Below are 134764 nucleotides of genomic sequence, written 5' to 3'. Positions count from 1 at the left end.
CGTTTCATCCTTCTAAATTCCAGTGTATACTAGCCCAGTCGCTCTATTCTATCAACATATGACAGTTCCGCCATCCCAGGAATTAACCTCGCGAACCAATGCTGCACTCCCTCAATGGCAAGAATGTCCTTCCTCAAATTTGGAGATAAAGTGCACACAATACTCCAGGACCTCTTTGCTCCTATACTTAACTCTTGTTATGAAGGCCAACATGCCATTCACACATGTTATTTCCACCCCCCCCCCCCCCCCCCCCCAAAATATGTGGCTGTCTTTTTTGGAGCTCTGAAATAAAAGCTTGGGTTAGGAGAGAAACTAAATAGATGTTTCTGGTCGATAGCCCTTCATCAGAACTATAAAAAGTTTTTTTTAAAGTGTATTTCAAATCGAAATAGGAATAAAGGAAAAGTCTGTGATAGAATGGAGATCGAGGTTGTCTGAAAGGGGAGTGAGGACAATGGGGAGGGGAAGGCAGGGGGAAGAGAGAGTGAACATACTGTATGGATTGAAAAATGCTTCAGGATTAAGGTTGACATGGAAAGGATTGCAGCAATTGCTGCAAATCTATAACAAAAGAGAATGATGGGAATATTCAACATGTAGACACAAAATGCTGGAATAACTCAGCGGGACAGGCAGCATCTCTGGAGAGAAGGAATGGGTGACGTTTCAGGTTGAGTTACTCCAACATTTTGTGTCTACCTTCGATTTAAACCAGCATCTGCAGTTCTTTCCTACTGGAATATCCAGCAGATCAGGTGAAGTGGAAAAAAACAATGTAACATTAAGGGGGTTGACCTTGTATCAGATTTAACCCGGATGGAAAAAAAAGTGCTTCTCTTGCAACTTGCATTCACTTCATTGGAACAGTGTAGAAATTCAAAGACTGGCCACCGAAGCACTGAGCATGTGTTCAAGATGAGAATGAGAGATGTGTTCTCTCCATTCATGGCCAGGGGATCAACTGTGGTGGGCTTTTTGGAGTGTGAGAACAGGGACCAAAGTTCCAGGTGCCAAATATTTTATTTTATTGCCCTTTAGCAATATTAATCAACTACCATGTCTATCTTTGATATCTAGCTACCACCTCTTTTATTCTCTACAAAGCTGAGGCCACGCGCCAACTCTCGGACACCTCCTCCTACTTACCCTTGGACCATGACCCCACTGACCAGCACCAGGCCACCATTTCTAGCACCATCACCGACTTCATCAATTCCCACGCCCTACCTGACCAAGCCTCCAACCTCATCGTTCCCCAGCCCCGCACGGCCCGTTTTTACCTTCTCCCCAAAATCCACAAACCCGGCTCTCCCGGCAGACCCATTGTCTCTGCGTGTTCGTGCCCCACCGAACTCATCTCCACATACCTTGACTTCATCCTATCCCCCTTGGTCAAATCCCTCCCCACCTATGTTCTAGACACCTCAGACACTCTCCGCCGCCTCCACGCATTCCACTCTCTGGGCTCTCACCCCCTCATCTGCACCATGGATGTCCGGTCACTCTACACCTCCATCCCCCACCAGGATGGCCTCGGAGCCCTCCGGTTCTTCCTCGACCAGAGGAGCAACCTATACCCAGCCACTGACACTCTCCTCCGCTTAGCGGAGTTGGTCCTCACCCTCAACAACTTTACATTTGACTCCTCCCATTTCCTCCAAACACAAGGCGTAGCTATGGGCACACGCATGGGCCCCAGCTACGCCTGCCTCTTTGTCGGGTACGTTGAACAATCCTTGTTCGAGACGTACCAGGGCCCCATCCCCGACCTCTACCTCCGTTACATTGACGACTGCTTTGGTGCCACCTCCTGCACCACACACAACTGACTGACTTCATCCACTTCACCACCAACTTCCATCCGGCACTCCAATACACCTGGACGATTTCCGACACTTCCCTACCATTCCTTGACCTCACCATCTCCATCGCAGGGGACAGACTCCTGACCGACATACATTACAAACCCACTGACTCATATGGCTATCTCGACTACACGTCTTCCCACCCTGCCCCCTGTAAAGACTCCATCCCCTACTCCCAATTCCTCCGCCTACGCCGCATCTGTTCCCAGGATGAGACATTTCATACCAGGGCATCGGAAATGTCCTCGTTCTTCAGGGAACGGGGATTCCCCTCTGCCACCATAGATGAGGCTCACACCAGGGTCTCATCCATACCCCGTAACACTGCTCTCTCTCCCCATCCCCGCACACGCAACAAGGGCAGAGTCCCTCTGGTCCTCACCTTTCACCCCACCAGCCGGCAAATACAACACATAATCCTCCGCCATTTCCGCCACCTCCAACGTGACCCCACCACTCGCCACATCTTCCCATCTCCCCCCATGTCTGCCTTCCGCAAAGACCGCTCCCTCCGCAACTCCCTCGTCAATTCTTCCCTTCCCTCCTGCACCACACCCTCCCCGGGCACTTTCCGTTGCAACCGCAAGAAATGCAACACCTGTCCCTTCACCTCCCCCCTCGACTCCATTCAAGGTCCCAAGCAGTCGTTCCAGGTGCGACAAAGGTTCACCTGTATCTCCTCCAACCTCATCTACTGCATCCGCTGCTCTAGATGTCAGCTGATTTACATCGGTGAGACCAAGCGTAGGTTGGGCGATCGTTTCGCCGAACACCTCCGCTCAGTCCGCAATAACCTACCTGACCTCCCGGTGGCTCAGCACTTCAACTCCCCCTCCCATTCCCAATCCGACCTCTCTGTCCTGGGTCTCCTCCATTGCCAGAGTGAGCAACAGCGGAAATTGGAGGAACAGCACCTCATATTCCGTCTGGGGACCTTGCGTCCTTATGGCATTAACATTGAATTCTCCCAATTTGGCTAGCCCTTGCTGTCTCCTCCCCTTCCTTAACCCTCTAGCTGTCTCCTCCCACCCTCCCATCCGCCCGCCCTCGGGCTCCTCCTCCTCCTCCCCTTTTCCTTCTTTATTTCCCCCCCCCCCACCCCCCATCAGTCTGAAGAAGGGTTTCGGCCCGAAACGTCGCCTATTTCCTTCGCTCCATAGATGCTGCTGCACCCGATGAGTTTCCCCAGCAATTTTGTGTACCTCTTTTATTCTCTTCTCCAGTCTAGTTGTCAGGCATTGAGACAGACTAGATCAAATTTAATTTTAAATTTAAATTTAATTGTGACTAAATATAAGGGCCAAAACTATTGCCACTTTGTCCTCATTACAAAATCAATTATCTAATCACATTTTCCATGTTGCTCCCTGCCATTTAACTCAACAGTGCAAAGACACTGCATAACTTCATTGCCATATCAGATTCCGACCAGTTCATTGGGGTGCCAACATCGCCAAGTTCACATGTAATACTGCTTAACTCTGGTACTGCTCAAATGAGAAAACCCTTTTACCTCCAGATTCCATGCCTGCCTTCTTCATTGCCTGTGGAGTAACTTGCTCAAAGTCCTATTTCTACTTTGCGATGGTTTGCTGACCAGGATTGGTTTCTGGTTAAATAATATCGCCGTCCATGTATTCAAATATATTCCAATCATGTCTTCTAATGTCCCCCAACCCCATGCCCAAGATAAGAGTTCCACCTATTTGGCCTCCTGCAGGTTGCTGATTTTAATGTCCATTACTCTTGACCTTGAATGATAAGGTCCTAAGCTATAGAATTCCCTAAACCTGTCCACCGTTTTCTTTAAGACTGTCCGTAAAACCCGCAACTTAGATAAACTGTTTGTTATCTGTAATATTAGGAATGTTACAAAATGTTGAGATTTTAAAAATCAAGCCCGTAATTTATCCCATCATATAAAGCATAAAGGGAACTTTCATTTGATACCTAATTCACATTCATATCTTCAGTATTAAAAAAGTTATGGTCATTTTCATACCTGGAAATTAGCATCTTGTTCCCTATTGCTTTTCCATTAACTTACCACAAAAGCTGAGGACTGTCAATTGACATAAAAGCCCATAACCTTCTTAAAAATTAAGAGAACTGAATGACATCTTCAGTTATTGTAGATTGAACCATTCTGAAACAAATATGATACATCTTACTTGGATGACCTGAAATTAAAGTATATAATTAGTTAATCACCTAATTAAGTAGCTAATTACAAAATTAACCATTGTGACAGAAATAGTATTTAAACACCCAGACTGCTTTGAAAATTCAAAAATGTGATATTCTCAAGATCAGAACTTTAATATTATTGTAACGTTAAAACAAATAGTCAATACCCACAAAAAATCATAATCAGTGTCATCAAATCAATTAAATTAATCTAAATTCAATTACTAGATCTAAACATCTGTCCCATTCTTAAGAAAAAGCTAAAAATAATGTTTTAAATTGCCAAAGCATCCAAATAACAAACTGATCCCATTCACACTAATTCACAATATCACATGATTTTTAAATCTCACTTTGTCATGGATTTCTATGCCAAATGGAAGGAATTGAATGTTTAATTCCCATAGATTTTACTTGGTTTATAAACTGCAGCAGGCAAATGTCGTTTTACACAGACATGTTTGTAAAATCTAAAATCCAGAAACATCCACTCTCGAGATAATCAAAATCATTATTTTTTGCACAATCATGTCAAGAATATCTACATTTTATGTTATTGTCTATCAATATTTTCATACTAAAATGACTGTGGCAGTTTTTAGTCAGATATTTAGTATGAAAATATTGATCATGGATAGACAATAACACAAAATATAGATGATTTAGATGTGCTTACGACATGATTGTGCAAAAAAAAAATTTGATTATCTTGAGAGTGGATGTTTCTGGATTGTGATAGATCGGAATGTGATAGATCAGAATGTGGCCGCCGCCATGATTTAAGCCCCGATTGGCAGGCAAGACACGGTCGATATCGGGGCCTAAATAACATATTTCGGATCATCAGATTAAAATGAAACCACACCAAAAAGCAAGATAAGATGTTAAATAAATCACATACCTTTTGTTTTGTCTTGCACTTGTGATCCGTGATGTTGAAGGAGTTAGAAGTCGCGTTTAACTTCAATCCAGCGATGCAATTGACCAGCAACTTTATTAAAAAAAAAAAACGGGAACGGAAGCGCAGATTTTATTTCGTCTGCATGTAGTCCGAGCAAATCCCTCTACGACAACCAATACAAACCTGCATTTTAATCCCGTAAAACATAAATAAACACGGTAGGCATTAATGGGAGTAACACAGAAAAATAGGTGCAGAAGTCGGCCCTTCGAGCCAGTACCGCCATTCAATATGATCATGGCTGATCATCTAAAATCAGTTCCCTGTTCCTGCTTTTTCCCATATTCCTTGATTCCTTTAGCCCTAAGAGCTAAATCTAGCTCCCTCTTGAAAACATCCAGTGAATTGCCCTCCACTGCCTTCTGTGGCAGAGAATTCTACAGATTCACAACTCTCTGGGTGAAAAACGTTTTCCTCATCTCAGTCCTAAACGGCCTACCCCTTATTCTTAATAGTCAAATAGTCCAGGAAATCTGCTGGTGCAGCATTACCAAAATCCCAAGTGCGCTGGTGTATCAGTTTCATTCTGCATTTGAAAGCAATTTATAAATTTGGGCAGCTTTTGCTTTGATGGATTGTGGGTTCAGCAGTACGGCACTAGCTCAGTACTTTGCTGAAACATCAGCATTAATTCTGCCTTAAAACTGATTTTTGACATGTAGTCTACTTGAGATGAGCAAATCGTGAGCTAAGTTTTGAAGAACTGGTGTTAGATTTTGTGTGCAATTCTGGTCACTATAGAAGCACTGTTATAGGTGTCAAAGATTATAAAAACAAGACTTGGACTAACATTGTTATAAGGAACACTTAAAACCAGGTTCTTTATAGTCCCGTGTCGGAAAGAACTGCAGATGCTGTTTTAAATCAAAGATAGACACAAAATGCTGGAGTAACTCAGCGGGACAGGCAGCATCTCTGGAGAAAAGGAACGTGACCCATTTATTTTCTCCAGAGATGTTGCTTGCCCCGCTGAGTTACTCCAGCATTTTGTGTCTATCTTCTCTTTATAGTCCCTCTGCCTTCTGTTTACTGCAGAGGTGGTTTGACAGATGGAGGATAAAACTTGGAAACATTCTGGAAATTCTATGCTCAGAGGGAAATTCAAATGTGTAATTTGTTGCAAGGATTGGTAGTTGAAGCAATTGTACAGATATGTTTAAACAAAGGGATGTTAACATATTAGAGAAAAAGAAATAGAAGTGAATGCTAAAAGCGTGAGATGAAGAGGAGTGAGATGGGGTTTGGGTGAAGCAAAAGCACAATAATGAACGTCAAATCATGTAGCCTGCTAGTTTTTTGCACTACATTATGTTAGCAAGACGGTATGATTCTAAATATGTTAAATTGGAAATAAATCTTTAATAACTTGAGCAGTGATATAACAGCAAGTTTCTTTTTCACAAGGACTCAGCCTGTCTGCTTCAGAGAAGTTATTTCGCTACCACGAGACCTCAGCTTTATTAAATATGGTGTTTGTATTGGCTGGAGGAGGATTTCTAGCATTTGGACTCTGCTTCTCTGAATTCCTTTTGGTTGCCAAAACATCCAGCCTGACCCTATCCATTGCGGGTATTTTTAAGGTGAGCCACTTGAGTTCTGTACCTTTTTACGCAACACTTTTGTAATTTCATTGCAGTATTTGTTCAGACATAAGGAACATGCGGTATCTAAAATATGAAAGCAAGACCACTCTCTCACCCATGCTAACCCCATAGCTGCTTTGACCGCTCACTGATATGATATTTTCTGTGTTTTTGAATGTTCTGGATATTACAAGATTACATTTTCCAAAATTAACAAAAAAAAATCCTTTGATACCTTATTTCACTTTTAATTACAAAAAAAGCTTCTGAATGTTTTAATGATGGTTGGTGACTACCTTCATGTGGTGGCCACTCCACTCCATGGTCTGTAGCTGCCATTGGATTGTATGGTGAGCTCGTGCAGCAAAGCAAGAGATCAGATGCGCCAGACTTGGCATTCCAGTGTGTTTCTGACTTGCATATTGTAGTGCAATATTGCAACGTTAAATACACTGAGCAGCAATTCTGCAGCTATTTCTGCTGGCCCTTCCTTTTAAGAATGCATTGTGGATTACTCAGCATTTGAAAGAGAAAGTAAGATGCCACCAAATCACTAACCTTCAATAGATTTCTGCATTTACTGAATAATTGAAATGCCAAATACCTGATACTGAGCCCAGCATAACCCCACTTCAAATAATTTTCTATTTTCCTGTATATCCATTGCCCATTGCCCTTTGCTTCCTATTGTTGATCTCTAACGATTTTGCCTTGGATCGCATGCATGAGTTTTTATATATGTTAATCTGCCAAATAGCAACTTGTTAAAAGCCTTGCTGAAGTCGAGATATTCCATGTTAAATAAACTACCTGTCAGTCCTCTTTGTTATCTGCTCCCCACCCAAAAATATGAAACCATTACTAGGATATAGCCTTGCCTGTATGGTCGTGAGTAGTCGCCCAAAGAGTTGTACCCTTTTCTGGTTGCCGCTGGATTTTCAACATGTTGAAAATAGTCGGAGACTTGCTGCGACTATGATGGGTGCTGAAAATATTGCGTAAATGGTGACTATTTTCTTAGTTGGTCAAAATTATTTATTTTAGCCCTCAGGAAATTTTGAATACTTTTCCCACATCTGGGTTATCTTTCTTTCACCTTTTTTCAATCAACAGTCTGTTAGCTATCTTCCAAAACAATACCAATAGCCAAACAATATATAATTCTTAGTCTAGATCTTGTGGAAAATTATGTCCAAAAATATTAATTGTGAGCTCTGTCATGACATGAGATTTCATGGAGGATGGAGGAAAATATTCACTTAAGGTAGACACAAAAAGTTGGAGTAACTCAGCGGGATAGGCAGCATCTCTGGAGAGAAGGAATGGGTGACGTTTTCGGGTCGAGACCCTTCATCAGTCTGAAGAAGGGTCTCAACACGAAACCAGCATCTGTAGTTTTTTCCTACACAAAATATTCACGGACATTGTCAAGGCTTCCCTACCACATTATGGAATCTGAGATTTGGGCACAATGGAGAAGAACCATGTAGATGGCTTTGAGAACCTGGAATTATTACTGGGGTATAGAGAGGTTCGGTGTAAGTGACGGAAGAGATTATGTAATTTAACTTGCATTAAACATTATTCCCTTATGTATTTATCTGTACACTGTGAATGACTAAATTGTAATCATGCATTATTTTTGCGTTGACTGGTTAGCAAACAACAAAAGGTTTTCGCTGTACCTCTGTACACGTGACAATACATTAAACTAAAATCTCGCCACTTGCCCACCCCACTCCATCAATGACTCCTGGCCAATGAATGGAAGGGTCTGCAATCTCCACAATCACTCTTTTGCCACCTGGGAACCCAGTGAACTGGAGCCATCCTCCATTTCAAGGGACTGCCTAAGGTGGTCTTTTATATAAATGATTTGGAGAAACTCAGCGGGTGAGGCAGCATCTATGGAGCGAAGGAAATAGACGTTAGGCGACGTTAACTATGTTCTGGGTTTAGATCAAATCAGATTAAATAAAAATCGGTCCTTGGCCTCTGGACTTTCCAGTTTGAGAGGAAGACGAAATACATTTAACTACATAGGAATATGTGCTTATTGGGTAAGATGTTAAGACTATGATCAAGGAAGAAAATCAATCGAGGAAGATAAATAATGTTTGACATATTTGCTATTATGTTCGATGAAGCAATGAGCAGGATTCATAAAGGCGGACATGCAGATGGAGTGTATTTGGATTTTCAAAAGGCATTCGATAAAATGCCACATAAAAGTCTGATGTTTAAGAGGAAAGCTCCTTTTATTAGGGTAGAGATGTTGGCATGGATTGAAGATTAGTTATCACAGACAAAATTGGAATACATTTTTATTTTTCAAGTTGGGAAAATGTAACCAGTGGATTACCCCAGTTCTTGCACCTCAAATATTTACGCCTTGTTTTTATGAACTGAAGGAGAGACCAGAGTGTAAGGCAGTCAAGACTGTGTCCCCTCAGTGGGAATTAATCGTAAAGTTGTACAGCACGGAAACGGGGCCTTTGGCTACAACTCATCCATACTGACTGTGATGCCTTCCTACCTGATCATGTTTCTGCTTTAGACTCCATTCCTCTCTTTTTCTAAACAATATCTGTGCAAATGTCTTTTAAACATTGTAATTGGATCTGCCTCCCCACCTCCTCTTGTTCAATATAACACCACTGTGTGCATGTGTGTGTGTAAAACCTGCCCCTCAGATCGCCCTTAAATTTCTCTCCTCTCACTTTAAACCCTGTATCCTTTAGTTTTAGGCTCTCCAACTCCATTGTCTCGCCTGAGAAAGGATGTTCTTGCTATCGAAGGAGTTCAGCAGAGGTTCATAAAGCTAATTCTTGGAATCCTACAAAGAGATATTTGGTCAGAGATGTGTTTGCTAGAGTTTAAAAGAATGAGAGGAGATCACTTCAAACTTCTAATCAGACAGGACAGTGCAGAAAGGACAGTCCTAATGACTGATGGACCAAGGTTCCTGGTGAAAGAATATGGGGGCAAGTTATTGAGGGAAACATTTCTACTGTTAGAGTGAGCCGGTACAGGAGCCTGAAGACTGCAACAACCAGGTTCAGGAATAGCTACTTCCCCTCAGCCATCAGGTTATTAAACCTGGCTCGGACAAAACTCTGATTATTAGCAACCACTTTCTGTTATTTGCACTACCAGTTTATTTATTCATGTGTGTATATATTTATATCATGGTATATGGACACATTTATCTGTTTTGTAGTAAATGCCTACTATTTTCTGTGTGCTTAAGCAAAGCAAGAATTTCATTGTCCTATACAGGGACACATGACAATAAACTCACTTGAACTTGAACTTGAGCCTGTGGAATTCTCAATCACTGAAAGTTAAATACTTGGGGCTTGAGGGACATGGGGAGAATGTGGCATTGGTGTTCAGTGATGATGAAGATGGATGGTGGAGCAGGCTCGAAGAGCAGAGTACCCCTTTTTGTATTTGCTATGTTCAATGATAGAGTGGGGGTGGCATGTGCTTTGTGGGGGTTTATAAAGAACAATTTGTGATACTAGATCCAAAGAATTCTATGCTTCTCTTACAGGAAGTCTGTGTCCTGATCCTTGCGAGCCATCTGATGGGTGACCAGCTGACTCTTTTAAACTGGTTGGGATTTGTAATGTGCCTGTCTGGAATATCATTACATGTTGCACTTAAAGTAACTTATTCAGAAGGTACAGCCACATCTTCTTGAATTAAAAACAGGTTTTGCTATAGTAGTGTGAATGTAAGTGGTTACCTTTTAGCAAAGTTAGGTTTCACACTTCCTCGTGTCCTGTATTTCTCCCATGACTCAGGAGCCAGGTTTTTATGTTCCACAAACATTATTTTAAAACTTGTCTTGACCTTGAGGCCAAGATGTAAATTTTACCTGAATTAGAAGGTGTGTGTATTAATTGGCTTTGGTAACAGCCAAGATCCACCACCGGTCTCATCCTCCTATCCCCACCCATTCTGCTCTCTGCAGTGACCACTCCCTCCACAACTCATTGGTTCACACACCTCTTCCCACCCAAACAGCCCTCCCCTCGGGTACTTTCCCTTGCTACCGCAGGTGATGTAATACCAGTCCCTACACCTGTCTCATCCATCCAGTAACTCCAGCAGCTCTTCCAGGTGTGACAGGTTCACATGCACCTCCAAACTCGTCTACTGCATTCAGTGCTCCTGATGTGACCTCCTTTACATTGGCGAGACCAAGCATAGACTAGGTGACTGTTTCACTGAACCTTTACACACTGTCCGCCGAGGCCTGCTGGATCCTAGTTGCTAATCATTTTAACTCATGCTGACTATTCTGTCCTGGGCTTCCTCCATTGCCAGAGTGAGGTCATATGCAAACTGGATGAACAGCACCCCCCCCATCCTCCTATATCACTCTCTCTGGCTTCACATATCATGCTTCTCTCCTTATTTTACAATCATTTGTCTCCTTTTCATCTTGAACCTTTGTCCATCCAGCTACCCATAATTCTTGACACCCTTACTAATTAAGAATCTGCCAATCGCTGCCTTAAAAATACCCAGTAAAGACCTCCACAGCCTTCTGTGGCAATAAATTCCACAGATTCACAACCTTCAAGTTAATGATGTTGAAGGTGGCTATTTGACCTACTAAGCTGCATGTCCATGAGATGTGGGAGGATACCAGAACACCAGGAAGAACCCATGCAGTTATAGGGAGAAAATCCAATCTGCACATACAGAGCACCAGAGGTCAGGATTGAACCTGGATAGCTGGAGCTGTAAGGCAGCTGTGACAGAGTAGTGCCAAGGTACAATACTTTTTTTTTCTTTTAAAATGAAGCTTGTTTGCACCAATACATTTTTTTTAATTCAACTGTTTAAAATTTGCATTTAACATAATTCCAGTTGTACTGCATGATTGATAGAACAGTTCTGTGATTTACATATAACGTCAAAGTAGTGTTAAGGCAAAGGCCAATCAGTAGAATAGTCATAACTTCATGCATAGCTTGACCTGTATATATCCTTCTATCTTTCTCAGATTCATCCAAAGACACAAGGATGGAGAAATTCCATGATGTGGCTTTGACTGAAGTTGCAACAGAATTACTTCTAAGAAATGGACAGGCAAATGAGAGTGATGAAGATGAAGTCGTCCATTAATTTTTGATATCTTGCATCTATGTTGTCAACCATTCCAAGTTTTTGCCTCTCATGTTGTACATGTGCTGTGCTAAGATATGTCTGTATTAGCTTTAAACACTGTCGATGTTTTCCTTGCAATGATTGGAACTAATTAGAGGGGTGTCTATTGCACTGAGAATGGACATCCCTCTGACCAAGAGCAGAGATTGAGGTAACAGTGAAAATATCAAATCCATTTTAATGCTGTTACTTTGCACATTTTTGCATCCATTTGAATGGTGGGGAAATGTCTATTCTTCAGTTAAGATTTGGATCTTCAAATTTGGGTCCTTGGAGAGAATATTTTCAGCTATACAACTCTGGGTGAAATTACTGTTGATTAAGAACTGTGGATGGTGGTCATAGCAACTTGTGGTGGAAGATGTATTGTACAGTGCTGAAACAGCAATTTATCTTTTTCTTATAATCAGATTCTACTAATTTATTGAATAAGCTTGGTGACGAGGTTGCCTTAAATTGAAGTATTTATGAATTACCTGTTGTCAAGAAAAAGGACTGATTTATGCAGACAGAAAATTGAGGTATGAACCTTGATATCATGTGGGGAGGTAATAGTTGTCTTAGTGGCACTCAAATTTGATTTGATATATCACTTGAATGAGCTTCATCTGGATTAACTCTTAATTTGAGTTTATCGCTGTAATTTCTCAGGAGTAATTTGCACCATTTTTCATGGGGAAAATGATACAAACTCGTCAGTTCACCATTTGAGTTAACCTTGTCTCTTTTCAGTTAAGAAATTTGCCTTAAATGCTGGAATTTTAAACTCTCTAACCCTTCCTCTACACATTTCTCACTTTTTTCTTCTCGCTATACCTTGGCACTTCAGTCTTTCTATGACCTCCTCCTGTGTCTTTTTCTTGTAGCTGTAAGTTCTCTGACTTTATATTGAAATAGCTGTGAATTATTTTACATTCAAATGCGGGTGATTTTAATTAACAACTAGATGAAGTGGGACCAGTTGGGACCCTGTCACATGGGAGGCCTGGTCCCCCAATGCAACCCGTTCCCCAACGCAATATTCCACCACATACCCCTTCCCCCAACGCAACCCGTTCCCTCAACACAATATTCCACCACTCACCCATAGCCCGCAACTGGGCAGGCGCGGCTTATTCCCCTCATTCCCCAGCACTCCCTCCCACTCCTCTTCATCCTCCCTCTTCTTTCCCCTCTCCTCCTCCCCCCCCAATCCCTCCCTCCCTCACCTCTCCCTCCCTCTCCTTTCCCCAACTCTGTCACTCCCTCCATATCTCTCCTCTCCCCCACTCCTCACCTCCCCCATTGCCCTCCTTCTCCCTCAATTCCCACTCTCCCTCCTCACCTCTCCCACTTTCCCCACTCCCTACTCCCTCCTCTCCCTCAATCCTCACTCCCTTTCACACAGAGAGTGGTGAATCTCTGGAACTCTCTGCCACAGAAGGTAGTTGAGGCCAGTTCATTGGCTATATTTAATAGGGAGTGAGATGTGGCCCTTGTGGCTAAAGGGATCAGGGGGTATGGCGAGAAGGCAGGTACGGGATACTGCGTTGGATGATCAGCCATGATCATATTGAATGGCGGTGCAGGCTCGAAGGGCCGAATGGCCTACTCCTGCACCTATGTTCTATGTCTATGTCCTCACCTCCCCAGGATCTTGAGGTTGCAGTCGTCGGCCTCAGAGCCAGGCTCAGCGACCAGGCCTTGGGTCCTCGGCGCAGCATCAGCCCGCTGTGCGGGCCCGGATCAGCAGCAGCCGTCGGCCTCAGAGCCAGCCTCAGTGTCTAGGCCCCGGATCGTCGGCGCCCACAGACGCAGACCGAGCCCCAGTGCCAAGGCGGTGGAGCCAGCCTCGGTGCCCAAGCCCCGAATCGTCGGTGTGGCCTCTCATCTTCCCCCCCCCCCGGAGCCGGCTGCCGCATCCACCCGTAGACACAGCGCCAAGGCGTCGGATCCCAGCGGGTCCGGGCGGCAGAATTTAAAATGGAAGTCATCTTTCGCCATGGTGAAAAAATGATGCCGCTCTGAATTCTGGAAAGGCCCCAACTGCGCAGGCGCGGCTGTGGACCCGTCGGGTGCCCTTTTCGACGCCCGTAAAGATGCGCACAGGAACTCTGCCCCAACTGCATATGCGCAGGTGGGGGCGCTGTTTTATTTTTTTAAACCTTAATAACTTTTAAAATATACCATTAATCTGAACAAAACATTTTTTCGTTTACAGCACAGGACAATGGTGAGTAAGGTGGGCCAAAAATCGTAGAGCTATCCTATACCGTTTATGCGCAAATAGAGAAACATTGCAAACCTGCAGATAACAAGATGAGAGTTTTAGTTAAATACTAGACTAAGTGCAGACCCGTTGGGTCTGCTCCCCCAACGCAACCGTTCCCTACCCGTAGCCCCCAATTGCACTTTCCCTGCGTGTTGCAATAGCAATTCGCCCTCCCCCTCCTGTGAGGTCACTGCTAGCCGAGCCATTGTGACATCATCAGTTGAAGCTGGTCGTTTTAAATTCAAAGTCTTTTGATTTTTTTAAACTTTAATCAGTAATAAGTCGAGAAATATAGCTTAAAATGTTGTGAAGGTAATCTCTGCCTAGAGGGGAAAAATGTGAATCGGAATTAAAACTCTTGTGAAAGTTGGCATTTTTAAAGCTTTAATTGCGAATAACATGTCAAATATAGGATGAAATCTTCAGTGAGGCTGATCACTGCTAGCAGAGCCATTGTGACATCATCAGTTGAAGCTGGTCGTTTTAATTTCAAAGTCTTTTGACTTTTTAGACTTTTAATCAGTAATGAGTCGAGAATAAGTCGAGAAATAAAGGTAAAATGTTCAGATAAGTTGATCCCGACCTCGAGGGGAAACATCAGTCGGAATATGTAAAAATATTATCATTACCGCGTAGTGTTTTTGCGAAGATGTAAAGACAACCACATATATATATACACATGTACAAGATCAGACTTTTAATAAGTATATAATATATATAATATCATATATAACTATTAAAAGTCTTATCTTGGATGTGTGTGTATTTGTTTGTTTGTGTGTGATCACATCTTCTCGAAAAAACGATGCGGTAACGGTAAGATTTTTACATATTCCAGTCGAGATTTTTCCCATGGAGTCCAAAATCACCTAATCTGAAATTTTCATGCTTTATTTCTCGAGTTATTAATGAAAATGTTCAAAAATCTGAGAAAACTTTGAATTTTAAAATGTTTTTTCCTGTTAAAATCATCCCTCATAGCTTCCAACACACTTCGATACAAAGTTGCAAGACAGGAACACTGGCAGGAACACTCTGAGGGAGTGACAGGAGAGGGGGGGTCAATTGGTATTGCAATTGGGAAGATGCTATTTTTTCCAACTCCAGTGCCGGGGAAGGTTCACAAGCTATGATCGTTGCTGAGGAGTGCTCGAATCTTTCGGCAACGGGTTGAGTTAGAGGACCACACCTCCCATGGGGGCTACAGGTAGGGGACGGGTGCATTGGGGGAGCTGACCCAATGGGTCTGCACTTGGGACACAATGGGTCTGCACTTGGAATAGTAACTATTAAAACTCTGATCTTGTTTCTTTATTTGTGAGTGTGTGTGTTAGTGTGTAATCACAACTTCTCGAAAAATTGACACGCTAACGGCAAAATGTTTACATATTTCGGTAGAGAGTTTTTCCGTGTAGTCCAAAATCGCCTTATCTGAAAAAAATCATGCTTTATTTCTCGAGTTATTAATAAAAATGTTCAAATTTAAAATGGTTTTTACTTTCAAATCATTCCTCAGAGCTTCCAACACACTTTGATACAAAGTTTGCAAGACAGGAACACTGCCAGCAACTCTCTGAACTTTTCAGCTATATATATATATATATCTATATTACTAAAAGTAAGATCTTGACCGCTTTTGACACACTGCGATGTGATTTCTGAGAGTACGCCGCCACTTACGGCCATCATTTTTGGCCACCTTGCTCAGAGATCCCCTGCGCCGGACTGGACCAGAACATTTTTCCCATCGATGAAACATCAGAGAGATGGCACAATGGGCTAAGTGTTCGGCTGGCAACCTGAAGGTGGCCGGTTCGAATCCTGCTTGGAGTGTGTACTGTCGTTGTGTCCTTGGGCAAGACACTTCATCTACCTTTGCCTGGGACTAGAGACGGAAATTAGCTACTGATTGGCTACAATCTCGCATATTTACATGCAAATGTTCATTAATATGCACTGTCCCTATAAACAAATTATTATTATTATTATTATTTTAATGTTTAAAAAAAAAAATGCCATTCTCTCTGCTGCCCCTGCTGGTGGGAGGGGGGAGGGACTATAAAACCCAGAAGTGGTGTGCCTCACACAGTCTCTGCAAGATGGAGGAAGCGAGAGGGTCACGTCTCTCTGAGCTCTGAATAACACTGAACACATGTCTGCTCAACTGTGAGTGCCCTTAATGTGGTTTCAAAATGAAAATATGGTTGCTTTCAAATGCTGCACTGCAAAAAAAAAGGCTGTTGTTGGTGGTGGTAACTGCTTTGAAAGGCTGCACTGTAAAAAAAATAAATGGCTGTTGTTGGTGGTGGTAACTGTTTTAAAAGGCTGCACTGCAAAAAAATGGCGGTTGGTTGTGGTAACTGCTTTAAAAGGCTGCACTGCAAAAAAAAATGGCTGTTGGTGGTGGTAACTGCTTTGAAAGGTGGCATTGCAAAAAAATGGCTGTTGGTGGTGGTGGTAACTGCTTTGAAAGGTTGCACTGCAAAAAAATGGCTGTTGGTGGAAGTAACTGCTTTAAAAGGCTGCACTGCAAAAAAATGGCTTGGTGGTGGTAATTGCTTTGAAAGGCTGCACTGTAAAAAAATGGCTGTTGGTGGAAGTAACTGCTTTGAAAGGCTGCACTGCAAAAAAATAAAGCGGTTGTTGGAGGTGGTAACTGCTTTGAAAGGCTGCACTGCAAAAAAAAAATGGCTGCTTGTGATAATTGCTTTGAAAGGCTGTACGGCAAAAAAAATGGCTGTTGTTGGTGGAAACTTGATAACTTCCTGTTTGCACTGAATATTAATTTTAGATAAAGCTACCACTTACGGCTGTGATTTTTGGCCATCTTACTCAGTTCCTCGCCACTCATCAGGTGTAGAGGAGTGTGGTGTTAATGAGTGGTTTCGTGTGGTTTTATAGTGGTTTTATGGCAGTTTTCACCCTGCTTGAAATGGTATGAAACTGCATTTGAATTTGGTGGCCTTGCACCCTGCTTGAAATGGTATAAAACTGCACTTCAATTTGGTTGTCTTGCACCCTGCTTGAAGTGGGATGAAACTGCACTTGAATTTGGTGGCCTTGCACACTGCTTGAAATGGCATGAAAGTGCACTTGAATTTGGTGGCCTTGCACCCTGCTTGAAATGGCAGGAAACTGTCCTTGATCACCTCTCTCCCATCACACACACCCCCACAAGAAAAATTCTGGATTTTTTTTATTGTAAATTAAACTACCCCTATTCCACCACCCCACAATGAAAACCCATACACGGGGGGGGGGATGAAATGGGGACCTCCACCGCCCCCCCATCCCATTCCCCCAACAAGGAAAGTGTAAATGAAACCTCTGCCCTATTCCACCCCCCACCCCCCACACAAAGAAACGGGGACCTCCCATCCCACCCCACCCCCCACAAGGGAAATCGAAATTTGAGATTCCATTGCAATGTACCCATTCCCCTAATGCAACCCTTTCCACCAATGCAATATTCCACCACTCACCCATAGCCCCCAACTGCGCAGGCGCGGCTCATACACTCCCTCCCCCTCGTCTTCACCATCCCTCTTCCCAATCCCATTTTATGCTCCCCAGATTCCTATCTGATCTCCACAGATTCTGCAAATTTGCCTGCAGACTATAGCAGTGTACAGTGCAACCTACACATCTTTGGGATGCAGCAGAAATTAGAGCACATGGTGAACCCCACATAGTCAAAGTGTGAATATGCAGATTCCACACAGACGGCACCGGAGGTCAGGACTGAACCTGAAATGCTGGAGCACCACATCTGCTTTCCATGGGTTTCTAGACCTTACCCCTTTGCTCAGGCAAACTATTTGGATGAGAGGTATAGGACATTCATATCATAATACAATACAAGTCTAAATGTGCAAGTATAGAACTTTAAAATATTGCACTAAAGGGGTGTCATTCTGCACATCAATATTCCATTATTGGTGTGTCTGGGTTCATTGAAGAGGTGATGTTTATCAATGCTATAATCAGAAGTAACATCAGCACACTTGGTCAAAAGATTTCAGATGAATGCTGATTCCATCTGAAAGTTGTATTTAATCGATATCCAGCCATTTCAGTTCATACTGTGAAAGGGGATTTTTCTTTTGATTCTAGCCTGAGTTGATATAAACAGAACATGTAAGGGAAAAGCAAATATTATAAACAGTTAAAAACATTTGTTTTAAAGCTGCAGATATGAAAATCTGAAAAAAACAATGTGAAAACAATCATCATCAGGCAGCATGACCAAAGGTTTTTGACCTGAAACAAACTATTTCTCATTCCTCATGTACTGCTTGACATGCATATTTCCAGCATTAAAAAAAAAATTAAAGCAGTCTCCTTTGTGGAGTTTCACAATGAGTTAACTTCTATCAATGAACTTTGACCTTTTTTTAGAGCTATCTTTTAGAAACATAGAAAAATAGGTGCAGGAGTAGGCCATCCGGCCCTATGAACCAGCATTGCCATTCAATATGATCATGGCTGATCATCTAAAATCAGTACCCCGTTCCTTTAGTCCTAAGAGCTAAATTTAACTCTCTCTTTAAAACATCCAGTGAAATGACCTCCACTGCCTTCTGTGGCAAAGAATTCCACAGATTCACAACTCTCTGGGTGAAGAGGTTTTTCCTCATCTCAGTCCTAAATGGCCTATCCCTTATTCTTAAACAGTGACCCCTGTTTCTGCACCCACCCAACATCGGAAACATTTCTCCTGCATCTAGCCTGTCCAATCCTTTAAGAATTTTACATGTTTCTATAAAAACCCCTCTCATCCTTCCAAATTCCAGTGAATACAAGCCCAGTTGACCCATTCTTTCATCATATGTCAGTTCCGCCATCCCGGGAATTAACCCGGTGAACCTATGCTGCACTCCCTCAATAGCAATAATGTCCTTCCTCAAATGAGGAGACCAAAATTGCAAACTATATTCCAGGTGTGGTCTCACCAGGGCCCTGTACAACTGCAGTAGGACCTCCTTGCTCCTAAACTTAAATCCTCTCGCAATGAAGGCCAACATGCCAATGGCTTTCTTCGTTGCCTGCTGTACCTGCATGCTTACTTTCAGTGACTGATGTACAAGCACACCCCGGTCTCGTTGCACCTTCCCTTTTCCTAATCTGACACCATTCAGATAATAATATGCCTTCCTGTACTTGCCACCAATGTGGATAACCTCACATTTATCCACATTATACTGCATCTGCCATGCATCTGCCCACTCGCCCAACCTATCCAAGTCATCCTGCAGCCTCATAGCATCCTCCTCGCAGTTCACACTGCCACCCACTGTGTCATCCACAAACTTGGAGATGTCACATTTAATTCCCTCATCTAAATCGTTAATATATTTTGTAAATACTGTAACTGGGATCCCAGCATCCACACATTAAATAAGAACACTCAATTATCATGTCAGTAATCTTGAAATTCATGTGGCATTGCCTTTGCTCTCATCGTATGGTTGTTGTGCAGTGGGCTATTTCCTGTGGATTCAAGCGACCGCAAATGCTGGAATCTTGCAGGAAACGGCGGAAGTAACTCAGCGATCGGGTAACATCTCTGGAGGCCACAGGTGACATTTGGGGATAGAGGTTTTGTAGCAGGGGGGAGGAAGCTGAACAAGAGGTGAAGCAGGACAAGGCCTGGTAAGTAAGTGAAAAGGTGATACAGGTGAGAGGGGTCTGATTAGCTGATGAATGAACTAAGGCTAGAGATCAAAATGAAACGTCGGATAAGAGGAGTGAAATGTAAAGCCGGAGGGAGGGATATAGGTGGAGGGGGTGGGATAGTGGGAGAAATGTGCGCTTACTGAAGTAAGGCACAGGAAAGAGAAATGTTACCTAAAATTGGAAAATTTAGTTCATACCATTGCTTTATAACCTACCCAAGCGGAATATGAGGTGATGTTCTTCCAGTTTGCATGTGTCCTCAGTCTAGCAATGGAGGAGAGAAGCTGCCCAGTAATGTCAACATGTACACGCACCAACTAAATAACTTTCGTTCTTGAAACACCGAGACGTGGATTCAGGTGACCGGAACTGTTCATTATTGGCACGACTGGTTTAACCGTGCTTTCCTGTAGACACAATATGAACCGAGTGTTCAACCTCATTGCTGGTCGTCGTTTGAGAAACATCATACCACGTTTTAGTACCGGGACAGTCTCAGGGTGACCATTCTTGTTCAGCAAATGGCAAGGCTGCTTTGTATGTAATTCTACTCCAGTATGATCGCCAGCAAGACCCAGTCAAGCTGTTCTGTGCACTTAAAATATTTAGGAAGGAACTGCAGATGCTGGTTTATACTGAAGATAAACACAAGGTGCTGGAGTAACTCAGTGGTTCAGGCAGCATCTCTGGAGAAAACGGACATGTGACGTTTCAGGTCAGAACCCTTCTCCAGATGCAGACTGCATTGCACTGAGTCCTGTTTCTCCAGAGATCCCACCTGACCCACTGAGTTACTCCTGCACTTCGTGCCTATCTGCGCACTTAGCCAGTTTCTATAAATGTAAGTAATTCAGTGCCTTTTGTCAAAAAAATAAATCTACAGCTCAACAAGATTGGCCCACTGACGGCCTCCACAACACAGGCAAGTGGCATGACTTTTCAGGGCTGGCCAGCCTGGATTTGCTTTTGAGCTGTAGAAACACAGTGCTTAGGCCAAGTCTTTATCTGTATTTGTTCTTGTGATTGTTACTAATGGTCCATTAGCTTGGGGCTGAGTCTGGCCCTGAATCACATCAAAGTTAGATGCAATAAGAATAGAGAATTTCCTTAAAAGGCATCTGTGAGTTAGATAGGTTTTCATGATAATGTAAATCCATAGCCCTGGTTACTCATACAAACTTTACATCCCAGATTATAACGTCAACTGGATTCAACTCTCTTTCAGTGCTGGGAATAGAAGTCATGACTGGATCTCTCAATTACTACCCTAAAAACATAAGTACATTTATAATTTCCAACTGATATCTTTGTTAATCAAAATACTTTTCACGTCACCATTGGCAATGTTATCAATGTTATCAAACCGGATCTCAAATTGATGAATTAAAAAAAATAAACTGCAGATAGTGGAAATCTGAAATAAAAACAGAAAATGCTGGAAAGGCTCACCAGCTCAGGCAGCCTCTCTGGAGATAGAAACAATTAATGTTTCAGGTCCTGGACCCATAATCAGAAAGGTCTGTTCTAACAAAGGGTTCCAGACCTGAAGCATTAACTGTTTCTCGTTTATTGATGCCGCCCGACCTGCTGTGTGTTTCCAGCATTTTCCATTTTTAGCTCAAATTTAAGATATGAAATAACATAGTGTTTCATATAGTGTGAACTTGCTGCGCATGTTCATTTTTATTTTGTACAAATGTGGGTCCTGCTGTAAATGCTGGAACTTGTTCACCAAATCCTGTTTCTTCATAGGGTTATGATGATGGGCCCTCATGATCAGTGTGTTGACAGTACCTCCACAACGTTAGTGTACAAAGCAATGGATGAATGATCCTACATGTTCAGTAAGCACCATTACCAGAGTACACTGGCAACCACGGGAGAAATGGTGGCAAATCTACAGATTTAAAACTATTGCTAATCTGTAGAGAATTAAATTGTGACTGAAAGAAATCAACTGAAAAATATGTAGGTTTTTCTCATTTCTGACCTATTTTTTAAAAAAAAGGCTTTTTCTTTCATATCTTTATTTTTGTATAGCTCAGCAAGAAAAGTGAAGGCTCCTCCACGGAGAGTTTGCAGAAGTTGTTTCATGACTATTAGGTATAACAAATATCCATGCGCAGATATGCTGAGGAATGTGCACTGTTTGAGGCTCAGCGCAAATTGTTGAGCTCAAATGAAAATTGTTCCAAAACACCAACAGTTTCTCGCAACCCCTTTCTCAATGAAAAGTAGCGATCAAAAATGATGAAGCTTCACATTTACTTTTTACTTGTTAGAGGAAAAGCTTGGTTTCTCTTAATTTCCTGATCTTTGCTTTATATTTTCCCCAAAAGCGTTTGCAGGAAGATTTCAGAAGCGATCTCTTTCTGCTTCATATTCTTGGACATGAAAGTTCGAAACAAAAGTTCAGATTTGGAAATTTATAAAAGCTCTGCATATAAAGTTTAACAATAGCTTTTTGTTTTTTTGCAATATATTGGATTAAAAGCCAACAAGCTAGAAATTAATATTTGGCAACATGCAAAAAATTGAAACAGTGGCCTTATTTAAAATGGCCAGATCATTTTAGGTAATCAAAGCAGTCAGTGACTCGTTATCTTTCCCATCAAACACTCGGCTGGTATTGAAGATCAGTTGCAATCACCAGAATATTCTGAAAAGAAGCAAGATATCAACATTAAAATAATGCTCTCCCATCTTCCTTCACATGGCACCAGTGCTTGCTTCAAAGTACAGTTTAAATCTATAGTCTCAGATGTATAATATGTCACAGCTTACTGTTTATATCTCATGAAACAAAACCAAACACCACAGGAGGCCATTCAGCCCACAGTGACTGGAACATCCTTTGAAAGCGTTTTTAATTATATCATCTCTGTGGTCATTCTTGACAAGGACATGTCCAAATCCCCCTATGGAAGTAACTATTAGATCTCCTTTGACAACTTTAACGCGTGCCTTTCTGATCACAACACGTTACCACATCACCTCCCTAGGCCCTTGCTAACCACCCTTTGTTCTGCCTCTTGCCCATCCTGCCAATGGGACCAGTTTCTCACATCTATTCTGACTTCTTCACTCAATTCTCTGAACACTCTATATCTTCCATTTGCCTTATCTGCTCCATGGAGAACATAAAAAAAATACGACACAGGAACCGGCCATTCAGCCCACAATGTCTATGCTGAACATGATGCCAAGATAAACTAATCCCATCTGCCTACACAAGATCCATAACCCACCTTGCCCAAGATATTGATGTGCTTATCTAAATGTAATTTAAGTGCCACTATTGTTACTGCCTCCTTTAAGCTTTGTCCCCCTCACCTTAAAGCTATGCCCTCTAGTCTTTGCCATTTCTACTCTGGGGAAAAAAGGTTCTGACTATCCATGCTTCTCATAATTTTATATACTTCTATCAGGCCTCCCCTCAACCTTTGGCGTTCTAGAGAAAATAATCCAAGTTTATCCAACCTCTCCTTATTAGCTAAAACCACTAATCTGGGCAGGATTCTGGTAAACCTCTTTAGCTCCTCCCGCCCCAAAGCCTATACATCTTTCCTGTAATGAGATGCTCAGAACAGCATGCAGTATTCCAAATGTGGTCTAACCAGAGCCATATCGAGCTGCATCATGACTTCCTAACTATTATACTCAATGCCCCATCTATGCAAGCATATTATATGCCTTATTTACCACTCTTTCTAATTATGTTGCCAATTTCAGGCAGATATAAAACTGGACCCCAAGATCCCATCTTCCACAGCCTTATCAAGTACCTAGATCATCTCTACCCTGGAACCATTGTCACAAATCTCTGGTAGACACAAAATGCTGGAGAAACTCTGGTTAGGCAGCATCTCTGAAGAAAAGGAATGGGTGATGTTTCGGGGCGAGACCCTTCAGACTCTTTCGGGTCGAGACGCTTCTTCAGAAATCTTCACCAGAAGGTCTAAGGACCAGAACTGATTACAGTATTCAAAAATTAATTTTGTAAACATATTAATTTGTAATGTTGTTGTCTCTGTACTGTACACTGTACAGTACAGAGTTGTTTTTGTTGTCTCTGTACTGTACACTGCACAATGACAATAAAGTTTGAATCTGAATCTAAAGGTACATTCTTATGTGCTGCATTTCAGTATTTAAAATGTTAGATGCTCTTTTTGATATCTTTGTAAATATTCAACCATTTTTGAGGATTTGAAAAGATTATACCTTTTTAATCTGCCTCAGTGTTTACTTCTTACACTGGGTTCAACTTGAAACCCATATCATGAAAATGAAAGTTAATTTCACCTAATAGTGATGCACTCCAAACTCAAGCTAGAGAATAAAATAAAGTTGGCAAAAAAAATAATTTAAAAGTTATTTTTAAGAAATTGGAAATGGCTCAGGATCACACCAATAAATTATGTTCTATAATAATAAATGATGGCCAAAAATGATGTTGAAACTCTGCACTGTAATGCGGGTTTGCAAAGAAATAAAATAGCCAAGACGGGACAAGGTGAACATAGTCTCCCCTCATGGGTATCCTCAAGGGAAACTGTCCCCTTCATGTCTATCGTTTTGACCCAACTTCATGCACACGTATTTCACATCATTAACACCATCGTATGTAATGCAATTACTCACCTTGTTCACCTCAAGATTGGGATTTATAAAATTTAATTTTTTCACGTTTGGAAGTGGAATTCCATTGGCCAGTTTCTCTGTAAGGAGAGGTATGAGAATTTTCTGTAACATTTCAAAGACGCTCCAGTCTGATCCTGGCATAATTTACAAAAATTCTTTCCGCACCCATCTATCCAACTGTATTAAGTGATCATTTGTATTATTTGCAAATATTCTTCCCTCGATCATCTATCCGACAGGATTACCTCTACCCTACCTTTTATTTCCTGGAAAAAGTGACACAAAGTGCTGGAGTAACTCAGCGGGTGATGTTTCAGGTTGGGGTCTTCTTCAGACTGATTGTATTGGGGGTGGGGGGGGGGGGGGGGCGCTGTAAATGAGGTGTGGGTAGGAGAAAGCCAGGCAAGTGATCGGTGGCCACAGGTGTGGGAGGGGGATTGTTGATTGGTGCACAGGTGAACAAAGGCCAGAGATGAAGATAAAAGCTGTGAAATATGGAGATATGAATTGTGAACTGTGAGCCAGAAGAAGGAACATAGATAGAGAGATGTGGGGGAGAGAGGAGAAAGGGGAGACCTAGTGGGAGAAATGGTGTGGCAAGGAAGTGAGTGATATTTAGGTGAGGCACAATGATGTGAGATGGCAGATAAATGGGAGTGGGGGGGGGGGCAGAGTGAATGCACGTCACTGATTTGAGATATTTTGTGATAAACTGAGGGTGTTATAACGTTGATAAATTAATGTTGATTCTTTCCTTTGACAACATTTCAGGTACTAATAAAATATTAACTCTCCTGTTTACATAGATGCTGCCTGACTTGCTGAGTGTTTCTGCAGTTCTGCTTTTAATTTTGATCTAAAGCATCTATATTTTTAAATTATTTCTTGCATCAATCTGTTGAATGGAGATATGTTGGAGGCCACTTTAACCTCATCGATCTGTTGAGAATCTGACAGAATCATGTTCGAAGCTGGTTTTCCTGTCACTCATTTTTTCTCTCCCTTGATATCTACAACTAGGCAAGAATAGAACTATCACATCTGTTCCCTGCATTTCCCAATTGGCAACTGACATTAAAATCGTCCTACTAATTAAGTCAGTAAAATCTTTAATTTGCAAACTAAAGTCTCAGAACAACATGATTATCCTATAGGGCAAATGAGCAAAGCTAATTTTTCTAGATTAAAGATTATGAAGTTCGGCACACACTAGAAAAATCCCCATCATCTAAATACTTTGCACCATTATCCATTTTTACCTTGGAAATCCCAAACAGTCTCCATCACGTACTTACCATTGACTTCTGGTAACACCGCGAACTTTACTGCAAGGTTCATCAGCAGTTCCAGACTGGCCACCTTCAACAAGACATGATGAGAAAGAAAATGTCAAAAAAGATCCTCTCAGTTTAATATCCTAGGATAATGTAATGTTTACGGTGGGGAGTGGGGAGTGATGGTGTACAACATCGTTGTGGGGAGGCTGGAATTGACAACCCAAAGACCACTCATATGAACAAGGAAGTCTCAAGCTTCCCAGGTTGTCCTCACTGTGGTCCTTTTGACCGCACTCTTGAGCAGAACTTCTCGTGGGGTTGAAGGTTGGAATGTTAGCTTCCTGTTAGCTCAATGAGGAATCTGGAGAGGGAGCTGACCCAGGTTATAATAATAATAATAATGGATGGGATTTATATAGCGCCTTTCTAATACTCAAGGCGCTTTACATCGCATTATTCATACATTCCTCAGTCACACTCCGTGGTGGTAAGCTACTTCTGTAGCCACAGCTGCCCTGGGGCAGACTGACGGAAGCGTGGCTGCCAATCTGCGCCTACGGCCCCTCCGACCACCACCAATCACTCACACACATTCACACACATTCACACACAGGCAAATGTGGGTGAAGTGTCTTGCCCAAGGACACAACGACAGTATGCACTCCAAGCGGGATTCGAACCGGCTACCTTCCGGTCGCCAGCCGAACACTTAGCCCATTGTGCCATCTGTCGTCCCGGTGAGGTTAGAACTGAAAACGACTCAGTGACTACATTTATTTCATTGGAGAGGAATGGCTATTTACAGACAGTTGCTTTAGTCAATTTATGATTGTGGAGAGACCCAGCATGGAAATGGGCTCTTTGGTCCACTGTCCATGTTGCCCATCAAAAATCTATTTTTACACAACTTATTCTTGACACATTCACATTACCCACACCAAGGGAAAGTTACAGTCGTCAATTAACCTATGAACCTGCATATTGGTGGAAGGAAGAAATGGAGGCCCCTAAGGCCTTCCAGATAGGGAATGGAAGTGTAAAGGGACTGGATGTCCATGGTAATGATTAGGAGGTGTGGGCCAAGAAATTAAAGTTTATTTCTGGTAGAGGGGCCTGCTAGGTGTTGGTGGGAAGGGACAGCATAGTGGGGGAGGGGGTCAAGGCAGAGTTGATGTGTGGAGATGACCTCTGTAGGGCAAGAGCAGTGGAAACAATGGTCCTACCAGCGCTGTCCTGTCGGTGGATTTTGGGTTGCGATAGAAACGGGCACAACAATGTTGGAGGTTGTGGGGGGGGACATTCTCAGAAGGGATACTCAAGATTCCACCATTTTCAGTCCTGTTTGTCTCCATATTCAGAACTACTGTTGCTTATTATCTGGGGCTACATAATGATCATGGCCACACAAGGTGTTGATCATCAACCCGTGAACTCTGCTTCGACCACCCACTGAAGATTTGCGGCATTTTCTGTTTGTATATAAAATCTTCAACATCCACAGTATTTTTGCTTTTGTAAATTTAATTACATTTTTATTGCATGGAACTTGGATTTTCTACATGAGAGGGGGGGGGGGGAGAGGCAAGTCAAGATGATTAAAGTCTGTGATTAAGGTGCCATTACACTGTGCTGCCATAATTATTACTTTTAATTGAACAATTGGTTTTAAAGTGGTTTTGTATTTTTCCCTCTTTCTTAATTTTTCATAGTAGAACTTACTCGCGATATGGTGACTGTCTAAGAATGTTTCTTTGACCAAAGAATCATTTGTCACCTCAAACAAACATGGCTTGAAAAAAAGACAACAAAAACTCAGTAGGGGGGCAGCATCTCTGGAGAACATGGACAGGTGGGGTTTTGTGTTGGGACCCTTCTGCAGAATGATTATTGAGGAGGTGGAAAACTGGAAAAGAGGAGGAGCAGGACACCGCCTGGCAGGTAATAGGTTGATACAGGTTCGAAGAATTGTGAAGCTAGAGGAAGGAATATAGGTAGAAGTGGAGGGGGGGGGGGGGGGTGGGGGGGGGGGAGGTTGGGGAAGAAAGGAGGAGGTAGGTTGGTAGTTACCTAAAATTGGTAAATTCAATTACCATTTGGTTGTGAGCGACTCAAGCAGAATATGTGATACTTAAAATGTGCAGGAGTTTTTTCTTACCGAAAAAGGGCCAACATTAGAATGTTCAAGGGACACTTTCAAACTACAAAAAACAAAGTAAAAGAGCAGAACACCATTATATCACAAAGGAAAGTGTCTGATTTTTAACAATGTTTGTGCAATCTGACTTTAAACTCCTTCAGTAGATAATGGTACAGTGAAATGAGGCAACATGCAACAAATATAAATGGCGGACACTAAATGTTGGAGTAACTCAGCGGGACTGGCAGCATCTCTGGAGAGAAAGAATGGGTGACGTTTTGGGTCTAGACTCTTCTTCAGATGAAGGATCTAGACCCGAAACGTCACCCATTCCTTTTCTCCAGAGATGCTGCCTGTCCCGCTGAGTTACTTCAGCTTTTTGTGTCTACCTTTGATTTTAACCATTATCTGCAGTTCTTTCTCACACATAAATATAATGGCAGCTTTGGTTTGCACTGAATGCTTGGATGGACAGCATTGGATCACAGGCATGTTTAAACTACCCAACATTTCTCAATGTGCTGTTCTCTTTGCATCCTGAGATCCAGACGTATCGCCACGCCTCAGTGCATGCAAGCCCTTGACCTCTCCCTGCAACAGCACCGACCCTTTCTATCTCAGTGCTGTCCTAGCACACAGTTCCAATTTACCCTTTGCCACATTCAATGCTGCAGGAAACAGTTTTATTTCATTTCAGATGCCAAGGATTGCAAACTTCAACAGCCATTGGTCTTCAATAGTGCCACTGACCTCCTAATGCTAGTTTACCCTGGCATACAGCTGAGTGGTCCCAGGTCTTATTTAGCCGGGTTTTGAGCTAGTTGGTGCAAATTAGTTGCTTGAACCTCATCTTACTCATTGTGCACACTTGCACAAAGTCCACTCAATGTCACTAGACAGGAGTCACAGAAAAGTCTGGTTGATTCATCCTAATATAGGAACACATAAGTTGCACCCTTTCTGAGGTAACTAATAACATAGATCAAGGGTCAAATCTAGGCTCATCTTAGTCTACAGGCCTTAGTACTGCATTAATGAAATAAGTAGACATATTTAATTAATGTTGACTGTGAGTGTTATCATTGTGAGTGCTATCAGTATTATCAATGAGTGTTAATTGTTAGTTGTGCATTCAGTATAACAGAATGAACATGCCTCAGAAGGTTATGGAGTGAAGACCCAATCTAAATGTAGAGCATAGCATCTACACTATATTTAACTATGACTTTTTTTTTGTAGGTAAATTCAGATAGTTATTAAAGATGTTTTGACATTTTGCCAATACAGAGCAGGTAGTTCTTACAGTCATAGTACAGTGTGGAAAACAGGCCCTTCAGCCCAACTTGCCCATGTGGGCCAACATACCCTACCTACACTAGTACCACCTGCCTGCATTTGTCCATATCTGTCTAAACATATCCTAATCATGTACCTGTCCAAATGTTTCTTAAACCTTGTGAGTACATGTTTCAACTACCTCCTCCAGTAGCTTGTTCCATATACCTACCACACTTGTTGCTCCATAGGTTCTTATTAAATGTTTCCCCCCCTCACCGAAACCTATGTCCTCTGGTTCTTGATTCTCCTACTCAGGGCCAGAGACTCTTGTGTGTTTACCTGATCTATTCTTCTCCTGATTTTGTTCACCTCTATAAGATCACCCCTCATCCTTCTGCGCTCCAAAGAATGAAGGCATAGCCTGCTCAACCTCTCCCTATAGCTGAGGTTCTTGAGTCCTGATAACATCCTCGTAATTTTTTTCAGCAACCTTTCCTATACCAGGATGACCAAAACTGAACACAATACTCTAAATATGGCCTCACCAATTTCTTGTACAACTGTAACATGATCTCCCAACTCTGGAGATCTGGAGATTCACTGTGTTGGTCCTGCCCTTCTTAGACTGCCCAAAAGGTAACTCCTCACATCTTTTAGCATTAAATTCAATCAACCAATCCTCAGCCCACATGCCCAACCGATCAAGGTCCTGCTGCAATTTTTGACAACCATCTACACTGTCTCCAATAAGTCACCCATGATAACTGATGTACCTTTGCTACATGCATCCCTAATTTCCTGTTTGATGCTATCCCCAACCTCACTACTGCTGTTTGGTGGTCTATAAACAACTCCAATAAGTGTTTTTTTGCCCTGGTTATTTTGCAGATCTACCCATACAGATTCTACAGCATCCAAGCTAATATCTCTCCTTACTATTGCATTAAGCCCCTGTCCCACATGGCCGACTTATGCCGACCTTTTTTTACTCGTGGACATTTTTTAGCAGGTTGAAGAAACACCGCCACCTACTTGAGGCAACGAGTACGCCCAGATCACTCACGAGCATGAGGAAGAGTTTTTTTTAAAAAAAATTATTTTTATTAGAAGTACGGTAAATTACAATAACACACAACACATATATCTTAATACATTTTTTGTACCGCTTCATTTTTTTTTTTTTTTAAAGCTTTAAGAAAAAGATAGAAGTAAGGAAAGTAAAGTAGGTGCGCAAGAGTTGTGAAGTGCAAGAGAGTGTTGGGAAAAGAAAGCCCCTTAGAAAAGAAGTTAGAGAAGGAAGTAAAGTAAGAAAGTAGACCCTAGAAAAGAAAGAAAAAGAAAGTAAGGACAATCGCTCTATTATAACATTAAACTCCGCAGAAAGACTACCAACCAAGTCTGTTTTTGTTGTTTTATCTCCCAATGCCAGGTCCTGATACCATTTATTTATTTATTTATTTTTAAAATTACTATTGCACCTCATGCTTGTAATAGGTCCATAAACGTAGACCACGTCTTTTGGAATTGGTTTGCTTTACCTGCTAAGAGGAATCTCATCTCTTCCAGATGTAATGTTTCAAACATATTTGATGTCCACATTTTTATTGTTGGTGTGGGCGCATTTTTCCAGAATTTAAGTATGAGCTTTTTTCCCATTATTAGCCCGTAATTGAGTAAATTCTTCTGATACACGTTTAATTCAGGGATACCTTCCGATATCCCAAAAATGATCCATTCTGGTTTTGGTACCAGTTTTATTTTAATTAATTTTGAAAAAATATCAAATATTCCATGCCAGAATTTTTGGATTTTTGTACAAAAAACAAAAGAGTGCGCTATGGTAGCTTCTTGACACAGACATTTATCACAGATTGGTGAAACATTAGGAAAGATTTTATTTAATTTAGTTTTTGAATAATATAGTCTATGTAATGTTTTGAATTGGATAAGCGTATGTCGTACATTGATCGAGCATTTATGCACCTGTAGTAAATGATTAGCACAAGCTAATATCTCTCCTTACTATTACATTAAGCCCCTGTCCCACATGGCCGACTTATGCCGACCTTTTTTTACTCGTGGACATTTTTTAGCAGGTTGAAGAAACACCGCCACCTACTTGAGGCAACGAGTACGCGCAGATCATTCACGAGCATGAGGAAGAGTTAACGAAGATCTCCCAGAAACTCCTACGACCTCGTGGCGACCATGCTGCGAGTATGAGTCAAGGGCAAACTCGGCAGAGGTCGGCAATTAGTTCGTAGAAGTGGGACAGGCCCTTTAATCTCCTCTATAACCAGCAATGCCACCCCACCTCCACTTCATTTCTATCTATCCTTCCTAAATATTGAATACCCCTGCATGTTTAACTCTCAACCTTGGTCACTCTGGAGTCATGTCTCCGTAATCCCAATGATATCATATCCGTTGACTGCGCATTCAATTCATCCACCTTATTACGAATGCTCCTCGCATTAAGGCACAAATCTTTCAGGTTTGCTTTTCTTTTCTCCCTTCTACCTTTTGCTTCAGCCCTCATTTTACCGCCCTTTGTCTCCCTGCATTGGTTCCCATCCCCCTGCCATTTTAGTTTAAACGTGACCTGTCCTGTCCTCTATTCTTTGATGATTGTTGTAATAAATTGTGTGGTGATTATCTTAACATGCACATATGGGGCCATATGAGGGCATGAACAGCCTTTCAAACGTAGTCTTTCCCTTACCTATTCAGTTGCAGAGATCCATTCAGTTTCATCTGAACGATGTGTATCTGGGCAGAGACACTCGCTTCCTACAACAAGAGAAAATAATAAAGGAGATTTCTCATGGCAATAATTTAGTCAACTAAAAAATTTAAGACGTACTACAGAAGAAGTAGATTTTAGTACTTACAATGTTCAGGACAAAAAGTGATGCAAGGGTTGAATTTGGCAGGACCGCGTACACGTCAAATGCACCAAATGCTTGAACGGTGATGTTGCTTGTTGCAGCCTTCAGAACTGGTGATTGAGTGGCTCGAAGATGCATTTCCATTGGCATGTTAGGATAGAGCTTCTCCAGCTAATGAGACGTATATTCTATTAATATTTATGTAATTAACTTCATTTCCTTCTTCACAAATTGTATCCGATCTCAGTATTTTAGTATCAGTATGTTATGTTATGTTTCACAGAATATTAAGTATTTTGCTCTGGTAATGCTCATCTTTCCCATCATAGAGTAACGTGCAAAGAATCATAATGTGATAACAATGCCCATGGTGATATGGGATAAGGACTATCAGACAAACAGAATATCAGACAAGAGTTTGCAAACCCATGAAATACTTACTTGAGGTATGATTATACTGAAGGACTTTGTGTTTAATCTGATAGGTGATTGACTTGGAATCTGGGGGAAACAGAAAGGAATTAGCCAATTTTATTTTTAGTATTTTGTGTGGTTGTGTCATTGTACAATCTTGAAAGGCAAATATTGTGTAACAGTACGTGTGGATTTCGAGCACAACTGCAATTCTGAGGTTGGATTTGTAAATGACTGCAGATTTCATTGACAAAAACCTGGAACATTATTGAAGTTATTGCAAAGAGTATAGCATTTCTAAAGAATTAATTTTCTATTCATAAATCTAGATTTACTGAATGTAATTAATCAATACACTAGTTCTGCCTCCTGCCCTATGTTTCATCCTCGTTTCATATTTTTCACATATTGGAGTCCATTGGGTCCCTTTAATTTATGCCAGCCCTCCCATTCCCCCACATGCTGTCCTATCACACGTGGAAAGTAACGTTCCCGATTCTCCCACCAACCACTTAAACTAGAGGTATAGTACAGCAGCTAATTAGCGGAACAGGGTGTCTTTGGTATGTCGAAGGATATATGAGCTACTGGGCAAAACGTATGTGGCTACATAGGGAGCAAGCAAACTTAGGCAAGACAGCACCAAAGGTCAGAACTGATGCCAGGTCACTGGAATAGTGATATGGCAGCGTGACCTGCAGAACCAGGGGTCAGAGGTTATGGGGAGAAGGCAGGAGAATGGGGTTAAGAAGGGAAGATAGATCAGCCATGATTGAATGGCGGAGTAGATTTGATTATCAGAATGGCCTAATTCTGCTCCTATCACTTATGAACGTATGAATCAGTGTGCCTCTCTGCCAATTGATGAACCACGGAAACAGGCCCCATAAATCACCTGACATTGCTACCCCTTGTTGCTCTGTGACCAAACAAAGCTCAGCAAAATCAATAACCCCACTCTCACCATCGACGGCACCACTGTCTCCCCATCTCACCAGGCCCGCAACCTTGGCGTGATCTTTGATTCCACCCTCTCCCTTGAGCCTCACATCCGCCATGTCATTAAAACCTCCTTCTTTCATCTCCGCAACATCGCCAAACTCAGACCCTCTCTCACACCTCCCGCTGCTGAAAGACTCATCCATGCCTTCATCTCCTCCCGACTGGACTATTGCAACTCACTTCTCCTTGGCATCAGCTCCACCTACATCAACCGACTCCAACTGGTCCAGAACGCAGCCGCCCGACTCATCACCCACCCCAAATCCTGGCATCACATCGTTCCAATCCTCAAACAACTTCACTGGCTTCCCATCTCCCACCGGATCACCTACAAAATCCTGATCCTCACCTACAAAGCCCTCCACCATCTGGCCCCCCCCATATCTCACTGACCTCCTCTCCCCCTACCAACCCTCACGGTCCCTCAGATCCACATCAGCCGGTCTCCTCTCCATCCACAAGTCCAACCTCTGCAGTTTTGGGGACAGAGCCTTCTCCAGGGCAGCTCCCAGGCTCTGGAACTCCCTCCCCCAACTGATCCGCAATTCCGTGTCCCTCACCATCTTCCAGTCCCGCCTCAAGACCCATCTCTTCACTTCTGCCTATCCTTAGCCCCACATCCCCCTCCCTTTTCATCTGTGCATTAATTGCCTCATATTGTGTTTTGAATTGAATTCTGTCTTTACTTTGTGTACTAGTCATGTCTCTACTATTTATTTAATTCCCCTTACATGTTTTTCCTCTACCTGCTAAATTTTTGTAAGGTGTCCTTGAGACTCTTGAAAGGCGCCTATAAATAAAATTTATTATTATTATTATTATTATTATTATTATATTCCTATTTTGATCTATTATTTTGAAACAAAGCAGTGAGGTTCATAAGAGACAACTGAAAAAGGAGCAAGCTTCTGTCTGAAGGTGCTTTACTTTTTACGCCCTCCTGGCACAGTGGAATGAACTCAGCGGCCTGGAATTTGGAGTAAAAACAACAGTGACACTATGACTCCTCGCATAGGCCGTGAGGTAAATCAGTCATTCTGTCGAAAATTCAATATTTTAACTCAGACAGCAATGACAGCAAAGACGGAATCAGACTGTCCAAATCAGACTGTCCACTTGCATCACTGCACAGGTGATAACGAGTGCTTGGAATTAGATTAGATTAGATTAGATTTCCTTTATTGTCATTCAGACCTTTCGGTCTGAACGAAATGTTGTTGCCTGCAGCCATACATGTAATAATAACAACACACAATAAACACAAATTAACATCCACCACAGTGAGTTCACCAAACACCTCCTCACTGTGATGGAGGCAAAAGTCTTAGAGTTACTGTCTCTTCCCTCCTCTTCTCTCTCTGCGCCGAGGCGATACCCCACCGGGCGATGGTAAGTCAGTCCCGCGGACTGGAATGAGGTGTCCAGTGCATCTTCAGAGTAATTGTGATCAGCAGGTGAATGTTGCCTCAGTTTTGCACCTCCGCATAGTTTCACAGCAACCTACTGCAGAAACCCACCTCCAGTGAAAATAGTAACCTCGTTCATATACACTGGGGCAGTGAAAGGATGGCTTTTACCCACCATTTTATCGGTGATATTCATTTGTAAAGCTCCAGCTTTATAATACACAAATCCTGCTGAGTTAGCAAGGAAATCAGATATTCCCAAGTACAACATGCGTGTGGATTGACTGGGAAGGCTGATTGGAGGTGGCTTGAAGGGAGGATCTTGCCTTTGTCCCACTCTGTAGAATTGACCCTATAAAAAGAATTAGACATCAAATCACATATAAGGCATGAAGACTCCGAATGCACTGTTAATAGGCAGAAAACTGGTCAACAAAATTATTTTTAACAACTGCCTGGCCATTTTCAAACTTCTCAATATAAATTATCTTTCAAACATATGTTGCTAGTGGAACCTTCGTTTATTCTTAACCACAAGGTCACAGACCTTGGTCCTAACATGAATCAAAGAAGGGGATTCTAGAAGCAAGTAGGTTATTGTTCCCTACTGTTGAGCCAGAAAACTGAGGTTGCCAATAAGCCTTTTGAACCTGGATAGTGAATATCCATCACAAGATCTCTGGTAACGTATAAATGGAGCTCAAAAACAGTCTTGAATAAGTCTAAAGGCAACAGAACTATGAAACAGCCCAAAAGTCCACCCATCCAACTGCCCATGTACACTCGCATCACTCTCCCCTCCCCAGGAGACAAGGACATACCTTAAAATCCAGGTCCATGGCATCATTGGTGATTTCAATTTGATTAACCAGTGAATAGTCAACCTCAGCAAATCGGTTAATTTTGAATAAGACTAAGAACACGGAAGGGAAAGAACATTAAATATGAGATATCAATACAAAAAATTCCAAATTCTTAGTCCAGATTGCTATTCATCTGTCACCTGTGTAACAGGTGGGGACTGCATTTGGCTTCAGTTCCAGGTCTATTGTAATCATGGCTCGATTGTAATCATGTATTGTCTTTGCGCAGATTGAATACCATGCAACAAAAGCTTTTCACTAAACTAAACTGTGAACCGTAGGTCTATGTGTGGACTTTTAGTGGCACAGCTAGATTGAGTCTTGACCCTCCCCAACTCTTAGAGAGTTGAGATGAAACAACCAACATCCTCAGTGGTTCCACGATGAGCTGTTGTTTACTCCATATCAGGAATATATCCTTTGGCTTCTAGAACACATCACTTACTTCAGCAACTGTCTGCTGCTGCTGAAGTCCTGATCATTAACAATGGGCATTGATTCTTCAGGCGTCACCACCAGCAGGCTTTGGTTTGGTTATAAGCTTTGGTTCCAGTCACCATCTCCAGATAGAGCTCTGAATTTCCAGTCATTACATCTTTTGAGTGAAATGTTAAATTCAGACCCACAATTAAAATGAGATGGCATTATTTCAAATGCCATCTCCCTTGGATTTTCCCAAAAAGTTTCCTTCAGGTTCCTATTAAATATTTCCTCCTTCACCTTAAACCTATGTCTTCTGGTTTTCGACTTCTCTACTCTGGGTAAGAGACTTTGTGCGTTTACCCAATCTAGTCCTCTCAAGATTTTATACTCCTCTATAATCCCTTATCCTCCTACGCTCCAAGGAATAGATTCCCAGCCAGCTCAATCTCCCCCTATAGCTCAGACCCTCGTCCTGGCAACATCCTCGTAAATCTGAACCCTTTCCAACTTGACAATATCTTTCCTGTAACATGGTGCCCAGAACTGAACACAACACTCTAAATGCGGTGTTCAAAAGGGAACTGCAGATGCTGGAATATCGAAGGTACACAAAATTGCTGGGGAAACTCAGCGGGTGCAGCAGCATCTATGGAGCGAATAGGCGACGTTTCGGGCCGAAACCCTCTTCAGACTGATGGGGGGTGGGAGAAAGAAGGAAAAGGGGAGGAGGGGGAGGAGCCCAAGGGCGGGCGGATGGGAGGGTGGGAGGAGACAGCTAGAGGGTTAAGGAAGGGGAGGAGACAGCAAGGGCTAGCAAAATTGGGAGAATTCAATGTTAATGCCATACGGACGCAAGGTCCCCAGACGGAATATGAGGTGCTGTTCCTCCAATTTCCGCTGTTGCTCACTCTGGCAATGGAGGAGACCCAGGACAGAGAGGTCGGATTGGGAATGGGAGGGGGAGTTGAAGTGCTGAGCCACCGGGAGTTCAGGTAGGTTATTGCGGACTGAGCAGAGGTGTTCGGCGAAACGATCGCCCAACCTACGCTTGGTCTCCCCGATGTAAATCAGCTGACATCTAGAGCAGCCCTCACCCTCAACAACTTTACATTTGACTCCTCCCATTTCCTCCAAACACAAGGCGTAGCTATGGGCACACGCATGGGCCCCAGCTACGCCTGCCTCTTTGTCGGGTACGTTGAACAATCCTTGTTCGAGACGTACCAGGGCCCCATCCCCGACCTCTACCTCCGCTACATTGACGACTGCTTTGGGGCCACCTACTGCACCTACACACAACTGACTGACTTCATCCACTTCACCACCAACTTCCATCCGGCACTCCAATACACCTGGACGATTTCCGACACTTCCCTACCATTCCTTGACCTCACCATCTCCATCGCAGGGGACAGACTCCTGACCGACATACATTACAAACCCACTGACTCACATGGCTATCTGGACTACACGTCTTCCCACCCTGCCCCCTGTAAAGACTCCATCCCCTACTCCCAATTCCTCCGCCTACGCCGCATCTGTTCCCAGGATGAGACATTCCACACCAGGGCATCGGAAATGTCCTCGTTCTTCAGGGAACGGGGATTCCCCTCTGCCACCATAGATGAGGCTCACACCAGGGTCTCATCCATACCCCGTAACACTGCTCTCTCTCCCCATCCCCGCACTCGCAACAAGGGCAGAGTCCCTCTGGTCCTCACCTTTCACCCCACTAGCCGCCAAATACAACACATAATCCTCTGCCATTTCCGCCACCTCCAACGTGACCCCACCACTCGCCACATCTTCCCATCTCCCCCTATGTCTGCCTTCCGCAAAGACCGCTCCCTCCGCAACTCCCTCGTCAATTCTTCCCTTCCCTCCCGCACCACCCCCTCCCCGGGCACTTTCCGTTGCAACCGCAAGAAATGTAACACCTGTCCCTTCACCTCCCCCCTCGACTCCATTCAAGGACCCAAGCAGTCGTTCCAGGTGCGACAAAGGTTCACCTGTATCTCCTCCAACCTCATCTACTGCATCCGCTGCTCTAGATGTCAGCTGATTTACATCGGGGAGACCAAGCGTAGGTTGGGCGATCGTTTCGCCGAACACCTCCGCTCAGTCCGCAATAACCTACCTGAACTCCCGGTGGCTCAGCACATCAACTCCCCCTCCCATTCACAATCCGACCTCTCTGTCCTGGGTCTCCTCCATTGCCAGAGTGAGCAACAGCGGAAATTGGAGGAACAGCACCTCATATTCCGTCTGGGGATCTTGCGTCCGTATGGCATTAACATTGAATTCTCCCAATTTTGCTAGCCCTTGCTGTCTCCTCCCGTTCCTTAACCCTCTAGCTGTCTCCTCCCACCCTCCCATCCGCCCGCCCTCGGGCTCCTCCCCCTCCTCCCCTTTTCCTTCTTTCTCCCACCCCCCATCAGTCTGAAGAAGGGTTTCGGCCCGAAACGTCGCCTATTTCCTTCGCTTCATAGATGCTGCTGCACCCACTGAGTTTCCCCAGCAATTTTGTGTACCTTCGATATTCCAGCATCTGCAGTTCCCTTTTGAACACTCTAAATGCGGTCTCACCAATACCTTACATGCAACATGGCCTCCCAACTTCTATTTATTTTTATTTATTTATTTAACCTTTATTTAACCAGGAGAAGTCTCATTGAGATTAAAAATCTCTTTTACAAGAGAGTCCTGGCCAAGACAGGCAGCAGCACAGTTCCACAGTTACAGACAATAATTTAAAAACAACAGAGAACATATAAATAGAGTCACAGTCAGAACATCATCAAACAAAGCATGTACAGACAGAAGAGCCCGCTTCAACATCATTAAGAAGGGATTTAAATCTGTTTATAGAAACCAGCTCCTTAAGTTTCAGTTCATTCTGCAGCTGGTTCTATGCGAAGGGAGCAGCATAATTAAATGCCCTTTTCCCCAGTTCAGTACGGACTTTAGGTACAGTTAGTAAGAACAAGTCCTCAGAGCGGAGCTGATAAGTTCCTGTGCTTTTTCGAATTACATACTTCTGCAGGTATGAAGGAAGAATACCGAGGATAGTCTTATAAATAAGGATATGCCAATGATGGTGTCTGCGGGTGGACAGGGCAAACCATCCAACTTGAGCATACAAAGTGCAGTGGTGCGTGAGGGTTTTAAAATTAGTAACAAATCTTAGTGCTCCGTGGTAGACCGTGTCTATACTCAATACCCTGACTGATGAAGACCAATGTGCCCAAAGCCTTTTTGACCAACCTATTTACCTGTGACACCACCTACAAGGAATCATTATACCTGCACTCCTAGATCCCTCTGCTCTACAACACTCCCAAGAGCCCTCCCATTCACTGTGGAGGTCCTGCCCATATTAGACTTTCCAAAATGCAACGCCTTACATTTCTCTGTATTAAATTCCATCAACCATTCCTCAGTCAACCTAGCCAACCGAACAAGATCCTGCTGTAATTTTTGATATCCATGTTCACTATCTGCAATACCACCTACTTTTATATAATCTTCAAACTTGCTAATTTTGTCATGTACGTTCTCATCCATTGATATAGATGCCAAAGAGTAATGGACCCTGAGCCACACCACTAGACGCATCCACCAGCCCTAGAAGTGACCTTCCACCATCACCCTCTGCTTCCTTCCATGAAGCCAATTTTCTATCCATTCAGTTATTGTTCTTTGGATCCCATGCAATCTATCCTTCAGAGTTTTTAGAAGATGATGGAAAATTGAGGAGGAGGGAGGAGGTAAAATGACATACTTTCCATGGTCTTTAGATTGTTTTCCAATTTGTTGATTTCACTGGAGACTTTAGGACAAATCTGTATCAAAGAAATAGTAAATACCAATGAGGAGATGACCATGTTTGACACAGGCTCCACCATGAGTTATACAGCTCGAATGCTGTGCAATTAACAGCACAATTATTCAACATGAATGATGAGGGAAGCTGACCTACCTGACTGGTCAGAGCTTTACGAATGGGTTTCTCGAGGAGTTTGCGGAACAGATTGTACAACCATCTGCAAAGCACAATTTTACTTGGTTAAAACAAAATAAATCTTAACATTGTGCAGACACACTCTCAAATACAGAAAGTGCGGAGGTAATATTTTACCTGCAACCCCTTTTACCTATTATCCCTCTTACTGGTTCTACATTTCACTCCCCACCTTCCATCATTTGCACCCTACTGTCTTCTCCACTTCTCATCTGCGAATTTGGTTACTATCTTCACTCTTCTCTCCCCTATCTGGCTCATCTCCCAATCAACACTTCATTTGCCAGTTCCTGCCCCACCACTTCTACCAGCTATCTCCGCTCTTCTCCATGCTGACCAAGTTTGTGTTCTGGGCGAATCCCATTTGCCTGCAGACACTGCAGAGAGGCAAGAGAGTGAGAGCAAGAACATAGTAGAGTACAACCAAGGAACAAGCCCTACAACCCACAATATCTGTGCCCAACATGATGCCAAGGCCAACCTTTATCTGCCTGCACATAATCCATATCCCTCAATTCCCTGCATATCCATGTGACTATCCAGAAGCCTCTTATGCCACATTCGTCTGTGCCTCCATCACTACCCCTGACAGTGCAGTCCAGGAACCCACCGCCCACTTCATAAAATACTTGCCCTGCACATCTTCTTTAAACTTTGCCCCGCTCACTTTAAAGCAGTGCCCTCAACTATTTGATATTCCTGTGCTGTGAAAAAGGTTCTGACTATCAAGGCCTCTCCTAATTTTATATACTTTTATCAGGTCTTCCACAACCTTCGGCATTCCAGAGAAAGCAATCCAAGTCTGTCCAACATCTCCTTGTAGCTAATACCCTCTAATCCAGGCATCATTCCGGTAAACCTCCTCTGCACCCTTTCCAAAACCTCCATACCTTCCTCACTGGAATGACTAGAACTCTACTCAGTATTCCAAATACAGTCTAACCAAAGCCCTGTAAATCTGCATCATAACATGAAAGAGGGTGGAGGAGAGAGGATGAGCGAAACCTGAAATATGCAGACTTCTTTTAGAAATGAATTTGTACATTACTTTTTTTGTTTGGTGAACTTGACGTCTACTTTCCCAATACTGGTTGAGCAGGCAACGCTTTGGAGAGCTGGGCGGCCAGTGCTGTCACGGGTCATTCCTATCGTCTGCGATATTGACAGACCGCTCACAGACACCTCAAATGATCCACTCGTCCGACTGTGAGGAGAAATGAGGAGATGCCATAAGTCATCAGATAAATAACCATTGGAAGACAAACCTACTAATGAACACAGCACTGGTGGCCCAGTGGTAGAGTTGCCGCCTCACAGCACTTGAGACCCGAGTTCGATCCTGACTAAGGGTGCTGTCTGTACGGAACTTGTACGTGATGAGTGGAAGCCGAAAAGGAGCAGCAGATAGCAAGGAAACCTTGCTGCTTCCACCTGCTCTCCAAGATGTGTTGGAAACTTTTCCCTCCAAGATATCTTTAGCTTATTTCCTGCCATAAATGTCCTACCTCTCCAGGGTCTGGTGTGTTCCCCAGTTAAACCAGAAGCTGCCGGCCTCATTAAATAATTTAAACTGATTCCCACTTTCTAGGAATCAGTTAGTGACCCAGTTCTAGTTCCAAAGATAGACACAAAATGTTGGAGTAACAGCATCTCTGGTGGAAACGAAGCATCTCAGGTGACGTTTCAGGTCAAGACCCTTCTTCAGACTGAGAGTCGGGGAAAAAGGAAACACGATATAGATGGTAATGTAGAGAGATTTAGAACAAATGAATTAATGATATGCAAAACAGTAACAACCATAAAGGATACAGGTCATTGTTGGCTATAGGCTAGATGAAAACGAGTTACAGACAATGAAAGTCATCTGGATGACGTACAATGACAGGTTGGGGGAGGGACGGAGAGAGAGGGGATGTGAGGGTTATTTGAAGTTAGAGAAATCAATATTCATACTGCTGGGTTGGTTGTAAAACAGCCCAAGCGAAATTTGAGATTCTGTTCCTCCAATTTGTATTTGGCCTCAATCTGACAATGGAGGAGGTCCAGAACAGAAATGTCAGCGTGGGAATGGGAAGGGTAGTTAAAGTTTATGGCAAACGGGAGATTGTGTCTATCTTCGGTTTGCATATAAGAAGTGTATTAGGCACCGAATTGAATGTTATGCAACAGCTCATGCAGTAAAATGGTGTAACTTCTTCAATTATCAATGCTAGAATTATCAACACCATCATATCCTTCAAATTCGCTTTATGAAGTGCAGTGAAAAATAGAGAGGCAATGGGTAGAATGATGAGAGTTGAGCAACAGCCTCTGTACCATTGGGCGAGGGAAGAGGTAAAAGGAGAAAGGTTACAGCAGCTTTTCACAATTCCCAAGCCCAACATTAGAACAGAGTGGACAGCAACCTGGAATGGATCCAGTTCTTCCAAAAGGATCATAATAATAATAATAATAAAATATAAACAAAGACTGAATACTTACATAAAGAGCTTCTTAATTCTAAAGTTCCCCGTCACACCAATGTAACCATTGGTGATGGAGAGCTGAATGCCACGGCCAGCAGAGAATTTCACAGCAGACTGAGGTAAACCCAACTTGTCAATGTGTAACCTGCAGGCAAGATGGTGCAATGAGTTAACATTATATTCTCATTGTAGCTAGAGACAGACAGCATAAAGGGAGAAGTAGTTTTATTGAGACTGCAGTTATGATTACTTTTATTTCCAGGAATTTACCTTAAAATCAAACTCACAATAAAATTAAAATGCACTTTGCCTTGTTCAGTTTGCTGAACAAACTCCCCAAAATTGCTGTTAACTTCCCAATAAATTCTCCAGAGAAGGGCCCAGAATATCTGATATTCCCCAAAATGAACATATAATGATCAGTCTGAAGAAGGATCTCGACCGGAAACATTGTCTGTCCATTTCTCTTCACAGATGTTGTATGACACACTGGGTTCCCCCAGCAGATTGCAGCATCTTCAGTCTCTCGTGTCTACTGACCTCTTTATTCAATAATACTGAGGGTGGGGGCAGGAAAGAAAGCTGGGAAAGAGGAAGGGCCGGACAGAGCATGGCTGATAATAGGTGACCATAGGCAAGGGTTTAGTTTGGTGGGCAGATTGTTGGCAAATACCCAGAATTGCAAATTTAGTGCTGGGTCCCCAGTTATTCATGATTATATATTAGTGATGTAAATAAGTGGATTGAATGCAACACTCCAAGTTTGCGGCAGGTGGTTTTCAAGGCAGACGGTATCTCGGCCATGACAGGGAGAAGCAGCAGGGATGTCTTACTGTAATTGTACGGTGCCTTAGAGCAACCACGCCTTGAGTTTTGTGTGCAGTCTTGGACTCTTACCTAGGGAAGGGTGTCCTTGATACGGAGGGAGTGCAGCGAAGGTTCACCAGATTGACGCCTGGCATGGCGGAGAGATTTCACATTGATGTAATTACGCTCAGGTGAGTTGAGTAAAAAGAGAGGGGAACTCATTGAAACTTGACGACACACAAATTGGTGGCGTTGCGGACAGTGAAGAAGGCTGTCAAAGGCTACAGCAGGATAGTTACAGATATGGCCAGTGAAATGGCAGAGAGAGTTTAACCTGAACAAGTCTGAGGTGTTGTACTTGGGAGGTCGAATGTTAGAGGAAGATATACAGTTAATGGCAGGACCTTTGGGAGAATTGCTGTGCAAAAGGATCCTGGATTCCAAGTGCATAACTCCTTGAAAGTGGCAAGACAGATATTTAGAGTAGTAAAGAAGGCATAAGGAATGCTTGTTTCCATCGGTCAGGGCACAAGAGTTAAGAAAATATGTTGCAACTTTTTTTAAATTTGGTTTTGTTGCATTTGGGTATTGTGTGTAGTTCTGGTTGCTCCATTATAGGACGAATGTTGAGGCTTTGGAGAGGGTGCAGAAGAGGTTCACCAGGAAGCTGCCTGGATGAAAGGGTATCAACTACGAGGAAAGGTTTGACAAAATTGGATTATTTTCTCCAGAGGAGGGGAAAAAAGGGGAGACTTGATAGAAGTTTATAAAATTACGAGAGGCAGGGTGTAGGCAGAACTTCTTTCCCCAGGTGGGACTTTGAAATACTAGAGGGAATGGCCTTAAACTCCAATGAGGAAAGTTTAAAGTAGATGTGTGGGGCAAGTTTTATTTCACACAGAGAGTGGCGGATACCTGGAACGTACTGTTCATTGTTGCTGCCAAACCTCAGCTGAACACATGATGTGGTATTTACAAAGCTGCATAATAAATGCCAGTTAACACAGTTTAATGTGGTAATGAGTCCATCAACCCTAAAATAACAGTTGCATTTAACAGCTGATATACATGAACTAAAATCAAGCACAAATTCCACTCACGATGTGACAGAGTAATGTATGGTCCCAATCACAGCTAAATGCACTTTACCATCTAGATCTGGAAAGTGCATCTCTTGCAACTTCTGTTGCAACACGGCGACCCCAACCTGTCGACCTGAATGGCAAAAAACATGCAAGAAGTCAGTGCAGAGCGGGGTTTGGATCAATACAGCCATGCTCTTAGTTACACTCAACCCTCTCCCACACGGTACCACTGCACATGGTTGACTGGATACTCACATCAGTCTAGTTACTGATGCCAAGGGCTACATAGCCCAGTGGCAGGAGTGTCTGAAGTTACACAGAGGGAACTTTCCCATACTAGGCACACTTTTGGTTAGTAACTAATGACCAATAGTGTTGCTATCAAGACAGAAACTGCTGGAAATGTCAGCAACAGCGGAGAGAAAAATAAAATGAGGCATGTGATAAAAATATTTGTGCAAGGCATGAAGCGAGAACTTTAAACATTCAATGTGTTCTTGGTAAAACTGTTAAATGGAAAGGAAGCATTATATGTGTAGTTTACATCCTTTTGGTTGGATGGTGCTAAATGCTTTTGTGGGTAAGTTTACAAGTGTAATGTGTAGTCATGCATTAATACTGGACAATATAGATGAGCCCACATGGATTTGTTCCATTGGCTTAATATGGAGCCATTCTGTGAATATCCATTAGGGGGTCATTGGACGGTTCTAAGTGTCCTTTGATAATGTCCCACATAGGAGATTCGTGGGCAAAATTAGAGCACATGGTATTGGGGGTAGAGTACTGACATGGATGGAAAATTGGTTGGCAGACAGGAAACAAAGAGTAGGGATTAAAGGGTCCCTTTCAGAATGGCAGGCAGTGACTAGTGGGGTACTGCAAGGCCCGGTGCTGGGACCGCAGCTATTTACAATATACATCAATGATTTAGATGAAGGGATTAAAAATAACATTAGAAAATTTGCAGATGACACACAGCTGGGTGGCAGTGTGAACTGTGAGGAGAATCCAATGAGGATGCAGGGTGACTTGGACAGGTTGGGTGAGTGGGCAGATGTATGGCAGATGCATGGCAGATGCAGTTTAATGTGGATAAATGCATCTTTGATTATCTACTTTGGTGGAAAGAATGGGAAGGCAGATTATTATCGAATGGTGTAATCTGTACAATGAGATCTGAGTGTCCTTGTTCATCAGTCACTGAAAGTAAGCATGCAGGTACAGTAGGCAGTGAATAAAGCTAATGGCATGTTGGCCTTCATAACAAGAGGAGTTGATATAGGAACAGTTGTACAGGGCCCTAAAGAGACTACACCTGGAGTATGGTGTGCAGATTTGGTCTCCAAATTTGAGGAAGGACAATCTTGCTATTGAGGGAGCGCAGCGTAGGTTCACCAGGTTAATTCCTGGGATGGCAGGACTGTCATATGTTGAAAGAATGGAGCAACTGGGCTTGTATACTCTGGAATTTAGAAGGATGAGAGGATATCTTATTGAAACATATAAGATTATTAAGGGATTGGACACGCTAGGGGTAGGAAACATGTTCCCGATGTTGGGGGAGTCCAGAACCAGGGGCCACAGTTTAAGAATAAGGGAATACTCTAATCCTCCTACCACACTTCATTGGTACTCTGAAACGATATCATGTTTAAATTTAGAAACAATGAGGAGTGACATTATTGAACCCTTGGTTAAATTTGATAGAACTTGGGGAAGCTTTATTCAACATTTTCATACAATATAAATTGTCCCCTCTCCAACCGTTATAATAATTATTTTACCTTTATATGGTGGAACGGACTTGACGACAAACTGGGACTTAAATTGTTGAAATTCTTTGTAGCCCAGATTTTGTTCTGTTTTTTTTTTGTTTAGTGGGTTTTGTTTTTCTCTTTTTTCTCATTTTTCTTTTTTTATTCATTCTATCTTCTTGTTTTTATCTATACGAGTTCTCTTTTAAACACTTAACGATATTTACATAGAGATCGGGAGGTCCATGCCCAATGTGTATTTTGACACTGGACTCATACTTAGGTCATACTTCTTATTAATGTAATCCTGATCCCTATGAATCAATATCACTGTTATGTTTATCATTATTGTTTTTTTGTTGTTGTTTTGTTTTTGCTTTTGAAAAAAATTAATAAAAAGATTTTAAAAGAAAAGAAAGAAAGTTTAAGAATAACGGGTAGGCCATTTAGAACGGAGACGAGGAAAAACTTTTCACCCAGAGAGTTGTGAATCTGTGGAATTCTCTGCTTCAGAAGGCAGTGGAGGCCACTTCTCTGAATACTTTCAAGAGAGAGTTAGATAGAGCTCTTAAAAATAGCGGAGTCAGGGGATATGGGGAGAAGGCAGGAACGGGATACTGATTGTGGATGATCAACCATGATCACAGTGAATGGCGGTGCTGGCTCGAAGGGCCGAATGGCCTATTCCTGCACCTATTGTCTATTGACAAGTGTGGGAATAGGGAAAGAATGTGAGGCCACAATAACAGAACGGGGCATTCCAGCATTCTCAAGGGATGGAGAAAGGCAGAAGTTGGCGATATTTTGAAGATTGCATAAAGGTAAGAAAGCAACATTCAGGATAATGCCCTGGATATCGAGCACAAATAGACAGGAGCAGGTGTATGCCAGTCACCCCATCAAGCCTCCATTGAAGATGATCATGCCTGATTTACCCAGCCCTCAACGCCCCTCTCTATCTGCAGCACATTCCTCTCAAGTTTTCAATCTTACAGAAATGTTTCCACTTTCACTATGGCAGATTGAGTCGTGACATGTGGCAGTTGTTTAAAGTGCTTCAAATTTTACAGAATAAAAGCCGAGAGATGTCCACACTCACCATAGTCCAAAGCTTTCTGCGTTACTCTCGCTTTCAAGCCTGGGTTTGTACACAAGATGCACGAGGCAAGAAACAGGAGAGCGGTCGTCACAATCCAAAGTCTGGGCAACATCTCCACGTCGTCTCCGCCGAGATAGAGCGAGACAGCAGGTCACTGACGGACCGAGTCTATTTAAACAACATAAAAAGCAGAAGCTGCTGAAATACTTTGATTTCGGCTTGCGTCATCTGATGGTTACTCAATTTCCTGAGCTTGAACTGAATTTCCTGCCTTCAACTTTCTATCACATCTTAACATCGCTCATTGTGTATAATTACCACTTGGAACCCCTCTCTGTGCCTCTGATATCTCCTGACTTGATCACTCACACAGTCTCCCTGTCTGTATTCTCTATGGAAGTTTTAGCCTGACTCTTTCTCATATTATTTCCTCAATTGACTTCCATTAGCTCTCATTAACCCAAAGTTCCTAATTTTGTACTTATATTTCTCTATTGCTCTGAACGTTCTAGCGACCGGAAGATCTGTAATCCACCCTGTCAGCCCAAACTGATCCTCACTTCTGACATCTTCTCTGACCTCTTATCCCACTTTTTCAAACCAAATCGTAAGCCGACTGTCCCACTGCCTGCAATTTCCTCCTTTACATTTTTCGACCTCCCATTCATATTTCAAGACTTCTTCAATCCTACCTTTTTACAAGCCGTCCAAATCCTTCCTTGGCTCCAGTAACTTCAACAGGCAGCTCAAGACGACCTTTGGGTTTGAAATCCTGACAAAGATTGCAAGTTTGGTGATGTTTAGTTGAATTAATCAAACAGTTATTGTCTGGCATTCAGCTCGGAGTTTTTGTCAATTCAGCCAAGTCTACGCCTTGTTATTTTAGATCGAGAAATACAAGGTAAAGTTAAAATGCACCCCAGCATTTCAAAATTGCTATGCTGCTGGTGTGTATAACACAGTCAGACTATGTGCAGTGTGTGTTTTTTACAAAGGGGGGGGAAGAAGCAGAAGAAATTAGACAAACAATCTTAAGAATCGGAGTAGCTGGCATAGTGAACTCTTAATATTGTCAGATCAGTCTGAAATTCACCTCACGTGATAGCTTGGAGTAAATCATGATAATAGCAATGTAAAGGAAAACTGTAAAGAGGCAAGAATGGATTTACTGGATGAGATGAATTGAAACAATACTAGTTGTCATACCTTCTGAAGAAATCAGACACCAAGACTGAAGCACAAAACACAAGAAATTAATCCTTTCCAAGATTTTGAACATAGGCTCTGGTAATGTTGTTGTTTGTGACTTGGATAGGCTGGGTGAGTGGGCAAATGCATGGCAGATGCAGTATAATGTGGATAAATGTCAGGTTATCCACTTTGGTGGCAAAAACAGGAAAGTAGACTATTATCTGAATGGTGGCCGATTAGGAAAAGGGGAGATGCAACAAGACCTGGGTGTCATGGTACACCAGTCATTGAAAGTAGGCCGGTACACAAAAATGCTGGAGAAATTCAGCGGGTGCAGCAGCATCTGTGGAGCGAAGGAAATAGGTAACGTTTCGGGCCGAAACCCTTCTTCAGATTGAAAATAGGCATGCAGGTGCAGCAGGCAGTGAAGAAAGCGAATGGTATGTTAGCATTCATAGCAAAAGGATTTGAGTATAGGAGCAGGGAGGTTCAACTGCAGTTGTACAGGGTCTTGGTGAGACCACACCTTGAGTATTGCGTACAGTTTTGGTCTCCTAATCTGAGAAAATACATTCTAGCCGTAGAGGGAGTACAGAGAAGGTTCACCAGACTGATTCCTGGGATGTCAGGACTTTCATATGAAGAAAGACTGGATAGATTTGGCTTGTACTCACTAGAATTTAGAAGATTGAGGGGGGATCTTATAGAAACTTACAACATTCTTAAGGGGTTGGACAGGCTAGATGCAGGAAGATTGTTCCCGATGTTGGGGAAGTCCAGAACAAGGGGTCACAGTTTAAGGATAAGGGGGAAATCTTTTAGGACCGAGATGAGAAAAACATTTTTCACACAGAGAGTGGTGAATCCCTGGAATTCTCTGCTACAGAAGGTAGTTGAGGCCAGTTCATTGGCTATATTTAAGAGGGAGTTAGATGTGGCCCTTGTGGCTAAAGGGATCAGGGGGTATGGAGAGAAGGCAGGTACAGGATATTGAGTTGGATGATCAGCCATGATCATATTGAATGGCAGTGCAGGCTCGAAGGGCCGAATGGCCTACTCCTGCACCTAATTTCTATGTTCCTATGTTTCTATGCCCGAGGGAGGAGCGGCGCCCATGTCGGGGCGGCCCAGCCCGAGGCTGAAGACGGCACGATACTCACGTGAGGGTGATCCGGCTCGGGGCTGGAACGGTGCTCCGGTGGCTGGGACGGTGTTCTGGCGGTGGTGGCCTGCGGGCCAGCGGCTGCGTCAGCAGGACTGGTGGGCGGCAGCTTCGACCACCCCCGGGGCGCGGTGATTGAGCCGCGGGACAGTTTTTAACATCGCCCGGTGGGGGATCGCCTCAGCGCAGAGGGAGAAGAGGAGGGAAGAGACTGCAGACCTAAAGACTTTTGCCTCCATCACAGTGAGGAGATGCTGGGTGGACTCACTGTGGTGGATGTTAATATGTGTTTATTGTTGTTTTTTATTGTATTGTATTGTATGTATGACTGCTGCAATTGACTTCGGTCTGAATGACAATAAAGGCTATCTAATCTAATCTAATCTAATCTAATCATGTGTGTTTCTGTAATGCCCAGCTTTTCAATTGGCTCATAAACCTAAACAGGAAGTCTATTAAAGTATAATATAAAATTGCTCATGCTGTTAAAAATAATTCCAGAGAAGCTGACACCAATGGTTAACAATTACATCAGCATGCATGGATAACTAACTATACCAGTTATCCAAACAATGGGGCAAAACTGGATACGTGCCACTGTCTGAATCTGAATGGCAAACAAGCAGGCAAGAGAGGGGGTGTCATAGACAGAGTCATATTGCACTAAAACAGGCTCTTCAGTCCAACTAACCCATGCTGATCAAATGCAAGTCCACTCTGCTTGCGCTTGGCACACATTCCTCGAAAGCGTTCCAATCTGTTTACCTGTCCAAATGTCTTTTAAATGTCATTATTGTACCTGCCTCAACAACAGAGTTTAGAAGAATGAGGGGGGACCTCATTGAAACATACAGAATAATGAAAGGCTTGGATAGAGTGGATGTGGAGAGGATGTTTCCACTAGTTGGAGAGTCTCGGACAAGAGGTCATAGCCTCAGAATTAAAGGCCGCTCTTGTAGGAAGAAGAGGAAGATACATTTCTTTAGTCAGAGGGTGGTGAATCTGGAATTCTTTGCCGCAGAAGGCTATAGAGGCCAAGTCAGTGGATATTTTTAAGGCAGGGAAAGATAGATTCTTGATTAATACAGGTGTCAGAGGTTACGGGGAGAAGGCAGGAAAATGGGGATAGGAGGTAGATCAGCGATGATTGAGTGGTGGAATAGACGATGGGCCGAATGGCCTAATTCTATCCTATCCTTCTGAACCTTCTCAATTTGTAGTTGGCAGGGCAGTACTCTGCATATTGCCTTGAAAAAGTTGCCTGTGAGGGGTTCCTGTTAAATCTTTCCCCTCTCACCTTAAACCTATGATGTCTAGTTCTTGATTCCTGTACCCTGGGAGAAAGACTATGTGCTCCTCCAGCAACTTGTACCTTCTCTCAACACCTATATTCAATTCCCTGTCAGATGCAGGTCTGCATGTTAATAGCCTTCTTTGTCACCTTGTCTACTGCAATGCCACTTTCAGATGACTATGCATTTGTACTCCTGGATATCTTTGCTCTACAACACTACCCAGGATGTTTACCAGAGAGGACTATAAATCCAGCCGTGGTTTGATTTTGCAAAATGCAATACTTCATACTTATCTGAATCAAACTCCATTAACCATTCCCCGCTTATCACAATCCTGCTGTTATTCTTGATAACCATCTTGGCTGTCTATGATGCCACTTATTTAGTGTCATCTGCAAACTCAAACCCGTAGTAAGCACGTAGCATGTACGTAGCGGGTACGTCAGAGCTCAGGACGTCTCTTAGCGGCTCGTAACGCTAACGGCAGGTACTCAGGAAACGCAGTAAGCTCGTGAAGATTTTTCAACATGTTGAAAAATGTCCACGAGAGCCCCGAGTACCTATGAGCAGCTATTACCGTAATTCTCCGATATTCGAGTCAGGGGAAACTTGGGAGAACTCTTGAATTAGCTCATACAGTGGGACAGTCCCATTAGTGAGACACGTTGGGTCCCTGACACATGGGAGGCCTGGTCCTCCAATGCAACCCATTCCCCAACGCAATATTCCACCACTCACACGTTGCCCCATATTCCAGCACTCACCCATAGCCCCCAACTGTGCAGGGGCGTATACCCAGCACTGCCTTCACCCCCCCACCCCCCCCCCCCACTCTTGCTTCGAGGACATTAAAATAGAATGCAATTGCCCACTCCCTCTCCTGTTGCAACGCAAGGATTTAGCTGTTAATTCTTCTTAAATTTGAAAGCTTAATCTTAAAAATTATGAATAACTTGTGAAATAAAAGATCAAAGGGATCGAAACTTAATAGGAACGACCACGGGACCAAGGTGAGTAAGGTTAGTAAGTGCTACCGTGTACCGTTTTGGCGTAGATACCATCTCAATCACACACACACACACAAACAAGTAATAGTATTCTAGACTAAGTGGGACCCACTGGGTCCCAGTCACACAGGAGGCCTGGTCCTCCCCATCGCTACCCATTCCGTCAAAGCAATGTTCCACCACTCTGGGGAGGGGGTGTGGGGGGTGGGGGAGGGGGGGGTGTGGGGGTGGGGGTGGGGGAGGGGGGCAATGTTTGGGAGGGGGGACCTTTTTATTTTATTTTTTTATATTTAAATTTTTTTTTTAATATTTCTATTAGAAGCAGTGTACAAAATTATAAACCGTGGCACATGACATAATACATTTATTGTACAGCTTCAATTTTAATTTTAGCAAAGATGAAATAGAAAAAGAGAGAAAGAGGAAGAAAGAAAGAAAATGAAAGAGATAGTGAATGTGTAAGAATAGAACCCCGAAGCTACCAAATGAGTGTAGTCGAAGAGTGCGTAAGTAAAAGAAATAGGAAAAACGTAAAGAATTAAAAAGACAAAAACAGAAAATAAAAGTGTTGATATACCTGCTTCATTTCTCTCCCCACCCATCACCCAGTCCGTAAATTAGTTTAATTCCGAAGTTGTGTTGCACCATACTATCCTTGTAATGAATCAATGAAAGGAATCCATGTCTTTGAAAATTGCTCTGATTTTCCTGCTAAGACAAGTCTCATGTTTTCAAGATGTAGTGCCTCAGGGAGGGGGCGCCTTGAAAACCTTCATAACTTTTGTACTATTTCACTGATCGGAACAAAACTTATTTGACTTGCAGCAGAGGAGAATGGTGAGTAAGCTGGCGATAAATCGTAGCGCTATGGTGGATCGTTTTTCGGCAAATTTAATTACAATGCAGACCGGAAGTGGTCAAAATGAGAGTTTAGTAATATATATATATAGATTATAAAATAATGAGGATAGGGTTAACTGATGTGCTCTGAGCAAATAGATTAGCAGGTAAAAGGCAAAACAACTGGCAGGCTGTGAGTGAGATGTAAGGAGTCAATTTATGACTCCCAACAAGATTTGTAAGAAGGTATGAACAAATCATTTCTCATCAAGGAAGTTAAAATATATAAAATATATGAAGGACTGGCCAAATTGTGTGCCTTCCACCACAGTGATGAATGCTGTGGTGGATGTTTGTGTTTGTGTTACATTTTTATTGTGTATTGTGTGTTCTTTATCATTGTACCGCAGCTGGCAAATTCATTTCACTTGCACCTTATGTGCAATGTGACGAATAAAACTGTATTGTATTGTATTGTATTGTATTGTATTGTATTGTATTGTATTGTATTGTATTGTATTGTATTGTATTGTATTGTATTGTATTGAAGTGCTCAATGGTTTAGGCAGCATTCCTGGGCAACATGGATATTCAACGTCACTATCTACAGTATGTTCTCCAGACATGCTGCCTTACCTGTTGAGTTGCTCCAGCACTTTGTGCCCTTTTTGGTAAACCAGCATCTGCAGTTCCTTGTGTCTACAAGTTAAAGAGACATTAGGTTCAAAGAGCAAGTGAATAAAGGGACAAAAGCTTGTGGTAAGTGCTAAGTCTGGGACAAATTTAGAAAGCAATTAGTCCAGAAGAAAATGAAAATAAACCAAGGGCCAACCTACTAGTAAGAAATATGTAAAGGAAGAATGAGAGTTTCTTTAAGCTTATAAATAAGGAACAGAAAGTTCCAAGCAAACATTGAACCCTGTGAGTGATTGAGGCTGGGGAAATATTTATGGGGAACTGGGCAATGGCACAAGAGTTAGACAGTCATTACAGTAGAAGATTGCACAAATAATGAAACATCTGTCACTGTGGATGAGATGGCGGATGTAGTTGTTGTTATCTACTCAACCCCCTTTGATTCTGGAGAGGTGCCAGAGAATTGAAATCCTGCCAATGTCATATCCTTATCCGAAAAGAGAAGGGAAGGGAAAAATGGATAACCATTTGCTGATGAGCTGAACATCTTTTGTTGGAAAATTTCTAGAACAATTACCAAGGAAGTAATGGAAAAAATCATAACCTGATCAAAGAGCATCACGGATCCTTGAAGGGGAAGTCATATCTAAGGATGTATTACATAGAGTGTTGCAAAGTGAAATGAGTAACGGGGATATATTTTAATTTTCAGAAGGCATTCAGCAAGGTTACTGGTGCTGGAGGTAATTTATTAATTCAGGCAGAGGATTCATTAAGCAGAGCTAGTAGCTCAAAAGGGATAATTTTGAAGATGTAAACTGGGACCTTTGGGTGCTGGAAATGTGCTATAGACAAATGTACAAATGACACAGAACCATGGGGAAAGGAAATGTGTGATGATAGACACAAAAAGCTGGAGTAACAGCGGGACAGGCAGCATCTCTGGAGAGACCCGAAACATCACCCATTCCTTCTCTCCAGATATGCTGCATGTCCCGCTGAGTTACTCCAGCTTTTTGTGTCCGTCTTCGGTTTAAACCAGCATCTGCAGTTCCTTCCTACACAAATGTGGCATGATGTTACAGTATAGAGATGCTGGTAGGTTCATAAGTGGACAAAATGTTGACAAATGGGGTATAATATGGGTAATGCAAGCCTTTTTCACACAGAAGGCAATGGGCAGATGGAACAAGCAGCCAGAGGAAGTAATTGAGGCCGGTATAGTAACAACATTTAAAAATGCGTTGACAGGTACATAGATAGGTAGATAGACAAGCAAATAGATAGGTTTGTGAATAGGCTTATATAACTTGACATACAGTATCACTGCTTTGAACGCATATATTATGCTTGCCTTCATTGGCCAGGGCATTGAGTATAAGAGTCAAGAAGTGATGATGCAGCTTTTTAGGACTTTGAGGTTTGCATGCAATTCCGGTTTGCCCATTACAGGAAGGATGTGGAGACTTTGGAAAGCGTGCAGAGGAGATTTACAAGAATTATGAAACAAGGAACTGCAGCTGCTGGTTTAGAAAAAAAGACATAGATTACTTCTGCAGTTTGTGTCCCTTACCAGAATGATGCCTGGATGAGGGGGGCATTAGCCACACAGAGAGATTGAAGGGACTTGATTTTTTTTTCTCTGAAATGCCAGAGGTAGCAGTAAGATCTGATTGAAGAATATAAAAATATGAGAGGCATAGAGAAGGTAGGCAGTCAGCAACTTTTCCCCAGGATGGAAATTTTAGTTCAGGTTAGTTCAGCGATGAAGCATGGAAACAGGCCCTTCAGCCCGCCGAGTCTGCACCAACCAGCGATTCCCATACACCAGCACTATCCTCCACACGGGACCATTTACAATTTTTATGGCAGCCGATTAACCTACAAATTTGAAAATAGACACAAAAAGCTGGAGTAACTCAGTGGGACAGACAGCATCTCTGGAGAAAAGGAATAGGTGACGTTTCGGGTCAAGACCCTTCTTCAGACTTGGAGTCAGAGGAAAGGGAAATGAGAGATAATGACGGTGCTCTAGAGAGATAGAGAAAAATGAATGCGAGATATGTCAAAAAGCAACAATGATAAAGGAAACACCGAGGAGACACGTGTGAAGACCTCATCTTTGATGGAAGAGGGTGACCTAAGGAATGAGGATGTCTCAGAAGTCCTGGTCAATTTATCTTGGCTCTGTTTTAAGTTGAAACACGATATTACTCAGATGATGCATCAAGGTGTACAGCAGTTTAACAGCAAATACAGTATTTCAACACCCTGCGTATCATATGATGTGAAACTAAATGCTGGCATTTCAAATTAATGGTAAAGGAATATAGAAATGGGGCATTCCACCACTAGAACCAGTTTGACCACTGAATGAGAATATAACTGACATACAAAAACATACAAATTAAATGCGGGTGTAGGCAATTCAGCCCTTCAAGCAGTTCTGGTTGATCTGTTTGTAGACTCCACTACTTTGAGTCAATTGTACCTGTACCTGACTGTTCTTGTGCATATGACAATAAACTTGACGAACTTTTTTATGAAGAAATGCTTCCCAATGTTACCACTGAATGGCTTATCACTTACCATAGATTATACCATAGAAACAAGAAAACTGCAGATGCCGGTTTACATAAAAAGGCACAAAGTGCTGGAGTAACTCAGCGGGTCAGGCATACCCCCTCCCTCACATCCATCCAGGGACCCCAGTAATCCTCCCAGGTGAGACAGAGGTTCACGCGCACCTCCTCTAAACTCATCTGCTGCATCGGGTATTCCTGATGTGGCCTCCTGTACATCGACGAGACCAAGTGTAGACTTGATAATCGTTTTGCTGAACACTTGCACTCAGTCCGCAAAGGCCTACTGGTTCTCCCAGTTGCTAACCATTTTATCTCCTCTTCCCATTCCCATACTTACGTTCCTGTCCTGGGCCTCGTACATTGTCAGAGTGATGCCACATGCAAAGTGGAGGAACAAATCCTCATGTGCCACTTGGGTAGTATACAACCCAACAGTAGGAACATTGAATTCTCCGGTTTGAGGTAGATAACTAAAATCACCCCCCAACTTTTCCATCCCTCTCCCCTCTCTTCCCTGCACCCCGCCTGGACTCGGACCTGTTTATGCCTTCCCTCTACATTCCTTCCTCTGGCTTCACTATTCGTCAATCCTTATCTCACATTTTTATTTTTTTCATCTCTGGTCTTTGTGCAACCATCTGTCTATCCAAAAAAAACCCTCACCTATATCCACCTATCGCCTGGCCAGCTTTGTCCTGTCTCTCCTCCCTTCCAGCTGTCTTCCCCTCAACACAATTAGTCTGAAGAAGAGTCCTGGCCCAAAATGTAACCAATGCATGTTCTCCACAGATGCTGCCTGGCCCGCTGTGTTACTCCAGCACTTATATTGTTCCCCAAATATGCATCTGATTTCCCTATCAACCCCTTCAATCATATTCAAAATTGCATTAAATCACCTCTTTATTTCTGTACTCAAGGGAATAGAACTTTAATGTGTGCAACCTGACCTTGTGGTACAATGCTTGGACCCAGTATCTGCACTCCACATTTCCTTACCTTTTCCAGAGATGGTTTCCAGACCTCAAACAGCCACTCCAAATGGATTATAGCCAGAGAGTATTAAGATTGTTACATAATCCATTCCTTTCTCACATGAGATAAATTAAAACTTTATTTTCTGCATTTACCCTTTATAAAACTCTAATTCAAATGGAATGACCATTGTGGCATTATTTGATTAATACTAATTTATTACCTTATTTGTGAGTATGATTCCAAAATGGGGAAGTAATACTTGTGAGTGGGACGGTATCCAATCTGTGATGTACAAGTCCAATCTAAGTGTACGAGTCAAACGATCCCGAGTGGTACAAGAAATCTTGCTGTGATCTTTGCTCAGGTCAACCGGGATGCTAAAAGACAAACTAGAGTCCCAGCGTAACCACTCGAACACCCGTCAACTATAGCAAGGCCTGATAGACACAAATGCTGGGGTAACTCAGCGGGACAGGCAGTATCTCTGGAGAGAAGGAATGGGTGACGTTTTGGGTCGAGACCCTTCTTCAGACTTCAGACTTCAGACTTACTCCAGCATTTTGTGTCTATCTTTGATTTAAACCAGCATCTGCAGTTCTTTCCAACACATAGCAAGCCTGATATCTATAATGGGCTATCAAGCAAAGTCAGGCAGCATCTCTGGCGATAGCGCATCCCACTCTGATGAACAATGCATTCTATGCTCACTTTAAGCAGAAGGTCAACAGGGCAATAACATCTGTCCTGACAGTCTCGACTGTGCCTGTTCTGTCACCGTTGCAGAGGTGAGATCGGCTTTCCTGAGGGTGAACCCATGAAAAGCAACTGGCCCGGATGGATTCTCTGGCTGCATCATTATGACAAGCACGGACCAACTGGCAGGAGTGTTCATGGACATCTTTAACCTCTCCTACTCCATTCTGAGGTACCCATCTGCTTCAGGAAGACCACTATCATCCTGGTGTCAAAGACAATCAAAATCTCATGCCTTAATGACTACCGTTTACTGACCTTGACACCTACTGTCATTAAGTGCTTTGAGAGGCTGGTTAAGTCGCATATTAACTCCAGTCTATCAAGTAGCCTTCATACACTGCAGTTCGCCAACCGCCACAACAGGTCCACGGATGATGCCATCGCCCTAGCCCTGCACTCATCCCAGAAAGACACCTACGTCAGACACCTACTCTTCGACTACAACTCTGCTTTCAATGCCATTATCCCATCCAAGCACATCTCCACACCTGTGGAACGTGGAGTCAGCACTCCTTTGTGCAAATGGATCATCAACTTCCGGACCCACTGACCACAATCAGTGAGGATAGGGCACAGATCAGTCTACGATAATTCTCAACAGTGCTATTGCGGGAGTGCAGCGTAGGTTTACAAGGTTAATTCCCGGTATGGCGGGACTGTCATATGCTGAAAGAATGGAGCAGCTGGGCTTGTTTACTCTCATTGAAACATGTAAGATTGTTAAGGGTTTGGACAAGCTAGAGGCATGAAACATGTTTCCCATGTTGGGGGAGTCCAGAACCAGGGGCCGCAGTTTAAGAAAAAGGAGTAAGTCATTTAGAACGGAGACAAGGAAACACTTTTTCTCACAGAGTGGTGAGTCTGTGGAATTTTCTGCCTCAGAGGGCAGTGGAGGCAGGTTTTCTGGATGCTTTCAAGAGAGAGCTAGATAGGGCTCTTAAAAATAGCGGAGTCAGTGGATATGGGGAGAAGGCAGGAACGGGGTACTGATTGGGGATGATCAGCCATGATCACATTGAATGGCAGTGCTGGCTCGAAGAGCCGAATGGCCTACTCCTGCACCCATTGCCTATTGGTGCCCTGCAAGAATAAGTTCTCAATCCCCTATAACACATCTTATATACTATCGACCGTGCAGTGGAATACCAATCCAACTCAATTGACAGGTTTGCAGACGGCACCACTGGAGTGGGCCAGTTATAGAATAATGACAAGACAGAGTACAGAAAGGAGATTGGGAACCTTGTAACTTGGTGCTTAGACAACACCCTCTTCCTCAATGTTAGCGAGACAAAGGAAATAGTGATTAACTTCAGGAAGTGAAGCAGTACACACACCCCAGTCTACATTGATGGTGCCGAATTAGACATGGACAAAAGCTTCAAGTTCCTAGGAATAAATATCACCACATATTTTTCCTGGACCAGCCACATTGAAGCTATGGCCAAGAAAGCACACCAACACCTCTACTTCCTTAGAAGGTTTAGAAAGTTTGACATGTCCCCAACTTCTACAGGTGTGCTGTAGAAACCACCTTATCAGGATGCATCACAGCCTGGTTTGGGAACAGTTCCATTCAAGGCCGCAAGAAATTGTAGAGAATGTCCACATTGCCCAGACCATCGCACAAACCAGCCTCCCTTCCATGGATTCCAACTATACTCACGCTGCCTCGACAAGGCCACCAGCATAATCAAGGACCATTCTTACCCTGGTCATTTCCTCTTCTGCTCTCTCCCATTAGGCAGGAGGTACAGTAGTTTGAAACTGCACACCTCCAGATTCAGGAACTGTTTCTTCCCAGCTCCTATCAGGTAACAGAATGGCCCTTTCCTCAGCTAGAGAGTGGTCCTGACCTCTCATGCATCTCATTGGAGACTGTTGAACTATCTTTAAGCAGACTTTGGCAAACTTGAAATCTCTGCACTAATAGGTTGTACCCTTTATCCTTTATCCTCGCACTCTGGCCAACGATTGTATTTATATGTAGTCTTTTCTTTGACTGGACAGCACTCAAACAAAAGGTTTTATTGTGCCAATAATAAACTAAACTAAAAAAGTGATTGAATATTATTGTGTACAGAATATTATTGGTTATCCAATCTGTGAATATTTTGTGTAAAGAGCGCACATTGTTGATCTAGAACAACGAGTACTCATCACCAGCTCCAAGAATTGAATTTCTGCTGACAGGAATGAATGCCATCTGAAATGAAAGCTGACAAGAATGACATCAGTTAGTGTACTTGTCAAATCTGGCACTGTCAAGTTTCAGGTGAATGAGAACTTGAAAGCTGGATTTTAATTGGAATTTATTATTTTTGATCTTCTTTGGCATATTGTTGATGGCACTTTAATTCCGAAGCAAACACAGTTGTTCACTTTAAAAATGTACAGAAAGCCACCTTTGTTCTATTAAAAAAAAGCAGTGTCTGTATGATGCTTCATAACTTTACACCAGGGTTCAATCTCAAGTGTCTGAATGTGTGATCTGGTTACAGAAATTGCCACGTATTTCCTGCCTTCATCAGCATGGCATGGAGCTGGTTGGTACAGTTTGTATCATTGGTGTGTAGAGAGGGTGTGGACATTTTGGGGTTTTTCCTTTATCAGATTCCAAATCTCCTGTTTGTGCTGCTTGTATTCCTTTGTTTATTTATTTTCATGTTTATTCTGGTTATTTGAAATATAATATTTGCTGTAGTATAAAACTGAAGTTGTTACTGTAGTTCATAGTACATTACGCAGTTTGTAACCAACTTGAAACTGTTTCGATTTACAGAATCCTATTGACAGCATGTGCTAAGTTCATTGGAATTTGTTCAAAAGTAAATGTGTTATGCGTTAATATCCAATAGTCCAGAAAACCTGCTGGTGCAGCATTCCAAAATCCCAAGGGAGCCGGGTTATCAGAGTTCTATTCTGCTGATTTGTACACAGCATTTTATAAATTCAGGCAGCTTTTGCTTTGATGGAGTGCAGGTCCAGCAGCACAGCACTAACTCAGCACTTTATTGAAACATCAGCATTAATCCTTCCTGAAAACTGATTTTTGACGTGTACTTTACTGAGATGAGTAACCCAGGAACTAGATTTTGAAGAAGTGGTAGATTTGTGAGCAATTCTGGTCACCACAGAGGCACTGTAACTAATAGGTGTCAAAGATGATAAAAGCAGGACCAGGACTAACATTGTTATTAAGAAACACTGTTAAAACCGGGCTCTTAAAAGTCCCCTGCCTTGTGTTTACTGCAGATGTGGTTTGACAGACGGGGAATATCAACTGGTGGGGAGCAGAGCAATTTTGGAAATTCTTTGCCCCGAGGGAAAAATCAAATGGGGAACTTGTTGCAAGGAGTGGTAGTTGAAGCAATCATACAGATACAATTAAACAAAGGGTTGTTGACATATTAAGGAGCAAGAAATAGAAGTGAATACTAAAAGGGTGTGATAAAGAGAAGTGAGACAGGGCTTGGGTCAAACAGGAGCACAATAAAACATGTCAGATCAAGTAGCCCGTTTTGTTTGTCTCTACATTGTGTGTTGCAAGGCTGTACGATTCTAAATATGTTCATAGAGTCATAGAGTGATACAGCATGGAAACAGGCCCTTCGGCCCAACTTGCCCACAATGACCAACATGTGCCATCTACACTAGTCCCACCTGTCTGCCTTTGGCCTATATTCCTCTAAACTTGTCATATTCATGTACCTGTCTGTATGTTTCTTAAAAGTTGCATAGTCCCTGCCTCAAATACCTCCTCCGGCAGCTTGTTCCATATCCCCACCACCCTTTGTGTGAAAAAGTTATCCCTCAGGTTCCTGTTAAATCTTCTTTCCCTTCCTTCCTTCCCTTCCTTCCCCTCCTTCCCCTCCTTCCCCTCCTTCCCCTCCTTCCCCCCCCCCCCCTCCCCCCCCTCCCCCCCCCCCCTCCCTCACCCTCACCTTAAACCTATGTCCTCTGGTTCTCGATTCCCCTACTCTGGGCAAAACACTTTGTGCATCTACCCGATCTATTCCTCTCATGATTTTGTACACTTCAATTGGAAATAAATCTTTAATAACTTGTGATGTCCTGTGTGATATAACAGAATGCCAAGGACTCAGCCTGTCTGCTTCAGAGAATTATTTTGCTACCACGAGACCTCAGCTTTACTAAATATGCTGCTTGTATTGTCTGGAGGAGGATTTCGAACATTTGGTCTCTGCTTCTCTGAACTCCTTTTGGTTGCCCAAATGGTCACCTATCCATAGCAGGTATTTTTAAGGCGAGCCACGAGTTCTGTACCTCTTTACACAGCACTTTTGTAATTTAATTGCAGTATTTGTTCAGACGTAAGGAACAGTGGGAATTGGAATCTAAAATAAGAAAGCAAGGCTATTCTCTCACCCCATGGCTGCTTTTACCTGCCACAGCAGACTAGGGAAGGGGCATACCATGGCGACATAGAGTGATACAATGTGGAAATAGGCCCTTCGGCACAACTTGCCCATACCGGCCAACATGTCCCAGCAACACTGGTCCCACTTGCCCATGTTTGGTCCATATCCCTCCAAACCTGTCCTATCCATGTAACTTGCTGGAGGCCCGTGCCTTATGAAAGGGATGCAAAGCACCACAAGAGGTGACCAGGCCCCAAGCAGTGCCCTCAACACAACCTGACGGGCTTTGACCACTCATTGATGTTCATGGTATTTGTTGTGTTTTTAAATGTTTCGGATATTAGACACTTAAAGATTATATTTAAAAAAATTAATAACAAAAAAAATTAACTTAAAAATACTTTATTTCACTTTCAATTACAAACAAAACCTTCTGAAGTTGTTAACAATGGTTGGTGACTGCCTTCATTTAATGGCCACTCCTCTCCTGGACTGGAACTGCCACTGGATCAATGTAAAGTCTGATGTACTAGATGGTAGCTCCCTTTATTAGGGTAGATGTGTTTGCATGGATTGAAGATTAGTTATCACACATTGTGTATTGTGGGATAAATTTGAATCAAATTGAACTTGAATTATTTAAATGGTTGGTGGAGTTCTCCTACTTATTAAAGGGTAGTAAAACATCAGCAAGTTAATTCTTTACAGCTCAGCACCAAGCAGCACTATAAAACTAACTGCCAACTTCAAACTAACAAAAAGCCACAGTCTATTTCACGCTCTGTCACATAATTTATGTTTTCTGCCAATCAGAATTGTAACAATAATGATAATGGATTTAAATGTTGTAGAAACTGTTAGGGAGAAAATAGAAACACTACATTAGTTATGTGAACAATCAGAACTGCCAGACCATTTGTTCATGATCATAATACAGGAAGGAGTGTCCAAACACAACACAGTGATGTACTAAAGTCTCAATGTGCTGGAGTAACTCTGCAGGTCAGGCAGCATCTCTGGAGAACTTGGACAGGCAATGTTTCGTGTCACCACCCTCCTTCAGATAGAGCTGATAAAGCAGCACATATGCAATGCCAGAAACTGACCTTGGGTGTTATCTGTGTGGAGTTTGCACGCTCTTCCTGTGAGCCCATGGGTTTCCACCGGGTAGCTTAGTTTAGAGTTTAGTTTAAAGATACAGAATGGAAACAGGCCCTATCCTTCATCCCTCCCACTGGATCGACATTTCAATCCTCACCTTCCTTTCTTATCAGGTAACACCATCTGCTTCTTTGTGTCTTCCCCGCTTATCATCTCCAGCCTTGGTTACTATTTCTACCCTTCTCTTCCCAGCGAACTCATTTGGCAATTACATAACATCATATCATGTGTGATATAACCCGTCCTGAATATCCTATGGCTCAACAAGACTGGCCCACCGCCAGCATCCAAACACAACACAGCCACATGGCATGATTTTTGATGAAGATTTTGCAGGTTTTGTCTGGGCTGGATTTGCTTTTGACCTGCAGAACCACAGTCCTTGGGCCAAATCTTCATCTATTTTTGTTATTGTGGAGTTTTGGAATGGCCAATTAGCTTGGGGCTGTGTCCGGCCCAGAATCACATCAAAGTTAGATGCAATAAGGATAGAACATTGCCTTAAAGTCATCTGTGAATTAGATCTGTACATCCAAGATATCGTCAACTGGATTCAACCCTGTTTCGGTGCTGGGAATGGGATCTGGATCTCTAGATGCATCATCTACAGTAGATAACATTTTCTAATTTCCAACTGATATCTTTGTTAATCAAAATATTTTTTTCATCACCATTAGTAATGTCGAGTAAAGCTATTTATAGAATGTGCAATTCAATCTAACATCTCATATCTTGACTAAAGTGATTATACAAGAATGTATATTTTGAAGTTATGATACTATTGCGTTGCAGGGCCGTAATGGTTACCGAGGAAGATAAATGCTTTAGAAGTGTGATCAGCATTGGGTTTAAGAAGGAACTGCAGATGCTGGAAAATCGAAGGTACACAAAAATGCTGGAGAAACTCAGCGGGTGCAGCAGCATCTATGGAGCGAAGGAGATAGGCAACGTTTCGGGCCGAAACCCTTCTTCATTTTGAAGACCTTTAATTCTCACAATCTGATACAAGCAAAACTAGGGAAGTAATATTTTCTCACAAGGTGTTGTGCGAGTTTGTCGCATGAAAACTTGATCTCAAATTGAAGAAAAAAATAAAAGTAAAGATAAACCGCAGATAATGGAAATCTGAAATAAAATCAGCAAATGCAGGCAATGCTCAGCAGCTCAGGCAGCCTCTCTGGAGAGAGAAACAATTAATGTCTCGGGTCCTAGACCCATAACCATAATCAGTTCTTACAAAGGGTTCCAGACCTGAAACATCAACTCTTTCTTCTTCAAAGATGCCACCTGACCTGCTCAATGTTTCCAGCATTTTCAGATTTTACCTCAAATTTAAGATATGAAAGAACACAGTGTTTCCATGCAGTGTGAACTTGCTGTTGTTTGGTGTTTGCAATGATGTTTTATCATTAATGTTTTATTCTTATTAATGTTTAGTGTTTTCGGAATCATTCGTAACTGTCACTGAATGTCATGTTGTTACTTGTGGGCAGAGCACCAAGGCAAATTCCTTGTATGTGAATACTTGGCCAATAAACTTACTTACTAATAGCCCTGTCCCACGGTGCAAGTTCATTCCAAGAGCTCTCCCGAGTTTGCCCTGATTCAAACTCGGAGATTTACGGTAATGGCCACTCGTCGGTACTCGGGGCTCTCGTGGACATTTTTCAATGTGTTGAAAAATCTTCACGAGTCTTCCCGTGCTTACCTGCCGTTAGCGAGTCTTCCCGAGTGCCTGCCGTTAGCGTTACGAGCACCAAGAGACGTCCCCGAACTCCGACGTACCTGCTACGTTCATTCTCCGTGCTTACCACGAGTTTGATTTTTTTTTAAACTCGGGAGAGCTCTTGAATAAACTCGCACCGTGGGTCAGGGCTTTTACTTACTTACTTTCCTATGTTAACCACAATTTTGAATCGTTTTCATGACGCGGGCCATGTTGAAATGCTGGGACTTGTTTGGGAGATGCGTTCTCGTGATCAGTGTGTTGACAGTAGGCTCACAACATTATTACACAAAGCAATGCATGAATGATCCTACATGTTCAGTAAACACCATTACCAGAGCCTACTGGATGGCACAATGGTGAACAGAAATTTCTTGTGACAAAAGAAATAACAGCCAGTGTGTGGGAAAGATCAGAAGATTCAGTCCTCGAGGAATATTCATTTATATTCATTTCTGAAGAATACCCAGAATTGGTTTATTTCAGATGCATCTTGGAAAGATGGATCATATAAGCCCCAATATGTAATTGTCAGTACTTGTATATCAATGAAAGGAGACATTACATGGAACCCCAGAAGAAAGTGTAGGAAATCTACTGATTTAAAACTGATGCTAATCAGGGGTCTCTGAGGAGGAGTGAATCATGACTGGCAGAACACACAACTGAAAACATGTAGGTTTTTCTTCTCATTTCTGACCTCTAAAAATAAATAAATCTGCTTTTTCTTTCATATCTTTATTTTTGTATAGCTCAGCAAGAAAAGTGAAGGCGCCTCTACAGAGAGTTTGCAGGTTGTTTCACGACTATTAGGTATAACAAATATCCATGCGCAGATATGCTGAGGAATTTGCACTGTTTGGGGCTCAGAGCAAATTGTTGAGCTCAAATGAAAATTGTTCCAAAACACCAACAGTTTCTCGCAACCCCTTTCTCAACGAAAAGTAGCGATAAAAAATGATGAAACTTCACAATTACTTTTACTTGTTAGAGGAAAAGCTTGGTTCCTCTTAATTTCCTGATCTTTGCTTTATATTTTCCCCAAAAGCGTTTGCAGGAAGATTTCAGAAGCGATCACTTTCTGCACAATTTTCTTGGACATGAAAGTCCTAAACAAAAGTTCAGATTTGGAAATATATAAAAACTCTGCATATAGAGTTTAACAATAGCTTTTTTTTGGCAATATATTGGATTAAAAGCCAACAAGCTAGAAATTAATATTTGACAACATGCAGAAAATTGAGCCTTAGATAAAATCCCAGTTTAGTAAATGGCCAGATCGTTTAAGGTAACCAAAGCAGTCAGTGACTGGTTGTCTTTCCCATCAAAGTATCGGCTGGTTGTGGATGATATTCAAGATCAGTTGCAATCACCAGAATATTCTGAAAAGAAGCAAGATATTAACATTAAAATAATGCTCTCCCATCTTCCTTCACATGGCACTAGTACATGCTTCAAAGTACAGTTTAAATCTATAGTCCCAGATGCATGATATGCCACAGGTTACTGTTTATATCTCATGAAACAAAACCAAACACCACAGGAGGCCATTCAGCCCACAGTGACTGGAACATCCTTTGAAAGAGTTTTTAATGATATCATCTCTCTGGTCATTAATGACAATGACATGTCCAGTTCCTTCTGTGGAAGTAACTATTAGATCTGTTTTGGCAACTTTATCAGGAGAGCATTTCTGATCACAACAGGTCACCACGTCACCTCCCGAGATCCTTGCCCCTTGTTCTGCCTCCTGCCCATTTCTCACGTCTATTCTCATAACTTGCTCACGGCTTTGAACACTCCCTACATCTCCCATTTGCCTTATTTGCTCCTACAAGAACATAGAACTTAGAAAAGCACAGGACGGGAACATGCCCTTCAGCCCACAATGTCTGGGTTGAACATGATGCCAAGATTAACCAATCCCACAGCTCTTCATTCCATGTGTTTATTTAAATGTTTTTTTAAATACCACTATTGCAGTTGCCTCCTTTAAACCTTGTCCCTCTCACCTTAAAGTCGTGCTCTCTAGTCTTTGACATTTCCGCTCTGAGGAAAAGGTATTTTCCTCTCCAGGATAGGAAAAGACTACAAAAAGTAGTAAACACTGCCTAGTCCATCATCGGCTCTGACCTCCCTTCCATCGAGGGGATCTATCGCAGTCGCTGCCTCAAAAAGGCTGGAAGTATCATCAAAGACCCACACCATCCTGGCCACACACTCATCTCCCTGCTACCTTCAGGTAGAAGGTACAGGAGCCTGAAGACTGCAACAACCAGGTTCAGGAATAGCTACTTCCCCACAGCCATCAGGCTATTAAACCTGGCTCGGACAAAACTTTGATTATTAATAACCAATCATCTGTTATTTGCACTTTATCATTTTATTTATTCATGTGTGTATATATTTATATTATAGTATATGGATACATTGAACTGTTTTGTAGTAAATGCCTACTATGTTCTGTGTGCTGAAGCAAAGCAAGCATTTCATTGTCCTATCAGGGACACATGACAATAAACTCACTTGAACTTGAAGGTTCAGTGTCTATAATTCATATACTTCTATCAGGTCTCTTTGGCATTCTAGAGAAAATAATCCAAGTTTGTCCAACTTCTCCTTGAGGCAAATAAAAGCTAATCTAGGCAGCCTTCTGGAAAACCTCTAGCACCCTCTCCAAACACTTTACATCCTCCCTGTACTGATATTCTTATAACTGCATGCACTATTCCAATAATGGCTGAACAAAAGCCATATAGAGTTGCATCATGACTTCCTAACTCTTATACTCAATGCCAAAACCAATGAAGGCAGGCACACTATACACCTTCCTTACCACTCTTTCTGCTTGTGTTGCCAATTTCAGGGAGTTATGAAGCTGGACTGCAAGATCCCGTCTTCCCCAGCCTCGTCGTGTACCTGGAGCATCTCAACCATGGAACCATTGTCACTAACCTGTGCACCCACTCCCACCCCAAGATGGCCACCAGAAAGTCTAAGAACCAGAACTGATTACAGTACTCAAACAAAAATTGTGTGACCATTTTAAGTTGTAATAAAGGCTCGAGCTGCGCTTTAGTATTTAAAAAGCTTGATGCTCATTTTCATATCTCTCTAAATATTCAACAATTTGAGGAATTGAAAAGATTATACCTTTTTAAGGTGCCTCAGTGTTTACTTCTTACACTGGGATTAAATTGAAACCCATATCATGAAAATGAAAGGTAATTTCATCCATAGCAATGCACTCCCTCAAACTCCAACATTAAAAAAAGTTGGGCACCAAAACATTTAATGCTAAAGTTATTTTAAAGTCAATGGGAATGGCTCAGGATCACACAAATAAATGGTGTCGTAGCATCATAACTGATGGCCAAAAAAGATGTAGAAACTCTGCATTGTAATGCGAGTTCACTGTAAAGAACCATATTCCCAAGATGGGACAAGGTGAACATAGGTCACATATAAGTCTCTCATAGGTCTCCAGTCATTTGTATCCTCAAGTGAAACTGAGGCCTCATGACATTTGTTTTGACCCAACTTCATTCACACGTATTTCACATCATGTAGATCATCTTATGTAGCTCACCTTGTTCGCCTCAATTTTGGGATTTAAAAATTTTAGGTTTTTCACATTTGGAAGTGGAACACCTTTGGCCAGTTTCTCTGTAAGGAAAAATATGAGAATTTTTTGTAACATTTAAAAGACCCAACACAGGAAATAGAAGTGGGAGGAGGCCATTCTGCCCCTCACAGCTGCACAGTATATTGTCGCTATGAGGCCTGGTATTTTATGTTGGTACAAATTTCCTGCTCAAATCCCAAACATCCAAAGGTTTATTGTTCTCCATTTTGATTATCTGTGATGATCGAGCCTCCACTACACTCTTGGGTAGAGGATTCTTGTGTTAGGTAGAGGATGCTTGACTTTGTGGTAAAAATTGAGACTGCAAGCACTGATCTGAGGAAAACATTACCCTTGAGTCCACTCTATCAAGCCTTGTAAGTATTTAACACATTACATTGAAATCACCTCACATTCATTTCAATTCTAGATCCAGCCCACTTACTTATTCCTTTAAATATAATCCTCACTTCCCAGGAATCACGGGATGAACCTTTGTTGCTCTCCCCCTTTGCCAGTTGATCCTTTCTTCTGCAAAACGATCAGGCTTCCTCATAATATTCCAGATGTGGCCTCTCACCAGCACCATATTGCATTACAATAAGATATATTTCCCCTTCTACATCTTTAGGGGTGGCATAGTGGTGCAGAGGTAGAGTTGCTGCTTTTCAGTGCCAGAGACCTGGGTTCGATCCTGACTACGGGTAATATCTGGATGGAGTTTGTATGTTCGTCCCATGACCGCGTGGGTTATTCCCAGGTGCTCGGGTTTCCTTTCAGACTCCAAAGATGTACTGGCTTGTAGGTTAAATGGCTTGGCAAAATTGTAAATTGTCCCTAGAGTGTAGAATGGGCTAGCGTACGCGGATGACTGATTGGCACAGACTTGGTGGACCGAGGGGCCCTTTTCCATGCTGCATCTCTAAACAAAATTACTCATTTCCACTTGTAATGACAGCCAACATATCACTTGCTTCCTAATTGATGTTGCATCTGCTTGTTAACTTGCAGTGATTTGTGTAGAAGTACATCCAGGTCCAACTGAACACCAACACTGCTCAATCTCTCAGCATTTAAAAAGTACTCTGCATTTTTACTTTTTGGGACCAGTGACGACTGGTCTGTTAGGTTTAAGATAGTTATGGAATAGAGACATGGCTTGCCCAAAAATTAAAATTCTAAATTGGGGCAAGGCCAACTTTCAGATTATAAGACAATAACTCACTCAAGTTGATTGGAGCAGGTTGTTTGTAGGAAAAGGAATGTCAGGAAAGTGTGATGTTTTTGTCAACGACATGCATGTTCCTGTTAGAGTGAAGGGCAATGCAGGTGGCGTGAGATAACTTAGATGATAAGAGATATTGAGGCTCTGGGCAAGAAGGAATCATGGGGCAGGTGCGATCAAGTGCATCCCTGGAGGAGCAAGCCACAAAAGGAAATCAGGGGGGACAAAAGGATACAGGAGGTAGCTCTGGCAGATAATATTAAGGAAAATCCCAAGAGATTTTAAATATATATAATTGGAAAAAGGATAACCAGAGAGAGAATGGGACCCCTTGGAAATCAAGACAGCCAACGTTGTGTGGAGCCAAAAGAGATGGGCAAGGTCCTCAATGAGCATTTCATCTCTGTTTTTACTGTAGAGGAAGACATGGGGACCGGTGAACTTGGGACAGTCAATGGCAGTGTCTTGCGGGCAATCAGTATTACGGTCGAGGAGGCACTGAACGTCCTGACGCATATGAAGGTAAATAAATCTCCTATGCCTGGCCAGATATATCCAAGGACACAGTGGACAACTGGCTGAGATTTACAAGTCATCATTAGATGCAGGTGAGGTGCTGAAAGACTGTGGCAAATATTGTGCCTCTATTTAAGAAGGGCTGCAGAGAAAAGCTTGGACATTACAAGCCAGCGAGCTTAACATCTGTGGTCAGAAAGTTACAAGAGAGTATTAAGATAGGGTTATTAAGAGATATTAAGTTAATAGAGAGTATTAAGAGAGGGTTAAGATATACATGTATTTAGATGAACAAGGGCTGGTTAGGGATAGTCAGGATGGTTTTGTACATGGGAGGTCATGTCTCATGAATCCGATTGAGTTTTTTGAACATGTGATCAAAAATTTTGATCAGGGCAGAGCTGCTCCTCGACCTACGATGGGGTTACGTTCCGATAAACCCATCGTAAATCGAAAATATCGCAAGTCGAAAACACGTTTAATACATTGTGATCACGTGACCGGAAGTGACGTGCGGCTCGCTGCCATTGCCGAGCATTTGCCGATCGGAAAATAAAAATATCGTATGTCGAAGCATCGTAAATCGGGGAGCTTCTGTATGAATTTCAGCAAAACATTTGACAAGGTTCCGCATGCTAAGCTGCTCTGGATGGTTAGATCGCATGAGATCCAAGGAGAGATAGCTGAATGGATAGAAAATTGGCTGGCATCACATCCTCACATCACATCACTCCAGTCCTCAAACAACTTCACTGGCTTCTCATCTCCCACCAGATCACCTACAAAATCCTGGTCCTCACCTACAAAGCCCTCCACCATCTGGCCCCCCCATATCTCACTGACCTCCTCTCCCCCTACCAACCCTCACGGTCCCTCAGATCCACATCAGCCGGTCTCCTCTCCATCCACAAGTCCAACCTCCACAGTTTTGGGGACAGAGCCTTCTCCAGGGCAGCTCCCAGGCTCTGGAACTCCCTCCCCCAACTGATCCGCAATTCCGTGTCCCTCACCATCTTCCAGTCCCGCCTCAAGACCCATCTCTTCACCTCTGCCTATCCTTAGCCCCACGTCCCCCTCCCTTTTCATCTGTGCTTGAATTGCCTCATATTGTGTTTTGAATTGAATTGTGTCTTTAATTTGTGTACTAGTCATGTCTCTACTATTTATTTCATTCCGCTTACATGTTTTTCCTCTACTTGCTAAATTTTTGTAAGGTGTCCTTGAGACTCTTGAAAGGCGCCCATAAATAAAATTTATTATTATTATTATTATTCATGGAAGGGTGATGGTGGAAGGTTGCTTTTCGGACTGGAGGCTTGTGACTAGTGGTGTGTCTCAGGGTTTGGGTCTGGGTCTGGGCCCATGGTTTGTCATCTATATCAATAATTTGGATAAGAACGTACAAGGCATGATCAGCAAATTTGCAGATGACACAAATGTGGGTGATATTGTAGATTGTGTAGATGGTTGTAAAAAATTGCAGCAGGATCTTGATCGGTTGGGCACATGAGCTGAGGAATGGTTGATGGGATTTAATGCAAAAAGGTGTGAGGGTTGCATTTTGGGCAGTCTAACTAGGGCAGGACTTACACAGTGAACGGTAGGGCTCTGGGGAGTGTTGAAGAGCAGAGCGATCTAGGAGTACAGGTACATAGTCCCTTGAAAATGGCATCACTGGTAGACAGGGTGGTCAAAAAGGCTTTAGGCACATTGGCCTTCATCAGTCAGAGTATTGAGTATAGAAGTTAGGAAGTCATGTATAAGACATTGATGAGACCACATTTAGAGTATTGCGTTCAGTTTTGGTCAGAAAAAAATGTTATCAAGCTGTAAAGGGTGCAGACAAGATTTACAAGGATTTTGCCAGGCCTTGAGAACCTGAGCTATAGCGAGAGGTTGAGCAGGCTTGGACTTTATTCTTTGGAATGCAAGAGGATGAGAGGTGATCCTATAAAGGTGTACAAAATCATGAGAAGAATAGATTGGGTAAGCGCACAGTCTTTTGCCCAGAGTAGGGGAATCAGGAACCAGAGGACATAGGTTTAAGATGACAGGGGGGGGATCCTATGGGATAACTTCTTCACACAAAGAGTGGTGGGTATATTGAAAGAGCTGCCAAATAAGGTAGTTGAGGCAGATACTATCCTAACTTTTAAGAGGCATTTTGGTGGGTACACGGATAAGATAGCTTTAGATGGTTATAGGTGAAGTGCGGGAAGGTGGGACAAGTGTAGATGAGCATGTTGATCGACGTGGGCAAATTGGACTGAATGGCCTGTTTGCATGCTGTATCTATGACTATGACAAAACATTTTGGGTTGGGACCCTTCTTCAGACTGATCTGGTCTGATCCTGGGGTAATTTGCAAATATTCTTCTTGCACCCATCTATCCAACTGTATTAAGTGATCATTCATCTTATTTGTAAATATTTTTTCCTAGGCCATCTATCCAAAGGTTCCAAAGGTGTCAAAGGTCTTTAATTGTCACATGTACCAATTAAGGTACAGTGATATTCGTATTACCATACAGCCATACTAAAAAGCAACAATACACACAACTACATAAAAGTGAACATAAGCATCCACCACAGCAGATTCCCACATTCCTCATTGTGATGGAAGGCAATGAAGTCTAATCCTCTTCCTCATTTCCAATAGCATTACCTCTACCCTACCTTCTATTTCCCGGAAAACAAGACACAAAGTGCTGGAGTAACTCAGCAGGTTAGGCAGCATCTCTGGGGAGAAATGGATAGGTGATGTTTCAGATCGGGACCCTTCTTCAAACTGATTGTATTGGGAAGAGAAAGCTGGAAATGAGGTGCAGGCGGGAGAAAGCCAGGTAAGTGGTCGGTGGACACAGGTGTGTTGGGGGGGGGGGGGGGAGGCTTGATTGTGAAGCCAGAGGAAGGATTGTAAGTAGAAAGGGATGGGGGGGGAGAGAGAGGAAAGGAGGGATGGGCAGTGGGAGAAATGGGCACACATCCAGGTTGAGCACAGGGAAAAGAGCTGGGGGGGGGGAAAATTGGGGGGGGGGGGGGGGGGAGAGGGAGGGGAAAGGCATTAAAGTTTGTGATGAACTGAGGTTGATAATTTAATGTTCATTCTATCTTTTGTCAAAGAATGGAGATACGTTTGAGGCCCCCTTCAACCTCAACGGACTTAGTGAGGAATATAATTCCTATTATGATCCATGCATTTACTCTTTGGCAATTCATATTACAATTACAATACAACACAATACAATAATCAAGTCAGTAAAATTTTTCATTTGCAAACCAAAGTCTCAGAACAGCATATTTACACTGCAGGGCAAATGAGCAAAGGTATTTTTTTCTAGACTAAAGCTTATGAAGTTCAGCATGCACTGGAGAAAACCTCATTATTTAAATGAGATTTCTCTAAATGAAAAATCCCCATCATCACCATCTTTTTTACCATGAAAATCCCAAACAGCCTCCAGCATGTACTTACCATTGACGCCTGGTAACACCACTAACTTTACTGCAATGTTCATTAGCAGTTCCAGACCAGCCACCTTCAACAAGACATGATGAGAAAGAAAATGTCAAAAAAGGTTCCTCTCAGTTTAATGTCCTAGGATAATGTAATGTTTACGGTGGGGAGTAGGGAGTGCTGGTGTACAACATCGTTGTGGGGGGGGCTGGAATTGACAACCCGAAGTCCACTCATATGAACAAGGAAGTCTCAAGCTTCCCAGGATGTCCTCACTGTGGTCCTTTTGACCGCACTCTTGAGCAGAACTTCTCATGGGGTTGACGGTTGGAATGTTGGCTTCCTGTTAGCTCATTGAGGAATCTGGAGAGGGAGCTGACCCAGGTTAGAACTGAAACAGATTCAGTGACTACATTTATTTCATTGGAGAGGCATGGCTCTATCAGAGACAGTTGTTTAAGCTAATTTATGTATGATCGTGGGGAGACCCAGCACAGAAAGAGGCCCTTCGGTCCACGTTAGTCATTAAAATGGGATGATGAACCAACAAATCGCAGAGACAGTAGTTCTGTGGAAAGTGGAAAAAAGTGAGATGGGGAAGATGTGACTAATGATGCTGATAATAATGTTGCAGAATGATGTGTTGGATGCAGAGGTTGGTGTGGTAAAAGGGAAGGACCAGGGAGTTCTATCCTGGCTCTGTCTGGAGGGAGGAGCAGAACCACGGGATGTAAGGAGACATGGGTGAGAGCTTCATTCACAACTGCTAGGGTGCAGGAAGAGGGAGGGGCGGTAAACCACCTTTAATGAAGAAAGAGAACAGCTCAGACATCCTGAAACGGAGACAGAGAAATCAACAACTGAGACATTTGACCTAAAACATCCTTAACCTTCAGAGAGTTAGAGCAATCAGAAGTTGTTGCTATAGGTGAGAATATGTTCCGATAGGTGGTGAGTGTAAGTTGAGGGAAACTGGTTGGTTCCATGTTCTAGGCAGAAATGGAGGGCCCCAAAGCCTTCCAGACAGGGAATGGTAAAGGGACTGGACGTCCATGGTAGTGATTAGGAGGTTTGGGCTGAGGAATTGGAAATTCTGTGTGCTAGAGGGTAGCCTGGATGTAGGTGGGAAACATAGAAACATAGAAAATAGGTGCAGGAGTAGGCCATTCGGCCCTTCGAGCCTGCACTGCCATTCAATATGATCATGGCTGATCATCCAACTCAGTATCCTGTACCTGTCTTCTCTCCATACCCCCTGACCCCTTTAGCCACAAGGGCCACATCTAACTCCCTCTAAAATATAGCCAATGAACTGGCCTCAACTACCTTCTGTGGCAGAAAATTCTAGAGATTCACCACTCTGTGTGAAAAATGTTTTTCTCATCTCGGCCCTAAAAGATTTCCCCCTTTTCCTTAAACTGTGACCCCCTTGTTCTGGACTTCCCCAACATCGGGAACAATCTTCCTGCATCTAGCCTGTCCAACCCCTTAAGAATTTTATAAGTTTCTATAAGATCCCCCCTCAATCTTCTAAATTCTAGCGAGTACAGGCCGAGTCTATCCAGTCTTTCTTCATAAAGGATTGGATAATGTCTCCTCATGCAGAACTACTGTTGTTTGCTATCTGTGACCACATGATTATCATCACAGCACAAGGTGATTGATCATTGCCCTGAGAACTCTGCATCCACCACCCCCTGAAGATTTTGCATCATTTTCTGATTGTGTTTAAAATCTTCAACATCCACAGTATTTACGGTGGCGTAGCAGTGGAGCTACGGCCTTACAGCACCAGAGAACCAAGTTCAATCCTGACTATTGGTGCTGTCTGTGCGGAGTTTGTGCGTTCTCCCCGTGACTTGTATGGGTTTTCTCCGGGATCTTTGGTTTCCTCCCACACTCCAAGGACGTACAGGTTTGCAGGTTAATTGGCTTGGTGTAAATGTAAAGTTGTCCCTAGTGTGCATAGTGTATAGCTAATGTGCCGGGATCGCTGGTCGGTGCGGACTCAGTGGGCCGAACGGCCTGTTTCTGCGCTGTATCTCTAAACTAAAATCCACAGTATTTTCCTTTTGTGAATTTAAATTTTGTTTTGATTGCATGGAACTTGGATTTTTAACAACTGTTTAGAGGCTGAATTTTCCTATTTCATTCATGTTATCTGAGAAGTATCTTTCTAAATGTTGTGATGAGACACTTTTGAGTTATGCTCAGAGAAGATCTTGCCCATAAATACTTCATATGGTTTGTGTGTGTGTGTGTGTGTGTGTGTGTGTGTGTGTGTGTGTGTGTGTGTGTGTGTGTGTGTGTGTGTGTGTGTGTGTGTGAGAGATAGCCAAGATGAATAGAGTCTGTACTTTAAGGTGCCGTTACACTGTGCTGCCATAATGTTGCTATTGAATTGAATAATTGTATTTAATTGTTTTTAAAGTGGTTTTGTGTTTTTTCTCTCACTCTCTAAATTTTTTAATAGTAAAATGTATTTGTGATATGATGACTGTCTAATGGTGTTGCTTTGATTAGACTTAAATTTGCACCCAAGAATCAAGTGTCATCTCAAACAAGCAAGACAATAAAAAGGACAAAGTGCTGGAGTAATTCAGAAGTCAGGCAGCATCTCTGGAGAACATGGATAGGTGGCGTTTCAGGTTGGGACCCTTCTTCAGACTGCTTAGGGGGGAGGTATAAAGCTGGAAAAGAGAACGAGCAGGATACAGCCTGGCAGGTTGATGCAGGTGAGAGGGTTTTGAAAGGGAGTTGGATGGATGAAGACAGGTTTTAAATAGTTGTGAATTGTGAAGCTAGAGGAAGGAATGTTGATAGAAGCAGAGGGGAATTAGAGAAATAGGTATAAGTCCAGGAGGGGGTTCGGGAAGAAGCGAGGGGGGTAGATTGCTAGTTACCTAAAATTGGTGAATTCAATGCCCATGCCATTGGATTATAAGCTACCCAAGCAGAATATGAGATATTTAAAAACATACAAGACGATTTTCTTACCGGAACTGGGCCAACATTAGAATGTCCAAGAGATAATTTCAGACTGTACAAAAAACAAAGTAAAAGAGCAAAACACTATTATATCACAAAGGAAGTTGTTTTTTTAGCAATGTTTGTGCAATCTGACTTTAAACTCATCCAATAGATAATGGTACAGTGAAATGAGGCAACATGCAGCAAATATAATGGCAGCTTTGGTTTGCACTGAATTCTTAATGGGCAGGATTGGATCACAGACATATTTAAACTATCCCGTATTTCTCGAGGTGCTGTTCTCTTTGCATCCTGAGATCCAGACGTATCGCCATGCCTCAGTGCACGCATGCCCTTGACCTCTCCCTGCAACACCACTGACCCTTCCTATCTTAGTGCTGTCCTAGCACACAGTTCCACTTTATCCTTTACCACATTCAGTGCTGCAGGCAACAGTTTTCCTTCCTTTCAGATGCTAAGGATTGCAAACTTCAACAGACGTCGGTCTTCAACAATAATAATGGTCAATGGGTAATAATGGTCAAGAAAATAGAAAAAAAATAATATTGTAACAGTGAGAAGAACCAATAGTGATTCAAAGGAACATCAGCCAAGTTGTAGCCATTGACTGATTGTTCTGTCCAATATAAGAGATATTGGTTCACTTTTTCTTGAATATACTTATTGGTTGGATTTGCCATTTGTTAGGATAGCACAATTGAAAACCTCCTGCCATGGTTTAATGCTTTTGTAGAAAGTATCTGCCTTCTGGTTGACTTACATTACACTATTCAGACAGAAATAAAGTTCTTTATACCAGAGGACAAAGCTGGAAGCTCAGAGGGGTAAAGTACAAATATAGAAAGTAGGTGTAGGAGTCGGCCATTTGGCCCTTCGAGCCAGCACCACCATTCAATATGATCATGGCTGATCAACCACAATCACCCTGTTCCTTCTTTTTCCTCATATCCCTTGATTCCGTTAACCTAAAGAGCTAAATCTAACACACTCTTGAAACCATCCAGTGAATTTGCCTCCACTGCCTTCTGTGGCAGAGAATTCTACAGATTCACAACTCTCTGGGTGAAAAAGCTTTTCCTCATCTCAGTCATAACTGGCCTACCCCTTATTCTTAAACCGGTTCTGGACTCCCCCAACACCCCGGGTACATTTTTCCTGCATCTAGCCTGTCCAATCCCTTAAGAATTTTATATGTTTCTATAAGATCCCCATCTCATCCTTCTAAATTGCAGTGAATACAAGCCCGGTCTACCTATTCTTTCATCATATGGCAGTCCCGCCATCCCGGGAATTAACCTGGTTAAGTTTAAAGGAGTTCTTTTAACACAGAGGTTGATAGATGCCTGGAACACGCTGCCACGGTGGTGATGGAGGCAATTACAGCAGTGGTGTTTCAGAGACTTTTAGATAGAAACACAAACATGCAGGGAATGGAGGGACATGGATCCAATGCAGGCAGAAGGGCATAAATTAAACAGGCAGCATGTCTGACAGAGATAAAGATTTCCTTATCTTTAATTTTTTGCAGCATTGGAAAGAGATTTTAATCAATTTGAAGGGCATCAGTTCTCTCGGGATATAATGATCTCCCAATACAGCTCTCCCATTCGGCTGAGTTTTGAGCTAGTTGGTGCAAATTAGTTGCTTGAACATCACCATAAACAATGTACACACTTGCACAAAGTCCACTCAATGTCACTAGATAGGAGTCACAGAAAAATCTGGTTGATTCATCCTACTATAGGAACACAGGACCCTTTCTGAAGCAACTAATAACATAGATCAAATGTCTAAACTACGCTAATGAAATAAGCAAAAATATTTAATCAATATTGACTGTCATTAGCTATCAATGTATTAAATGTTAGTTGTGCATTCAGTAGGAGGGAACGAATATGCCATGAATATACCTCTGAAGGTTATGGAGTAAAACCACAATCTAAACATTTGAGGAATTCATCTGCATTAAATTTAACCATGACTTGTTTTTTACAGGTGAAGTTCAATCAGCAAACTGGGCCCATGTGAGTGCATGAAAAGTAATTCAGTTTTATTTTCCTTACTGATTCAGTTGTAGAGATCCAATCAGTTTCGTCTGAAGGATGTGCACCTGAGCAGAGACACTCGCTTCCTACAACAAGAGAAAATAATAAAGGAGATTTCTCATGGCAATAGTTTTGTCAACTGTAAAATGTATGACGTACTACAGCAGAAGTAGATTTTAGTACTTACAATGTTCAGGACAAAAAGTGATGCGAGGGATGAATTTGGCAGGACCGCGTTTACGTCAAATGCACCAAATGCTTGAACGTTGATGTTGTTTGTTGCAACCTTCAGAACTGGCGATCGAGTGGCGTGCAGGTGCATTTCTATCGGCAAGTTAGGATAGAGCTTCTCCAGCTGTGAAGAAGTATATTTTTTGCCATTAACCATTTTCTCCCCCTGAGATTGTGCCTAGTCTCTAAGCATTAGTATTCTATGCTATTTTTATTTCATGTTTTCAGAATCCACAATATTTTGCATTGGTAATGCTCATCTCTCCCATCATAGAGTAACGTGCAAAGAAGCATGATACATGACCTGGACAGGTTGAGTGAATGGGCAGATGCGTGGCAGATGCAGTATAATATAGATAAATGTGAGGTTATCCACTGGTGGCAAAAGCAAGGGGGCAGATTATTATCTCAATGGGGTTAGGTTAGGTAAGGGGGAGGTACAGCGAGACCTGGGTGTCCTTGTGCACCGATCACTGAAAGTTGGCGTGCAGGTACAGCGGGCAGTGAAGAAAGTTAATGGAATGTTGGCCTTCATAACAAGAGGATTTCAGTATAGGAGTAGAGAGGTTCTTCTGCAGTTGTATAGGGCTCTGGTAAGACCACATCTGGAGTATTGTGTACAGTTTTGGTCTCCTAATTTGAGGAAGGACATCCTTGTGATTGAGGCAGTGTAGCGTAGGTTCACGAGATTGATCCCTGGGATGGCGGGACTGTCATATGAGGAAAGATTGAAAAGACTAGGCTTGTATTCACTGGAGTTTAGAAGGATGAGGGGGAAATCGTATAGAAACATATAAAATTATGAAAGGACTGGACAAGCTAGATGCAGGAAAAATGTTCCCAATGTTGGGCGAGTCCAGAACCAGGGGCCACAGTCTCTAGAATAAAGGGGAGGCCATTTAAGACTGAGGTGAAAAAAAACGTTTTCACCCAGAGAGTTGTAAATTTGTGGAATTCCCTGCCACAGATGGCAGTGGGGGCCAAATCACTGGATGGATTTAAGAGAGAGTTAGATAGAGCTCTAGGGGCTAGTGGAATCAAAGGATATGGGGAGAAGGCAGGCATGGGTTATTGATTGGGGACGATCAGCCATGATCGCAATGAATGGCGGTGCTGGCTCGAAGGGCCGAATGGCCTCCTCCTGCACCTATTTTCTATGTTTCTATGTTTCTATTAACAAAAGTGATATGGGACAAGGAGCTCTTAATATCAGACAAGAGTTTACAAACCCATGAAACACTTACCTGAGGTACGATTACACTAAAGGACTTTGTGTTTAATCTGATAGGTGATTGTGGTGGAATCTGAGGAAAACAGAAAGGAATTAGCCAATTTTATTTTTGGTCATTTGTGGAACTGGATCATTGTATAATCTTGAAAGGCAAGTGTGCTGAATAGTTGGTAAAGATTTCAAGCTCAACTGCAATTCTGAGGTTGGATTTGTAAATAACTGCAGGATTCCATTGACAAAAAGCACATCAATGCCTCTACTTCCTTAGAAGGCTTAGGAAGTTCGGCATGTCCCCATAACTCTCACCAACTTCTACAGATGCACCATAGAAAGTATTTTATCAGGATGCATCACCCCTTGGTTTGGGAACAGCTCCACCCAAGACTGCAACAAATTGCAGCAAGTTGTGGACGCAGCCCAGACCATCACACAAACCAACCTCCCTTCTATTGAATCCATTTATACCTCACGCTGCCTCAGCAAGGCCAGCAGCATAATCAAGGATGAGTTGCACCTTGGCCACACCCTCTTCTACCCTCTCCCATCAAGCAAAAGGTATAGAAGTGTGAAAACGCACACCTCCAGATTCAGGGACAGTTTCTTCCCAGCTGTTATCAGGCACCTGAATCATCCCACCACAACCAGAGACCAGTCCTGAACTACTATCTACCTTCTTGGTGACTCTCGGACTATCCTTGATCGGACTTTGCTGGCTTTACCTTGCACTAAACGTTATTCTCTTATCATGTATCTATACACTGTAAATGGCTTGATTGTAATTGTCTATTGTCTGTCTGCTGATTGGATAGCACGCATCAAAAGCTTTTCACTGTACCTCAGTAGACGTGACAATAAACTAAACTGTAAACAGTAAAGAAGCTCTATTAATAAATTTGGATTTACTGAAAGTTATTAACCAATACACTAGTTCTGCGTCTTATTCTATGCTTCATCTTCATATCATATTTTCCCCTCAATTTAGGAGTCAATTAGGCCCATTGAGTTTATGCTAGCCCTCCAGTTCCCACATTTATTTCGTAACCTGTTCTATCACACATGTCAAATAGCCGCCCCGATTCTCCCACCTACCATTTACACTGGAAGTAGTGTTCAGCAGCTAATCAGCCTTTTCGACTGTCTTTGGGATGTGTTAGGATATTTGAGCCTCCGGGTCAAACCTATGCGGCGACGGGAAGAACACGCAAACTCAGGCATGACAGCATGGTACTGCAAAGGTCCGCGTAATCCACTGGCGGGCCGAGATAAGGGCCCACAAAGTCGGCCTCGGATGTCAGCTATGGGAACGGATCCACCAGATCCAGCCGGGCTGGAGTTCCAGAGCCCTGGCTGCAGTGGGCAAATTCAAACTGCTGATCAGAGGGCTGGCCACAGAAGTCCCATGAGGTCGAGATCAGGCGCCTCACCTGGCCTAGGCACCACATTTTTGGGAGGACTTCACGGTGGCATTTCAAATGCACTCTCGTTATTTTGTCTGGCCTGTAGGAGGGGCCAGACCATATCTTGCCAGAAAATCAGTGGTGTACCTGTAAAGTCTTTTTGCTGACTGGATACTGTGCAGCAAAAAAGATTTTCATAGTACCTTGGCACACGTAACACTATTGCTAAATTAAACTAAAGTTAACTAAACTAAACCTTTGAATGATGAAAGGATGGCTTTTACCCACCAGTTTATCAGTGATTTTCATTTGTAAGATTCCTGCTTCATAATACACAAATCCCGCTGAGTTAGCAAGGAAATCAGATATTCCCAAGTACAACATGTGAGTGGATTGAGTGGGAAGGCTTATTGCAGGTGGCGTGAAGGGAGGCTCTTTCCTTTGTCCCACTCTGTAGAATTGACCCTGTAAAAAGAATTAGATGCCAAATCACATAGACTGCAGGAAGTATACGTGATGCAAAAAGACCTTTGAAATCTTCAAAGTTACAAAATGCACTGATAATGGAAAGAGCTGGTCAATAACATTGTTTCTACCAACAGCTTAAGTATTTTCAAACTTCTGAATATAAATGATCTTTGAAACTTCTGTTGCCTGAAGAACCTTAGTTTGGACTTGACCACAAGGTCACAGACCACCACTGCCTTGGTCCTAACGTGAACCAAGGATTCAAGAGGTGAGTGGGTTACTGGTCCCACAATTCTTGGTAAAGGAGGACCAAACTCTTAAGGGTGGCATGGTCAGATAATGTCAAGGTGATGGACAAAGTGCACTGGTTAGAAGCTTATCTTAATTAACATTAAGCTTTTCTGAACTTAGGTCAGCTTCGGTTGTGCTAGAACTTTGAGGTTAGCAATAAGACTTTTGAGCCTGGATAGCGAATATCCATCACAAGATTACTGGCAACGTATAAATGGAGAACTCAAAAACAGTCTTGGATATGTCTAAAGGCAGCAGAACTATGAAACAGCCCAAATATCAACCCAACCAACTGCCCATGTACACTCGCATCACCCTCCCCAGGAGTCAGGGCCTACCTTAAAATCCAGGTCCATGGCATCATTTGTGATTTGAATTTGATTAACCAGTGAATAGTCAACCTCAGCAAATGGGTTAATTTTGAACGATACTAAGAACACAGGGGGAAAAGAACATGAAATATAAAATATCAGTACAAAACATTCCAAATTCTTCATCCAGATTGTTTTTTGGCTACCACCTGGGTAAAAGGCGAGAACTGCATTTGGCTCCTGTTCCAGGTCTACGTGGGGACATTTTGTGGCACAGTTAGTCTGACTCTTGACCTTCCCCAGCTCGTGGAGAGTTGAGATGAAACAACTAAACTTAGCATCCTCAGTGACTCCACGATGAGCTTTTGCTTTACTCCATATCAAGTCTGTTGCCAGCACTCCATCCTTCAGTTCCTAAAACACATCACTTACTTCAGCAACTGATTGCTGCTGCTGCTGCTGCTGAAGTCCTGGTCCTTAACGATGAGGTACCATCACCACCTGCATTAAAATCCTTGAGATCTCAACTATTACAAAACTTCTCTGTGTTGTCATCTATGCATCCAGCCCTTCCATCATTATCAAATTACTGTACAGATCTTGTATGCTCATCTGCCCTGTACCCTTTCCAATGACATAATCTTTCCTGTAACATGGTGCCCAGAACTGAACGCAATTTTTGACATCCATATTCACTATCTGCAATATCACTCACTTTTATATCATCTGCAAACTTGCTAATTTTGCCATGTATGTTCTCAACCAAATCATTTATATAGATCACAAATGGATCCAACAGCGAACCCTGAGGCACACCACTAGTCATAGGCCTCAATCCCAAGGTTTACAAAACTTCTTTGTGTTGTCACCTATGTATCCAGTAGTCCCATCCTGATCAAATTACCGCACAGATCTTGTACTCTCAGCTTTAACCTCTATATGGTCTGGACTTCCTCAGTCATCTTTCTCTGCCACAAGTTACTGGTCTCATATTTATTTAATTGGTTGCAGAACACTTTGAGATATCCTTCAAAGAAACCAAAGCTGCTGGGATCTGGAATAAAAAACAAATTGGGGAGGAATTCAGTGGGTCAAACAACCATTGTAAAGGCAAGGGGGGGAACTAGAAATGATCAACATTTCAGGTCAAAACCCTGCACCAGGACTGAGAGTGGAGGGGGGGGGGGGGGGGGGAGGGGAAGGGTGGGGGGGAGAAGGAGGAACGGTATTGGGACAGTCAGATGGATGATAGGTGGAGATAAGCAAAAAAGAGCTGATGGAGCCAGGTGGGGGGGGGGGGGGGGGGGGGGGGGGGGGGGGAGGGAGAGTGACGGTGGAGCCAGCTTCTGGAGAATAGGAAGCAGCAATCTTGAGAGAGTTTTTGGAAGGCGATGGAAGAATGAGGGAGAATGTAAAACAACATACTTTCCATGGTCTTTAGATTGTTTTCCAACCCGCTGAGTGCACTGGAAACTTTTGGACAAATCTGTATCAAAGAAATAGTAAATGACAATGAGGAGGTGACCATGTTTGACACAGGCTCCACCATGAGTTATACAGCTCGAATGCTGTGCAAGTTAACAGCACAAATATTCAATATGAATGGTGAGGGAAGCTGACCTACCTGTTTGTTAAGAGCTTTACGAATGGGTGACTCGAGGACGTTGTGGAACAGATTGTACAACCACCTGCAAAGCACAATTTTACAGTCAAAACAAAATAAATATTTGCATTGTGCAGACACTCTCAAATACAGAAAACACTCAGGTTAAGTGTGGAGGTGATATTTTACCTGTATTCACTTTCACCCACCATTTGGTGCTACACTTCACTCCTTCCTTTCTTAACAGACCACCATTTGCACTTGTATTCCCCACTTCTCACCTGCAGCCTTGGTAACTATCTTCAACCTTCTCTCCACCGTCTGACTCATCTGCCAAACCTTTCTTTACATAAATCGACTTTTCACTTGCCAGCTCCTGCCCCACCACTTCTCTCCATTTCCCACCACATATGCTACCCAAGTGGAAGATGGGACCCAGTGGGTTAGATCCTTTTGCATTGTAACAACTTTGCATCAGTGCCTTCACCTGCACCACATTGTGACAACACTTCATCAATGCTCTGTGTCAACACTATCCCAAACACCTCAGTGCGTCTCCAACTTGGAGGCCTCTGACTTGGACTCAGGATTCCTCCCCATTTGCTCTTCACATTTACCAGGATGTATTTATTAAGGCAACATTAAATATTTCATGTGTCCATTTGCCGTGGTCTTTGGTTTCAGATTTCAAGACCATCAATAGCACTTCCAAAATAAATCAGGAAGCTCTGGAAATCCTCAGCGGATCAGGCAGCTTCCACGAGGGGCAGACTGAGCTATAATTCCAGGTTGATGGTATTGTATGTTTGATCTTCTATTTTTGTGCTGTTGTGCCTTTGACAACTGAGCATTAAGCTCAGGACTCGCTCGAGTCTTGACCTCTGTGAGCTTTTGTATTATACCAGGATGGACTCCTCTCCCTGGTTCCCAGAATTATAGTCATGGAGCTATATGGCATGGAAGCAGGCCATTCAGCCCACAGTGTTCATGCTAACCAGGTTAGCATTCTGTGCAAGTCTCATTTGCCTGCATTTGACCCATAGTCCTCTATAATGCAGACGTTTTTCATAAGGTGCGCTGAAAATTACTTTGGATGTCTGCAAAAAGTTAAGTTCCTGCTGGATGATGCCAAGACCAACTTTCATCATCCTTGCAAATGCCACCGTCCTGCCCGCCAGTACCTGCACTCAAATTCCACCAGCATTAAATTTAGCACATCCCCATGAGCTGAGACTGTAGAGGGGTAAGAGAGAGAGAGCAGGTACATAGTAGAGTACAGCCAAGGAACAGGCCCTACAACCCACAATATCTGTGCCAAACATCTTGTCAAGAGTAACTTTTGTCTGAATGCACATAATCCATATCTCTCCATACTCTGCATATTAACCTGCCTATCCAAAAGCCTCTTACAGTATGCCACTATTGTAGCTGCCTCCACCACCATCCCTGGCAGTGCTGTGCAGGAACCCACCACCCTCTGCGTAAAATAGTTGCCCCACACATCTCCTTTAAACTTTGTCCCTCTCAGCTTAAAGCTATGCCTTCTAGTAGTTGATATGTCCATGCTGGGAAAAAGAGTCAAAATGTCAACCTTATCTACACCTCTCCTAATTTTAAATATAGACAATAGGCAATAGACAATAGATGCAGGAGTAAGCCATTTTGCCCTTTGAGCCAGCACCACCAATCAATGTGATCATGGTTGATCATTCCTATCAGGTCTCCCCTCAACCGCTGGGGTTCCAGAGAAAGCAATCCAAGTTTAACTTCACCTTGTTCTCTAATCCAGGCATCATTCTGCTAAACATTCTCTGCATCCTTTCCAAAATCTCTACCTTCTTCTTGCATTGGAATGATTAGAACTCTACACAGTACTACAAGAGTGGACTAACCAAAGTCCTGTAAAGCTGCATCATGACACGAAAGAGCATGGGGGAGGGAACACTGGAACATGAAAGTAAATTGAAATATGCAGACGTTTCTTTTAAAAATCAATTTGTACATTACCTTTTTTTTTTGATGAACTTGACGTCTACTTTCCCAATATTGGCTGAGCAGGCAACGCTTTGGAGAGCTGGGCGGCCAGTGCTGTCACGGGTCATTCCTATCGTCTGTGATATTGACAGACGGCTCACAGACACCTTAAATGATCCACTCGTCCGACTGTGAGGAGGTATGAGGAAATGCCATAAGTCATCAGATAATTAACCATTGGAAGACAAACTTACTAATGAACGGAGATGCATTGCTCTGCCAGTATTTATTGTCCCTGGCATTAAACCCCACTCTATGTTGATCCAGAGAGATATAGTTTTGAGAAGTTGATACTCTTGTGGGAATTGCATATTTTCTTCAGAGAAACAGGTTGTTCAGCCCATCAGTTTTGTGCCAGAGATTATGCTGTCCCATGAATCTCATTGTCCCTCATCCAACCACCATAAGGTCCACCTATGATGGAGCTGTTGATCAGTCATTCCAGTCTATGTCCTGCAGCAGTCATAGTGCTAAGGTCTGGGGAACCCACTGCCAGAGTTCTTTGGGGACTCCTGGCCTGATATCACCGGTCTTTTCAAGCACACGCCAAGTTTGATGTGGCTTGTTAATTACATTACAATGATTTATTGTGTAACTCGGTAAGTCTACGCACTTTGCTCCCACCACGTTCCGAGGGTTTTTTTCAGTCTGTAGTCAGCTCCATAACTGCCTAGAATTGTCTACCTCGACTGCAGGTGGAGTTTTCGATGTAAAACATGGCTTTTATTCCCACAGGAGAAGCAACATTAACAGGACACCAAGGGAATTTTCTTCTGGACAGATTGCCTGTCTGACAATCAGTCTGGTCGGTGGACTTTGCTTCCAGTCAAGTGGAGAGCAGAGTACGGAGCTGGATTCAGAACCCTGGGTTGAACACGATATGAGTAAGCTTCCAACTCGAGGCCTCCAGGAGAGAGGGAGTGAGGCTGTTTGATAACCTGAGCATGGAGGGAAATGCCCCATCCAAGATTTCCCTCCAAGATATCTTCAGTTTCCCTCCTCCCATAAATGTCCCACCTCTCCAGGGTCTGGTGTGTTCCCCGGCTAAATCAGAAGCTGCCGGCCTCATTAAAACATTGAAACTGCCCCCCACTTTCTAGGAATCAGTTAGTGGCCCCGTTCTAGTTCCACTTCTGTTGATCCTGGAAGTGAACAAATCAGAGACGTGCTGGGGTCAAATATGACCATTTAAAAAAGGTAACAACTCACCAAACATCAACCAATCTGCGGGGTTTTTAAGATGAAGGTTTCTGGTTGGGTTAAAATTCCCATCATTCTCTCCATCGCATTGGTTTTAATTTACAAACTCATTAGATGAAAGAAATATATTACATATAAGACATGTATTATGCACCGAATTGGATGTTAACCAACAGTTCCAGCAATTAATGTTGTAGGTACACAAAAATGCTGGAGAAACGCAGCGGGTGCAGCAGCATCTATGGAGCGAAGGAAGTAGGCAGCGTTTCGGCCCGAAACATTGCCTACTTCCTTCACTCCATAGATGCTGCTGCACCTGGTGAGTTTCTCCAGCATTTTTGTGTACCTTCGATTTTCCAGCATCTGCAGTTCCTTCTTAAACAATTAATGTTGTATCTTCTCCAATTATCGATGATAGAATTAACAACACCATCACATCCTTCAAATTCATTTTATAAAGTGCTGCAGTGACCAATAGCGGGTAGAATGATACGAGTTGAGCAACAGCCTCTGTTCCCTGGGGCGAGGGAAGGTAACAGGAGACAGATTACAGCAGCTCTTCAAAATTCCCTATCAACACGAAACAGAGAGTGAACAGCACCCTGGAATTGATCAAGTTACTCCAAAAAGATCAGAAGAAAAATAACCAAAGGTAAAACAAAGACGGAATACTTACAAAAAGTGCTTTTTAACTCTAAAGTCACCCTTCACACCAATGAAACCATTTGTGATGGAGAGCTGAATGCCCCGGCCAGCAGAGAATTTCAGATTAGACTCCGGTAAACCCAACTTGAAAATTTGTAAGCTGCAGACAAAATTGGTGCAATGAGTTAATGTTATATTCTCAACATAGCTAGAGATGGACAGGATAAAGGGAGAAGTAGTTTTAAAGAGAATGCTGTTATGATTATTATTATTTCCAGAAATTTCAATAAAAATCAAACTCACAGTACATTTAAAATGCAGAAACTAGGAAAATCAAGATGAGCATTAGAATTATCTGGTCAACACCATTAAGCTGCCTTCATCACAACTCCGCCTTTATGAAATATAGATGTCTTCCAACATGGAAAGTTCATATGTTCACAAGTTATAGGAGCAGAATTAGGCCATTCGGCCCAATACGTCTACTCCACCATTCAATCATGGTTGACCTATCTTTCCCTCTCAACCCCATTCGCCTACCCTTTTCTCATATCTTCTGACACCCGTACTAATCAAGAACCTTTCAATCTCCACCTTAAATATATCCATTCACTTGGCCTCCACATCATTCTGTGACAATTAATTCCACCGATTTACCACCCTCTGACTAACAAAATTCCTCTTCATCTCCTTTCCAAAGGTATGTCCTTTTATTATGAGGCTATGGCCTCTGGTCTCAGACTCTCGAACTAGTAGAAACATCCTCTCCACATGCACTCTATCCAGACCTTTCATTATTCAAAAAGTTTCATATATAATTGGTCCGTGCCAGGTTTTTTGACATCCTAGAACACTCTACAGTGGATGAAACATAGTCAATATTGCAGGGGAGAGGGGAGACCCGATGGAAGTTTACAAAATTACAAGTTGCGTAGTATAGACAATAATAACTCTCAAATACTAGAGGGCATAGCTTTAAAGTCCAATGAAGGAAGTTTAAAGTAGATATGTGGGGCAAATTTTATTTCACACAGAGAGTGGCGGATACCTGGAACGTACTGTTCATTGTTGCTTCCAAACCCCAGCTGAACACATGACGTGGTATTTACAAAGCTGCATAATCAATGCCAGTTAACACAGTTTAAGTGGTAATGAGTCCATCAACCCTAAAATAACAGTTGCATTTAACAGCTGATATACATGAACTAAAATCAAGCACAAATTCCACTCACTTTGTGACGTAGTATTTTATTTTGCCAATCCCGCTGACTCTCTTCTTACCGTACATATTTGGAATCTGCATCTCTTGCAACTTCTGTTGCAACACACCAATCCCAACCTGTCGACCTGTATGACAAAAAACATGCAAGAATTCAGTGCACAGCGGGGTTTGGATCAATACAGTCATGCTCTTGGCTACACTCAACCCTCTCTCCCATGGTACCACTGCACATGGTTGGCTGGATACTCACATCAGTACAGTTACTGAAGCCAAGGGCTACATAGCCCGGTGGTAGGAGAGTCTGAAGTTACACAGATGGAACTTTCCCATACTAGACACACTTTTGGTTAGTAATTAATGATTAATAGTCAGTGTTGCTATCAAGACAGAAAATGCTGGAAATATTCAGCATCAGCGGAGAGAAATATGAAATGAGCCATGCGATTACAATACTAATTTCTGCAAGGCTTGGAGTGTGAAGTTAAAATGTTCGATGTGTTGTTTGTGAAATTGTACAATAGAAAGGAGGCAGAATGTGTGCATTTTACATCCTTGTTTTTTGTAGGCGTTGTAAAGCAATAAGAAAAATTGGAGTGACTTAGTTTAGTTTAAAGGTACTGCATGGAAACAGGTCCTTTAGCCCAATGTGTCAATCATTGATCACACAAGTCACACTTTCTTACCCACTTGTTACACTCAAGGGAAAATTTTACAGAGGCCAATTAACCCACAAACATGTTATTGGGTTGTGGGATAAAACCAGAGCAACCGGAGGAAAGCCATGCAGGGGGAACGTGCAAACTCCACACAGACAGCACCCCAGGTCAGGATCAAACCCGGGTCTCTGATGCTGTGGGACTCGACCAGCTGCACTACTAAGGTGGTTCTGAGGGCCCAGCTTGGGTCATGCATGTCAAAGGAATTCAGCAAGGCTTGGTTTCACAAGGGTATGCAGACATTCAGAAATAAGAGAAACAGATGTAGAATAATTCATGGAGCCAGTGCCAGTGCAGAGGATTGGGCTCAGTAATCAGAAAGGGTACCAGTGATGGGGAAATGGTCAGGAAACCAGGGGTGCGATGAAACACAGGGAGACAGCAGATAGGTACAAGAAGTTAAAGAATATGCCAGGTGCAAGTGCTAAAAGGCTCATAGGAAATCAATGTTTAGGGAGTACAAAGATCTAGTGCTTGGAGCTCAGAGAGTCAATGGAAGAATAAAGAGTCATGGATGTGGACAAGGAGCAAGTGGGTAGAAGGGGAGTTGAGGGCTTCAGCAGCGAGGCAGGAGAGTCAGTGGTGATGTACAGCGAGCCAATGGATGCCTACATGGTGCAAATGCTATAGAGCACAGGGAACCAGTGCAGAGGCACGGGAGTCAGTAGTGGTGAAGAGGGACTAAGAGAACCACACAGAATGAATAAACCCCTGTTATCTGCAGCTGAGTATGACTGAATAATGCATGTGTGCAGTGTATTTCTGTGCAGATGATGAAGGATTTGTTAGTGATAGGTGTGGGAATTGAGAAAGAATCTGGGGCTCACAATGGCAGAAGGGGGCATTCCACCAGTCTCAAAGGGCAGAAGTGGGCACTGTTTTGAATATGAAAAAAAAGGAAAAAAGCAACGTTCAGGATAATGCCCTGGACATTGAGCACAGGTGTACAGGTGGGAGCAGGTGTACACCACTCACCCCATCAAGCCTGCCCTGCCATTTAAGGTGAGTATGTCTGATTTACCTCAACCCTCAACTCCCCCGCTCTACCTGTAGCGCGTACCTCACAAGTTTTCAATCTTACATAAATATTTCTACTTTCACTTTGGCAGTATGAGTCACAACATGTGGCAATTTTTTTCGAGTGCTTCAACTTTTACAGAATAAAAGCCCCACATCTTGGCGGAGGGATGTCCACACTCACCATAGTCCAAAGCTTTCTGCGTTACTCTCACTTTCAAGCCTGGGTTTGTACACAAGATGCACGAGGCAAGAAACAGGAGAGCGGTCGTCACAATCCAAAGTCTGGGCAACATCTCCACTTGATGTCTCCGCTGAGATAGAGCGAGACAGCAGGTCACTGATGGACCGAGTCTATTTAAACAAGGTACAAAGCAGAAGCTGCTGAAATACTTTGAATTTGGCGTTCGTTACTTGATGCTTGCTTAATTTCCTGAGCTTGAACTGAATTTTCTGCCTCCAACTTTCTCAATCACATCTTAACATTGCTCAGTATCTTCAACTGTCACTTGGAACCCCTCCCTGTGTCTCTGATGTCCCCTGACTCGATTACTCACAGTCTCCCTGTCTGCATTCTCTACGGAATTTTTACCTTGACTCTTTCACATATAATTTATTCGCTTGACTTCCTTGGCCTCCTGATCCCCAAATTGAAGTTCCTAATCTTGTATTTATCTCTCTCTCTCTATGGTTCTGAACTTACTAATGATCTGCAATCTACCCTGTCAGCCCAAACTCAACCCCTCTTCCAGCACCTTCTCTGACCTCTTATCCCCATCCTTTCAAACTAAATCTTAAACTGCCTTTCCCATAGTTAGCAACTACCCATGTACGAAGGAACTGCAGATGCCGGTTTAAGCCAAAGATAGACACAAAATCCTGGAGTAATTCAGCAGGATGGGCAGCATCTTTGGAGAGAAGGACTGGGCGATGTTTTGGATCGAGACCCTTCATCAGAATATGGAAGAAGCGTCTCGACCCAAAACGTCACCCATTCCTTCTCTCCAGAGATGCTGCCTGTCCCGTTGAGTTACTCCAGCATTTTGTGTCTGTCAACAACTACCCTGCCAGTTCCCCTCAGGCTCTTGTATAATAAGGCAATCCTTCTTTCTTCCTAAACTCCAAAGATTACAGATCTAAATTCTTTAGGCTTTTGTGATAGGAAACTCTCATCCCAAGAATTAGCCTGTAAATCTCTTACTGAAGACCTCGGGGAAAGATATTAAGACAGTACTCTTTAACCACCTCTTCTTAGGATTGCAAGAGGCATTCCTGAATTACTGTGTGGTTTTTATCTATCCAGTGGCACAATGGACAAAATACTTACAGCGTGATAACTAGTATGGGGGTTGTGGGCTGAAGGGACTGGTTTCCAGTGGGCTAGTATGGACATTGTGGGCCAAATGGTTTCTTGGGCTGGCAGCTCAGTCACTCAAGCCTGTTGTGCTGGCAGCTCACTCACTCACGGCTGGTGGGCTGGCAGTTCGCTCACGGCTATTCCTTGTAATTCCATTTCAAGCAGGGTGCAAGGCCACCAAATTCAAGTGCAGTTGCTTACCACTTCAAGCAGGGTGCAAGGCCACCAAATTCAAGTGCAGTTTCATACCATTTCACGCACAGTGCAAGGCCACTAAAGACAGCGAGTCGTGACCTCTCCCTCCTCCATCTTGCAGAGACTAAGCCACACCCACACTTCTGGGTAATATAGTCCCTCCCCCTCCCACCAGCAGTGTGGCCTTCATGGTGTGATTGACAGGAGAGAGAATCTCAACATTTTTTAAACACTAATAACTCTTTTATTTTTTATCGTTGGGAAAAATCCTCGACGCCTAATGAGCGGAGGGGTCTCTGAGTCTGATGGCCAAAAATCACAGCCGTACGTGGTACCATTTCTCTTAAAATCAATATACAGTGCAAACAGGAAGTGGTCAAGATTAGACTTTTAATTATATAGACGGCAAGGCAACTTTAGCATTCTAAACCAACTTTTCAATTAGGCAAGGCAACTTTTGCATTCTCAAACCAACTTTTCAATTAGGCAAGGCAACTTTAGCATTCTCAAACCAACCTTCCAATTAGGTAAGGCTTTCTCAAACCAACTTTTCCATTAGCCTTCTCAAACTAACTTTTCAATTAGGCAAGGCAACTTTAGCATACTCAAACCAACTTTTCAATAAGGCAAGGCCTTCTCAAATCAACTTTTTAATTAGGCAAAGCATTCTCAAACCGACTTTTCAATTAGGCAAAGCATTCTCATACCGACTTTTCAATTAGGCAAGGCAACTTTTGCATTCTCAAACCAATTTTCAAATAGGCAAGGCAACTTTAGCATTCTCAAACCAACTTTTCAACTAGGCAAGGCAACTTTAGCATTCTCAAACCAACTTTTCAATTGGGCAGGGCCTTCTTAAATCAACTTTTCAATTAGGCAAATCATTCTCAAACCAAGTTTTCAAATAGGCAAGGCAACTTTAACATTCTCAAACCAACTTTTCAATTAGGCAAGGCAACTTTAGCATTCTCAAACCAACTTTTCAATTAGGCAATGCAAGTTTAGCATTCTCAAACCAACTTTTCAATTGGGCAAGGCATTCTCAAACCAACTTTTCAATTAGGCAAGGCAATCTCAAACCAACGTTTCAATTAGGTAAGGCATCCTCATATCAACTTTTCAATTAGGCAAGGCATCCTCAAATCAACTTTTCAATTAGGCAAGGCAACTTTAATTTAGGCAAGGCAACTTTAATTTAGGCAAGGCAACTTTAATTTAGGCAAGGCAACTTTAATTTAGGCAAGGCAACTTTAATTTAGGCAAGGCAACTTTAATCAGGCAAGGTAAGTTTAATTAGGCAACACAACTTTAGCATTTCCAAACCAAATGCAACACAGCTTTAGCATTTCCAAGCCAAAGGCAACACAGCTTTAACATTACCAAACCAAAGGCAACACAGCTTTAGCGTTTCCAAACCAAAGGCAACACAGCTTTAGCATTTCAAAACCAAAGGCAACACAGCTTTAGCGTTTCCAAACAAAAGGCAACACAGCTTTAGCATTTCCAAACCAAAGGCAACACACCTTTAGCATTTCCAAACTAAAGAAAACACAGCTTTAGCATTTCCATACTATATTTTCAAACCACATTAAGGGCACTGACAGGTCAGTAAAGCCACTCACAGTTTAGTAGACATGTGTTCAGTGTTATTCACAGCTGAGACTGCGAGACGTGACCCTCTCGCTCCCCCAGCTTGCAAAGACTGACTGAGACACTCAACTTCCGGGTTTTATAGTCCCTCTGGATGGGACACGGACTTCAGGAGAGAGAATCTCAACATTTTTTTAAACACTAATAACTCTTTTATTTTTCATCGATGGGAAAACTCGTCTTGTCCTGTGCAGCGGAGGAGTAAGATGGCCAAAAATCACAGCCGTAAGCGGCAGCATTTTTTCTAAAATCAATATAGAGAACAGGAAGTGGTCAAGATCAGACTTTTGGTAATACTAGACTAATTGGGACCCGTTGGGTCCCTTGTTCACATGGGAGGGCTGGTCTCCCAATGCAATATTCCACCTCTCCGCTAATTCCAATATTGGTGGCCAGTGGTGGCGGCGCTTTCTGGTGCGCTTGTATGGGTATTGTGGGCTGAATGGACTGGTTTCCAGAGGGCTAGTATGGACATTGTTGGCCAAATGGATTCTTGGGGTGACAGCTCATTCACTCAAGTGTGATGTGCTGGCAGCTCACTCACAGCTGGTGGGCAAGCAGTTGACTCACAGCTATTCCTTGAAATTCCATTTCAAGCAGGGTGCAAGGCCACCAAATTCAAATGCAGTTTCCGACCATTTCAAGCAGGGTGCAAGGCCACCAAATTCAAATGCAGTTTCCGACCATTTCAAGCAGGGTGCAAGGCCACCAAATTCAATTGCAGTTTCATACCACTTCAAGCATGGTGCAAGGCCACCAAATTCAGGTGCAGATTCCTACCACTTCAAGCAGGGTGCAAGGCCACCGAATTCAAGTGCAGTTTCCTAACACTTCAAGCAGGGTGAAAGGACACCAAATTCAAGTGCAGTTTCTGACGAGTAAATCTCTTGTACACTCTCTCTAAAGCCTTCACAAGAAACATCAGGTGGAGAAGACCATTTGCTCCCTGATCCTGCTTTACCATCGATAACATAATGGCTAATCCAATCTTGGCCTCAGTAGCAATTTCTCCATTTCAGTTCGGTCTCTGACTTGAATGTACAAGGAACATAAAACAGTACAACACAAGAACAGGATCTTTGGCCCACCATCTCAGCATAGCCATGGAATTAATCTTATCTACTTGCACATGGTCCACATCCCTCTGGGTAGACAAAAGTGCTGGAGAAACTCAGCGGGTGCAGCAGCATCTATGGAGCGAAGGAAATAGGCAACGTTTCGGGCCTAAACCCTTCTTTAGACCACGTCCCTCTGTTCCATACCCGCGTATGCGTCCGTTTAAAACCTCTAACATGTTACTATCATATCTACTCTTCACTTCTGGCAGTGCTTTGCAGGGACCTACCACAGTGTTTGAAACAAATGTGCCCAGCAAATCTCCTTCAGACTTTCCTCCTCACCTTAAGTATTTGTCAAATACCTACAGTATTTGACATATCCACCATGGGGAAAAAAAACCAATCTACCTTACCTAGGCTTCTCAGAATTTGTTATACTTCCATCAGAACCTCAGTCTCTGACACTCCAGTACACTTTCTTTACCACCTTATTTATTTGTGTTTCCACCTTCAGGAAGCTATGAACTTTCACCGTAAGATCTCTCTGTACAAAAAAGCTCAATCTTACCATTTGCCACGTACTTTCCTCTTCCATATGATCTCCCAAAATGCATACAGTGATGAAGCGTTAAGTTTTCTAGAATGGAGAATTCCTTGAGATGAAATTCCTTTTAATCTGCATCTAAAATTGGCACAGCTTATTTTGAAACCATGGCCCTAGTTTTAGATGCCAAGTAGTGGAAGTGTCCCCACATATCCTCCTCAGAATCTTTCACATTTCCTCAAGGCAACCTCACATTCTACCACCATTGGGAAGAAGATACAGGCGCCTAAAAACAGTGATCACCAGTTTCAAGAATAGCAGTCATCAAGCTCTTGAACATGGCATGACACTAACTACTATCTCAGCAACTATGATCTTTTAACTTCATACATTTTGGTTTTGCATGACCAAACTAAAGATGGGTAAAATGCTAAAACTAGTAGTTGATTTCTAAAAAGCATTCAATGTGTTCTTAAAAGCATTGTATGAAAGCGCCACTAGACTTTTGTGGATTTGGGAAATATTTAACCATTGAACTCTGTGATCTTACTATGAAAGCAAAAAGTCCAATTGGTTATTATAAAACACATGAAAAACAAGAGCATAATCACACCAAATTGCAGCAAGGAATATAGAATTTGATGCTTACATTATTATGTTCTTTCATTTTGTCTGTTTCAATTAAACATTCTGATAAATAAAGAGAATGTGAAGTGTTTTGCAGAAAGCTTTTGGATTAATTTCTGAAAAAATGACGTGTCATTCAACTGGTACCTGTATTTATAATGACCAGGTTTAATTCTCAGGAGAGTTAAGTTGATACCTTAATGGAACCTCACCAATATTTTTTGATCTTCCCACCATTTCAGAGGAATATATTTTAACAGCTTTATTAAAGAACCTCCTTTTTATGTTTTCTTTATGACCAGATTTTTTTAAACACAAAAAAGCCTCGATGGTTCGTATTATATGATGAAAAATGCCATATTTTTGAGGTGATAAAACTCAAATATCCGCCCTCAATCAAGATCACTGAATTTGGAAAGCTAAAAATGCGTGTATTCTGTTACAGTAATTACCTTTTTAAAATTATTTAACATACTGTTAGTGTTCATCAGTTAGTGGGTGTCCAACCTTGATTTTACTTTGGAGTCACGTGAGTGATTCTGTGAAGAAGCCCGCCAGTGCGCATGCACGTCATTACGTCGTTCGCATGGCTAGGCACCGGACGTGCAGGGCTTCGCTCCCTGGCGACGGTAAAGTGAAACCTGCAAGGTAAATTTTATTACTTACCAGGTTTGATGTTCGTGCAGGAACTTCTCTTCACAGACGTATACTGCAGGATTTCGAGAAGTCCGGTGAGTGAACCGGCCATGGGCTGTGGGGAGACCCTGGTTCCGACCGCGAAAGCGGATAGTCGGGTAAAGTACGGGAATTTCGCGATTTAATCCACTGATAAATTCAGTGGTCTCAAGGCTGCTGTGTGTTTCCCAGCCCAGGTAAAACAAGCAGGTGGGCGGGGCTACCACCAGAGTTGCTGACAGGAAGGTCAGTGGCTCACAGGTTGATTTGTGTGGATTGTGTCTCCAGGCATGGGGTGGAGAGTACAGAGGGAATCAAACAGCCATAGAACTCGGAAGTCGGGCTGAAAGGTTTCCCTTCCGAATATGTATGTATGTGTATGCATTCTGTTTGTTATTTTTTAACCCTTCACAGGCACCAGCGCGGGCCTATGCTACAGGCCACGCCAGCAGGACCTGGAACAGGTCTGCTTAGTGGGTGAGCGCTGGCCTAGGGTAGAGGCCGCGTCAGCAGCACCTGGAACAGGGCTGCATAGTGTGTGAGTGCACCAACCGCATTGGCGCACGGAGGCTGTGAGGATTTAAATCTCCAGGTAATTGCCACAAACTTAGCTGAAGTTCGGGATGTTTTGCTGTGGTGCTATGCTGTGTATTTCTTCCAGGACAACACCATGGACAAGCCGACCAAGGGAAAGAGGCAAGCCGCAAGAAAATCGGTGGACAGCCGTGGGAGTGTGGTCTGTGAACGGCTGCCTCATGCCCCTGCAGTCGCCGGCCGGGAGCGGGGCGACTGCAGATTTGGGTGCTGCAAAGCACAGAGCCAGCGCCATTCGGGCGTAAGGCCACCAGCAAGTCTGTTAGGCCCACTGACTAGCCAGTCAGGAGCGGAGAATTCCTCTCCGGGGCTGGATACCGTTTTTTCAACGGTTATCCCAAATGGAGCACCTCTTGCAGAGGTTGTTTCCCCAGGGCACACTCCAGGAGCAGGGGTGGTGTCGGCGGTAGGCTGGAGAAGAGGCCGCGCCAGCAGCATAAAGGGCTGCTCGATAGCACCCTCATTGATGAGGCGCGTGCCATGGGTCAGCTGAGTTCAATCCAGGCGAAGAACGGCAGCTGCCAGGTGTCCCATCCCTGGCAGTATGATTTGCTCTCCCGTCAGAGTCAGGAGAGCCACTGGGAGATGAGTTGGCCTCCACGATAAATTACTTAGTCTCCCATCAGCTACAGGAGCTCACGATGGATGAGACCGCAAAGAAACACGAGACCCCAGGGAACTGCGAGTTAGTTAAGGTGCCGGCAGTAAACCAGGTGATATGGGGGTCAGATGGACATGCGTGTCCAGGAAATGAAGCTGTTGTCCGAGACGCAGGAAGGTTAAGCCACTGGAGGTCGACAAATCTGAGGAAAGGTATCCCTACAAAAGAGATGCAGATTCCGGGTTTGGACCAGCAACAAGCCGGCCATCGACACACATGCGCAGTTGGCGTCTGTAGCAGGGCAACGGATGAACAGAGCTTCATCAGTTTGGCGACAACACATCCTATGCCTTCATCAACAGTGGGCATTTCACTGAAGCTGGTGGTACCATAACAGCTGGGCACTGGTTCCACGCACCCTACCAGTCCTAATCAACAAGGTGGGTCTGGCACTCCGAAACGTGGGTAAGTGGACCATTCACAAGTTGGTAATTTTTACACTTGTTTGAGCAACATACAAACGATAAAAGCTTTGCCATCAGCTTAGACACAATAATAGCATTCCAAGCTAAGGCTGGAATTAGAGCCAGAATTGTCAATTCAAGACAGGCTCTAAATTGGGCAGAGTTATCATGCAAAGCACCCATGCAATGATGGCAGGAGTGGCATGTTCATTATGCAAAATGGAGAATGTCGTTTAACTGTATTAATAACAGTAAAACATTGCAAGATGGGATAAATTATATTCCAAGGTTATTTAAACAATTATAAAATTGGTGTTTGAACTCAAAGTTCGAAAACACTTGTTATGTTTGGCTGGATGATATTCTAACACTGGATTTGTAAAACCACCGGTTCAGTCTCAAAATATACTTGAGAAATTGGACATCCATCCAGCTAACTTTAAGTTGTTACCAATTAGACTTGTTGGTCATTGTTGGGATGTATCGTTAACTATTGATTAGTTCTGATTCCGACTTGGGGCACCAGATTGGAGTTAATTAAAACATGTCATGAAGCTGAATCAGAATCAGAATCAGAATGCTTTATTGTCATTGCATGTGTCACATACAACAAGATTACTGTGTCTCTCCATTTAAAAGAACTTCAAACATTCACATACTCATACTTTTTACACTCCCTCCCTCCCCAAACCCACCCATGGATTCACATTTACATAAATTAACACTGTCTCCCCCCCCCCCTCCTTCCCCATAACCCGCTCCAGTGACAGAGTTCAGTTCCAAGATTGCTGATGGGTAAAAGCTGTTCTTGAGTCTGGCAGTGCGTGACTTTAGCGACCTGTACCTTTTTCCTGAGGGCAGCAGTGTGAAAAGGTGGTGACAAGGATGTGTAATGTCTTTCACGATATTACAGGTCCTGCTGCGGCATCTGGAGTGGTAAATGTCCTCCAGAGGGGGCAGGGGGAGTCCAATGATACCCTGGGCAGTTTTTATCACCCTCTGGAGAGCTGCTCTGTCAGCTGCTGAACAGTTCCCAAACCAGGCAGTTATGCAGTAAGTCAGTATGCTTTCTACCGAACAGCGGTAGAAAGACTCCAGCAGTTTAGCAGACAGATGGGCCTTCCTCAGTGTTCTGAGGAAGTAAAGTCTCTGTTGCGCCTTTTTTACAACTACAGCAGAGTTCACAGACCATTTAAGATCCACACTGATGTTGATCCCCAGAAATTTAAAACTAGGCCCCCTCTCCACCTCCTCGTCCCCTACCTCCAGTGGCCTGAGCTCCGCTCTATGTCGCCTGAAATCAGTGATGATCTCCTTTGTCTTTTTAGTGTTCAGAGAGAGATTGTTGTGAGCACACCACTCAGAAAGTCTGTGCACCTCCTATCTATAAGCGACATCGTTCCCATTTGAGATGAGCCCCACCACGGTTGTATCGTCCGCAAATTTTATGATCCTATTTGCAGGGTGATGGGGCAAGCAGTCATGTGTGTATAGGGCGTAGAGGAGCGGACTGAGCACACAGCCCTGCGGTGCTCCTGTGCTGAGGGTCAGGGATGTCGAGGTGTGGGGTCCAAGTCTCACTGTCTGTGGGCGTTCACTGAGAAAGTCCAATATCCACCGACACAGTTGACTGCTGAGGCCAAGGTCTAGCATTTTTGTGATCAGCTTGCTGGGTATGATTGTATTAAAATCTGAGCTGTAATCAACAAATATCATCCTGACATTTGACCCCTTCTCCTCTAGGTGTTGTAGTGCAGCATGGAGGACAGTGTTTATGGCATCCTCTGTAGATCTATTAGCCCTATATGCATACTGGTGTGGGTCGAGTGAGGGGGGGGGAGAGATAATTTAAGGTGACCTAGGACCAGCCTTTCAAAGTACTGCATTCTATTCATCTAGAGTATTGGCAAGATAGTAGCTGTGATTCAGCTGTGCAAGTCGAAATTAGCAATCTCTCTAATGAGCATGTGGTCGATTGTTAACAGGCTTATGCTATGATCAGCTGAAGCTACCTAAGTCACAATGATGAACAAACAGTATTCAGCATTGCTCCAGCTAAGAGCTCTAAGATGGGAAAATTGGAGATTTGCATGAGTTGCCAAGTCTTCAGCTCTTGGTATAACCTAGCTATAGACTCTAGACGCATCCCATGGGTAAAGGGCTATTGAGCAAATACATAATCTACAAGCCCAACTTCAAGTTGATACTACGGTGGTGGCAGATGTTAGCCACATGGCAGTCAAGTAAAGTATCCGGGAATATTTACCTAATTCCTTGCCACGGGTGTATCATCAAGTTCCGATTCAGGACAACACAGAATAGTGTTGAATCCCAAAGTATTTATAAAATATGGTTCATGCTTTACATTGAATGCAGAAATATGTGGTATAACAGTGGTGATACATTCTCGACACAAGAAGGAGGAATGTTCTTTTATGCCTTTCTCCATTTTTGCCTCATCAGACGGGCCTTGAAATAAAGTCAGCAAGATCTCGCTTTAGTTTTCGTACTATCTGTCTGGCTGTGCAGCCATGCTTCCTGCTTCCATCAGGCATGATAATACAACCATATAAGGTTACTTTAAAAAACGAAAACTTTGCTGGTTCAAACAGTGAGTTTGGAAACCAGCCTCTGTATAATAAATATTATTGATTAACACATTCTGAATGCACATGCAGGTGCTCACTGCAGATTGTAGGGAGAGCACCAAAAAAGCAGTACATTCCTATTCAGGATATTGGAAAGGGGTTTGTTTCATGTTAATGTTACATTTAATATGGTACAGATTACTGACGTTTTCCAGTCGGATTTTTTCAACCCCGGATATCGAGTTGCAAACGATGTCTGTAACACAAGTTTCTCGTAAACGTAGTATGGGATGTTGACATTGGGTTAACAATTTTCACCAGAGCCAGCTACATCCTTTAGTCATGGGATCAGCACAGCGAGTCAGACATTGCAGAAGCTGCGTCTAGATAGGATGGAAATGGCTGCAGATGCCATTACGTTTTAAATTCTGACCTACACAAGCAGAGCAGACCAAGGGTGGCAGAATTTAAGATCATATTGCGACATAACCCACGGACTCACGTCTATGTGTGAGGGCAGGTTTGCTATATTATATCGAGGCCACTAGAACCCTACGAGGTGTGGAATCAGCATTGGGTTTAGCCACAAACAGTCACACAAGGGATAGTCAGTTCAGACTATTTCAAGGTGGCTGAAGCAGGTTCTGGTTTTATGCACGTATAGACACGGACGATTTTACATCTCATTCCATCAGGACGGCATCAACGTCAGCGGCGAGGACAATGGACGTTCTCATCGGTCATATCCTCGCGACCGCAGGATGGTCAAGTGAATGCATTTTCAATTTTTTTTTACCATAGGCTGATTGGCGACCAGGGCTGTTTTGCCCATTCTGTTTTGCGTTCAAGTTCAAGCTTCAGCACACAGAACATAATAGACATTGACTACAAAACACATGAATAAATAAACTGATAAAGTGCAAATAACAAATAATGGGTTATTAATGTTCAGAGTTTTGGCCGAGCCAGGTTTAATAGCCTGATGGCGGTGGGGAAGTAGCTATTCCTGAACTTGGTCATTGCAGTCTTCAGGCTCCTGTACCTTCTACCTGAAGGTAGCAGGGAGATGAGTGTGTGGCCAGGATGGTGTGGGTCTTTGATGATACTTCCAGCCTTTTTGAGGCAGCGACTGCGATAGATCCCCTCGATGGTAGGGAAGTCAGAGCCAATGGTGGACTGGGCGGTGTTTACTACTTTTTGTAGTCTCTTCCTCTCCAGGGCGCTCAAATTGCCGAACCAAGCCACGATGCAACCGGTCAGCATGCTCTCTACTGTGCACCTGTAGAAGTTAGAGAGAGTCCTCCTTGACAAACCGACTCTCCGTAATCTTCTCAGGAAGTAGAGGCGCTGATGTGCTTTCTTGATAATTGCATCAGTGTTCTCGAACCAGGAAAGATCTTCGGAGATGTGCACGCCCAGGAATTTGAAGCTCTTGACCCTTTCAACCATTGACCCGTTGATATAAACGGGACTGTGGGTCCCCATCCTACTCCTTCCAAAGTCCACAATCAGTTCCTTGGTTTTGCTGGTGTTGAGGGCCAGGTTATCGTGCTGGCACCATATGGACAGTTGCTCAATCTCTCTTCTATACTCGGACTCATCCCCATCAGTGATACGTCCCACAACAGTGGCGTCGTCAGCGAACTTGATGATGGAGTTCGCACTATGACTGGCTACGCAGTCATGAGTATAGAGTGAGTACAGCAGGGGGCTGAGCATGCAGCCTTGAGGTGCTCCTGTGCTGATTGTTATCGAGTCTGACACATTTCCACCAATACGAACAGACTGTGGTCTGTGGATGAGGATGTCGAGAATCCAATTGCAGAGGGATGCGCAGAGACCCAGTTCTGCGAGTTTGGTAACCAGCTTGGAGGGGATGATAGTATTAAATGCCGAGCTGTAATCAATGAATAACAGCCTGACATATGAGTTTTTATTGTCCAAGTGGTCCAGAGTGGAGTGGAGGGCCAGCGAGGCTGCTTCGCATGCACTGATTGGGAAGTTTTCCGCGCAGCTGGTGACCTCCACGACTACACGGACACAGTGACGTCATATGCCCAATTCTGCGAGCAACTCTGTATCCCTTCAAGAACGGTTAAACAATACAACAATAAGCCCTGGTTCACAAAATAAATTCAACAATTAAGAACTGAGAAAAATGCTGCATATAAATCTGGAAATAAGCAGGACTACATGGCTGCAAAAATATAAATTAAGGTCTACAATAAGGAAAGCCAAACACAATTATGCCACCAAAATAGAACAAGAAATCTCAACCAACAACACTAGAACTGTCTGGAAAAAACTTCAGGAATCACCAACTACAAAAAGAAATCCACCCCCATCCCTGATAATGATCATCAACTCCCAGATAAACTGAACACTTTCTATGGCAGGTTTGAACAGTCTCCAGTCCCTCCACCATCGTCCCCCTCTCCTCTTCCTCCCCCTTCATTCCACATCCAGGAGGCCGAGGTGAGGACTACCTTCAGGAGACAGAAGAAAAACAAATCAGCAGGCCCAGACAACATCAGCCCAGCAGTGCTCCATCATTGTGCAGCAGAACTGGCCCCTGTGTTCACCAACATCTTCAATACCTCCCTCTGCCAATGTTCAGTGCCCCAGTGCTTCAAACAATCCACCATCATTCCTGTGCCCAAGTCTAACATAACATCCTGCCTCAATGACTACAGACCGATTGCCCTTACATCTGTGGCCATGAAGTCATTTGAGCGCATTATTCTCGCTCACCTCAAAACCAGCACTTCCTCCAACATGGACCCACATCAATTCGCATATAGAGCCAACAGGTCAGTAGAAGACACAGTCAACCTGGCCATCCATCACACTCTGCAACACCTGGAAACCGCCAACACTTACGCCCGCATCCTGTTCATGGACTTCAGTTCGGCATTCAACTCCATCAACCCGGTCAAACTCTTCCATAAATTAACGGACATGAACATTGACCCCTGCATCTGTCATTGGATCTATAGCTTCCTTTGGAACAGACAACAGAGGGTGAAGATACATAACACCATATCTCACCCTCTGCACCTCAGTACAGGAGCCCCTCAGGGCTGCGTCTTGTCACCCTGGTTATTCTCACTCTATACAAATCAACTCACATCCCAATATAGTTCAGTCAAAATATATAAATACGCAGATGACACAACCATCATAGGTCTCATCTCTAACAACAACGAAACAGAATACCGCACTCAAACACACAAAGCAGTCACTTGGTGCACAGACAATAACCTCCTACTCAACACAACAAAAACACATTAACTTATCATTGATCTCAGACGTAAGGCACAACCCAAGACCCCCCTACTCATCTCTGGCGAATCCATATCCACCACTGACTCATTCAAATTTCTTGGCACTCACATAAGCAATAACCTCAAATGGAAAATCAATTCAGATCACATTTATAAAAAAGCCAACCAAAGACTTTTCTTTCTCCGTCAGCTCAAGAAGTTCAGAGTGAGGAAACATCTCCTAATCTGATTTTACACAGCCATCATCCAAAGCATGCTCACTTCATCAATAACAGTTTGGTACAGCAGTTTAGACACTAACTCCCGTAATAAACTACAGCGCATTGTCAACAAAGCATCCAAAATCATCAGCACTCCCCTCCCATCAATAGAATGACTCAATCTCAAACGGTCCGTGTCAAGGGTGAAGAAAATCATTTCTGATCCCTCCCACCCAGCTCACCACATCTTCCACCTGCTGACGTCAGGAAGGCGCTACAGCTCACTGCCTGCCAAAACATCACGATTTAAAAACAGTTTCTACCCATATGCAATTCGAACTGAACACTCTATGACAATATCACATAGCCACCTGTATACTGTATGTTGTTGTGTTTTATGTTATGTTTGACGGGAATCAGCCTATTGTGTAACATCCTGTACTGAACATGAATTCCACCAGCTTGACTGTGTGGTCATTAAATAATCTGAATCTGAATCTGAAGATCGCATCCACCGTTGATCTGTTGTGGCGGTAAGCAAACTGCAGTGGGTCCAGGTTTTTGTCGAGGTAGGAGTTGATTTTCGCCATGATCAACCTCTCGAAGCACTTCATCACCACAGGCGTTAGTGCCACAGGTCGGTAGTCATTGAGGCACGTCACCTTACTCTTCTTGGGCACTGGTATAATTGATGCCCTTTTGAAGCAGATGGGAATCTCAGACCTCAGTAGTGACAGGTTGAAAATGTCCGTAAAAACTCCAGCCAGTTGGTCCGCACAGGTTTTTAGAACACGACCGGGTATACCATCAGGTCCAGGTGCTTTTCGGGGTTTCACCCATCAGAAGGATTTCCTGACGTCAGCCTCTGTGACTGATACTGACACACCATCACAGCGAATGGGGGCTTGGGAAGGCACATCAGTATTCTCCCTATCAAAGCGTGCGTAAAACGCATTGAGCTCATCAGGGAGTGATGTTTCGCCGACATTCGAGCTGCCTCCTGGTTTCGCCTTATAGGAGGTGATTGCATTCAGGCCCTGCCACAGCTGCCGAACATTTGTCTCATCACAGAGCTTTAAACTCTTCACGGAATCACTCACGTGAATCAAGGTAAATAGTAAGATTAAACGAGAACTTACCAGTTAGAAGTTTGATCTTTATTTTATGAGGAGTTACGTTGGTGATTACGTGCCCACCACGCCCAACCCTCTCTCTCATAAAGGTCATATGGTAGTTCTCATGTTGCTGATCTTACTATGTTACTTCAAATATTATGTTATCTGTGATTGCATACCGCTGCTTTAAAATTTGACCTGCATGCGCACTGGTGGGCTTCTTCACGTAATCACCAACGTAACTCCTCATAAAATAAAGATCAAACTTCTAACTGGTAAGTTCTCGTTTAATCTTACTATTTACCTTGATTGAAGGATTATGTTTTAATACATTTACGATAAACATAGAATAAGGACAAAATATTAGTTAATAGAATAACAGAATAAAAAATAAAAAGCAAGTATCATACAGCATACAAAAAAACAAAACAAGAATATTTATAAAGTATCATAAACAATATTTATAAATAAATGAATCGTATGTCCGAAAAGGAGCAGGAAGAAGCCAAAGCTTATTAATTTCCACCCCTTATTCATCTTTATAATTAGCTTATACAAATTTACCAGCTATAAACACCTATTTCCATGTATCCACCAAATTATTTACATTTATACACTAATCAAATATTTACAAAGCCATACAAAAAAAGAGAGAAAAAATAAATAAAAAATAAAAATAAAAAACCCTCCTGTACTATACATTATCCCTTAGTCATATACAACCCATCACCCTATAATCACCCTTCCCAATACAATCGGTTTAACAAATATCCCACTCAAAATCACCTATCCTCATCCCAATATCCTTTTAAAAAAGTGTTTTATAAACTGAGTGTTTAAGAAGGAACTGCAGATGCTGGAAAATCGAAGGTACACAAAAAAGCTGGAGAAACTCAGCGGGTGCAGCAGCGTCTATGGAGCGAAGGAAATTGGCAACGTTTCGGGCCGAAACCCTTCTTCAGACTGATCGGGGATGGGGGGGGGGGGGGGGGGGGGGGGCGGGGACAAGAAAGGAAAAAGGAGGAGGAGCCCGAAGGCTGGGGGATGGGAGGAGACAGCAGGGGGACTGAGGAAGGGGAGGAGATAGAAAGGACTAACAAAATTGGGAGAATTCGATGTTCATGCCCCCAGGATGCAGACTCCCCAAGCGTAATATGAGGTGCTGTTCCTCCAATTTCCGGTGCTGCTCGCTGTGGCCATGGAGGAGACCCCGGACAGAGAGGTTGGAGATGGAGTGGGAGGGGGAGTTGAAGTGCTGAGCCACCGGGAGGTCAGCTTGGTTATTGCGGACCGAGCGGAGGTGTTCGGCGAAACGATCGCCCAACCTCCACTTGGTCTCACCGATATAGATCTGCTGACACCTAGAGCAGCGGATGCAATAGATGAGGTTGGAGGAGATGCAGGTAAACCTCTGTCGCACCTGGAACGACTGCTTGGGTCCTTGAACGGAGTCGAGGGGGGAGGTAAAGGGACAAGTGTTGCATCTCTTGCGGATGCAAGGGAAAGTGCCCGGGTAGGGGGTGGTACGAGAGGGAAGGGAAGAATTGATAAGGGAGTTATGGAGGGAGCGGTCTTTGCGGAAGGCAGATATGGGGGAGATGGGAAGATGTGGCGAGTGGTGGGGTCACGTTGGAGGTGGCGAAACTGACGGAGGATTACTTTTTGTATGTGACGGCTGGTGGGGTGAAAGGTGAGGACTAGGGGTAGGTATGTTGCAAAGCCTACCTGAAGCATCGCTGAAAATCTGTCGCTGCGGGTGTGCGCGATTTTGGCGCCGTTTAGAGGGGGGCGGGTTTAAAACGCGATTTTCTCTAGGCTGTTCAAATCGAAGATGTTCAGCCTTGTTAATTATTAACGAAAAATCGCTGGAAGACCCCGTCGCAAAAGCTATTATTAGTTTTAAAGGCCTTGGATAATAGTTATAGTAGTTTAAAAATCAATCTCTAAACCCGCGACCACCGACAGCCGTCAGGGTCTCATAGAGCAAACCACAGAAGGTATGTAGCTTATTTTTACATTAAAAAGGGCTTCTTAAGATCCCTTTACACAAAGTTTAATATTGCGAGTAGCTCATTTTGGCCCCATTATATCCCACGGTATTTTTCTGGGCATTTGAGGGCACAAATCTACCGCAATGTGAACGTTCTAAACCAGCGCGTTCACAGGATCCCACTAGAAAGCTGATTTAAAATGGACTTTAATTTACAGCAATTGAACACTAAATTCCTTCCATTTGGCCTATAAATTAATGTAAATGAGATTTAAAAATCATGTTTTATTGTGAATTATTTATGAATATTATTTGCACACTTAGGCTATTTAAAAATGTTAATCATTTATTAAGAAATGGATAGATGTTTAGATCTAGTAATTGAAGTTTGAAATTAGCTACACTTGGGTAACTAACTAATTATATGCTTTAATTTCAGGTCATCCAAGTAAGATTATTTTATATTTGTTTCAGAATGGTTCAATCTATGATAACTGAAAATTTCATTCAGTTCTCTTAATTTTTAAGAAAGTTATGGGCTTTTGACTGTCCACGATCACAGCATTTTTGTTACGTCCATAGAAAATCAATAGGGAACAAGATGCTAATTTCCGAGTATGAAAATGGCCATAACTTTTTAAATACATGAGATATGAAAGTGAATTAGGTGTCAAATTAAACTTCTTTTTATGCTTTATATGATGGGATAAATTACAGACTTGATTTTTTAAATCTCAAAATTTTGTAACATTGCTACTAGGGGGACTCTGCCCTTGTTGCGAGTGGGGGGATGGGGAGAGAGAGCAGTGTTGCGGGGTATGGAAGAGACCCTGGTGTGAGCCTCATCTATGGTGGAGGAGGGGTACCCCCGTTCCCTGAATAATGAGGACATTTCAGATGTCCTGGTGTGGAACATGTGGAACGCCGACCTCTCTGTCCTGGGTCTCCTCCATGGCCACAGTGAGCAGCACCGGAAATTGGAGGAACAGCACCTCATATTCCGCTTGGGGAGTCTGCATCCTGGGGGCATGAACATCGAATTCTCCCAATTTTGTTAGTCCTTGCTATCTCCTCCCCTTCCTCAGTCCCCCTGCTGTCTCCTCCCATCCCCCAGCCTTCGGGCTCCTCCTCCTTTTTCCTTTCTTGTCCCCGCGCCCCCCCACCCCCGATCAGTCTGAAGAAGGGTTTTGGCCCGAAACGTTGCCTATTTCCTTCGCTCCATAGATGCTGCTGCACCCGCTGAGTTTCTCCAGCTTTTGTGTGTACCTTTCATAAACTGAATTATGTTTGTGCTAAGTTTCATCTCCTGTTCCAAACCATTACACAAATTCAACCCACAGATTGCTATGCACATACTTTTCAGAGTTGTTCTGACATTGAGTTTTTTTAATTAAGTTCCCATCTCAAATTATACCCGCCCTGTCTTTCCATAAACAGTTTTTGTATGTTTCCTGGAAGTAAATTATTTCTTGCTTTGTACATGATTTGTGCAGTCTTAAATTTAACCAGATCGGTGGACTTCAGTGTATGTGACTTTAAGAATAATAAATTGGTATGTTCAAGATATCCAACGTTATTGATGATTCTTATTGCTCTTTTTTGTAATGTGCATAACGGCTGTAGGTTGGTTTTGTAGGCGTTACTATAGTGGTGGGAGAAATTTACTCTACACCATTGACTCTGATAAATATCTATGCTCCAAATTGTGATAACCCCCAATTTTTAAAGAAAATTACGGATATAATAGATGAGTATAATTACCAAAATGTAATATTAGGGGGGGACTTTAACTGTGTTATAGATTCATATTTAGACAAATCAATAAAACTAAGGAAGGGCAACGTCAAATCACAGACTAGTGAATTTTTAAACACATATATAAAAAACACTAATATAACATGTATGGAGAATAGCTAATCCAACTGGAAGGGAATACTCGTTCTACTCATCGGTACACAAAACCTACTCAAGAATTTATTATTTTTTAGTGGATTCAAAATTAATCCCATACACGATTAAGCCTAAATATCATAATAGTATTATTTCTGATCACTCCCCGTTGACTTTTACTTTAAAACTTGAGGAAATGCCAGGTATAAAATCTTTTTGGAGATTTAATACACAAATAGCTGTTAACCCACAAGGATACGAGTATTTAAAACAACAAATGAAATTTTTTTTTGAGACAAACAAGACACCAGGTATTTCACCATTTTTAATATTGAAAACTTTGAAGGCATTCATCCGTGGAGGTATAATTTCATATCAAAGTTTTACAAATAAAAATAATACGACAGAACAATGGACGTTAGAAAAGGAAATTAAACTATTAGAATTAGATAACGCAAAAGACCCAACCATAGATAAACATAATAAGATTACATTATTTAAATTTAAACTTAATCGAATATTATCGGCAAGAGTAATAAGATTATTTCAGATTACAAAACAGGTACAATTTGAATTTGGCGATAAACCACATAAACTTCTAGCACGACAATTGAAGAAGCAAGAAAAGGAAAATACTATTATTAAAATCAAATCAGAGAATGGGGAACTATTAACTCTACCTAAGGACATTAATAAAAGGTTCGCTCAATTCGATCAAAACTTATATACATCTAAAACTAAAACAGAAGACAATAAAATTATAATTTTGTTATTGGATAGCTTAGAACAAGAGGAATTAGGAGCTCAGATTACAAGTGAAGAAATAAGAGAAACAATAAAAGAACTGAAAAATGGGAAGATGCCAGGACCAGACGGTTTTAATAATGAATTATATAAAAGATTTCAGGAGTTAATGGTCCCATGATTATACACGTATGCCTTTACCAAAAAGAAATTACCAGAAACACTAGCAGAATCTACAATCACGCTTATACTAAAAAAAAGATAAAGATTTAGAAGATCCGGGCTCATATAGAGCCATATCACTTTTAAATACAGATCAGAAAATTTTAGCAAAGACTTTAGCAAGAAGATTGAGTAAATATATTAATAAATTGATAAACCTGGACCAAGCGGGGTTTATACCTAAAAGACAATCATCTAATAATCTGAGACGACTTTTTAATATAATGTATTCACATAAAACGGAAAAGGAAGACTTATCAGTTATATCTTTGGATGCAGAGAAAGCATTTGATCAGGTAGAGTGGCAGTATTTATACACAGTACTCCAAAAATTTAACATGGGAGATAATTTTATTAGATGGGTAAAATTACTATATGATAAACCGATGGCAAGAATATTAACTAATAATATGTTATCTCCAAAATTCCAATTATCAAGGGGCAATAGGCAGGGTTGTGTTCTACCACCCCTGCTATTTGCCCTTATGATAGAGCCGCTGGCTGAAAGGATAAGAACACATCCGAATATTCAGGGATATAATACTAATGACTAATAAGAAAATGTCATTATATGCGGATGATATACTTTTATATATTACAAATTCACAAACGAGTATCCCGAATTTACTAAATTTAATAGTGGAATTTGGTTCTATTTCTGGATATAGAATAAACTGGAACAAAAGTGAAATTATGGCACTAAAGCTGTAGAAAGCGAATCACCTATTAAAATTTCCATTTAAAATTGCAACGGAAAAATTCAAGTATCTGGGTATTCAAGTTACTAGATGATATAAATCATTATTTAACGCTAATTTTACTCCATTATTAAATAAATTGAATGCTCTGATTAAATTTTGGAAAACGCTCCCATTATCATTAATTGGCAGAATAAACACTAAAATAATGATAGTTCTATCACATAATATACTTATTTCAATCCATACCAGTATATATACCAAAACATTAAAAAAGAAAATTAGACTCTAATATTACCAATTTTATATGGGACTATAAAGCACATACAATCAAAATAAATCACTTGTGCAAACCTAAAGAGGAAGGGAGACTTGCACTGCCTAATTTTTTATATTATTATTGAGCAGTGCATATCTATATTACTAAAAGTCTGTTCTTGACCGGTTTTGGCCATCTGTGCTGCGATTTCCGAGAGAACGTCGCCACCTACGGCCGTCATTTTTGGCCACGTCGCTCAGAGCCCCCCTCCGCCACATGTGTGCCAAGGATCTTTCCAGTCGATGAAAAATGACAGAGATATTAATGATTTTACAAAATTCCCCATTCTCTCTGCTGCCCCCGCTGGTGGCAGGGGGGAGGACTACAAAACCAGGAAGTGGTGTGCCTCAATTAGTCTGCAAGCTGGAGGAAGGCAGAGGGTCACGTTTCTCTGAGCTGTGAATAACACTGAGCACATGTCCACACAACTGTGAGTAAGTACCCTTAATGTGGTTTGAAAATGAAAATATGGTTAAAGTAAAAAAGCACTGCCTGCAAATGGTTGTTTGGGGGCTTTGGGTTGAAATAAAAAGGCACTCTCTCTCCCCCCTTCTCCTCTCCCCCCCCCTCTCCTCTCCGCCCTCTCTCCTCTCCCCCCCCCTCTCCTCTCCCCCCCTCTCCTCTCCCCCCTCCTCTCCCCCTCTCCTCTCTCCCCCCTCTCCTCTCTCCCTCCTCTCCTCTCCCCCCTCTCCTCTCCCCCCTCTCCTCTCCACTGCCCCCCTCTCTCTCTCTCCCCTCTTTTTCTCCCCCTCCCGCCCTCCATCCCCTCCCCCACCGTCCCTCCCCTAAACCCCCCTCCCCTCCACACACCCCTTTCAACAACTAAAATTAAAATTTTAACTGAATAACAACCAATACTTTAAATATTTACAGATATGTGACTATGAAGAAATATATACCAAGATTTCAGAGTATAATGATAGACCCACTGGAAGAAGCAATGAATATTAAGGCGGACTCACAAAAATTAATATAATATCTATATAATAGTATTCTAAACAGAGAATTACCATCAACAGAGGCAATTAGAGAAGACTGGGAAAAAGAATTAATGATAAAAATTTCAAAAGAAACATGGGAAAAGTATTTGATATATATACATAAATGTTCAATTAATGCTAGACACAATTTAATTCAATTTAAAATATTACATAGATTATATTATTCAAAACTAGGTTGAATAAATTCTATCCAAATATTTCTCCCATCTGTGATAAATGTCTTTCTCAAAATGCCAATATCACACACTCTTTTGTTTCTTGCACAAAACTTCATAAATTTTGGTGTGATATATTTGATATATTCACTAATCTATTTAAGATAAAAATGGAATGATTATATTTGGAGTAATGGGAGATGGGAACAAATTAAATATACCCCAAAAATCATTTTTAAATTATGGTTTAATAACAGCAAAAAAACATACTTAAATTTTGGAAAAATGCTACTATACCAACATTTAAAATGTGGACCAGTAATATGCTGGACACAGCCCACTTGGAAGAAATGGGACTCCTCCTAATAGACAAACAAGACCAATTCTTAATGAGTTGGTCTCCATTTATTGATTTCTTGGTTTCATGTGGTGCAACAGTATCGTAAAAATTAAAAGTTTCAGGTATGGGTGAAAGATGATCAAGAATATAAAAAAGCATCTCCTTGTGGCGATTGGATAATCTCCCTCCTGCTTCACTTTCTTACTTGTTCAAGAAGGAACTGCGGATGCTGGAAAATCGAAGGTACACAAAAATGCTGGAGAAACTCAGCGGGTGCAGCAGCATCTATGGAGCGAAGGAGATAGATAACGTTTCGGGCCGAAATCCTTCTTCAGACTGACTCTGAAGAAGGGTTTCGGTCTGAAACGTTACCTATCTCCTTCGCTCCGTAGATGCTGCTGCACCCGCTGAGTTTCTCCAACATTTTTGTGTACCTTCACTTTCTTACTTATTTCTTTTCTCTACTATCTCCTTTTCTCTCTTTTTTTTCACACACACTAGACTTTCCTCTATTCTTTACTATCTCTTTCTTTCTTATCTCTCTCTTAAAAACAAAGGAAGTTGTACAGAGAATGCATTAAGTGAACCTAATTTTGGGAACCTGTAAAAAAGGTACCACTGTATTGTACTTACTTCTAATGAACAAAATTAAAAAAAATACAAAAACCAGATCGGTGAACTTCAGTGCATGTGACTTTAAGAATAATAAATTGGTATGTTCAAGATATCCAACGTTATTGATAATTCTTATTGCTCTTTTTTGTAATGTGCATAACGGCTGTAGGTTGGTTTTGTAGGCGTTACCCTATAACTCCACACAGTAACTCAGATATGGCAATATGAGTGCATTATACAATGTAATGATTTGTGGTCCAGAATGTATCTTGATTTTCCCAATATTGCTATAGAGTTTGCCAGTTTTGCTTTGACATGGTTTATATGTGGTTTCCAGCAGATTTTGTGGTCTAAGATCACACCAAGAAATTTATTTTCATATACTCTTTCTATACTTATGTTATCTATTATCAATTGTACTTGAGGGTTATTTTTTTAATGTTTTCCAAATAGCATACTCTTTGTTTTGCTTACATTTAAAGACAATTTGTTGACATCAAACCACTGTTTTAATTTATTCATTTCTGATGTGATGACCTCCAAAAGCTGCTTCAAATTGTCACCGGAACAAAAAATATTTGTATCATCGGCAAATATAATCAATTTCAGTATATTTGATACTCTGCATGTGTCGTTAATGTATATTATGAAAAGCTTTGGACCTAACACAGACCCTTGAGGTTCTCCACAAGTTACATTCATGTAAGTTGATTTATGTTCACCTATTGCTACAAATTGTTGCCTGTGTCTTAAATAGCTTCTCACCCAATCCAATCCAACCCCTCTGATGCCATACCTATCCAGTTTCATGAGTAAAATGTCATGATTTACAGTATCAAATGCTTTTTTTAAGTCTATGAATATTCCCACTGCAAGTTTTTTTATTATCTATGCAATTTGTGATTTGCTCGATTAGTTCCATTAGTGCCATAGATGTTGATCTGTCTGTCCGGAATCCATATTGACTGTCGATCAAAAGCTTATGTTTTTCAATGAAATTGTCAAGTCTTTCTGTAAAAAGTTTTTCAAGGATCTTGGAGAATTGGGAGAGTAAAGAAACAGGCCTGTAATTTGTGAAATGGTGTTTAATCCCAGTTTTATATAATGGTATTACTTTTGCTATTTTCATTTTGTTCAGAAATTTACTGGATTGAAAAGACAAGTTACATAAATGAGTTAATGGTTCTGCAATTTCTTCAATAACGTTTTTATTATAATCATATCAATATCATTCCATTCAGTAGAGGATTTGCTTTTACATTTTCTTAAAGTGTCTATGATTTATTTTCCTTCCACTGCTCCAAGGAAGATAGAGCTAGTATTTCTATCCCAAAGATCAGTATCCGCCCCTTCTTTTGTTTATGGGTCATTAATTTTTTCTTCCAAATCTGGTCCCACATTTACAAAATATTTGTTAAAACCATTAACTGCATCATCCATATTATTTATTGTCTTGTCTTTCTCAATAAAATACTCAGGGTAACCTGTATTTTTTCATCCATTTCTAATAATACTAATTAGCACATTCCATAAACCTTTCATATTGTTTTAATTATTCTTTAATATTTTATTATAGTATTCTTTCTTACATATCCTCATAATATTGGTTAATTTATTCTTATATTTTTTATATTTAGCATTTAACCGATTGAATCATGTGCAGGCAGAGGAGATTAGTTTACCTTGGACATCATGTTCAGCGTGGACATTGTGGCTGAAGGGCCTGGTCTTGCGCTGTTCTATGATTGTGGCACCAAGGTGCTCTGGTGCAACTGGTGAATAGATATTGAGGGGGATAACTTGACAACTATTGATGCAACTTGCAGAAAGGAAGACGGTGGTTCTTCTTGGTTGTTAATGCATTGAAGAGAGAGTTAGATTTAGCTCTTCAAACTAAGGGAATTAAGGGATATGGGGTGAAAGCAGGAACGGGGTACTGATTTTGGATGATCATATTGAATGTCGATGCTGACTCGAAGGACCGAACGACCCACTCCTACACCTATTTTCATTGTTTCTATCACTGTTATCTAGTATCAGTTATTAATCTATTATTGTATTATTGTGTGTCATTGCATTAATGAGACAGTTAAGCTGCAGGAATTTAATACAGAAGAAGATGAGGTGTTGTATTTAGGGAAGTTAGACAAGGGGAGGACTTACACAGTGAATGGTAGGACTCTGGGGAGTGCTGTAGGGCAGAGGGATCCAGGAGTGCATGTACATAGTTTCTTCAAGGTGGTGTTGCAGGCAGGTGGTCAAAAAGGCTTTTTGGCACATTGGTCTTCATCAGTCAGAGTATTGAGTATCGCAATTGGGAGGTCATGTGACAGTTGATGAGACCGGATTTAGAGTATTGTGTTCAATTCAAGGCATCATGTTAGATGGAAAGAGGTACAGCGAAGATTTACGAAGATGTTGCCAGGACTTGAGGGTCTGAGCTACAGGGAGAGGTTGAGTAGGCTGGGACTCTATTCCTTGGAGCACAGGAGGATAAGGGGTGATCTTATAAAGGTGTATAAAATCATGAGAGGAATAGATCAGGTAGATTCACAGAGTCTCGTGCCCAATGTGGAGAATTGAGGACGTAGGTTTAAGGTGAAGGGTGAAAAATTTAATAGGAATCTGAGGGGTAACATTTTCACTCAAAGGGTGGGGGTGTATGGAATGAGCTACCAGAGGAGGTAGTTGAGGCAGGGACTATCCCAACATTTAAGAAACAATTATGGAAACAAATACATGGATAAGACAGGTTTGGAGGGATATGGGCAAAATTCAGGCAGGTGGGTCTACTGTAGCTGGTAACATGGAGGGCGGTGTGGGCAAGTTGGGCTGAAGGGCCCTTTTTGGATGCTGTATGACTCTATGACTAATTGCAAATTTTATTGCCATTAACGATGCATATGACAATTGAACACTTGTTGACTTCTGATTCTTGGCCTTGAGAAATGGATGTGCATTTAGGTGGGTCACAAGGAAGAGGGGTATGAGAAGGATAAAAAAAGGGGGAGAGAAAGCGGGGGGGTTAGGTTAAATTAGTTAACCAAAATTGGAGAATTCAATGTTCATACTGTTAGGTTGGAAGCTTCCCTAGTAGAATATGAGATTTCTCCAGTTTGTGTGTGAATACAGAAAGGTCATTATGGGAATGAGAGGTATGATGGTGAGCAGCAGGGAGCTCCAGCAGGCCTTTGGTTCTGAGGTGATTGGTGTGAAATAGTTTTTGCTCCTCTCCAGATTTGCCCAGAGCCTCGCTATGCTCACAAAAGCATGGGGTTGAGACTCTCAGTATCTCAAGCACCTCATGCATTTGAAAATTCCCACATTTGTTTTGACTAAAATCATTCTGTGTGTCTCTGTTGCTGGAGCTTCTGGTCTTCACAGTTTGTTCATGGTCACAGATACTTATTGTTTCGTAATGGAATTTTCAGATTCTCCATTCAGTTTCTTGCACAAGTGTTGATTCTGTTGAGACTAACGTTCTCCCGGAGAGAACTGGATCACGCAGCTGCGACTAAAGGTGAGGTGAAGCAACACAAAGGGGAAATACACATGCCATGTGCAGGCTCCGAAATGATAGGTGAGTTCCTCTTTTCTGTGGGGCAACAATGGTATGTTCCTCATTTCTAATCCCAGTTACAGAGATCCCACTACTATTTCAAACCAGATGCTGTATCTTGCACAATGTTGAACAGAATCCATAGTTGAGAATTGAGAACTGCTTTGGGTCAACTGAACTGTTCACAAAAGGGAACCTGTTAAAACAGGCAGGATTATCTGTTTCAATGAGATAGTACAGAGTCCATTAGATTTATTGGAAAACAAATTGATTCCTATGGCTTAATAAAATCCTTCTGCTGTTTTATTTTGTTCTGTCTGACAACCCCGCCAAATTGATTCCAAAAATATATTGGGGAAGACCATTCGGCCTCAAATGTGTTCTGTCCTTCTGATCATGACTGTACTACATATATATCTACCCACCCCGGTCCAGTGACGATTCCAGTCCGGAGGCCCAATCTTGTGAAGCGCCCAACACCCCTGCCGAGCCCAGACACTCACCTCCAGGACAGTTCAGTGCCACCACCGGCCTCTGGAGGACAGCCAGACCCAGGGGCCGACCTCCCCCAATGCCCGACCTTGACTCCCGCCATAGGGTGCCGGCCTGGATGGAGCCCTGACCCACCGTAGCACCCGACGCCCCTATTGAATGGAGAGACTCACCTCCTTGGACTCTGGATGCCCCCACCCAGCGCTGACACCCCCCTCCCAGGGCCCCACCCACCCAGCGCAGGCACTCACCACCTCGGCGCTCCACCGCTGACACCATCCCAGGTTGAAGTGCTGCCACTTCAAGATTCAAGATTCAATTTTATTGTCACATGCACCAATTAAGGTACAGTGAAATTTGAGTTACCATACAGCCATACACACAGTACATGAAATAAAGTATAACATATACATCCACCACAGTGGAATCAACATTCTTCAATGTGATGGAAGGCAATAAAGTTCAGTCATCTTCCTTCTTTGTTCACCCGTGGTCGGGGCTTTTGAACGGGGCCATTGCTGACGGTCCGCTGTTCAAGCCCTCTCGTCGGGATGATCGGAACTCTGGCGTCGGGACGGATCGGAACACTCCGCGAGCTCCCGAGTCGGCCGCTTCTTATCGGAGACCGCTGCTTCATGGGGTTAAAGTCCACAGGCCCCTTGGTCAAGATCCCAGGCTCCGCAATGGTAAGTCCGCACCGCACCCGCGGCTTGAAGCTCCGGGCCGGTCTCCAGGAAAGGCCGCACCACTCCATGTTGTAGGCCGCAGAAGGGGACGGAGATGCTACATGGAGAAAATCGCATCTCCTTCGAGGTAAGTGACTAGAAAAAGGTTTCCCCCCAATCCCCCCCCCCCCCCAATAAAACATACCAAGAGACATTAAAACAAACATTCAAGGCATACTTAAAATAATAAAAACAGAGAAGGGACGACAGACTGTTGGCGAGGCGGCCATTACGGGCACCACCTGGTTATTCCCCACATATTGAGGAAACCGGGTAATCGCAGGGTAAACGATTACTACCACAGTACTACCAGCATGCCTCTTGTCCCAGCAGGGGCCAGGATACCCTCGACCACTGCTACACATCAATAAGAAATGCCTACCGCCCTGTCCCTCAGCCACATTTGGGGAAATTTGATTATCTAGCTGTGCTTCTACTCCCTGCCTTCAAACGAAAACTGAAGCAGGAGGATCCAATACAGAGAGCTGTTAAATGCTGGTCAGCGGACATGGATGACACTCTACGTGACTGCTTTGAGTCAGTGGACTGGTCTATATAGTTCAAAACGACTATCCTTGACCGGACTTTACTGGACTTCATCTTGCACTAAACGTTATTCACATTATTCCCTTTATCGTGTATCTGTACACCATGGATGGCTCGATTGTAATCATGTTTTGTCTTTCCACTGACTAGTTAACACGCAACAAAAGCTTTTCACTGTACCTCGGTACACCTGACAATAAACTAAACTCAAACTGGTACTGAATGTCCTGGTGCAATGTATACTTTTGCACACAGACTCCATCAGACTCATGGTCATGAATAGGCTGCTTCCACTCCAGTTTAGTGGGGTCTGAGGTGGTTAAAGTGGTAATAACAGACACTCCTACAAATGGGAGAAAGTGGTGGATGGCTAGTTTTCTCCCTCCATCACTTGCTCCCAAAGTGAACCTTGGTGCTCAGTATCGCCCTGAATGCTTCTCCTTCACTTTGAGCGGCCGTGGGCGAGAGGCTGCCAGGAGTTTGTGAGAATGTTCCATTTCTTCAGGAACTATAATGTTGTGGAAGGGAGGTGATGAGATTGGTAACAGTCTGGAAATAGTGACCCGTTGTTCATCTGCAGGGTAATGGGCAGGGAGTAGGCATGAGAGGGTGTTAATGCCTGGACTCAGCAAGCCAGAGGTCAGCCTACTGGACCACAAAAGCACCTCTTTTGTCAGCAGCTTCTGTGCACCCAATTCTCCCACTCTTTGCACCCTCTTTCTCCCCTACCCCACCACAGTCCCCTTTCACCTATCTCCTTCCCTCTGACTTTACATCTCACTCCGTTCCTCATCTGACACTCTATTGTCTCCATTTCATCTCTCGCCTTTGTCACTTGCTCCACCCATCTTCTAATCAAACCTCCTCACCTGTATCCTCCTATCACTTGGGTAGAACACAAAGTGTTGGAGTAGTTCAACAGGGTAGTCAACATCTCTGGAGGACATGGATAGATGATGTTTCTGATCAGGTCCCTTCTTTATCTGATCTGATCAGGTCCCTAGACTATTATCTGATCAGGTCCCTAGACTATTATCTGAATGGTGGCCGATTAGGAAAAGGGGAGATGCAACGAGACCTGGGTGTCATGGTACACCAGTCATTGAAAGTAGGCATGCAGGTGCAGCAGGCAGTGAAGAAAGCGAATGGTATGTTAGCATTCATAGCAAAAGGATTTGAGTATAAGAGCAGGGAGGTTCTACTGCAGTTGTACAAGGTCTTGGTGAGACCACACCTGGAGTATTGCATACAGTTTGGTCTCCTAATCTGAGGAAAGACATTCTTGCCATAGAGGGAGTACAGAGAAGGTTCACCGGACTGATTCCTGAGATGGCAGGACTTTCATATGAAGAAAGATTGGATAGACTCGGCTTGTACTCGCTAGAATTTAGAAGATTGAGGGGGGATCTTATAGAAACTTACAAAATTCTTAAGGGGTTGGACAGGCTAGATGCGGGAAGATTGTTCCCGATGTTGAGGAAGTCCAGAACAAGGGGTCACAGTTTAAGGATAAGGGGGAAGTCTTTTAGGACTGAGATGAGAAAAACATTTTTCACACAGAGAGTGGTGAATCTGTGGAATTCTCTGCCATCAACCTTCGGCCTTCTACGCCCGAACCTCCAGACTCAGAAACAGCTTCATTCCCAGAGCTATAGCGGCTCTGAACCGGCCCTGCTGAGTGCCCCCCATCCCACCTGGACTGTCTCCCTCAGATGGTCACGTTGCACAGTTTATTTATTTATTTTATTTTTTACATCGGTTGGAAGCTGCATACCAAATCTCGTTGCACTGATGTGCAATGGCAATAAAAGATATTATTATTATTATTATTATTATTATTATTATTATTATTATTATTATTATTATTATTATTATTATTATTATTATTATTATCATAGAAGGTAGTTGAGGCCAGTTCATTGGCTATATTTAAGAGGGAATTAGATGTGGCCCTTGTGGCTAAAGGTATCAATAGTATGGAGAGAAGGCAGGTACAGGATACTGAGCTGGATGAACAGCCATGATCATATTGAATGGCGGTGCAAGCTCGAAGGGCCGAATGGCCTGCTCCTGCATCTATTTTCTATGTTTTTATGTTTCTTTAGATTCTACACAGTTCCCCCTATTACTTGCCAAGCTTTGTCCCAACCCCAGCTCTCTTCTCCCCTGACTACAATCAGCCTGAAGAAGGGTTCAATTCAAAACATTGCCTATCCATGTCCTCAGATGCTGCATGATCTGCTGAGTTACTCGAGCACATCCAGTTTTGTTCATGAACCATGTTCCTTGCATTTCCTTTGAACCTTTTCCTCTCTGCTTTGTAATCACCCCTCACCAAAACTCCAAACAGAATGTCTATGGATGGCACAGTGGTGCAGAGGTAGAGTTGCTGCCTGACAGTGCCAGTGACCTGGGTTCAATCCTGACATGGGTGCTGTCTGTATGTAGTGTGTACATTCTCCCTGTGGCCACATGGGTTTTCTCAGTTTCTACCCACACTCCAAAAATGTACAGGTTTGTAGGTTAATTGTAAATTGTCCATAATGTGTAAGATGTCACAAACCGAATTCAGAACATCCTCGAGAGAGAAGGTGAACAGCCGGCAGTAGTTGTGCACGTGGGCACAAACGACATTGGGAAGAAGAGGTTCTGCAACGTGAGTTCAGACAGTTAGGAAGAAGACTGAAAAGCAGGACTTCTAGTGTGGTTATCTCTGGATTGCTTCCAGTACATCATGCTAGTGAGGACAGGAGCAGGGAGATAGTGGATCTGAATGTGTGGCTGGGGGGGCTGGTGCAGGCAGCAAGCATTTAGATTTATAGCCCATTGGGATTTCTTCTGGGGAAGGGCTTACCTGTACAAAAGGAGTACCGACGTTCTGGCAAGCAGGTTTGCTAGGTCTACACGTGTGGGTTTAGACTATATAGTGGGGGGGAGGGATTGAGAAGTTGGGGGTATAAAGATGGAGTTGAAGGGGAAGTGACTACAGGAAAATTTACAAAAGCCTCCCGAATTAATGGGAAGGAAAGTTCGAGAAGGGATAAGAGAGTAAGGTCAGGGCCAATTGCGAGCGGTGCGAGAGGGGAGGTGAATACCAAGGTCAAAGTGTTGTATATGAATGCACGAAGTATAAGAAATAAAATGGACAAGCTTGAGGCTGAGTTAGAAATTGGCACGTATGATGTTGTGGGAATTACAAAGACATGGCTGCAAGAGGGCCAGGGCTGGGAACTGAATATTTAAGGGTATACCTCCTATCGAAAAGACAAATGAGTGGGCAGAGGGGGTGGGGTAGCTCTGTTGGTGAGGAATTAAATTCAGTCCCTTGTAATGGGTGACATTGAAATAGAAGATGTGGAGTCAGTATGGATAGAACTAAGAAATTGTAAGGGTAAGAGGACTCTAATGGGACTAATCTACAGGCCCCCAAACAGTAGCCTGGATATAGGGTGCAAGTTGAGTCAGGAGTTAAAATTGTCATGTAGTAAAGGCAATGCTACGGTTGTTATGGGAGATTTCAACATGCAGGTAGACTGGGAAAATCAGGTTGGTACTGGACCCCAAGAAAGGGAGTTTGTGGAGTGCCTTCGTGATGGATTCTTAGAGCAGCTTGTATTGGAGCCAACCAGGGAGAAGGCAATTCTGGAATTAGTGTTATGTAATGAACCGGATTTGATAAAGGAACTTGATGTTAAGAAGTGATTAGGAGGTAGTGACCATAATATGGTCAATTTTATTCTACAATTGGAGAGGGAGAAGAGTAAATCGGAAGTGTCAGTGATTACAGTTGAATAAATGGGACTATGGAGCCATGAGCGAGAAGCTGGCCAAAGTTGGCTGGAAAGATACCCTAGCAGGGATGACAGTGGAACAACAATGGCAGGTATTTCTGGGAATAATTTAGAAGGTGCAGGATTGGTTCATTCCAAAGAGGAAGAAAGATTCCAAGGGGAGTAAGGGGTGACCGTGGCTGACAAGGGAAGTCAGGGACAGTATAAAATAAAAGAGAAGAAGTACAACACAGCAAAGATGAGCGGGGAGCAAGAGGATTGGGTAATGTTTAAAGAGTAACAGAAGATAACTAAAAAGGCAATACGGGGAGAAAAGATGAGGTACGAAGGTAAGTTAACCAAGAATATAAAGGAGGATAGTAAAAGCTTATTTAGGTATGTGAAGTGGAAAAAATTAGTTAAGACCAAAGTTGGACCCTTGAAGACTGAAAAAGATGAATTTATTATGGGGAACAAGGAAATGGCAGATGAGTTGAACATATAATTTGGATCCCTTCACTAAGGAGGACACAAACAATCTTCCTGATGTACTAGTGGCCAGAGAATCTGGGGTGACGGAGGAACTGAAGAAAATCCACATTAGGCAGGAAATGGTGTTGGGTAAACTGATGGAACTGAAGGCTGATAAGTGCCCAGGACCTGATGATCTGCATCCCAGGGTACTTAAGGAAGTGGCTCTAGAAATTGTGGACACATTGGTGATAATTTTCCAATATTCTATAGATTCAGGATCAGTTCCTGTGGATTGGAGGGTAGCTAATGTTATCCCACTTTGTAGGAAAGGCGAAAGAGAGCAAACAGGGAATTATAGACCAGTGAGCCTGACATCGGTGGTGGGGAAGATTATAAAAGATGAAATAGCGGCACATTTGGATAGCAGTAACAGGATCAGTCCAAGTCAGCATGGATTTACGAAGGGGAAATCGTGCTTGACTAATCTTCTGGAATTTCAGAAAGCATTTGATAAGGTCCCACATAGGAGATTAGTGGGCAAAACTAGGGCACATGGTATTCGGGGTAGAGTGCTGACATGGATAGAAAATTGGTTGGCAGACAGGAAACAAAGAGTAGGGATTAACAGGTCCCTTTCAGAATGGCAGGCAGTGACTAGTGGTGTACCGCAAGGCTCGGTGCTGGGGCCGCAGCTATTTACAATATACATCAATGATTTAGATGATGGGATTCAAAGTAACATAAGCAAATTTGCAGATGACACAAAGCTGGGTGGCAGTGTGAACTGTGAGGAGGATGCTATGAGAATGCAGGGTGACTTGGACAGGTTGGGTGAGTGGGCAGATGCATGGCAGATGCAGTTTTATGTGGATAAATGTGAGCAGTGAAGAAAGCGAATGGCATGTTGGCCTTCATAACAAGAGGAGTTGAGTATAGGACCAAATAGGTCCTTCTGCAGTTGTACAGGGCCCTAGAGAGCCCAAACCTGGAGTATTGTGTGCAGTTTTGGTCCCCTAATTTGAGTAAGGACATTATTGCTATTGAGGGAGTGCAGCGTAGGTCTATAAGGTTAATTCCAGGGATGGCGGGACTGTCATATGCTGAGAGAATGGAGCGGCTGGGCTTGATTACTCTGGAATTTAGAAGGATGAGAGGTTACCTTATTGAAACATATAAGATTATTCAGGGTTTGGACACACTAGAGGCAGGAAACATGTTCCCTATGTTGGGGGAGACCAGAACCAGAGTCCACAGTTTAAGAATAAGGGGTAAGCCATTTAGAACGGAGACGAGGAAACACTTTTTCACACAGAGAGTTGTGAGTCCGTGGAATTCTCTACCTCAGAGGGCGGTGGAGGCCAGTTCTCTGGATACTTTCAAGAGAGAGCTAGGTAGAGCTCTTAAAGATAGCAGAGTCAGGGGATATGGGGAGAAAGCAGGAATGGGGTACTGATTGGGGATGATCAGCCATGATCACATTGAATGATGGTGCTGGCTCAAAGGGCCGAATGGTCTACTCTTGCACCTATTGTCTATTGTCTATTGATAGTGCTAGTGTTCTAGTGTGAGAGTGATAGTGCTTGTTGGAGTCGACCCAGTGGGCCGATGTGCCTGTTTCTGAGCTGAATCTCTTAAAAAAAATCAGGGTGTTTGTCTCGAGCATGAGAATGCTGTGACCTGACTATGGTATTGGGACCAGGGCCTAGGGCTGGCAATGTTGGCCTGGCGATGGACATTGACACGGCTTCATTCAGTCTTCCAAGTGGTTTGGGGGACTTTGTGTAGACACAGCTGACAATATTTTCCAATACCTTGGACGATGCTGGTCAGGGTGCGCGAGTAATCAGATGTGCACATTTTTTTAGTTTTGAGATACCGCGCGGAAACAGGCCCTTTGGCCGACCGATTCCACACCGACTTGCGTTCCCCGCACATTAACACAATCCTACACACACTAGGGACAATTTACACATACACCAAGCCAATTAACCTCTACGTCTTTGAAAAGTGGGAGGAAACCCAAGATCTCAGAGAAAACCCACGCGGTCACGGGGAGAACGTACAAACTCTGTACAGACAGCATCCATAGTCGGGATGGAACCCGGGCCTCCGGCACTGCAAGCGCTGTCAGGCAGCAACTCTACCGCTTCGCCACTGTGCTGCCCTATATCGGGCTGAACCTGTATGCGAGGTCACTGATGTGTTAGCATTAACACCCATGGACAGGTAACACCCACTCTGTAATGTGAAGTTCAGGACCTGGGATGTTGGGATCATGGTTATTCCCACCATTTAACCTGAACGTTGCTCCAATATTCCATCTTGGTAACTCAAGCATTCTGTCAGTGAAAGTAAGGCACAACAGGAAGGTAACGTAAGCCAGTGGGTGCATCGGCTGAAGATCAACCTGGAGGTGGAACGTAGTCCTCACGGAGCCAGACTGCCCACCAGGAATGAGCTGATGTGAAAAACCGGTGGCTGCCCCGGTGAAACTAGTCAGAAGATCCTCCAACTCACTCTAACATAGAACCAGCATTCTGGTCATCAGTGTACACATTCCACTCTTGAAGTTTCAGATGAGCTCAAACAGGAATACCATTCTAAGCTTGAAAATAAAACTGATCCATATTCCAAACTCTGCTCACAATAGTTTGACACACTGAGAACACCATGCACATAATAATCCCAGTATTTATTTTGACTGAAAGCATTCTTAATTTCTCTGAACCTGGAGCTTCTTATCTTTGTAGTTTGCTCAGCTGCACTCATATTCGTTGATTCCTAATCCAGAAGTATTGCTTCAGATGTCGAGAGTCCAAAACTCCCCTGGGGACGATTGGGCCACTTGTGGCAGAGGAACATGCCGTGTGATATGATAGCTGGGTTCCTATTTTCTGTGGGGCAACAATTATATGTTTCCCTTTTCTAACCTAATTATTGTTACAAACTTCCCACTATTATTTCAAGTGTGATTCAGTGTTTTGCACAATCTAGAACACAAACCATTGTGGAGAATTGGGCAACCTCAGTACAATTTAACTGTTCACAAAATGGATCCCGACAATAGAGCAACTGTTATCTGTTTCAGTGAGATATTGCGGTATGTGTTAGGTTTCTTGGAGACTGGTTGGATTCTACTTGAGTGCAGTTCGAGTGGCTAGGTGAAGTCTATCTACTGATGTAGTTACTTGTTTTGTCTAACTATCCCACTGAGTTGTGCCCTAAAACAACTCTTAATCTGAGGAAAGATGAGGTCTCCTAATCTGTGGAAAGACATTCTTGCCATAGAGGGAGTACAGAGAAGGTTCACCAGATTGATTCTTGGGATGTCAGGACTTTCAAATGAAGAAAGACTGGATAGACTCGGCTTGTACTCGCTAGAATTTAGAAGATTGAGGGGGGAACTTATAGAAACTTACAAAATTCTTAAGGGGTTGGACAGGCTAGATGCAGGAAGATTATTCCCGATGTTGGGGAAGTCCAGAACAAGGGGTCACAGTTTAAGGATAAGGGGGAAATCTTTTAGGACCGAGATGAGAAGAACATTTTTCACACAGAGAGTGGTGAATCTGTGGAATTCTCTGCCACAGAGGTTGTTGAGGCCAGTTCATTGGCTATATTTAAGAGGGAGTTAGATGGGGCCCTTGTGGCTAGAGGTATCGGGGGTATGGAGAGAAGGCAGGTAGAGGATACTGAGTTGGATGATCAGCCATGATCATATTGAATGGCGGTGCAGGCTCGAAGGGCCGAATGGCCTACTCCTGCACCTATTTTCTATGTTTCTACGTTTCTAACAAAGGAGTAGCGAAGACTGTTCTGTCCTTCAACTCGATCCTGATTGCTCTGTAGATTTCATCTACCCATCTTGGTTCTGAATGTCCTGGAACAATGTACACACACATATTGTGGGGCAGGTTGGTTGAAGACCTTTGTCCTCTGGACGAAAGGCCCATCCCCTCCATGCTTCAGTGAAAAGCATTACTGATGGCTTGGAGCTTGGTGTCAGAATGTATGTTAATGCCAACCACAGAGGATGGGACAATCTTGGTTGCGGAACACCATTGGCATAGATTAAATAGCAGATCTTTATTTCTGGAAATTAGCTCCAACCCATTGGAAATTTGTTGGAAATGATTTAAAGTGCAGTGGTGAGGAAGGTTGAGCAAAAGTATTGGGGTATTGATGCAGATCCCTTTGACAGCAATCTTCACTGAGACCGATTCTGCCTCAGGAACGTGGCATTCATTATCAACAATTCCTACTTTCTGAGCCATGGCCTCTTTTCCCATCCACCATCGGGCAGGAAATATATGTAGGAAGGAACTGCAGATGCTGGTTTACACTGAAGATAGACACAAAATGCTGGAGTAACTCAGCAGGACAGGCAGCATCTCTGGATAGAAGGAATGGGTGGCGTTTCGGGTCGAGACCCTTCTTCAGACTGCAGACTTCTTCACAAATATAGAAGCCTAAGTTCCCACACCACCAGGTTCAGGAACAGCTTTTTTCCTGCAACAGCAGATTCTTGAACTAACTTACACGTCCCTTAATACTACATCAGCAACGAGCACTATAGTTCCCCCTCTTGCTCTACCACTGACATGTTTTCTAATTATATTTTGCATGAATGTTTTGTGTATTTGCATTCTTTTTTCTTTTTGCAATTTTGTACAATATATATATTATATATTTATATGTATTGTCTGCACCTATCTGCCTGTGATGCTGCCACAATCAAGATTTTCATTGTAGTTCTACCTCATTCCGGCGAGCCGCAGCCCATCCCAACGGCAGGCTTGTCTCGGCTGCCAGGGAGCCCAGGATGCTCCGTGGAGCCAAACGTGCAAGTGGGCAGACGGCCAAGAGTGAGGATGGACCCGCGAGCAACCGTCGAGAAAGAGGAAGGACCCTCAAGCAACCATCACGGAGTGGAATTAGTAAAGATTTAAGTTGGGCGAGATGCATATTAGTCAAGTTTCCAACAAAGCAAATAGAACTCTCGGTCTTCTTAAAATAAATTTTCACACATGTAGTACATCCGTCAATGAGAATGCCAACAAGTCCTTGGTCAGGCCCAAATTGGAGTATTGTGGAGCCGTATGGGATCCTTTGAACAACAAAAACAAGATCACCCTGGAGAAAGTACAACGCCGAGCAGCCCGCTTTGTATGTAATGACTACAAGCGCAAATCAAGCGTGAATAATATGCTGACTTCTTTCAGATGGGATACCCTAGAGCTCGGCAGAATCAGGCTAAGACTTATTGCAATTTACAAGGAGATTCACAAAATCACGCCATCAAATCTCCTGTTATTCCCAGAGCACTAACTGCCATGAAACAAGACAAAATAACGGTCCCTACATCATTAACTCGCTAAGTTTCAATAAACTTTGCTACCAATATTCCCTTTACCCAAGGACGATAAGGGAGTGGAATATGTTATTACCCAACACACGTGCTGCTCCTGAAGTTAAATCATTAAAAAGGGGATTGAGCAACTAGATCTCCTCAACTTGGTCAAAAAGGCCCACTTCAAAATTTAATCACTACTCTATGCATGATAACCACTTATGAGGTGTTTGCGCAGTAATCAATCAGAACCAGAAACAGACGAGAGAGGAGGGGCCTGCACCGTCGCGAGCGAGGAGGGACCCACAAGCAACTGCCGAGAGCACGGACTTTTTTCTTCTTACAATTTAGGGGGACCTGATCCGCCGAGAGCATAGGGAGGGGCTGCTGAGAATGCATGGGGACCGCCGAGAGTCGGGAGGGGGGCTAAGGAATGCAAAATGGACTGCTGTGAGAGTCAGGTGACACACGCAGCCGAGAACGAGGAGCGCTGCCAAGAGCAACCAGGTGGGGGGCCGCCGAGAACAACGGGGGACCCAGCATGAGGCAGCCTACGGCCACGTGCAGCCACAGGCCTGCTCCACCGCTGCGATCAGAAGATAAGACTGTTCGATTAACCTTCTGTAACTTTGTTGGTGCCAGAATCGTGGTGACAAAGAATTTACCGCCTCTGTGAGGTCTGCTGTATGATTTTACCGGGTTGTACGCAAAACAAAGCATTTCTCTGTGTCTAGGTACATGTGACAATCTATATCTATCTATATTACTAAAAGTAAGATCTTGACTACTTCCTGTTTTTCTGTTTCAGGATTTTTGAAAAAAAGCTGCCACTTACAGCTGTGATTTTTGGCCATTTTACTCAGAGTCCCTTTCCGCTGAGCGGGACAAGAGGATTTTTCCCATCGATGAAAAGTAAAAGAGTTATTAATGTTTTAAAAATGTTGATATTCTCTCTGCTGGTGGGGGGGGGGGGAGGGGAGGGACTATAAAACCCGGAAGAGTTGTGCCTCACTTAGTCGCTGCAAGATGGAGGAAGCGAGAGGGTCACGTCTCTCTGAGCTGTGAATAACACTGAACACATGTCAACTCAATTGTGAGTGCCCTTAATGTGGTTTGAAAATGAAAATGTGGTTCCTTTGAAATGCTGCACTGCAAATGGTTGTTGGTGGTGGTAACTGCTTTGAAATGCTGCACTGCACATGGCTGTTGTCAGTGGTGGTAATTGCTTTGAAATGCTGCATTGCACATGGCTGTTGTTGGCGGTGATAACTCCTTTGAAATGCGGCACTGCTTTGCACACGGCTGTTGTTGGTGGTGGTAACTGCTTTGAAATGCTGCACTGCACTGCACACGGCTGCTGTTGGCGGTGGTCAAGAGCGGAAGTCACTATCAAAACATGGAGGGGACGGGGGACACAATTTTTTGGCGGCCGTGCGCGCATGCGCACACCCACGCACGCGCACGAGGCTTCGGAGGCTCAATCCGGCGCTAAATGCAGCTCAACTGCCTGTCTCACTGGGTTAACTACAGCCCTGTCTGGACTGACGGGATACCAGCGCTGCTTCTCCGCGCTGGCCATATTTCCCGCAAGCCCAGGCAGGTTAACCTGGCGGGGATGTCGCCCACCTCTCAAAACATGGGGGAGACGTGCCCCCTCTGGCCCCCCCGGGTTTTCCGCCCCTGGCGGTGGTAACTGCTTTGAAATGCTGCACTGCAAACAGCTGCTGGTGGCGATGGTAACTGCTTTGAGATGCTGCACTGCACATGGCCGCTGGTGGCGGTAGTGGTGGTAACTGCTTTGAAATACTGCACTCCAGATGGCCGTTGGTGGTGGTGGTAAATGCTTTGAAATCCTGCACTGCAAATGGTTGTTGGTGGTGGTAACTTGACAACTTCCTGTTTGCACTCTATATTGAGTTTAGATAAAATGCTACAACTTACGGCTGTGATTTTTGGCCATCTTACTCAGTCCCCCTCCGCTCATCAAGTGCAGAGGAATCTTCCCATCAATTAATTAATAAAAGTGTTATTAGTGTATACATTTTTTTGAGAATCTCTCTCCTGTCAACCACGCCCCTTCTGGTGGAAGGGGGGATTATAAAACCCAGGAGTGTGGGTGTGGCTCAGTCTCTGCAAGATGGTAGAGGGAGAGGTCACGACTCTGTCTGAGCTGTGAATCAACTGAACACACTGAATGTCTACTGAGCTGTGAGTGTGGTGTTTATGTGGTGTTTTGTGTGGTTTTATGGTTGTTTCACCCTGCAAGAAATGGTATGAAACTGCACTTGAATTTGGTGGCCTTGCACCCTGCTTGAAATGGTATGAAACTGCACTTCAATTAGGTTGTCTTGCACCCTGCTTGAAGTGGTATGAAACTGCACTTGAATTTGGTGGCCTTGCACGCTGCTTGAAATGGCATTAAACTAGCATTTGGTGACCTTGCACCCTGCTTGAAGTGGCACAAAACTGCACTTGAGTTTGGTGGCCCTTCACCCTGCTTGAAATGGCATTAAACAGCACTAGCATTTGCTGGCCTTGCACCCTGCTTGAAGTGATATGAAACTGCACTTGAGTTTGGTGGCCCTGCACCCTGCTTGAAGTAGTAGGAAACTGCACTTGAATTTGGTGGCCTTGCACCCTGCTTGAGCTGGTCGGATACTGCACTTGAATTTTGTGGCCTTGCACCCTTCCTGAAGTGTTAGGAAACTGCACGTGAATTTGGTGGCCTTGTACCCCTCTTGAAGTAGTTGATTCTGGACTGTGGATGGTATGGACAGAGAGAAACTGCTCCCATTAGTTAAGATTTTTAAGAAGTAAATGTAAAATTCTTGAGATTTTTTTTTTCTGTTGCTACTAGTTCTGATCTGGAATTCATAGTAACTGTGTTAGTGGAATTGGATATGTACTCAAAGTTGACTGCCAGTCAATGGACAATGAGCTGGAGACTGAAATTTATTGATGACTATTGAGAACAGATACAAAAAGCTGGAGTAACCCAGCAGGTCAGGCAGCGTCTCTGGAGAAAAGGAATAGGTGACGTTTCTGGTAGAGACCCTTCTTCAGACTAAGAGTCAGGGGATAGAGAAACGAGAGATATAGACGGTGATATAGAACAAATTAAAGATATGCAAAAAGCTACAATGATCAAGGAAAGGTGGAGTACACAATGGTCCATTGTTGGCTGTGGGCTAGGTGATAATGAGTTATACAGACAGTGAATCTCAACAGGACAACAGTGAAACTAGTAGGATGACTAGGGTGGGGGGATTAGAGAGAGAGGGGATGTAAGGGTTAGATAAATCAATATTCGTACTGCTGGGTTGTTACCTGAGGCCTTCTTGTCTCCTCCTAATGTGTCTGATTTGCAAAATTTAGCTAATCTTGTTGGGTTGCTGTCATTTGGTTTATTGAACCAAAAACTTGCCTCAAACCAGATCTGGGACAGAGGAGAAACAAATTTAAAAGCAGCTTTAGGAATTAACCAGGCTTTCATTAGGTGTGATAAGACTGAGGACCGCTTAACAATAGATCACTTCTGGGATGATAGATGCAACTACTGCATGAATGGGAGCTTTACCTGTGTTTCCACCTTCAGAAAGCTATGAACATTCACCATAAGATCTCGCTGTACAAAAAAGCCCGAGTCTTACCTTTTGCTATATACTTTCCTCTTCGATCTCCCAAAATGCATAGCTCAAATTTCACTGTACCTTAATTGGTTAAGTGACAATAAAGGCTAACTTGAACTATATATCAAAATAGGATACAGTGATATAGGATTAAGTAAAGTTTATCAAGCAAAGTTTGTTGACAAATAAGATGTCAGGGTTCATAACAACTATAGTCCGGTGAGATTATTGAATACAAATTGGAGAAATGGAGTCTTGAAAGGATGAGGAAAATTGTTAATAGCAGAATAGCGTTCAGTCATGTTATGCGTAATTCTTGCCATTTAGTGATCTCTGGAGTGTTGCAATTTCCCCATGGAAGATCTACATTTGTGCCATGAGTTGGGAGTACAAAAGAAAGTCAAGGTGCATTCATGGAGTACTCTGGTGGTTTCATTGAAGGCCATGTTCATAAATTATGTTGTGAAGTTTCACTAGGCTAATTCCTGGAATGAGGATGATCTTTGCGACATCAGGATCAATTTCTCAATATCGTTTGATTTTAAAGAATTCTATTTTCAGTGTTTTTGATGGTTTGACAAGATTGACAATGTTATCCCGTGCTGGCAGCTCACCAATATATTCACAGTCTAACTGGGAAGCAACTTAGGACCAAGATGAAAACATTTTCTTTCCATTTAGAGCACTGTGAACGTTTGGAATGAATCATAAAAAGATGGAGGGATTCAGTCATTGAATATTAAAAATTGAAATAACCTCTTGAGGCAGCCAGGATGAATATGTTGATCTCGAATGGCCAAATCAATCCATGGATTGTGGAATTTATGACCTTCTTTCAGATTCACAGAAGATTTACCATTACAAGGCTGGATTTTGAACAAGATAATGAGTACGTCAATTTTTTTTCTCCAGAAATACAATGTGAATGAAGGATGTGTGACAGGAATCATGCCGACATCTCTCATTTCTTACAATGCCTAAAGCAGTCACAAGATGGCACAATAAATAGATGCAACAAAGTACTCACCTAAACTCTAAAGATTATTTTTGTTTCTTGTGCAAGTTCTCAGTTGTCAAACTATTTTGTCCAACAATGCTGGTGTTGCAAATGTTTTGGGGCACCACCCTGGTTTAAGCGTTTGGATTAAGTGGATAGCTGATTATAGTTTGAGTATTTAAGGCAAAAGAATGTCAGTTGGAGTTTTGTAAGTTAAGAATGTATAGAACTGTTGGATTCAGCTTTGAGTGTAGCAACAGCAAACATTAATGCACTTGTTGGGGCTGTGGATAAAGCTCCTGCAGAGGGTGAGATCGGTCCACCAGGAGCGATACAGAATAATGAAAGACATAGATAGAGTGGATGTGGAAAGGATGTTTCCACTGGTGGGAGAGTCTAGGACCAGAGGTCATAGCCCCAGAATTAAAGGGCACTCTTTTAGAAAGGAGGTGAGGAGGTACTTCTTTAGTCAGAGAGTAGTTAATCTGTGGAACTCATTGCCACAGAGGGCTGTGGAGGCCAAGTCAGTGGATATTTTTAAGGCAGAGACAGACAAATTCTTGATTAGAACGAGTGTCAAGGATTATGGCAACAAGCAGGAAAATTTGATTAGGAGGCAGAGATCAGCCATGGTGGAGTAGACTCAATGGGCCGAATGGCCTAATTCTACTCCTATAACAGGAACGTGGGTCTAATGGTTCAGATTCCAGGATTACGCTGGATTAATTGACCTATCCAAGGTGCAGAAAGGGAATGGTGATATAACTGGACTAGAACAACTGCCCTCACTTCCTGATCGGTACAAAAGAGAGTGGTGAATCTGTGGAATCTGTGGAATTCTCTGCCACAGAAGGTAGTTGAGGCCAGTTCATTGGCTATATTTAAGAGGGAGTTAGATGTGGCCCTTGTGGCTAAAGGAATCAGGGGGTATGGAGAGAAGGCAGGGATGGGATACTGAGTTGGATGATCAGCCATGATCATATCGAATGGCGGTGCAGGCTCGAAGGGCTGAATGGCCTACTCCTGCACCTATTTTCTATGTTTATATGTTTCTAAAACAAAAGGATTTTACCTGATGC

The 134764-nt window shown here is 42.8% G+C and overlaps 3 protein-coding genes and 1 long non-coding RNA gene across 5 annotated transcripts in view; 2 read left to right on the top strand and 2 right to left on the bottom strand.

The window, feature by feature from the left end:
• Positions 1-12998, top strand: part of slc35c2 (solute carrier family 35 member C2) — a 54150-nt gene extending 41152 nt beyond the window's left edge. The window contains exons 7-9 of the mRNA XM_033042031.1: positions 6421-6596; positions 10156-10285; positions 11620-12998. Of these exons, the coding sequence (XP_032897922.1) occupies positions 6421-6596; positions 10156-10285; positions 11620-11741 (428 nt within the window). The 3' untranslated portion in view covers positions 11742-12998. The remainder of the gene's footprint in view (positions 1-6420; positions 6597-10155; positions 10286-11619) is intronic.
• An 8721-nt stretch (positions 12999-21719) lies between these two features.
• Positions 21720-91575, bottom strand: LOC116986468 (bactericidal permeability-increasing protein-like). Its single transcript, XM_033042027.1, has 16 exons — positions 91402-91575; positions 89495-89609; positions 88294-88422; positions 86391-86546; positions 84405-84468; positions 84206-84266; positions 82808-82899; positions 81999-82175; positions 80327-80386; positions 79039-79206; positions 78870-78937; positions 76813-76855; positions 73834-73897; positions 68582-68658; positions 66310-66374; positions 21720-22300 (listed from the first exon to the last, which is right to left on the bottom strand). Exons 1-16 carry the CDS (start codon positions 91511-91513, stop codon positions 22282-22284), a joined length of 1470 nt encoding a protein of 489 aa, XP_032897918.1. The 5' UTR covers positions 91514-91575; the 3' UTR covers positions 21720-22281.
• LOC116986469 (bactericidal permeability-increasing protein-like) lies at positions 21726-47431 on the bottom strand. Its single transcript, XM_033042028.1, has 15 exons — positions 47277-47431; positions 44436-44550; positions 42545-42673; positions 41112-41267; positions 40022-40085; positions 39824-39884; positions 35578-35669; positions 34932-35108; positions 32376-32435; positions 31938-32105; positions 31769-31836; positions 27787-27829; positions 25650-25713; positions 24355-24431; positions 21726-22369 (listed from the first exon to the last, which is right to left on the bottom strand). The coding sequence occupies exons 1-15, from the start codon at positions 47386-47388 to the stop codon at positions 22322-22324; spliced, it is 1434 nt and encodes a 477-aa protein (XP_032897919.1). The 5' UTR covers positions 47389-47431; the 3' UTR covers positions 21726-22321.
• LOC116986471 lies at positions 60150-68490 on the top strand. Of its 2 annotated transcripts, none has more exons than XR_004415487.1 (3): positions 60150-60269; positions 64059-64148; positions 67859-68490. It is a non-coding gene; the product is annotated as an uncharacterized LOC116986471 (long non-coding RNA). The 2 variants fall into 2 exon arrangements; XR_004415488.1 differs by lacking the exon at positions 60150-60269 and adding an exon at positions 61821-61979.
• Positions 91576-134764: the final 43189 nt, after the last annotated feature.

Source organism: Amblyraja radiata, chromosome 23, assembly GCF_010909765.2.
Source record: "Amblyraja radiata isolate CabotCenter1 chromosome 23, sAmbRad1.1.pri, whole genome shotgun sequence".
Lineage (NCBI taxonomy): Eukaryota > Metazoa > Chordata > Chondrichthyes > Rajiformes > Rajidae > Amblyraja > Amblyraja radiata.
Note: the sequence above shows the minus strand (reverse complement) of the source record. Positions and strands in the feature narration are given on the sequence as shown.

What these genes read in the sequence shown, in the direction of transcription:
- LOC116986469 (XM_033042028.1), bottom strand. Translation starts at nt 47,388, where the DNA reads ATGTTGCCCAGACTTTGGATTGTGACGACCGCTCTCCTGTTTCTTGCC. An exon ending in AAGTTCACCAAACAAAAAAA is followed by an intron (nt 40,086 to 41,111) that starts GTAATGTACAAA and finishes TGTGCTTTGCAG; the next exon opens with ATGGTTGTACAATCTGTTCC. An exon ending in CACTTTTTGTCCTGAACATT is followed by an intron (nt 31,837 to 31,937) that starts GTAAGTACTAAA and finishes CTCTTGTTGTAG; the next exon opens with GAAGCGAGTGTCTCTGCCCA.
- LOC116986468 (XM_033042027.1), bottom strand. Translation starts at nt 91,513, where the DNA reads ATGTTGCCCAGACTTTGGATTGTGACGACCGCTCTCCTGTTTCTTGCC. An exon ending in CACTTTTTGTCCTGAACATT is followed by an intron (nt 78,938 to 79,038) that starts GTAAGTACTAAA and finishes CTCTTGTTGTAG; the next exon opens with GAAGCGAGTGTCTCTGCTCA. An exon ending in CTAATGTTGGCCCAGTTCCG is followed by an intron (nt 73,898 to 76,812) that starts GTAAGAAAATCG and finishes GTCTTGTTGAAG; the next exon opens with GTGGCTGGTCTGGAACTGCT.